Consider the following 144179-nt stretch of genomic DNA (forward strand, 5'->3'; position numbering starts at 1 on the left):
GAGCAGCTTCCCCCACCCAGAGATCCTCTCTTCACACATTAGCAATGACTAATCTGGTTTCCTCCAATCAAGGCATGGCCTCAGGCAATGTTACCTCTGGGGGGAAAGCCGCGATTGGAGGAAGCCGGATTAGTCATTGCTGATGTGTGAAGAGAGGATCTCTGGGAGGGGGAAGCTGCTCTGGCTGTGAAGAGAAGAAAGGTACGTTTTTTAAACAAAACGTCTGCTTTCTAAACTTTGATGAATGAAAGTGCCCCTGTTTTTAATATAATTTTCATCAAAGTTTACCTTCAATTTAAAGCACTATGCAATACTCATGCATAAAAGTTTAAATATTGAATATCAATGCAAGGCCTGACTACATTGTATCTGCAATGTTTGAAATAAAATGCATGGTCATGTATAGTACAATCCCCTAATCAACCCCAATAAAGGTATGGGGGTGGTTAGGAGACTAAGGACAAATAAATGGTAACCATCATTAATCACCTAATCAACCCTCATTTAGGTATGGGGGATGTTTAGGAGATTAAAGCCTAAACCGCCAGCTACCAATGCAACTAGAACTATGCTAACAACTAACACCCCCAAACTACCCCCCCTCTAAACAAAACCCCTCTAAACTAAACCCTCTAAGCTACAAAAAAAAATCTAAGATACAATAAATTATGTTAGAAAGAATAATAAACTGCAGTATCCAAAATAAACAAAACACCATTATACCTAACACTAATCTACATGCCCCATAAAATAAAAAACCCACCCAAAAAAAAGTTAATTTATGCTTACCTGATAAATTAATTTCTTCTATGGTACGACGAGTCCACGGATTCATCCTTTACTTGTGGGATATTATCCTCCTGCTAACAGGAAGTGGCAAAGAGCACCACAGCAGAGCTGTCTATATAGCTCCTCCTTTAGCTCCACCCCCCAGTCATTTGACCGAAGGTAAAGGAAGAAAAAGGAGAAACTACAAGGTGCAGAGGTGACAAGTTTAAATCAAAAAAATATAATCTGTCTTAAAATGACAGGGCGGGCCATGGACTCATCTTACCATAGAAGAAATTAATTTATCAGGTAAGCATAAATTTACTTTTCTTCTATAAAGGTAAGACTAGACGAGTCCACGGATTCATCCTTTACTTGTGGGATACAATACCAAAGCTACAGGACACGGATGAATGGGAGGGACAAGACAGATGGTTAAACAGAAGGCACCACTGCTTGAAGAACTTTTCTCCCAAAAATAGCCTCCGAAGAAGCAAAGGTATCAAATTTGTAAAATTTGGAAAAGGTATGAAGCGAAGACCAAGTTGCAGCCTTACAAATCTGTTCAACAGAAGCATCATTTTTAAAAGCCCATGTGGAAGCCACCGCTCTAGTAGAGTGAGCTGTAATTCTTTCAGGAGGCTGCTGTCCAGCAGTCTCGTATGCCAAACGAATGATGCTTTTCAGCCAAAAGGCAATAGAGGTAGCCGTAGCTTTTTGACCTCTACGTTTTCCAGAATAGACAACAAACAAAGAAGATGTTTGATGGAAATCTTTGGGTGCTTGCAAGTAAAACTTTAAAGCACGAACCACGTCCAAGTTGTGCAATAGACGCTCCTTCTTGGAGGAAGGATTAGGACACAGAGAAGGAACAACAATTTCCTGATTAATATTCTTATTAGTAACAACCTTAGGAAGGAATCCAGGTTTGCTTTGCAAAACCACCTTATCAGCATGGAAAACAAGATAAGGCGAGTCGCATTGCAATGCAGATAGTTCAGAAACTCTTCGAGCCGAAGAGATAGCAACTAAAAACAGAACTTTCCAAGATAGAAGCTTAATATCTATGGAATGCATAGGTTCAAACGGAACCCCACTTGAAGAACCTTAAGAACTAAATTCAAACTTCATGGCGGAGCAACAGGTTTAAACACAGACTTGATCCTAACTAAAGCCTGACAGAACGAATGAACGTCTGGAACATCTGCCAGACGTTTGAGCAGTAGAATTGATAAAGCAGATATCTGTCTCTTTAAGGAACTAGCTGATAGTCCCTTCTCCAATCCTTCTTGGAGAAAGGACAAAATCCTAGGAATCCTGATCTTACTCCATGAGTAGCCTTTGGATTCGCACCAATAAAGATATTTACGCCATATCTTATGATAAATTTTCCTGGTGACAGGCTTTCGAGCCTGAATCAAGGTATCTATGACCGACTCAGAGAACCTCCGCTTGGATAAGATCAAGCGTTCAATCTCCAAGCAGTCAGTCGCAGAGAAACTAGATTTGGATGCTGGAACGGACCTTGAATCAGAAGGTCCTGTCTCAGTGGCAGAGTCCATGGTGGAAGAGATGACATGTCCACCAGGTCTGATTACCAAGTCCTGCATGGCTACGCAGGTGCTATCAAAATCACTGAAGCTCTCTCCTGTTTGATTCTGGCAATCAAACGAGGAAGGAGAGGAAATGGTGGAAACACATAAGCCAGGTTGAACGACCAGGGTACTGCTAGAGCATCTATCAGTACTGCCTGAGGATCCCTTGACCTGGACCCGTATCGAGGAAGTTTGGCATTCTGATGAGACGCCATCAGATCCAATTCTGGTGTGCCCCATTGCTGAATCAATTGTGCAAACACCTCCGGATGGAGTTCCCACTCCCCCGGATGAAAAGTCTGACGACTTAGAAAATCCGCTTCCCAGTTCTCCACTCCTGGGATATAGATTGCTGATAGATGGCAAGAGTGAGTCTCTGCCCATTGAATTATTTTGGTAACCTCCATCTAGCTAGAGAACTCTTTGTTCCCCCCTGATGATTGATATATGCCACAGTCGTGATATTGACAGACTGGAATCTTATGAATCTGGCCGACGCCAGCTGAGGCCACGTCTGAAGCTTGTTGAATATTGCTCTCAGTTCTAGAATATTTATCGGGAGGAGAGCCTCCTTCTGAGTCCACAATCCCTGTGCTTTCAGGGAATTCCAGACTGCACCCCAGCCCAATAGGCTGGCGTCCGTCGTCACTATGACCCACGCTGGCCTGTGGAAACACATTCCCTTGGACAGATGATCCTGTGACAACCACCAAAGAAGAGAGTCTCTGGTCTCTTGGTCTAGATTTATCTGAGGAGATAAATCTGCATAATCCCCATTCCACTGTTTGAGCATGCAAAGTTCCAGTGGTCTGAGATGCAAGTGAGCAAACGGAACTATGTCCATTGCCGCTACCATTAAGCCGATTACCTCCATACACTGAGCCACTGACAGGCGAGGAATGGAAGGAAGAGCTCGGCAGATGGATAAAATTTTTGATTTCCTGACCACCGTCAGAAAAATTTTCATGTCCACCGAATCTATCAGAGTTCCCAGGAAAGGAACTCTTGTGAGAGGGATAAGTGAACTCTTTTGTATGTTCACCTTCCACCCGTGAGATCTTAGAAAAGCCACCACGATGCCCGTGTGAGACTTGGCTAATTGGAAAGTTGATGCCTGGATTAAGATATTGTCCAGATAAGGCGCCACAGCTATGCCCCGTGGCCTTAGAACCACCAGAAGTGACCCTAGCACCTTTGTGAAAATTCTGGGAGCTGTGGCCAACCCGAAGGGAAGAGCCACAAACTGGTAATGCTTGTCCAGAAAGGCGAACCTGAGGAACTGGTGATGATCTTTGTGGATAGGAGATTATCTCAATTTAGTGTAATCTGATTTCCCACTGACAAGCACCTGACACCTCAGTCCTATAAGTATATATTTATACTATTTTAGCGCCCTATAATGATCACCCACATCCATACTTATTAACTATCCACTGAGAGATGAATTAAACCATTTTCTATAAAACACTCATTATATTATGTAGAATCCTAAGTGCTACATAAATAATAACAAATACTTTGGAGCCTACATATAATGAGTGATAGTTAATAAATATAGATTAGGTGACCATTATCTGGCACTAAAAAAGTATAAATATATACTTATAGGACTCAGGTGGTATACGACTAAGATATATTGTATTTTCCTGGTGAACCACTAGAGGCCAGTATGTTGTGGTATAGGATAACTAAGGGTAGTAAATTATACAGTTGTATTACATTAAAGGGACAGTCTACACCTTAGTCATCTTAAAGTCTTACCTTGATTAAGCTGCAAATATCCTCCTGCACCCCTTTCTATATCATGCATCAGGAACAGTAAAAAAGTTATTTTAAAATGAATATTGTTTCTGGTCACTTTGAAATGGCTGCCAAACTCCCACTAATGACATCACGATCTGGGTTTGTAACTAGCGAGCCTTTAATGAAGCCCAGATCAATGAAGTGATAGAACTGTCTGCTTTTACATGATTCCACTTTACATAGATGATTAACTCTAGAATTATTATTGTCACGCTGACCTTGTCTTTTGCATTTGGTAGCAAGTTTATATTCCCTACAGCATTTATTTTCTAATTTATATTTGCAGTTTTGTGTATAGATCTCTGTTCATAGACTAGATTTAGTTTACATCACACTTATCACAATCACGTTCAATATTTTGTAGGTCAATTATAGACAATGTTTTATGGTATGGGAATGAAAGGGATATTTGTATATCAAGACTCACAAATTAGAAGTGTATTAGTTCAATACACATCATTAAACACTAGGGTGCATATTTATCAAGCTCTGTATGGATGGGCAGCGATGAGCAGCGGACATGATACGCTACTTTGTATCATGTCCGCTCGCACATTGTTAAATATGCCCTGTTATGTTTGTCAGCAAAATATTTGATTATTTTATAGGAATCCACTCATTATATGCTCTTAGCATAGACACACATTAGATGGTACCAAGTATTGTTTAATCTAATCTTTTGCTACATATCAATTATTTGTTATACAATAAAAACACAAGATATGAAAATAAAATATGTAATATCATAAGAAATAAAGAATAAGAAATAGATGATATTGCCAAATAAACTTGTACAACTTGATAAAAGTATTTCTTCTAATTAACACTTTCAAACATTAAAGTTAAGTTTCATTTTTTAGCACCAAGTAATAGACATATAACCAGATGAATAACTGCAGGTGAATGTATATATCATAATATAAAAGGCCGGAGGTTCAAAAACCTCCTCTTTGTACTGTAGGTGTCTTTTCTTCACATCCAGAATAATGCATAGTACAAATATTTTATTTTTAATTAAAACATAACGCACTTTAATATAACACATGAGGGTCTATATGTGCAAAACCTGACAGGAATACAATGATACTTTATGGGCTAGATTACAAGTGGAACACTCGCCGCTTAATTATTGCGCGCCTGCAAATGGGCAAATTAGCCGGTTTTCGGGCGCGCAATAATTAACTAGCCATTAAAAGTGCTTTGAAAAACTAAACAGAGATTAGATATCTAGTTAATTTTCTAAAAGTGCCCCAAATGCTCTCAAAATAGAGGGTATTATAGTTTTTTATTAAAAAAAATGTAGCAGCCATTTCAAAGTGACCAGAAACAATATTCATTTTAAAATAACTTTTTTACTGTTCCTGATGCATGATATAGAAAGGGGTGCAGGAGGATATTTGCAGCTTAATCAAGGTAAGACTTTAAGATGACTAAGGTGTAGACTGTCCCTTTAATGTAATACACCTGTATAATTTACTACCCTTAGTTATCCTATACCACAACATACTGGCCTCTAGTGGTTCACCAGGAAAATACAATATATCTTAGTCGTATACCACCTGAGTCCTATAAGTATATATTTATACTTTTTTAGTGCCAGATAATGGTCACCTAATCTATATTTATTAACTATCACTCATTATATGTAGGCTCCAAAGTATTTGTTATTATTTATGTAGCACTTAGGATTCTACATAATATAATGAGTGTTTTATAGAAAATGGTTTAATTCATCTCTCAGTGGATAGTTAATAAGTATGGATGTGGGTGATCATTATAGGGCGCTAAAATACTATAAATATATACTTATAGGACTGAGGTGTCAGGTGCTTGTCAGTGGGAAATCAGATTACACTAAATTGAGATAATCTCCTACTACACACAATAAATTATGTGTGGGTAAATTGTTGTTTCAATTCAGATAGAACTATTCAATGTACCTTTTATTATTTACAACTAATATGCAATGGATTGGACTATATGATAAACATGATAATTGAGTTTGACATTCATATTTTATATATGAATTTTTATTCATATATAATGTGTGAAATGTCAATGGGGTAATGACTATTTTGGGAACTGAGGGTTGATGTTAAGGTACGCCTGATGAAAACAGCCCTGTAGCTTTACCTGCACATATCGATGTGAAGATGGACCACCGCTGCTGGGATGAAGATGGACCGCTGCCACCATGTATAAACCAGATTCAACTTTGGTAAATGCCATCTTTGGAGTTTAGTGATAGGATTTGTTTGGGTGTTTTTTGTTTTGTTTTAGAATAGGATTTTTTGGGCATCAAAATAGCTAAATACCCACCCCCAAGGGCAATGTATAACCAAATGCCATTTCAGTGTAATTTTTATAATGGTGTAATTTTTTTGTGTGTGAAAAAGAGCTAAATGACTTTAGTGCTTCTAAGGGTTATTGCTTAAGTTTAGTTTAGTGTTAGTATAGGTTTTTTTTATTTTGGGATTTTTATTATTTATTTTTTTTTAAAGTGGGGCTTTAGTTTTAGAATTGTCATAACAGTTTTTTTGGTATTTTTTTTTTTTTTTTGCAATGATATATTTTTTCATGTAATGTTAGTTTTTCCCCCAGTAATGTTAGGCTTTTTTGTTTTGGTAACTCAAGAGGTGTTAGGTTAAGGGGTTAGCTGGTTAGGAGGTTTAGATAGTGGGTTTTTTTGTGATGGGGTTTGTGGTGGTTTAAAGGTTAATAGCGTAGTTGAGTATTTTTTGATTGGGTTGTGGCAGTTTAGGGGTTGATAGTGTAGAGGGGTAGTTTGGGATGTGTGGGTGTGGCGGTTTAGCGGTTATTAGTGTATTAGGGTATTTTACGGTGGGCCATGTAGCAGTTTAGGGGTTAGTAGAGCAATACAGGTTAGCACGCGAGTATGGTGTTTTTTTCTGCTTTTCTTGCTCTATTGAAGTGCAAAAAAAGGAACAAGGAGGCAGCACATCCAAAAGGGAAACCTTTAATGAAGAGAGCAACATTTCGGGGCTATTGCCCTTTTCTCAAGCTTGAGAAAGGGGCAATAGCCCCGAAATGTTGCTCTCTCAGTACGTATACCTATGTGGACTTTGGGAGGTGCTGGTCCTTCTCTGCATATTTGTCTATTGAAATCTAGGCAGAGAATGTTAACACGGTCAAGATATTCTAAATTCTGATCTTTGCACACCTTGCATTAGTTCTTGAGTGAAAAAAATGTAGTTTTAACTTGTAATATGCACGCTACCTGATGTACGCAAAGAGTAGTCGAAGCCAAGCAGAGTTAGCGTGCAAGTGGGAGCCATAAATAGCACTCCTATCTTAATCTAGCCCTTTATGAGTGCTGGATAGGAGTACTCTTACCTTGTCTCTCTCTTTTCTTTTGTGTGTGTGTGTGTGTGTGTATATATATATATATATATATATATATATATATATATATATATATATATATAGAGAGAGAGAGAGAGAGAGAGAGAAAGAGAGACAGAGAGAGAGAGAAGAGGAACAAGGTGGCATAGTTCCAAACAAGAGCGCTAATATGAGAGAGAAGGAAATAGCCAAGGAGCAGCTAGAGACTATAATATATGGGTCTCAGACCATATGTGAGAGAAGTGGACAAACAAAAGAGAGTGTCTCCAGCGCTAAGAGGCTATAGGGGTAGAGTAAATATTCAAAAAATATTAAAAACGTCTTTCACAATAAAACCAGAGCAATTATAACAATAGTAACAATAATAACAATTCTATGAGCAAAAACAAAACATGTGAGGGTAAGCATGAAAATAGTCCAAGATTCTGTATTAGATACACAGGCAAATAAATGATACAGCTTATAAATACACTTATGGAAATATACACAAAGTCACAAAAAGTGTACCGTTAATAATACAGTGTAACGATAAATAGAAAGTAGGGGAAATTCCTACTTATTTTACAAGATAACAACCCAGAAACAGGAGGCAAGTGGAAATCTCATTTGCTGAACAGAGACGGTTTTTCAAAGGTAGGGAGACCCACTTCAGTAAAGTGCTGCAGCAAAAGGATTAAAGGATATCAGCGATTGCTCATAGACCCTCAGGGGCTTAATTAGAGGACCTTCTTCTGTATATTCTCATACAGTCATATAGGGAATAAAAAAGGAACACAAAATACGCAAAAATAGTGAAATACCGTTTTATTGGGTTACAAATATGCGCAGAAGCAAGAATTACACAAAAGATGCCCTCAATCAGATATGAGGTATAGAGGTATAGGGATAGATATATTTAGGAATATATATATATAATATATAGATAGATAGATAGATAGATATAGATAGATATACTGTGTGTATATATATATATATATATATTTGACTAGGGATTAAAAAAAGGTATGATGTATATCAGATATATCCTCTAGTATTTAACAAGTTAGACAAAGAAAAGACCAAGTTCTAAGATCCTTTGCATATACAAGATATATTAAGACTGTCCTTACTGAAGCATGAAGTCATATAAAAATACAATTAGGTACACTGGATTCGCTTTGAAACAAAGACTATAAAGGTTGCTTCCCTTTATATAACCTTTTCTGTGTTGGGAATATTGTATCAGCATATTTGGTAAAGGGTTTAAAGTGATGAGAGTGCCTCATTTGGTCAACTCAGTTGTGTGAACAGTCATAGAGAATACATAAGCAAATAAGAGTGGATGTGTTCTAATAAAACTTTATTTATAAACATTAAATTTTCAATTTCATATAATTTTTCTGTGTTGCAAAATATTATTGTTTCTGGCCATACAAAAACGTGGACAGACCTGCTTTAACCTAAAAATTCTCACATCCGTGTTTATTTTTTTATTAAAAAAAAACAATTTCACATTAAACAGATGTTAGCTTCAGTCATGCTAAAGAAACAATTTTTACAAAATAACTAAAACAAAACAAATTAATATCACAGTCAGTACTACTCTAACATCTTTTTATTTTTGTCTAGATGTAGATATATTAAAGGCTCACATTTTCTCTTTATGTTCAAAACTAGGGCATATCCATTGCATCATAAGGAAAACAGTTCCTACAGATTTAAACATGTTTTCTTTTGTTTGCTTAATACCATTCATTCTCTTAAATACATTTTTTCTACATCTTGTAGCTGGAAAAAATCTTCATTTAACTCTCCAAGGACACACAAAACAGTACATTATTCTGCCTTCTTCAAATATATATTTACAATATATTTTTATTAAGCTGATTTCCAATTAATTTCCATCAAGAATAATAATAAAAAAAATATTTCAACCTAATTAAAAACAAGAAAATGAAAATGTTCACAAATTATGATAGATAGGAATTTGTTATGCAGTATCAAAAGACATTTCAGGGGGACTTCCGGGCAGCGGCCATCTTGATGGTCGCACTGAGCTTCAGCTCCTGAGTCTTTCACCACTTCTATCTAAAGTCTCACTTAATTCTTGGTGACAGACCATTTAAATTGGTGGAGAAGCTTGGCTGAAGGCACTCTGATCCAAAAACGGGGCTTTTGGACTGCAGTGTGGCCGGTGTGCCATCAGTACCGGACTTTGTATATTGAGGCCTTCCCGTATCACTGAGGCCTCATCTGTCCTCATACCTGCCGTGCCATTGTTGCATGGCCAGTGCCCAAACTTTGTGGGAGAAAGTGTCATACACACTGATAAGAAATGATTAGAGACACTTCACTAACGGCTACTTTTGCCAGACTACTGGATGAACAACTTCAAACAATTACTGACCATCTGACATGTGTTTGGAGTAGTGCCCACAAGCCTAAGTCCTCGACATGCTCTTCTAAGGTGCCAGACGCCGTTCTCAAACCTGGCGAGCAAATAAGTTGGGATAAACTTGATTACCTAGAAGGGACCATCGCTGCACAGACCCGGATCGTACACAGTACTGCCGCAAGAAATGGAGACCGGAATGAGGGCCTGGACGGAAAAGAGATCCCTTCTAGGCCAGCAAGCAGGAGCCTCTTAATCCACTTGACTACACAGAGGCTTTCAACACAGAGCATGAGAGCGAGTGCTGAACTAACCTACTGTACCTCTGCTGGAGGTGTGCTGCATCGAATCGGGCCGTCAGCTGCAGTTTCTGATCCGGAGCGTCTGTCACAACACTGTGAAGGAACGTCGGCTTTGTTCACTCAGACCGCTCTAGATGCTATCAGCCACGGAGCCGCTCTCACCGGTGTAGGCTTCCTGGGTGTGCAGCGCTGCATGCTACCCAGCGCAGAAGTGGGCTTTGTGTCTGCCTGTGAAGATGGCGGTGTCGCTCACTATGAACCAAGTCGCAACCTGATCTGGGCGCCTGCTACTCCCAAGATGGTGAGACTTGGTGCACTACACTTGCAGAACTCTGCCTTCAGGCCGTATGTATCTTCTGCTGGGCCTCAGCCTCATAATTCTTTTACTATTCTGGATGGGGCACACACCATTCTCCACACCTTTGGGATTGCTACGCATGCTTTTAAAGTTGGAGTGGGCTAAATAGCGTTGTCAGTAACTAATACTACCCAGCTCTGGGGACATGACATTGGCAGACTCTTTAGTATGACTTTTCTTCTGATCCACGAGTTACCCTTCCAGCAATTTTCCACAGCGTTATCTTTATAATCACATGTGTCATTGCTTTAGAATTACTTATTATTTTTTTTTTACAGGTCTGAACTCACTGTATGTTCACTGCACAGCTCTAAACTACTTGCTCCACAACAAGTTTTGTAATATAATATATTCTTCCCAACCTAATTTTACCAAATTCCTGGTGCCAGTGAGTGCTAAGTTATACTTTGTCTAATATATGTCTATCTACATAATGGTCTAGCTCTTAAGGGGGTACTTCTGGTTTAGAGGGGGTCCCAATACATTGAAGGGGTTAATATACCTATAGAGCCTGAGGGATCTGAGTCCACTGTCTTTGTCTGGCTGTAGTGTTATTGAAAGTGTTATACAAGATTACTACAACTGAGCTATTGCTTTTAGTAATGTTATTTTATGTTCAACTAACTGTCCTCATTATATATATAATAACTTGTTTGTCATATTATCAAGCCCAAAAGTGGCTATAGTCCAAGCTAACTTGCCTCCGTTAAATGATTTACTGTGGCATACAGGTCCAAAAGTGGCCTTTTTATAAGTTAGGAGGTGTATACTAATATAAAAAGAGAGGTTTCAATCATATTTGCCTATTTATAATTTGTATAAAGTTATAAGCATGTGTCATTTTTAGGCGGTGAGGTATATATATAAAAACTTGTTTTTCATATTATCAAGCCCAAAAGTGGCTATAGTCCAAGCTAACTTGCCTCCGTTAAATGATTTACTGTGGCATACAGGTCCAAAAGTGGCCTTTTTATAAGTTAGGAGGTGTATACTAATATAAAAAGATAGGTTTCAATCATATTTGCCTATTTATAATTTGTATAAAGTTATAAGCATGTGTCATTTTTATGCAGTGAGGTCTGTATTTACCTCTGTATTTTGTTTTTTGTTCTCTTTAAGTCATGGCGAATTTCATCTGCTTTGTAACTGTTTGCTTAAAACCTCAATAAATTATTTAAAATAAAAAAAAAAAAAAAAAAAAAAAAAAGACATTTCAGAAAAGTCAAAATCATTGGTGTCTGCCCAAACTGGCAATTTTCATTTGCATCATCAAGCGTAATACAAAAATCAATGACAACTGTATGCACTTCACAGAAGGTGGTAGATGAAACTGTACAATCCTTTAATACAGCATATTAGAAATAATGAAAGATCTTCAAAATAACTAGTAAAAAGGTAGATTATCATGGTTTACTTGTGGTTGGAGTTATGCCATTATTTTTAATATTTTACATTAAATATTTGTATAGTTTCATCTACCACCTTATGTGAAGTTATTTTCTCTTTAAGTTATTTCCCAGCCTTCCAGATCTCTGAGCTAAATTTAGTAGCAAAGAATACTTATTTAGTTTTTATCCTTTCGGCTTGGAACTGTAGCTCATGATTACTATACTATACCATGTAACTTTTCCTACTATGACATCCTGTAAAAGCTATGCAGGTGCTGTTTAAATCTATTATATTTATATATATTTTTTTCAGGAGTATTGTGCACATTTATATTAATGTTTTACTCTAAACAAATCTCATGATGCATGTAAGATACAGTCAAGTACAAAAAAATAATTGTAATTTAATTTCATTTTCTTCTTTAATCTGCTTTTTCACAAGCTTGAATAATTTCGAATATACATAATACATCATATTTGTTCTTGTGCCTGAATAAACATGATCCATTATTAGAGGAAAAAGCGTTGGTGCAGTTGTAGTGACATCCTTTTATATGAACACTAGATGAGGGGGAGATAGTATTTTTTATCAGTTATTTTCCAGTTTAAATATAAAGATAATAGTAATTGTTGTTATCCAATGACATTTAGCGTGACATTTAGCAACATGTAAAATGTCATTAAGTACAAAGAGTCACTTCACATAGGCAAATTGAATTTGTGCTGTCTCTTTCATAAAACGTTGTTTTCAGCATCTCGTCGAAGAGCTGATTACCGGTGCATTATCTTAAATCTCAAAGTTTACATTTAGGAAAAGATATGCATGACATTTCTTCCTTTAATTTTGCAATAATATTGCAAATCTAAAGTGGTTTTATTTTCTATCCTTTAACATTTCTTTAAAAATATAAATTGCATATTTAACCATAACATTTAACAAGAATAGGAACATGACTTTCTTTTTCTCGATACTGAATACAAAGGCACCATCTTCTTGCCTGAAGCATCAATAAATCTAAATCTACATCTGTACAACCTCCTACTCCTCTTCCCTAATCTAATTTCCAACTATCATGTGAATTATTTCTTTCAACTCTAAATGTTTACTCTCTTGTTACATTACTCTCTTTTGTCCACCATCTTTTTTTCCATAATTCCAGCCACTTGGCTTAAGATTTGTTAACCATTTTAAAGACAAAATCAACCCTAAATAAACAGCAAAACAAACTTCCCTCACACCATAATCCCTTCCTTTCAAATAAAAAAGGTCGCCCTAACTACAAACTCATCGCTTTGCGAGTTCCGAGCTTAAGGTTTTTTTCATACTGCTTCTTTTTTGTTATATCTTTTTAGATTATTTTTCATACATATATTCAATACCTCCCTCAAAACACTAAAGCATAAAGAGCAATGTTGAAAATGCACAAGCAGAATAATGAGCCATTGTGAGCTGAAATTTATGCTTGTGGGGAACACCTGAAAGCAAAATGGTCGAGAGAAAGTGTAATGTAATATATTCAATAAAAATAGTTTGTGAATCGCATATCTCATGAAAAATTAAAAAACCCCACGCAACATCACCACACAAAAATAACAGAATTCATCAAATTTGTACCCGCCCCTCATTACAGCTATGAGTTGCGAGTAACTCTTCATGATAATTAACAGAACAGCATCTATCTCGTACCCATGTACTTCAAAAAACACTTTCTGAGAACAGAACAAACAAATTAGAACTAAAATAAAAATAACTCCCTGAATAAAACAGGGAGCCCATACTAAAATATGAACTTGAAAACTTGAAAACAGTTAAAGGATCATTAATAACAACTGAATTGCATAATCAATATGTGCATAACAAAAAGACAACACAATAGCACTTGAATTTTAAATAAACAGTACATTGTCTCTCATAAATTTTAAAATGTACTTCAATTTGCCAGCCCACTGTATCATGTGACAGTCAATGGCCAATAACAGACTCATATATGTATACACTGTGAACTATTGCACATGCTCAGTAGGAACTGATGTCTGATGAGACTTTATCATCAGCTTAGCATGACACTAGAAAAAATAATTCACATATACCATTTAACACAAGTGTTTCCAAAAGTGTTGCATTTGTAATTACTGCTTTTTCGTATTGATAACAACTCATGTTTAGTGCACAAGTTATCCTGATATGGGCACCTCACACAGCTATACATTTTAATTTCAGGCTTTTCTAGAGAGACAAAGACTTGTATATCGCTTCCTTTCTCTAATTCTAAAGGCAGGAAACCCCACTAACAAAATGTTGCAAAAGATAGGTAAACTGATAATTAAAGGGATAGGAAAGTCAAAATTAAACTTGCATGATTCAGATAGAGCAGTTCATTTTAAGACACTTTTAAATCTTCTTCTATTTTCAAATGAGCTTTGTTCTCTTGATATCCCTTGTCAAAAAATAATACACACATATCCTACACTAGTGAGAGCTAGCTGCTGATTGGTGCCTGCACACGTTTCTCTTATGATTGATTAACTAGATTGGTTCCTCTTGCTTCCAGCATGTAATGTTCCTTTAGCAAAGGATAACAAGAGAATGATGCACATTTGATAATGGAAGTAAATTGGAAAGTTGCTTAAAATTGCATGTTCTATCCAAATCCCTAAAGACAATTTTGGGGTTTCCTGTCCCTTTAATTTGTGAACATTATCTTGGCTTTACAAAGATGCACATTCACAAGCGTCTATGAATCTAGGCCATTATTAATTTGTTACTTTTGCTCACCAAGCAGCTCAAGAGATGTTTAATCCGAATTATCCAATCATACATCATTTACATCCAAGGGAGAAAAAGTAAGCAAGAAAGACAAATGATGAAAGTAAGAAGGACACAGAGAGAGAGAATGAGATGAAGTGAAAAGCAGAATGGGAGGAGGAGAGAGTGAAAATGAGAGAGAGCAAAAAATGTTATTACAGTGCAGAAAATATCTCAATCTATGCTCAAATCTGTATCATTAATTTTTCAATGTTCATCTTCCCTTTATTTTTTTAAAATCAGCATCTTATTGTATGCACATTGTAATATTTCACCCTTTGTAGAAAAATGTGCATTACAATGATTTTACTGCTTAAAGGGACACTCAAGTCAAAATAAAGTTCTATGATTCAGAAAGCCATTTCGGTTTTAAGATACTTTCCAATTTACTTTCATTATGAAATTTTGCACAGTCTTTTTATATTCACACTTTCTAGGGAACAAAATCCTACTAAGTGGGTGCACAAACTCACAGGGTATATGTATACTAGAAGAGCAAAAAGGAAGTCACGCTGGAACAAAGAGAGTCTATGAACAAAGGTGGTTTATATGGACAATTCCACGCCAAGTAAGGCTATGGGTGACAGTCAGTGTTGCATGATGTGTTTCGTCTCCGATTCTATTGTATACCAAAGCGGCTGGGAATACTGCTTTTTGTCCGCTGGACTATTACTGGAACTTTACCCTCTACGATAGGTGCCCTCCCTCCTATCCATAGCCTATCATCTACAAGCTTCGCTGGTGACGCCCCAGGAAGCGTTTGGCCGGGAATATGCTCACCGCTTGCCTACAACAGGACATTCCAACTGGACCTGCTCCAGAGGGGTTTATCACTCAATTGGAGTAGAAGTTTGGCACGAGTCCAGGCGTCTTACCTACTACTCCACTTTGGACAAACCCGTTACCCCTTTGAGCATTATACTTCATAGGCAGAAGCGGAGGTATCCCTAGGGGGGAAGGCTAAAGGACACTTGAATATCACTTATTACTTTCAGTCCCAGACTGATTATATCAAGCTTGTCAAAAGAACTATTTTGGGACTAAGCAATCCGTATATTAATGATCTCTATAACACAAGACAACGGATTTAACCAGGGACTCCATTATTGTGTTTATATATGTATACTAGTCTGTAAATGGCCAATGTTTGTCACATGATACAGGAGGACAGAAAATGGGAGAAATAATTAATTTGTCAGAAAAAAAAATCTATGGCTTATTTGAAATTCAGAGTAAGTTCTACTGCATTGTCTTTTTATTATGTACTTGTTAATTATCTAATTCTACTGCATTGAGTGGTCCTTTTAAAATGGTTTAGATGAAGGCATTCCTTCTCTATATTAGACATTAATCTGCTGGGTATAACTACAGTAGCTTGGTTACTATTCACTGTGATATGCTTTTTATTGCGGCACCTGCTACTCTCTTCAAAGCTATTCCCCTATTTTAACCCTTCAAATGTGCTGGTTAGTTAAGCTCTGCATCTTCACACTGGGTGCCGACATTTTAGAATTTAAGAATTCTTGTACCATGTGACAGAAGTGTTGCACATTCATTGATCAGTGCTATTGCTGCCTTCTTGACCAGCCATATTGTACTCTTCAGTTTAATTGACAGAACAGGAGCTTTACATTTTTGCATTGTCTGCATCTCTCTATATTATTCCTATTATGTAGCTTTCAAACTGTGTTTAAAACTGGAAAAAATAACTATTTTGCTTACTATTGTGTGAACTTTTGTAGAGTGTAAGAGTGTAAGCTCTTCAATCCTATTGGCTGATCCAATAGAATGCGAGCTCAATCCTATTGGCTAATTGCATCAGCCAATAGGATTTTTCTACCTTAATTCCGATTGGCTGATAGCATTCTATCAGCCAATTGGAATTCAGGGGATGCCATCTTGGATGACGTCATTTAAAGGAACCTTCATTCTTCAGTTGGACTTCGTTTGAAGAGGATGCTCCACGTCAGATGTCTTGAAGATGGAGCCGCTCCGCGCTGGATGGATGAAGATAGAACATGACTCCTGGATGAAGACTTTTGCCCGTCTGGAGGACCTCTTCTGGCTGGCTTCAATGAAGACTTCTGCCCGTCTGGAGGACCATTTTGCCCGCCTTCGTTGATGACTTTGGCCCGGCTGGGTGAAGACTTCTCAAGGTAGGGTGATCTTCAAGGGGTTAGTGTTCGGTTTTATTAAGGGGTATTGGGTGGGTTTTAGAGTAGGGTTGGGTGTGTAGGTGGTGGGTTTTAATGTTGGGGGGGGTATTGTACTTTTCTTTACAGGTAAAAGAGCCGATTACTTTGGGGCAATGCCCTGCAAAAGGTCCTTTTAAGGGCAATTTGTAATTTAGTATAGGGTAGGGCTTTTTATTATTTTGTGGGCTTTTTTTATTTTATTAGGGGGATTAGAATAGGTGTAATTAGTTTAAACTTGTAATTATTTTATTATTTTCTGTAATTTAGTATTTTTTTTTCCTACTTTAAATAATTGTTTTAAATTTATTTAATTATAGTGTAGTGTTAGGTGTAATTGTAACTTAGGTTAGGATTTATTTTACAGGTAAATTTGTCTTTATTTTAACTAGGAAGTTATTAAATAGTTAATAGCTATTTAATAACTAATGTACCTAAAATAAATACAAACTTGCCTGTAAAATAAAAATAAACCCTAAGATAGATACAATGTAATTATTAGTTATATTGTAGCTAGCTTAGGGTTTATTTTATAGGTAAGTATTTAGTTTTAAATAGGAATAATTCAGGCCTAGATTTATAGTTGGGCGGTAGCCGTCAAAACCAGCGTTAGAGGCTCCTAACGCTGGTTTTGGGCTACCGCCGGTATTTAGAGTCAGTCATTAAAGGGTCTAACGCTCACTTTCCAGCCGCGACTTTTCCATACCGCAGATCCCCTTACGTCATTTGCGTATCCTATCTTTTCAATGGGATCTTTCTAACGCCGGTATTTAGAGTCGTGGCTGAAGTGAGCGTTAGAAATCTGACGACAAAACTCCAGCCGCAGAAAAAAGTCAGTAGTTAAGAGCTTTCTGGGCTAACGCCGGTTTATAAAGCTCTTAACTACTGTGCTCTAAAGTACACTAACACCCATAAACTACCTATGTACCCCTAAACCGAGGTCCCCCCACATCGCCGCCACTCTATTAAATTTTTTTAACCCCTAATCTGCCGACCGCCACCTACGTTATACTTATGTACCCCTAATCTGCTGCCCCTAACACTGCCGACCCCTATATTATATTTATTAACCCCTAACCTGCCCCCCACAACGTCGCCGCCAGCTACCTACAATAATTAACCCCTAATCTGCCGACCGCAAAGCGCCGCCACCTACGTTATCCTTATGTACCCCTAATCTGCTGCCCCTAACACTGCCGACCCCTATATTATATTTATTAACCCCTAATCTGCCCCCCTCAACGTCGCCTCCACCTGCCTACACTTATTAACCCCTAATCTGCCGAGCGGACCGCACCGCTACTATAATAAAGTTATTAACCCCTAATCCGCCTCACTCCCGCCTCAATAACCCTATAATAAATAGTATTAACCCCTAATCTGCCCTCCCTAACATCGCCGACACCTAACTTCAATTATTAACCCCTAATCTGCCGACCGAATCTCGCCGCTACTGTAATAAATGGATTAACCCCTAAAGCTAAGTCTAACCCTAACACTAACACCCCCCTAAGTTAAATATAATTTAAATCTAACGAAATAAATTAACTCTTATTAAATAAATTATTCCTATTTAAAGCTAAATACTTACCTGTAAAATAAACCCTAATATAGCTACAATATAAATTATAATTATATTATAGCTATTTTAGGATTTATATTTATTTTACAGGTAACTTTGTATTTATTTTAACCAGGTACAATAGCTATTAAATAGTTAAGAACTATTTAATAGCTAAAATAGTTAAAATAATTACAAAATTACCTGTAAAATAAATCCTAACCTAAGTTATAATTAAACCTAACACTACACTATCAATAAATTAATTAAATAAAATACCTACAATTATCTACAATTAAACCTAACACTACACTATCAATAAATTAATTAAATACAATATCTACAAATAAATACAATGAAATAAACTAACTAAAGTACAAAAAATAAAAAAGAACTAAGTTACAAAAAATAAAAAAATATTTGCAAACATTAGAAAAATATTACAACAATTTTAAACTAATTACACCTACTCTAAGCCCCCTAATAAAATAACAAAGCCCCCCAAAATAAAAAAATGCCCTACCTTATTCTAAATTAAATCATCGGGATGAAGTCTTCTATCAAGCCGCATCTTTAATCTTCTTTCTTCTGGAGCGGAGCCATCTTCTTTCCAACCGACGCGGATCCAACCTCTTCAACCGACGCCTACTCGCCGAATGACGGTTCCTTTAAATGACGTCATCCAAGATGGCATCCCTCGAATTCCGATTGGCTAATAGGATTCTATCAGCCAATCGGAATTAAAGTAGGACGGATCGGTGAACCTGGTATGGTGAAGATAAGGTAGGAAGATCTTCAGGGGCTTAGTGTTAGGTTTATTTAAGGGGGGTTTGGGTTAGATTAGGGGTATGTGGGTGGTGGGTTGTAATGTTGGGGGGGTATTGTATGTTTTTTTTACAGGCAAAAGAGCTGAATTCTTTGGGGCATGCCCCGCAAAGGGCCCTGTTCAGGGCTGGTAAGGTAAAAGAGCTTTGAACTTTTTAAATTTAGAATAGGGTAGGGCATTTTTTTTATTTTGGGGGCTTTGTTATTTTATTAGGGGGCTTAGAGTAGGTGTAATTAGTTTAAAATTGTTGTAATATTTTTCTAATGTTTGTAAAAAATTTTTTAATTTTTTGTAACTTAGTTCTTTTTTATTTTTTTGTACTTTAGTTAGTTTATTTAATTGTAGTTATTTGTAGGTATTGTATTTAAATAATTTATTGATAGTGTAGTGTTAGGTTTAATTGTAACTTAGGTTAGGATTTATTTTACAGGTAATTTTGTAATTATTTTAACTAGGTAACTATTAAATAGTTATTAACTATTGTACCTGGTTAATATAATTACAAAGTTGCCTGTAAAATAAATATTAATCCTAAAATAGCTACAATATAATTATAATTTATATTGTAGCTATATTAGGGTTTATTTTACAGGTAAGTATTTAGCTTTAAATAGGAATACGTTATTTAATAATAGTTAATTTATTTCGTTAGATAAAAATTATATTTAACTTAGGGGGGTGTTAGGGTTAGGGTTAGAATTAGCTTTAGGGGTTATTACATTTATTAGAATAGCGGTGAGCTCCAGTCGGCAGATTAGGGGTTAATGTTTGAAGTTAGGTGTCGGCGATGTTAGGGAGGGCAGATTAGGGGTTAATACTATTTATTATAGGGTTATTGAGGCGGGAGTGAGGCGGATTAGGGGTTAATAACTTTATTATAATAGAGGCGCGGTCCGGTCGGCAGATTAGTGGTTAATAAGTGTAGGCAGGTGGAGGCGACGTTGTGGGGGGCAGATTAGGGGTTAATTAATATAATATAGGGGTCGGCGGTGTTAGGGGCAGCAGATTAGGGTTACATAGGGATAATGTAAGTAGCGGCGGTTTACGGAGCGGCAGATTAGGGGTTAAAAAAAATATGCAGGTGTCAGCAATAGCGGGGGCGGCAGATTAGGGGTTAATAAGTGTAAGGTTAGGGGTGTTTAGACTCGGGGTGCATGTTAGGGTGTTAGGTGCAGACTTAGGAAGTGTTTCCCCATAGAAAACAATGGGGCTGCGTTAGGAGCTGAACGCGGCTTTTTTGCAGGTGCTAGGTTTTTTTTCAGCTCAAACAGCCCCATTGTTTTCTATGGGGGAATTGTGCACGAGCACGTTTTTGAAGCTGGCCGCGTCCGTAAGCACCGCTGGTATCGAGAGTTGCAGTGGCGTTAAATTATGCTCTACGCTCCCTTTTTGGAGCCTAACACACTGAAAACCCAGCCATTCTGTGAACTCTAAATACCAGCGGTATTTAAAAGGTGCGGCCAGAAAAAAGCACGCGTAGCTAATGCACCCCTTTGGCCGCAAAACTCTAAATCTAGGCGTTAGTGAATTATAGTAATTTTTTTTAGATTTATTTAAATTATATTTAAGTTAGGGGGCTTAGCGTTAGACTTAGGGGTTAATAACTTTAATATAGTGGTGGCGTCTTTGGGGACGGCAGATTAGGGGTTAATAAATGTAGTTAGGTTGCAGCAACATTGGGGGTGGCAGATTAGGGATTAATACATATAATGTAGGTGGCGGCGGTGTCCGGAGCAGCAGATTAGGGGTTAATATTATAATGTAGGTTGCGGTGATGTTGGGGGTGGCAGATTAGGGGTTAATAAGTGTAAGATTATGGGTGTTTAGACTCGGGGTTCATGTTAGGGTGTTAGGTGTAGACATAAAAAGTATTTCTCCATAGAAATCAATGGGGCTGCGTTAGGAGCTTTACGCTGCTTTTTTGCAGGTGTTAGTTTTTTTTTCAGCCGGCTCTCCCCCATTGATTCCTATGGGGGAAATTGTGCACGAGCACTTTTTGCCAGCTCACCGCTACCATAAGCAGCGCTGGTATTGAGGTGAGATGTGGAGCTAAATGTTGCTCTCCGCTCACTTTTCTGCGGCTAACGCCGAGTTTGTAAAAACCCGTAATACCAGCATTGTCTGTAGGTGAGCGGTGAGGAAAAACTGCTCGTTAGCACCGCACAGCATTATCGACAAAACACGTAATCTAGGTGTATGCTTGTTAAATGACATATCTCATTGTTTCATATATATTAAAGAGTTCGGTTATGGAGTATAAGAAATGTAAAATGTAAATCTCTCACCAATCCAAAATTTCAAGTAATTATGATTTACCAGTTTTTAATGAAGTTATGAAATTTATCAATTTTTATTCCCTCGATGAAGTAAGGAAATATGTTTGTCCTGATTTCTCTTGGTGAAATTCCATTAAAATACTAGTCACACAATAAATCGTTCAATGAATTGTTGTAAATGGTTTTAGGAACGAAAAAATCATCATAAAATGTCACATTAAAAACATATATAAAATGTGGTATTGGTGTCAGGGACAACTCTATATATAATAAGACCAGGTGTGACCATAGGAACCAGGGGGCCAATTGACAGACATGGTACACATTTAGGGGCCCACTAGCTGGGTATGAGTCTATTCTCATGGGAAATTTTAGTATATTGAACTTTAATCACTTAATAGCTATATATTCCTTTTGATTTGATATTGGTTCATTTTCTATCCTGTTGCCAAACTTATCACTTAATCCCATTTTAGCAACTCTTTAGTAAGTCTCCATATTGTTTGTTCTATCAATTACTTGAGGTTTTTATAACTAAATAAGCTATACTGCAAACGTATGTTGCCTTTGTAATGTGTTACTATTTCTACATAATGATTATGTTTTTGTATTGCCTGTTAACCACAATAAAAATTAATTAAAAAAAATAAATAAATAAGAAAAAATAATGTTGTATAATGCTTGAGGATTAAGCCAATAGAGTAGAGTAGTAGAGTGCTATACTATTTCAATTAAATTTAAACATGAAACACTTAATACATACATACACACATAAACAAATACTTTTGACCACTTCTTCCTAGTCATGTCCATTGTCAGTACTAGGAAGGGGTCATATACAATATCCAATATAGAGATATAGATAGATATGTGATAGATAGATAGATAGATAGATAGATAGATAGATAGATAGATAGATAGATAGTGTAATGGTATTTTAATCTTTTGCATCTGTCTCTGAATTTAAAGCACCAGGTGTCATTATTAGTAAATTGAAAAAAAGATCTTGATTATGATGTAATTCTTTAAATTGTTTTTGAAGTGATTTTCATTTCATTTGCTAATAGATGTACCCGAATCACAGACCAGATGTGACATCTGATCAGCATATTGTACCCCACATTTATTTGAAATTAAACATAGAATGTTGCAGTCTGAACATGTTATCATGCCTTTAATTGGATATTTTTTCCGATGTAGATAGATTGATAACAAAACAAAAAAATAAATATAGAAGAAAAAGAGAAACTGTGCCTTAGCCAGAAACAATTAATCTATTTCCAGTAAAATAATAATAATAATAATAACAATATATAAGCTGTAAAGTCAATACAACCATACACTGAGACTCTGCTAGTGTGAAAGTCAAAGATTTATTACACATATCAACATCTAAACATCCTAAAAATAAATAAAACTGTATACAAGTCCTTCATATCCTATACATGTAATCCACAAATCCACGTTTTTAAAAAAACAAAGTCCTTTATTGAGCTCCACCTAGTGACCACAAGAGAGTATAGACAAGGTTATAAAGGTTCACAAATGGATAATGTCATAGCATAAATCCTGTGTAAAATGAAAGTTATGATCTCGCAATGTCGACAAAAACTCTCATCACCGTTGAGCATCAAAGGTCCTTCGTTCAGTGGTTGTAATGTGTACAGTGAAGCTAATTTAAAATAATTTCTTAATTAGGTACAATGCTTTACCATTATTTTATTTATCTTTTCTGCAGTTTACAGCATATTCTATTTGTAGGTTTGATATCTAATCTAAAGTTGAAATCACTTTAAAGTAATCAAGTAGTCAAGCACATTTTGAGAGAATCTCAAAAGCTCACTAAGATTATGTGCAAAGTCCTTCATTCTAGACAGTGAACTTAGTAAGGGACATTTACTACATTTCAAGTTGAAGAAAGAAATATGTATTACAAATGTGTATTCACACACTGAAATTAGTTTTATTGCAATTACACTTTTTACTTTGTATTTTAATTTACAAAAAACTCTGCAAAACCAATAGTTTTATATTCAGTACAGACCATATATCATCACTTTCGGTTTTTGGTTTTCTCTTTCTTTTTTACATTTAGACTTTTATGAAAGTGTGAGCAGGAAAACTTGTCCGCCTGCTTTCATAGTCAGCGAGGCAGCATCCACTAGAGGAACTTAAGATTGCACAAGCATACGCTTGTGCAGCCTTGCCGACTGCTGTCACTCAACAATCACGACTGCTGGGGTTATCATTCACACTGGACAAGCTCCAAAGCTGTATCTGCAGCTTTGTGAAATAAGCCCAGCACTGGGAACTCCCATGTTAATTTTTCTAGTGTCCTGAGTGATGTTGCATTGCAGCTCACAGCTTGCAGGGGCATCTGGGACTGAACTCTGCAAAACCAATAGTTTTATATTTTAGTACAGACTGTATATCATAAAATGTATTAATGTGCAAATGAAATACATATCTAAGCAATAATGGGTTAGGGAAATTACAAAGACGCAAAAGAAAATACACTTCATAAACAAAGAATAACCAACTGCAGTTGCCTAAACTCCAACATTGCATAAAGAAGTATCATGGCCTCGATCCGATATGCAGCGTCGCCCGCAGAAGCCGGCGATGCCAAATTTTGCGCGGGTTTGATATCCTATATACGGCGTAACTTAGAAGTTACGCGCGTATATTTCTGCCTTCGCCCGTCGTTTTTTGGCCCATAGACTGACATACAAAACACGCGCAGTTTGGTATCCAATATACAGCGTAAGGACTTACGCGCGCAGATTTCAGAAAATCTACTCCATTCTCATCTCGCCACAAATTGAAGGTGCAGCAACCCTTGCACTGACTTAGAAACCAACCTAACTCTCTGAAGGCCTAACAAGTGCATGCTTAACAACATACATATCAGCAGCTTGATCACAAATAGTTAACCTCTTCAAAGCATTTATTATTCCTGCCCCTGCAAGTTTGTCAAACCAATCACAAAGGGGTGCATCATGGGGCACAAGGGGTCATCATGGGGCACAAGGGGTGCATCATGGGGCACAAGGGGTTATCATGGGGCACAAGGGGTGCATCATGGGGCACTAGGGGTCATCATGGGGCACAAGGGGTGCATCATGGGGCACAAGGGGTGCATCATGGGGCACAAGGGGTCATCATGGGGCACAAGGGTGCATCATGGGGCACAAGGGGTGCATCATGGGGCACAAGAGGTGCATCATGGGGCACAAGGGGTGCATCATGGGGCACAAGGGGTGCTGGAAGCCCTACAATCCCCTGTTGTTCCGTCTACACATGCTGATTCTATAGTTGCTGCTGAGGTCCATGGGGATGGTGCTGCCCCTGCTGCAGCTGGTCATCGAATTACATATTGCAGATTTCCACTGCATGTAAGTGAAACTACTACATCCCACCCCCATTCCCTTAACCACCCTAATTACTGAAAATATATCATTAGTTCAATTCATGTTTTGGTCACTATGATTTATTGACTATCATTTCGAGGAATGAAAATGGATGTTTATACCTTATGTTTACACCTTCTGTAAAAACATTATTATTTAGATATATATACCCATGTGCAGGGATAGGCAAGGTGTCCTTCACTAAAAGTCTTTACCTTAGAAAATGTCTGCCACAGCCTTGGCTCGTGCCTATCCCTGCACATTGGTCAATTTCTATTGGATGTGAGAAACCTTGACTTACATCTTAAAAGTGAATATCACTATATGTACCCTTCATACACAACTATGTGATGTGGTTTAGAGAACATGAATATGTCATAAACATGATGAAATTACCTTTTTTGGGCCATTTCCACACAGGCCTTGTTATATTTTTCAAACATATTAGTGTACTAAAACACCCCTCACATGTATGTGGATGACAATTATATGGTAAATAACAGAGGACAAGATTTAGGCTGAAATATACCAATATATTTTTTTTTTTAGGCTTCTTAGATGAGGGGGCTGAGGTGCCTGGAGTGGCTCTCCTGCCTCTCCTGGGTTGTGTGGATTCAGAGGATTCTGCAGGAGTGCTGGCCACAGATGAGAGGCTGGAGGCAGTGTCCTGCTGGTGTGTGAAATGCTCCACCAACACACCCAACAGCTGGTTTTGTTTCCGCCATCTGTTGTCAGTCTGCATCTGCATTTCCGAAATAACTCTCATCATCTGAGATTGGTTCTGGACTATACCACTTAAAGATGCTGCCATGTCCCGTTGCAGCTCAATGGAACGCTGGAGTAAAGTCTGTTGGCTCCTGTAAAACCTGTGTTGGTCTCTGCATTCTCTTGCAGGTTGATGTGAGCCTCCTCTGGAGGGCAATGTATTCGTCGCCCAGGGTAGAAGTCAGATTATCTAAAGGCTGTTCACCAGCAGGGATTATAGGCGCTGGTTCACCTCTAGCTGCTGTTGCATCTGGAACTATGACAGCTGTTTCTTCAGGAGGAACTACAAGAGCTGGTGCCTCAGGAAGAACTACAAGAGCTGGTGCCTCAGGAGGAACTACAAGAGCTGGTGCCTTAGGAGGAACTACAAGAGCTGGTGGCTCAGGATGAACTATGACAGCTGGTGCCTCAGGATGAACTATGACAGCTGGTGCCTCAGGACGAACTATGACAGCTGGTGTTGCAGGAGCAACTACCACAGCTATATGCTCCTCTTCATCTGCTGGAGCTCTTCCAAGGGAAGCGGATGGTGAAGCTCTCCGGGTGGACTGGTAGTCCCATTGACGACTGGTGTGCAACCACTCAGCCTGACCAGTTTGTATGTCCAGGTGGTAAAAGTCCTGACTGGCCTGATATTGGGAGGGGGGCTAAAGACATCTACCCTTTGGGGATGCCTTGGCTGCCCCTCATAACCAAAAGAATAGTCCTCCGGCCAGGGCTCCTGCCAGGGCTCCTCTTCAAAACTTGGTGGCATGACGTATGGGTCCTCAACAGAGGCAATCCAACCCACCTCATGCCTGGGAGCATACTGTTGAGGGATTCTCTGGCCTGGTGGTTGTGGTGGAGCCATTCTCTGGCCTGGTGGTTGCGGTGGAGGCATGCCCGTTTGCACCCTGGTGACAGGAGGTTCTGAGGAGGAGTCAAATGATGAGAGGTATTAGTACAATCATATATATATATATATATATATATCCATGTTGGCATACAATGTACATTGATACATGCTAGGGCCTATACTCATTCTCATGTCAAACTCTATAACATGCATGTGCACATTGTGATTTGTGATATGAGGGATTTTAATATGCAAAGTATACATGTATGTGTTTCATACAATAGTTCTGTGTACATGTTAGTGATGGAGAAAATGTGTTCTTTAAGTGACACTATGGTCACACAATTTCCTTTAGCCTGATGTAGGCACATAACGTGCTTTCTTGAGCTAAAAGTATTGTGATGGTTATAGTGTCCATTTACTGAAAACTCTACATGTGGCTTGTGGCCTGTGTTACTCCGAGACATGTTAGTATTTAACTTTTCCACCTCATATCATGCATTTCAATGTGTTAAGTAGCATTAAATGGACATTAAACCCATTTTTATTCTTTCATGATTCAGCTAGAGCATGCAATTTTAAACAACATTGTAATTTACTTCCATTACCTAATTTGCTTCATTCTCTTGATATTCTTAGCTGAAAAGCATATCTAGATAGGCTCAGAAGCTGCTGATTGGTGGCTGCACATCAATGCCTCATGTGATTGGCTCACCCATGTGCATTGATATTTAATAAACAAAGAATAACAAAATAATGAAGCAAATTAGATAATAGAAGTAAATTGGGATGTTGTTTAATGACATAAAAATCTTTGGTTTAATGTCCCTTTAATGTGAAATCTAATTGTAGATGTTTTTGTTAGTAGGCCAAATACCATGCTCCTCATTGTGTACATGAATGTGTGACATTAAAGGATGTTATATATCAAATACATATAATACTGGTGTGTGGGATGTTACTCACCAGCATGCTGTGCTGATGTTGCAGTCCCTGAGTCACGAGCCCCTGGAAGTCCACGTACTGCTGTGACGCTCAGGGACCTGCGAATGATCTCCTGCCACTCATTATATTCCACCTCCTGGGGATGACCGCCGCCTGTTCCCCTCTGGTGCATGGCTTCTTGGCCCATTTTCTCCTTGACCCGCCTCTTGCAGTCATTCCACCTTTTCTTGAGCCCATCCACATTCCTCCTCTGCTGGGCCATGCTGTTGACTGCCTCCTCGACCCTTAGCCATGCATCTTTACGCCTTCGGGCAACTTCTTTGCCCTTCTCTTGGCCAAAGAGGGCAGTGTGGTTCTCCATGACGGCCTGGACTAGCGCAAGGTTTTCGGCAAAAGAGAAGTTGGGGCACCTCATGCGCTCCTCGTCCTGGGCCGTCTAGCTCCCTCCCTTGGATGTCCCTGGTGTGGGTTCCTCCCTATCCTCTCCCTCCTCCCCCCTTCTATCCCCATGTGCACCCTCTATCCCTCTTCTGAGTGTGCCTGGCCTTGGGGCAGCCCCACTCCCATCCTCCCTTCTAGCTCTCCCTCTCCACACTCCACTCACTCCCTGATGGGGACCCTGCTGCTCCTCCTGTCCATAATCCTCTCTCTGCAACTCCCCTTCCCTCCTCCCCCCCGCCCTAGCTCTCCCTGCCATGCTCAAACTACACACACTCACACACTCACACTCACTCCCACTTCAATCACACACAATCAAAACCAAACACTCAGCCTATCACACTGTAAAAGATAAATAGATAAAAAGATAAATAAAAAGTGTTGTGTATTTTGTATATGTGTGTGCAATATGTAAAAAAGTGTTAGTAAATGTACAGGCTTACCAATCCAAAAATCCGACCTAACTAACTGAATGAAATGCTCCTCTCTCACTACTCTTACCACTAATCTCTACTCACTGTAGTGTGCTGTAGCTCCAAGAACCAACCAAACACACTAAAGAAAATGGCCGCTGCGCATGTGTTTATGTATGAATTTTGAATGGAGTAATTACGTGTTGCATCTTTTAGAACTCGCCGTTGTTTTTTACGATTCGTAGCCTAATTTGCATAAAACGACACTTTATTGAGACTTTACGTGAACAAAATACTGGCGTAAGTACTTGCGACGACTAAAATGTGTATTTGCGCACATTTTAATTGATCGCCGGTTTTTGCTACTTACGCCAGTTTAGCATCTGACAGCGCAGTATATTGGATAGGTCGAGTTGCGAGGTGAAATTACGGGTGGCGCGGGTTCTCTCGCTTGCGCCGAAAACTACGACCTATATCGGATCGCACCCCATATGTATAGTTCATTCATGTTCTAAGCAATGCGTATACATTTGTAAGAACAGAAAAGAAGAATATAAAATAAAAGAATTACATAATTGCTCTAGAAGTGCAGTCCTTGGCCTATATTTAACAAAGTCTGGCGGACCTGATCCACCAGTGCGGATCAGGTCCGCCAGACCTCGCTGAATACGGAGAGCAATACGCTCTCTGTATTCAGCATTGCACCAGCAGCTCACAAGAGCTGCTGGTGCAACGCTGCCCCCTGCAGACTCACGGAGAATCGGCCACCAGCAGGGAGGTGTCAATCAACCCAATCGTACTCTATCCGGTTGAATTCCGGCGATGTCTGTCCGCCTGCTCAGAGCAGGTCGGACAAGTTATGGAGCAGCGGTCTTTGTGACCATTGCTTCATAACTGCTGTTTCTGGCAAGCCTGCAGGCTCGCCAGAAACACGGGGCATCAGGCTCCATTCGGAGCTTGATAGATAGGCCCCCTTATGTTTTGAAACATTTTATCAATTTGTTAAGATTTCTCAAGAATAATAAGGTCCCTGTTTATATTCAAAATTTTGTAGTAGTAATTCTATTTAGTCTCCATTATGTTTAACTGTGCTGTTCATAGACATTTACGTTACTTTTGTATTATTATGGCTTCTTGATATTTCATGTGTTCTTGCTTGTTATTATGATAAAAACAGAGAAATAGATCATGTCAAACTAATCTAATTAGATTCTATGAGGAAGTAAGTAAAAATATAGATAAAGAATCAGTTGATGAGATTCACTTAGATTTTGCAAAGGCATTTGATACATTGCCACATGAGAGATTAATGCACAAAACTAAGGGACTGGGAATAGCTGAAAATGTTAGCTCATGGATAAATAGCTGGATAAAAGATAGGGAGCAACGAGTAGTAGTAAATGGATCATACTCAGATTGGACAAAGGTTATCAGTGGAGTCCCCCAGGGATCAGTACTGGGCCCTGTTCTTTTTAATACTTTTATAAATGACTTGGAGCAAGGATTAAATTGCAAATCTCTATTTTTGATGATACTAAGTTAAAGGGACATGAAACCCAAAAATTCTCTTTCATGATTCAGATAGAGAATACAATTTTAAACAACTTTCTAATTTACTTATATTATTTAATTTGCTTCCTTCTCTTGTTATACATTGCTGAAAGGTTTAGCTAGGTAAGCTCAGGAGCAGCAGAGAACCTAGGCTCTAGCTGTTGATTGGTGACTGCATATATATATCGATTGTGATTGGTTCACCCATGTGTTCAGTTAGAATACAATAAGTGCATTGCTGCTCCTTCAACAAATGATTCCAAAAGAATTAAACAAATTAGATAATAGAAGTAAATTAGAAAGTTGTTTAAAATTGTATTCTCTATCTGAATCATGAAAGAAAAAGTTTGGGTTTCATGTCCCTTTAAGTAAGGTCATTAGGTCAGAGCAGGATGAACTTTCGTTACAAAGGGATCTGCAAAAATTAGAAGTATGGGCAGGTAAATGGAAAATGAGATTTAATACGGGAAAATGCAAGGTTCTACATTTTGAAAGTAAAAATAAGCAGGCAACGTATTATTTAAATGGGACAAGAATTAGCCAAACAGAGGAGGAAAGGGATTTGGGAGTAGTAATAGATAACAAGCTAAAGATGGGTGCACAATGCAGGGCAGCGGCTTCAAAGGCTAATAAGATACTAGCATGTATTAAAAGAGGCATTGGTTCAAGGGAGAAAAGTATAATCCTGTCACTATATAAATCCCTGGTAAGACCTCACCTTGAGTATAGAGTGCAGTTCTGGGGACCGATCACAAAAAAAGATATTTCAGAACTAGAAAAAGTTCAGAGAAGGGCCACAAAGCTAATAAGGGGAATGGAGAATTTAAGCTATGAGGATAGGCTAGCCAAACTTGGCATGTTTTCTTTAGAAAAAAGGTGCTTGCGAGGGGACATGATTACTTTATATAAATATATTCAAGGCCCATATACAGAGATGGCAGAAGCTCTGCTTATTCCAAGAAAATTGTTTGTGACAAGAGGTCACAATTTAAGGTTGGTGGAAAGGAGATTTAATCTCCTGCAACGGAAACATTTTTTCACTGTAAGAGCAATAAAATTGTGGAACTCATTACCAAAGGTGGTAGTGAATGCCAATACCCTAGATACATTAAAAAATTGTTTGGATACATTTCTGTCTAGAAACAAAATTCATGGATATGATTGCTAGTATTAAATGGGACACCTTTTAGTGGGATTATTTAAGTTTAACTGGAGATTTTTGTAAGTATTTTAGATTTGTATAGGTTGAACTCAATGGACTTCTGTCTTTTTTCAACCTCATCTACTATGTTACTATGTTTATTATTTGTGGTTCCCTCAACTTTTCATAATAAAAATGATATTATTTAAATTAAGGTATGCTTGCATATGCTGCATTGTCTTTGTCACATGATAATTTTAATTTCTAATGAAATACCAAATCATTATATATAGTTGCAAGATGAAAATCTAAGCTCAAAACTATGCAAAAACAAACACATTCTAATTAAGAATACTGGACAACACTGTGTTTCAAATTAATATAATCTATGCAAACATGGTGCTTGTTTAACCAATATTAATATTTGTGTTCTTGGCAAGGATATATACATATAATCTAGGACTTTTATGTTGCAGTACCATTTTTGGTGTGGCATTTCAGATGTCCAAATATGACTTTACTTAAAGCAGGTTTATATGGAACAAGAGTGTATAAATAAGATAAATGTGTGACAAAGTGGTTTGTCATTGGTTTGCTTGGCTGCCCCTGTCAAGATGGTGGACATACTTCACTTATCAGTGTCAAATCGTAAACATTGAATGCTTTTTCAGTGAGCTTTCCGAGTCAGTTGTCTACACAACAGTGCAGAATATGTTAAAGCTGATGTCTCTTCATGCCTTGTGAGTGACAGGATAAAATGTACTAAAATATATATTTATCACTGCGATTTTACTCTACAATTACATTAAAATCATTAATTCTTTATTGTAAGTTTTTAAAAGATTGGTTAAAAAATGATTTTACAGTTTTTAATATGCAATTGCCACAGTTATATTGTTTATACTTTAAATAAAAACATACATTTTATGTATAAAAACAGAAGCAACACAAGATGCGACAAGCATTGGACTTTATAACCTTAAAACAAATATTAGTTGTAATATATTTATATGTAATGCGCCAACAGATTTCATATTGCTTAGGGTTGCCACCTTTCTTGGGAAAAGTTACTAGCAGTGTTAATTAGTAGCAATTTGCATACATAACTATACGGCATAATTCAATTTTAATGATCATTTACTTTATATTACATTCCAACATGCTTTGAAAAGTTTTATCATAAAAGGGTGTTTGTTTCTATATTTATTTCATAATATCTGCATTAACATGAATTTAGGAATACTGGCCATGTTGGTAAATTTCCATTTGGGTGGCAACTATAGCAGTTTGATATAGAGGGGTACAATAAATGCAGTTAAATAAATTAAATAGATATGCAATATTGATATGACAGGGTAGGTAAATTGGAATGGAAGCATCAGAGGTCCCTGCTTACATGAGAGCATACAATTTGAACCAGTGGTCCCCAAAGTGGGCGGTACTGCCTTATAGGGGGCAGTAATAAGCACAAAAAGTGGAATTGAGTTCTACTACAGGGAGGCAAGGAGTAGAAGAGGATGCTAGTGGGCCCCTCCAAGCATGACCATTGTAATTGTCTGTGCTTTAGCCTAGATGCCTAATGCAAAATAAAAAATAAATAAATAAACGGCAAGATTACGAGTTTTGTGGTATGAGTGAAAAAGCAGCGTTAAGGCTCTTTTTCACTACCACTGGTATTACGAGTCTTGCAGGTTTAGCTGCACTGCACACTTTTTTGGCCATAACGCAACGTAACTACCGCAGCTTTCAAAAAGTCATTTTTCAATGGGACTTCCTTTGCGCCGGTATTACGAGTCTGCCTGGGAGGCCAAAAAGTTAGTGGTACAGCTTAAAACTTCAAGATCCATAACGTAAACTGAAAGTCAGTAGTTATGAGTGTTACGCTACAAAGCTGTAACATAAAACTCATAAATAAAGTGCTAAAAAGTACACTAACACCCATAAACTACCTATTAACGCCTAAACCGAGGCCCTCCCGCATCGCGAACACTAAAATAAAATTATTAACCCCTAATCTGCTGCTCCGGACATCGCCACCCCTATAATAAACATATTAACCCCTAAACGCCGTACTCCCGCATCGCAAACAGTAGTTAAATATTATTAACCCCTAATTTGCCGCCCCTAACATCGCCGCCACTATACTAAATTTATTAATAAATTAAAAGTAAAAAATATTGGGTGTGTGCACTCTACCTTTGTTACAAACAAGACAAATTAGGTGCTAGCAGTCATAAAATAGTATTCAAATAAATAATGAGAGAAGTCACGGCTAAAAATAATAGCTGTGAAAAAGAATGACAAGGCAGCACTCAAATTGCATTAAACAAGTGGTTTATTTGCTAAACCTACACATGTCAGAGACATAATTACACCCCAAAACCAAGTGTGTAGTTAAAAGGAGTGTAATATATAAACCAGGCCTGGTTAGCAAATAATACCTATCACATAATCGTATAAATACCGTTATAACATATAAATGCCACATTCTAACAAAACATTCTGCCTGCTACAAACATTAATGTGAAAGATAAAGTTTTGCAACAATTGCTTCAATATAGACACAGTTACCAAATGTCCACAAACAACAGAGCACTTAGTGTGATTCACACGCTCCGTATAATGAGAATGTTGCAAATACACAGTTCCAGCGTTTCTGATTGGAAAACCAGCTTAAATTACAGAAAAAGCAGCCTCACCACAATCGCGGTAAAAAGTTCCAGTGTATGATCCAAACACAGCCTAAATAATTACCACTCGATCCATCTTAAGGGCTATGGACGCTCCATACCGGATCCTTGGTAATTTTCCAGCAAGGCGGTTTGTATACAGGCTCCTATGCAGTTAATGCCTCCTTGTATTCACAGGACCGGAACTTGAATCCAAGACTGCTGTATGCTTGTTGGTTATTGAAACCTCATCACAGAAACACGGTAAACTTGAAACCAGCTGCCAGATGATTTGCAGTCCACTTCCAAAAGTTGCCGCTTCTCAAACGTCAGCAATGACGCGTTTCGCCCCTCCCCTTAGTGGGCTGACCTTAGGGCTTCATCGGATGCTTGTATGTGGCGATAACACCACCTATATAGCTCAGTTGCTAATTTGAATATTTTATTAGTGACGATTATGACAACAATGCAGCAACCTTATAAACAAAGTTAAAAGACAACATTTGTTTGCACATACATTCCATTATCTAAATGATTATGTGTTATGCAAAGTGTTAAGGGTATTGTTCCATTCCGGGATGGCAAAGTTAAAACAACACGAATTTGTAAGTAATGCTATTTTCACATCCTTTTAATTTTTCTTACATTTCTGGGTAGATTCTTTGCTGATATCTATACATCTGAATACATTTATAAAAAAGAGGGTGAAATCGCCAATGGGTATTTCTTGTCCCATACAAAAAAGATGTTCTATAGGAAACATGAGAAATCAATTTTTTCATTAAGGCCATTTGGAGCCAGTGTGTTTAAACGATAAATCCAACGGGATTCATTTCTTAATAACATGTTATCGACATCTCTACCATGACGGTGCTGTTTTATGTGCTGAATTCCAGTCACTTTCATAATAGTGAAATCAGAATTATGATACAATTCAAAGTGTCTGGCCACCAGACTATCCTGTTCCTTATTCTTAATGTCATCCCCATGCTCCTTTATTCGATCTTTCAGGTCACGTTTAGTTTTCCCTATATAGTATAGGGGACACGAACAGTGTAAGAGGTAAATGACACCTGTAGTGTTACAGGTGATCCATTGTTTAATATTATATTGTCTACCTGTTGAGGTTTCAAATTTACTTGTTTTTTGTATGAACCTGCAGTACACACAATGCCCACAAGGGCTACAGCCTTGCCATTTACCTCTGGCACTTAACCAATTGGTTGTCGGATTTTTTATGTATTCACTTCTGACAAGCTTGTCCTTGAGACTATCAGCTCTACGTGCTGTCAACAAAGGAAAGTCTCCTACATAATCTCTTAATTCAGTATCAATAGTCAACATATGCCAATATTTTTTCATTATATCTCTAAGTTTACCCCAGTGTGAATTGAACTTAGTTATAAGGCGTACCTTATTTCCATTCCTTTTAGCTACATTTTGTTTATAAAGCAGATCATTCCTTGTGCTATTCCTAGCCCTAGTCCAGGCCCTTTTAACCTGTCTCTTGGAATATCCTCTTTCAAGGAACCTACATGACATCTTTTTAGCCTGTGTTTCAAATTCCTCAGGGTTAGAGCAATTCCTTCTTAACCGAAGGAACTGGCCAACTGGTATACCAGATTTTAAGCATTCAGGATGATGACTGCTAGCATGAAGAAGGCTATTAGTGGCTGTTGATTTGCGATAAACTTTAGTGGTTAGGTGTCTACCTTCTTTTCTTATTAATAGATCTAGAAATGTTGCTTCCTCTTTACTCATTTCACATGTAAGAAAAATATTGTACCCATTATCAGTGTTCAGAATACTCAAGAAACTTTCTAATAATTCTTTTCTCCCCCTCCATAGGAGGAGAATGTCGTCCACATAGCGGAGCCAGAGTGCCACATGTGCCTCCACCAGGGACTCAAAGCACGAAAAAACTTCTCATGCCTCCCATAAGCCAAGCTGTAAACAGGCGTAGGTGGGGGCACATGTGGCACCCATGGCTGTACCTTGGAGCTGTCTGTAGTACTTTCCGTCAAACTGGAAGACATTATTATTTAGAATTAAGTGTAACAAAGAGATTACAAAATCGGTATGTTTCTGAAAATCATGTCCCCTTTGTTCCAGAAAGTATCTAATTGCTCTGATCCCTACAGCATGAGGGATCGAGGAGTATAACGACTCTATATCAAGGGTCACCAACCATGTATCCTCATCAACATCAATGCCATCTAATTTCCTAAGGACATCCAAAGTATCTTGGACATAGGAGGGCAATGAACTTAGGAAGGGTCTCATAAAGTAGTCTATATATCTACTCACCCCTTCCATTGGCCCCCCTATGCCCGAGATAATCGGTCATCCCGGCGGTTTACTCATACATTTATGCAGCTTGGGAATGCAGTAAAAGTTAGGCACAATAGGAAACTTTTTAAACATGAATGCATGCTCCTTGGTTGTTATTAGCCCATCTCTCAGAGCATCATTCAGAATAAACAAAAGTTAATTACATGATGTGTCAAATGCAGTTCTATCAATTAATTCATATTGAGTCATGTTGGACAATTGCCTCTGGACTTCTGCCACATAGTCATAATCATTCATGACCACCAGATTACCACCTTTATCAGATGATTTTAAAATGAGTCCCTTACTATTGAGTAATTCTTTGAGAGACTTCCTCTCACTTGTACTCAAATTATCCTGAACAACCTCACAAACTTGTAGTTCCCCAATTTCTCTTTCAACGCATCTTACAAAGTTTTGAATCTCTGGAGCGGTTGAAAGTGGGGGCATATACTTGGAAGTTGGTCTAAAATTAGATTTCTTAGGGTGTTGAATTCTTCCAACATCTTCAATTTTATCCTATAATAGTGACAGTAAATCATCCATGGCAAGTTTGTCACTCCTGTCTAAAGGCAAACCCGGATAAATTCTTCTATTCATAACTTTTTATTTTTTTTATTTTTTAAGACAGGAGTGACAAACTTGCCATGGATGATTTACTGTCACTATTAGAGGATCAAAATGAAGATGTTGGAAGAATTCAACACCCTAAGAAATCTAATTTTAGACCAACTTCCAAGTATATGCCCCCACTTTAAACCGCTCCAGAGATTCAAAACTTTGTAAGATGCGTTGAAAGAGAAATTGGGGAACTACAAGTTTGTGAGGTTGTTCAGGATAATTTGAGTACAAGTGAGAGGACGTCTCTCAAAGAATTACTCAATAGTAAGGGACTCATTTTTAAATCATCTGATAAAGGTGGTAATCTGGTGGTCATGAATGATTATGACTATGTGGCAGAAGTCCAGAGGCAATTGTCCAACATGACTCAATATGAATTAACTGATAGAACTGCATTTGACTCATCATGTAATGAACCTTTGTTTATTCTGAATGATGCTCTGAGAGATGGGCTAATAACAACCAAGGAGCATACATTCATGTTTAAAAAGTTTCCTATTGTGCCTACCTTTTACTGCATTCCCAAGCTGCATAAATGTATGAGTAAACCGCCGGGATGACTGATTATCTCGGGCATAGGGGGGCCAATGGAAGGGGCGAGTAAATATATAGACTACTTTATGAGACCCAGCCTAAGTTCATTGCCCTTCTATGTCCAAGATACTTCGGATGTCCTTAGGAAATTAGATGGCATTGATGTTGATGAGGATACATGGTTGGTGACCCTTGATATAGAGTCGTTATACTCCTCGATCCCTCATGCTGTAGGGATCAGAGCGATTAGATACTTTCTGGAACAAAGGGGACATGATTTTCAGAAACATACCAATTTTGTAATCTCTTTGTTACACTTAATTCTAAATAATAATGTCTTCCAGTTTGATGGAAAGTACTACAGACAGCTCCAAGGTACAGCCATGGGTGCCACATGTGCCCCCACCTACGCCTGTTTACAGCTTGGCTTATGGGAGGCACGAGAAGTTTTTTCGTGCTTTGAGTCCCTGGTGGAGGCACATGTGGCACTCTGGCTCCGCTATGTGGACGACATTCTCCTCCTATGGAGGGGGAGTAAAGAATTATTAGAAAGTTTCTTGAGTATTCTGAACACTGATAATGGGTACAATATTTTTCTTACATGTGAAATGAGTAAAGAGGAAGCAACATTTCTAGATCTATTAATAAGAAAAGAAGGTAGACACCTAACCACTAAAGTTTATCGCAAATCAACAGCCACTAATAGCCTTCTTCATGCTAGCAGTCATCATCCTGAATGCTTAAAATCTGGTATACCAGTTGGCCAGTTCCTTCGGTTAAGAAGGAATTGCTCTAACCCTGAGGAATTTGAAACACAGGCTAAAAAGATGTCATGTAGGTTCCTTGAAAGAGGATATTCCAAGAGACAGGTTAAAAGGGCCTGGACTAGGGCTAGGAATAGCACAAGGAATGATCTGCTTTATAAACAAAATGTAGCTAAAAGGAATGGAGATAAGGTACGCCTTATAACTAAGTTCAATTCACACTGGGGTAAACTTAGAGATATAATGAAAAAATATTGGCATATGTTGACTATTGATACTGAATTAAGAGATTATGTAGGAGACTTTCCTTTGTTGACAGCACGTAGAGCTGATAGTCTCAAGGACAAGCTTGTCAGAAGTGAATACATAAAAAATCTGACAACCAATTGGTTAAGTTCCAGAGGTAAATGGCAAGGCTGTAGCCCTTGTGGGCATTGTGTGTACTGCAGGTTCATACAAAAAACAAGTAAATTTGAAACCTCAACAGGTAGACAATATAATATTAAAAAATGGATCACCTGTAACACTACAGGTGTCATTTACCTCTTACACTGTTCGTGTCCCCTATACTATATAGGGAAAACTAAACGTGACCTGAAAGATCGAGTAAAGGAGCATAGGGATGACATTAAGAATAAGGAACAGGATAGTCCGGTGGCCAGACACTTTGAATTGTATCATAATTCTGATTTCACTATTATGAAAGTGACTGGAATTCAGCACATAAAACAGCACCGTCGTGGTGGAGATGTCGATAACATGTTATTAAGAAATGAATCCCGTTGGATTTATCGTTTAAACACACTGGCTCCAAATGGCCTTAATGAAAAAATTAATTTCTCATGTTTCCTATAGAACATCTTTTTTGTATGGGACAAGAAATACCCATTGACGATTTCACCCTCTTTTTTATAAATTTATTCAGATGTATAGATAGCAGCAAAGAATCTACCCAGAAATGTAAGAAAAATTAAAAGGATGTGAAAATAGCATTTCTTATAAATTCGTGTTGTTTTAACTTTTCCATCCCGGAATGGAACAATACCCTTAACACTTGGCATAACACATAATCATTTAGATAATGGAATGTATGTGCAAACAAATGTTGTCTTTTAACTTTGTTTATAAGGTTGCTGCATTGTTGTCATAATCGTCACTAATTAAATATTCAAATTAGCAACTGAGCTATATAGGTGGTGTTATCGCCACATAAAAGCATCCGATGAAGCCCTAAGGTCAGCCCACTAAGGGGAGGGGTGAAACGCGTCATGCCTGACGTTTGAGAAGCGGCAACTTTTGGAAGTGGACTGCAAATCACCTGTCAGCTGGTTTCAAGTTTACTGTGTTTCTGTGATGTGGTTTCAATAACCAACAAGCATACAGCAGTCTTGGATTCAAGTTCCGGTCCTGTGAATACAAGGAAGCATTAACCGCATAGGAGCCTGTATACAAACCGCCTTGCTGGAAAATTACCATCCGGTATGGAGCGTCCATAGCCCTTAAGACAGATCGAGTGGTAATTATTTAGGCTGTGTTTGGATCATACACTGAAACTTTTTACAGCGATTGTGGTGACGCTGCTTTTTCTGTATCCAGTATTCCATTCAGAAACGCTGGAACTGTGTATTTGCAACATTCTCATGATACGGAGCGTGTGAATCACACTAAGTGCTCTGTTGTTTGTGGACATTTGGTAACTGTGTCTATATTGAAGCAATTGTTGCAAAACTGTATCTTTCACATTAATGTTTGTAGCAGGCAGAATGTTTTGTTAGAATGTGGCATTTATATGTTATAACGGTATTTATACGATTATGTGATAGGTATTATTTGCTAACCAGGCCTGGTTTATATATTACACTCCTTTTAACTACACACTTGGTTTTGGGGTATAATTATGTCTCTGACATGTGTAGGTTTAGCAAATAAACCACTTGTTTAATGCAATTTGAGTGCTGCCTTGTCATTCTTTTTCACAGCTATTATTTTTAGCCGTGACTTCTCTCATTATTTATTTGAATACTAAATTTATTAACCCCTAATCTGCCGCCCGCAACGTCGCTGCCACTATACTAAATTTATTAACCCCTAACACCCACTAACTTTAATGTAATTATAATAAATCTAAATAAAACCTACTATTAATAACTAAATAATTCCTATTTAAAACTAAATACTTACCTGTAAAATAAACCCTATGCTAGCTAAAATATAACTAATAGTTACATTGAATCTAGCTTAGGTTTTATTTTTATTTCACAGGCAAATTTGTATTTATTTTAATTAGGTAGAATAGTTACTAAATAGTTATTAACTATTTACTAACTACCTAGCTAAAATAAATACAAATTTACCTGTAAAATAAAACCTAACCTGTCTTATACTAACACCTAACCTTACACTACAATTAAATCAATTACATAAATAAAATACAATTAACTAAATTACAAAAAAAACCCACTAAATTTGCACAAAATAAAAAAAGAAATGATCAGATATTTAAACTAATTACACCTAATCTAATAACCCTATCAAAATAACCCCCCCCCCAATAAAAAACCCTAGCCTAAACTAAACTACCAATAGCCCTTAAAATTGCCTTTTGCGGGGCATTGCCCCTAAGAAATCAGCTCTTTTACCTGTAAAAAAAAAATACAAACAACCCCCCAATAGTAAAACCCACCACCCACACAACCAACCCCCCAAATAAAATCATAACTAAAAAACCTAAGCACCCCATTGCCCTGAAAAGGGCATTTGGATGGGCATTGCCCTTAAAAGGGCATTTAGCTCTTTTTCTGCCCAAACCCTAATCTAAAAATAAATCCCACCCAATAAACCCTTAAAAAAGACTAACACTAACCCCTGAAGATCCACTTACAGTTTTTGAAGACCCGACATCCATCCTCAATGGAGCCGGCAGAAGTCCTCAACAAAGCGGCAGAAGTCTTCATCCAACCGGGCAGAAATCTTCATATAACCAGGCAGAAGTCTTCATCCAGACAGCAACTTCTATCTTCATCCATCCGGCGCGGAGTGGGTCCATCCTCAAGACATCCGGCGCGGAGCATCCTCTTCATCCGATGTCTTCTTGAACAATGAATTCTCCTTTAAATGACATCATCCAAGATGGCGTCCCTTGAATTCCGATTGGCTGATAGAATTCTATCAGTCAATCAGAATTAAAGGTGAAAAAATCCTATTGGCTGATCCAATCAGCCAATAGGATTGAGCTTGCATTCTATTGGCTGTTCCAATCGGAATTCAAGGGACGCTATCTTGGATGACATCATTTAAAGGAGAATTCATTGTTCAAGAAGACGTCGATTGAAGAGGATTCTCCGCGCCGGATGTCTTGAAGATGGACCCGCTCCATGGATGAAGATAGAAGATTCCGTCTGGATGAAGACTTCTGCCTGGTTGGATGAAGAATTCTGCCCGGTGGGATGAAGACTTCTGCCGCTTCGTTGAGGACTTGTGACGGCTTCGTTGAGGATGGATGTTGGGTCTTCAAAAACTGTAAGTGGATCTTCGGGGGTTAGTGTTAGGCTTTTTTAAGGGTTTATTTGGTGGGTTTTATTTTTAGATTAGGGTTTGGGCGGAAAAGTTGGGTAAAATTGGGTTGTCTAATTGCACCTTGGGTTGTCTAATAATATATATATATATATATATATATCGGCCATGCTAAACTTTCTCTGGTGATTCATTTTTACCATGGACTAGTGATATGAATTTGTGCACTGATCCTAGCACTGTCAAGTGATATTGATAGCGCACCCTATCAATAGCTCTCCACTTGTTATCTACTCCTTTATAGAATAAGTACAGGAGCTTTATAGTATTATTAGAAAGTATCTTAAAATATCTCACACACCCAGAAAGCTTTAGATAATTGGATCCTGAGTGAGAATTTAAGGGGACAAAACATTTTTTTTTAATTCGTTATATCATGTTTGATTATGTGTAAAAAAAAAAATATTTGTTACCCCTTTTCTTGTAATTTTACTGAGAAAATTGTGGACTTTCCCATTCTGACAAGAATAACAGAAAGTTTTTTCTGTTCAATAATCAAAATAGTTTCTTTTGTTAGTGTATGTAAGTTTTAGGCCCAAAGCAGAAGGTATGAACCACAGTAAAGGACATATTTTAATACTAAAATGAACTTCTTGCTGCAAACCTTTTTAAAGAATAAATCAGCTATGGCAATTATAGGTCAGATTTAATTGGGTTCAGCTAATTTTACTACACCAAAATAGAAATCATTCTGTCAGATTCATTTAGAACTAACTTACACATGTATAATTATCATAGCTGTAGCCTGAACAGTATAGCTATCACTCACTAGGGAATGCTTATTTGTGAAAATGAGAGGCAAGCATGTTAGGACCTTGAAATAAATTTCTTCAACGCTTTTCTGTCTATTATGATGGAAATAATCAATTAGTGATTAGACAGACAGTATACAAATTCATAAATGATTTAAATATATACATAAAACAGTATAAGTGTATTAAGATTATTTCATACTTCATAAGATAGTTTGCAGTTTGTAGAACTATTTACTATACATATGCACAGACAGAAAAAAAGTAAAAAAAGTATACTAACCTGCTGCTAAATTAATTTCTTTCATGATAGTGACATTTTTTGTCTCTGATCAGAATTAAAATGATGATAAATCCTTGCATTTTTGAAGTGCTAGGATTTACCAGTGCTACAAATAAAGGGGACTTTCAGGCATGAAGTGTAAAAAACTTCATGCTGAAAGTTCCTTTACATGCCTGCAGCTTATGCAGCGCTGAGCGCCTCCACCCGCACATGGCAGAACACTATTTTTTTAGTGAGGTGACATTTCCACCTCTTAGCCAATAGCTGGGCAGGAAAATCGGCATTATGCCGAATGGCTAGCACGCTATTGGCTAACATCACCTGTTTGATAAAATAGCGTACTGACGTGGAAAGGTAGGGGTATTACCAAATGTTATGACTCGTGGACTGTCTCCATCTGATGAAAGAAAATTGATTTTGGACGAATTATATTTTATCCAATATATATTAAGGGTAAAGTATGGAATGTGTTTCCTATAGGAAACACCCTTAGAGCAGCAGAAGGGCAACTGAATGGGGGCTTAAACTTAAATAACCTTAAAGAAGTAGCTTGTGCTACTGCTTTACGCTAGCAGCAGTATAGTTTTTATTTATTTATTTATTTATTTTTAATGGTAAGGATTTGCTAAGAACAAAAGTGAAGCTTACATACTTATTGGTTGACCCTGGAATCAATCAATTGACAAGGACATTGCTCAGTTATGGTCGAATAGTATAAATTTGAAGCCTTTCCTGTCAGCAAAAATATTGTCCCATCTTTAGAGTAACTAAAGTCTAATTAAAGACTTAGGGCCAGATTATGGGGCCTGTTTATCAAAGGTCTTGTGGACCTGATCCGAAAGTGCTGATCAGGTCCGCAAGACCTCGCTGAATGTGGAGAGCAATATGCTCTCCGTATTCAGCATTGCACCAGCAGCTCACAAGAGCTGCTGGTGCAACGCCGCCCCCTGCAGACTCACGGCCAATCAGCAGGGGGGTGTCAAGTCAATGAATTCCAGTGAATTCCGGTGATTCCTGTTCCTCAGAGCATGCGGACAGGGTTATGGAGCAGTGGTCTTTGTGACCGCTGCTTCATAACTGCTGTTTCTGGCGAGTCTGAAGACTCTCCAGAAACACGGGCCCACAAGCTCCGTTCGGAGTTTGATAAATGGGCCCAAATTAAATGGGCACAAAATAAAACCTACACATTTTGCACTTTTCTGGTTGCGCTCGTTTTACGAGTTGAAAGTAAACTTTTTTCGCTTTAGCACTGACTCTTTAGCACTGACTCGACAACTGCACATAATTCCCCTTAGAAGTCGATAGAGGAAAAAGCATTGCATCCTCTAACATAATTCCATGTATTTATTATAATAGGTTACCATGAGTTATTTGACACAATATATATTGATATGATTTTTTTCCCCACTGGACTTATTAAGCTGGCTAACAGAATATGTAATTTGGCCCCATATATGCTTCATAATGTAACTGAGTGGGTTAGGATCTTTTTCCTCTAGGCTTGTAACTTCTGTGCAGTTTGTGGTCGTGAGGCATATCAATGTTTTTTATGGGATACAGTACTACCTCTGGCCTATCCTTTGTTTGTACACATTTTGCTAGCATAGTACAGGACGTATTCTATATAGTTTTCCCACATAGAGTTTCTGGTGCCAGGTTGTATAAGCCACCCTTGCCTCTAAAATGGTACATATAAATATTACTGGCCATCTCTACCCCTGATCTTATCCCTTGTTTTAGTGACATTTGCGGAGTTAGTGCGCTAGAATAAGTTATGTTTCATGCGTAGTGTATGATAGTCCTACCTCTACTGAGTGGTATCTATATTTTACCAATGCTTGTGATACTTATTGTTCTTTGTCACACAGCCATGATCACATTAGGGGTGTGGCAGTGATGTCATAATGACGTTTCTGGGGGAGGGTACACTCCCTCTACTGGTACACTCCCTCTACTAACCTGACACGATACATGGCCCCTGTAACAGAGCTAGCGGTTTTCTTGTGCTTACCAGTGTAAGTACACCGCAAGTATCTAATTAATTAATTAGTTGCAATATCCTTGTTAGTCTCTCACTATTTGGTATCTCCTCCATTGTAGGTATAAGCATGGATGAACTGCATAGATGATATTTAGCGCTACCAGTGTTGCCTATTGCCTATTGTGAAATACACAGATGGTGATACGTTAAGCTGCTATATTTGTATCCATATTCTTGACTGATTGTAATATTTTTGACTAAGCACTTATGATGGGCTATGTATATTCTTGTATTATACACAGAGGGTAATTTAGTATGTTTTTTATTTTTAACATGTTTATTATTATTGTTGTGTGTATTTGTTGTCAAGGTAACCCCTTGGTGTTTTTTTCTGGTAGTGTGAGGGGCCTAGGCCCTAAATTGTTTGCCACTTTGTTCACTATTGTTGGTCTGATGAAGGGGTGAACACCCCGAAACGTCACTGCAAATAAAACTCAAGTTTAAATATATTTCAATACCTGTGAGGGCTGTGTTCCACATCTACTATATATATATATATATATATATATATATATATACAGTATATATATATATATACTTTTAGAGATGTATATGTATGTATCTCAGTATTAAAGCCCTTTGGTTGCATTTTTTTTAACACCTGAAACCTCATATCTTTGAGCCTTTATAACTTTTGTATGCAATATTTATTTTTATATAATTTTTATTAGATAGTGTTGTTATGAGTGTAACTGACGTGGTAATCATTCTAGCATAAATCACGATTGCACTAAAGTGATCGCATTTACTTGCCACTCACAAGAGGAAAGCCCGAATAATGCAAACTCTTGCGATAAACCCCTCATCACTTGGGTGCAAACGTTAGCAGTCCACTCTTAATCTAGCCCTTAAAGGGACATGAAACCCACATTTTTTCTTTCAGTTTTGCTTTGTTCTCTTGGTATCCTTTGTTGAGCTTCAATGCACTACTGGGAGCTAGCTAAACACATCAAGTAAGCCAATAGCAGGAAGTATATATATGTGCAGCCACCAATCACCAGCTATCTCCCAGTAGTACTTTGCTGCTCCTGAAAATCCCTAGGTATTATATAAAAAAAAGGATTATTATTTGCAATAACACAAAAATACTCATACTCTTATGAAAAACATAGGCAAGTTATTTTTGAGCATATAACAAGTTTTACAAGTTGCTATATAGTTTTAATATGTGTTTGGTTGATATTGACATCCTGTATAAGGTATCAAACTCTCTTGTAACAACATGTTTATTCATGTGCAGTAGAATACGATTAGCAAAATGCATTATACAAGACATGTACAGAAGGTTTTTACCTACTTTAAAATCATAATAGCTTATAATTCAATTGCACCTGAAAATCACATTACAAACTTGTGTGGATCAGAGATAGACAATAAGAGAGCAGATTCCAATTTAATTTATTTCAAAGCAATTTAGGGAAATTATGCAAAACATCCAGCCAGCTGCTGACAACACAAGGATAAATTGAGCTCCATTTTCCTATATGTTCCCTAAAAATATAAACCTAAGATTTAATGTTTTTTTATGTTTTATTTTAGGCTAACAAATACCAAATAGCTATTAGTTTTAATGCCCCATATATTAAACTATCACAATAAATTAAACTTTTAAACGGCCATTATAGCAACAAAAAAATTGCTTTGTTAGAGCATGCAATTTTATCACTATTGACCCTGCAACTCTAGCGGCCAGATTACACATTAATAACCAATTTCTCTTGATCATGCTACCATTAGCACACAACTTTGATATTACAAGTCCATGGTAAAAATAAAAATATATCTTATTATTAATAAACATTTTTTAAAAAGATTAAAAAGGGATATGGTATATGACAAACTGTTTGACTGGGCTCCAATATATATATATATATATATATATATATATATATATATATATATATATATATATATGAAAAAAGAGAAAGAGAACAGCACTCCTGAGATAGAACAAAAGCTAGAATAACTTCCATGCCTGTTCATTTAAATTGCAACTTAGGGTGCGCGTTCTTTTAGCACACTATGCCCCTTCACAGAGAAAAAATATCCTGTAGCATATCAGTCTAATCCTGCCCAATGACAGTCCAGCGCCGAAATACCAGGCAATTCTTCTCTGAACAAGGGAAGCAAAAATCCCAGACGATCGTTTTGTAATTCTTTTATTAGAAAAATAATCATAAATGCATATATACAAAATAAAATCATAATAACAAATGCAAACAAAATATCTCTTGTTACAAAACTGAAATATTGACCCAAATTTTTGTCATCAGAAAAAAATCAAAACGCAAACATTAAACTTAAATAATCACACAAAATAAAATTAAACATATTTCAAATACAGACAAGAACAAACTGGAGAAGAAAAAAAAAACAACAAAAAAAACAAAAAAAAAAACAAACTAAAAACTAAATAATCCAATCCTTCCAATTCTTTGTCTTCCAGATGCCTTCAGAATCTAATTCCCCATATTGCCTCCTATCAAAAGAAAAATACAAAAACAACTTCTCACGGATCATACCCACACAATTACCTACAGTAACTACCTCTTTCTTAAAAATCTAAATATTACGCACATCCCACAACACCTCCTTCACACAACATGCCAACAACCATATCAATCTTGCTTTCTCCTTTTCCACACCACTTCCACACAAACCATACATCATCATATTAAAAGTAAAAAACTGCACTCCAGTCAGACCCTTAATCATCCTTTTCAAACTTCTCCAAACATCCCTAGCATACTCACAATTCCAAAACAAATGAAAAACACTCTCGCTTTGATAACAACCATCTCTAGGACACACTTCTGAAGCCACTAAACGACTCATTCTCTGAAAATCCCTTGTTGGCAAACACTTATGCACACTCATCCAACTAATATCTTTCTGCCTATTATACCAACACACATTCATTTTCATTCAAACCCCCAATCAACTCAAGACCTTCCTTCTTCTCCAACATTTTCAAAACCATTCTGTTTGCACACCACATCTCCCTACTAACAGTCTCCAAACCATATTTTTTAATCCAACATTCCACCCTTACATAAAACCACGGAACAGCAAAACATACCGGTTTCTTTCTATCAATCTCAAATAAACCATATCGTCTTAAAACATTTCCACAAGCATACTTTACCATACAACCAGCCATGCTATCCTTAGCACTCAGAACCACACACCTACTAACATATTTCACAGCCAAAAATCTCTCCACATTTGGAAAACCCTTACCACCAACATTCTTACTCTTAACAACAACATCTCTTTTCAAACACTCCATACCAGAACTCCAGAAAAAAGAAAACAACACTCTCAAAATTCTCCGAAAAATCCTTTCAGGTTGCGGAAAAACTAAAGCCAAATATAACATAATAGGGATCAAAACCGATTTAATAACTAACATTTTTCCTTCCAAAGATAAAGTCCTTAAAGACCAAAACTGAAGTTTTCTACTCACTTTATCAAAAACATTCTCCCAACTTTCCAAGCCTTTCAAATCCACATCAAATTTCACACCCAACACCTCAATTGCACCTTCAGTCACAGGCCATCCACAGGAATCAATCTCCCTATCATTACCAAAAACTTTAACTTTACACTTATTCCAATTAACTTTGAAACCACTTGCCATACAAAAACATGCAACTAAAGTTTTCACCCTCCTCAAACCAGCCTGAGTCTCACATACCACACTCACATCATCCATATACCCAATCACTTTTAAACACCTTCCATTACTACCAGGAACACTCACACCTCTAACTAATTTATCCTTCCTCAAACTAGTTAACAATGGCTCAATGACACATACAAATAACACAGGAGACAAAGGACATCCTTTTTTTTTTTATAATTCTTTTTATTGATTTATCAATAATTTAATTATACAAAGAAAAACAAGGCTGAAGTGTACAAATTTAAACAAAACAGCAAAAAAAACCCCAAAAAAAAACCCAAAAAAAAAAACCAATAATATAAAAGCAGTGAACCGAAACATTCAATAACACAGGCTCCATTTTCTGGTATTTCTTATATCAAAAACATGTTCACTCTGTATCACCAAATAATACATATACCGTTGCATTATATATCATCAGCCTGACTTTTTTTTTTTTTTTTTTTTTGCCTTCTCATTTACCTTCCCTTTAAATTAAACATTACACCTGCAATATCAAAGTGTACACAAAAAAGAAGGGAAAAAAAAAAAAAAAAGGGAAAAAAAAAACCCTACAACCCCCCTCCACGTGCCCCACAGACGAGATAATACCTTGCACCCACTCCCCAGCCAAAATACAACTACAAATATACGCCCGATTATGCCGCCGAGACTAACCAGGATGCCGGGAATTTCCCTAATAACACTAATTCAGCAAAGCAGGCCGTTGATCGCACCGGGGCGAGAATCTGCCTTTGTATCCGAAGCGGATATGACAAGATAATTGGTAACCATCCCTGCAAGAACTCCTTGGTTCTCTTCTCAGATGCTTCCAATAGATGATATGATTCAAATATAATTTGACCTTGGATTTCTTTAAAAGACCTCTCAAGGCTCGGTGCTCTCTTCGATTTCCAATTTAATAAGACAAGATGACGCACGGCTAAGATAATCGTATTCAAAATATAAGTTAATGGCCCCAAGTTTCTGTGTGTTTCTGTGATTAGTAAAATCACATCTTGGAGTGTGAGAACAAAATTTACCCCATACAGTGTATTAAACCAGTGACCCAATTTACACCACAACTGATTAATTTTGGGACAGGACCAAAACATATGAAATAAATCAGCCCTAGAATTTGAGCATCTGGGACAGTTATTTGTTCCAATATCAGAAAATTTTTGTAGTTTCAGGGGATGCAAATAAAAATTATTCAAAAGCTTTGTGTGCGATTCCTTCCAGGACATTGAGACCCTACATTTATACGCCATGTTACAACTCTGAATGATCCTCTCCTCGGTAATATCAGTGATAACCGGAAGCAACCAATTACTTATATTGTGCAGATACTTATCACTTTGTTTAGAAAGCATAATATCATACATTAAAGAGATAGAGGAGCTTCCCATATTAAATTTCTTAATTAAAGCTCTAATGAGGGACCATTCTAGTGGCACACTATTCTCCCAGTTTTGTTCACGCATGAAATGGCGAATCTGAAAGTAGGCAAATAAATCGGACCTCGGAAGATCATAAGTTTGAAACAAAGACTCAGCAGACTGGATCAGATTATCGGCCCCCAATAATTGCTTAACCAACAACAAGCCTTTATTTCCCCATGCTTTAAACACCTTATGATATAAACCCGGGATGAAGTTCGGGTTACCCTGAATCGGAAGGTATTCTGAGACAGAGGGATCTACTCCAAGACAAATACAAAACTTCCGCCACGCAACTACGACATTTTTAAAAGATATCATTCTACTAATGTTAGAGGGCAACTGTTTTGTATTACAATGTAACAGTGCTCTAAGCGCAAATGGGCGGGTATAAAAGGCTTCCTCTTGACTAACTGCTAACCTGTCGGAATCCGCTACCCAATCCAAGGCGAATTTCACCAGCGCCGCCGTGTTATAAAGCCTAACATCGGGCAGGGCCAACCCGGCGCAGTTTGATTTCTGCATAAGCTTAGCTAATGCTATCCTGGGTCTCTTATCTTTCCAGATAAATTTGGAAAAACAACTATATAAATTCCTAATATCTGCATTGGAAATGAAGAGAGGCAGATTCTGAAGCACATACAGAAGACGGGGAAAAACAATCATTTTTATTAAATTTACCTTTGCCGAAATTGATAAGGGAAATGAAGCCCATAATTGAAGATCTATTTTAATTTTTTTCAGCAAAGGGACAACATTCGCACTATACCATAATTTCGGATTTTTATGCAACTCCAGTCCCAGATAATTAATTGCGTTAACAGCTTTAAAAGGGAATTTTCCCAGGCAAAATGAGTTATTACCCATATACATGAGTTCACTCTTCTCCAGATTCACCCGATAACCGGAGAAGGAACTAAACTGTGCCAGGAGTTGGAGAATAACTGGGATCGATTGCAAAGGCTTATCTACAAAAATCAACATATCATCCGCATAGAGGAGAGTTTTTAAACGGTGGGGACCCAGAGAAATACCTGTTAAAACCTCACGGAATCTAACTGCTAAGGGTTCTAAGGCCACGTTAAACAAGAGGGGGGATAATGGACACCCCTGCCTGGTGCCACGCTGTAAAACAATCCCCTGTGAACGTATCCCATTAACCAAAAGAAAAGAAATCGGTTTGCAGTAAATCTTATGAATGAAGAGATTAAAGTTACCAGAAAAGCCGAATTTCTGCAGTGAGCAGAATAAATGCTCCCAGACAATAGAGTCAAAAGCCTTGACTGCGTCGAGGGTTAAGACTGCTGAATCACGAATTCCGTCATTACTAGGCTCTGGTACCAAGTTCGACATAAAATCTAAAAACGTAATAACCTTACGTATATTCCGCGACGAGTTTCTAGAGGTCATAAAGCCAGTCTGATCCTGATGGATCAGAACCTGCAGACAACGGTTCAATCTGGAGGCAATAATACTAGCAAGAAGCTTGTAATCAGTATTAAGTACTGATATTGGCCTGTATGAGGCCATATCCTCAGGATTTTTATTTTTTTTCGCAATGAGTGAAATATTAGCTGCCGCAGAATTATCAGAAATCCCATTGTCCGAAAGATAATAATTGTTGAATATAGCCTCTAATGGTGATAGCAGTTCTTCCTTTAATAATTTATAAAATTCGGCCGGAAGCCCATCAGGGCCAGCGGCTTTATTAAGCTTAAGATTATCAATAGCAATACCAATCTCCTCACGCGATATCGGCTGATTCAGCATAGCCAACTCTTCTGCTTGTATCTTTGGAATACTTATTGCAGACCAGAAAGACTCTAGGCTGTCACGGTCGAAGGTGACGGCCGAATATAGTTCTAGATAATACCTGTAAAATTCCTGAGCAATCTCTCCTGGCTTAAAAAACCTGTCCTCGCCCTTTTTTATTACTGCAATATAATTTCTCTTTTTTCTATTCTTAACCAAGCGAGATAGATGCTTCGCCGAACACCCGTGAAAACTCCTATATTTAAGGTTCAATCTAGCATCTTCCACCAAAGATTTCTGTTTTATAAAAATCTCTCTCTCCTTTCTGGCCTCAAGATACACTGCCCAGTTCCTTACAGAGGGATCCGACTGAATATCCCTGTACGCTGCTCTAATTCTTGTAACAAGGGAACTCCCCTGTTCCTTAATTTTTTTTGAGCGCATACTCATATAAGCTATAATTTTGCCTCGGATCACAGCTTTAGCCGCCTCCCAATAAACCTCCGTTTTATAACTGTAATTCGCGTTAAATGATACATACTCCTGCCAGATAGTCTTAATCCAAGATAAGAAGCTCGGGTTAGTGTATAAGAAGCGAGGGAAACCAAAGACCTGTGTTGGTAAACGTACCTCATTCGTGTTGAGAATAGATAAAGAAATTATAGCGTGATCTGATATCTGGAATTCCCCAATTCCGGATTTAAACTGGAAAACTGTCAATGCTTCAGAAATTAAAAAAAAATCTATCCTCGAGAAGGTCCTGCACGACTTAGATTCACATGTATATGCTCTAGCTAACGGGTTTTGTAGACGCCAGATATCTGTCAATGACAACTTACTACAAAATTTTTTAAAGTATTTAGCTTGATACTTGTATTTAACATAATTCTTTTTTGAAAAACGGTCCAATTCCGGACACAAAGTAACATTGAAATCCCCACAAATAATTAAATTCTCCCTTTGAAAGGGAAAAATTATATTTTGAATCCGGTCCCAAAATTTTACTGAAAATTTATTGGGGGCATAAATATTACAGAATATGTATTTGACAGAATTTATCAACACCTGTAGCAACATATATCGGGCCGAAGAGTCATACTCCACTTTGAAGATTTGATAATCCAAATCTTTATGCAATAGGACCGCAACTCCTCGTTTTTTAGATGGAGAAGATGAGGCTAATACCTCGCCAACCCATTTCATTTTAAGCTTTACAGCTTCTATTGCGTCTAAGTGTGTCTCTTATAAACAGACGACATCTGGATTTTCTGCAGCCAGTGTTTTGATAACCAATTTGCGCTTTGCGGGAGAGGATATCCCCCCCACATTCCATGAAAGAATTCTACAGCCCACCGCTATACTTTAATCTAACTCGCATACCAAACCCTATAGAAGACATGTAACTGGCGATATCAACCAACAAAAACCGAAGAAAAAAAATGAAGGGGGGGCACGGGAGGGAGGAAAGAGAGCGAGAGAAAAAAAAAAAAAAAAGAAAAGATAAAACAGAACCCAAAATATTTGCTCATTTTCAGAGATTTTCGTAGAACAAATTTAGCATATACATGTTTCTCATACAACATTGAAAAAAAAAGAAAAAATAATTAAAAATAAATCAAAATCAGGAAGTAAACCAAAAACCAGAAAAATCAAAAACTTTCCTGAGAGAATATATGGACCTAAACTGGCCTACAAACAAAACCTAGCTTCATAACAAGCCCAGATCTAGGACTCAAGAGTTCTCAGAAATTCTTTAACCTCAGCAACTTCATTAAATGTAAATTTGGCTCCCTTATTTTCCACTATAATTTTGGCCGGATAAAATAAACTAGCTTTAATACCTTTAGAAATCAATTGAGAACAGTACGGGGCCATAAGTCTTCTACGAGCGGAGGTCTCCGCCGAGAAGTCCTGGAACAGCAAAATCTTGCTGTTCCCAAATTCTAATGAACCAGCTTTCTTCGCTAACTTTAGGATCTCAAGCTTATCCTGAAATTTTAATAACTTAAAAATACACATCCTGGGTTTACCCAGACCACTAGCTGAATCCCTTCTGGGACCCACTCTGTGGGCTCTCTCTATTGCTAGAGGGAGAGACTGGGGTGTAAAACCAATGGCAAGGGGGAGAGTGGAGGAAGTGAATTTAACAAGATCCTCAAATTCAGGCAATTCAGGGAGTACTATAACCCTGATGTTGTTGCGCCTGGAGCGATCCTCAAGATCCTCCAGGCGCGACTGCATGCTATTGAGTTTGACTTCCTGGGCCTGGATAATAGCCCCTTGGGCTGTCAGCCTGTCTTCAGTAGCAGAAATTCTATTTTCTGCTTCTCCAATTCTCTGCGAAAATTTTTTGACTTCTACTGAGAGTGTAACTAACTCTGAGGAAATACCTCCCAAATCTTTTTTAATACCCTCAAACTGGGGAGAGAAGATTGCTGTAAGTTGAGTAATCAAAACATGGGTATCAATTACTGTAGGTGCACTTTCTGCGGATATATCTACACTTGTGTCGCTACATTTAGAGTTTTTTTTATCCCTAGATTTAACAGGCATTTTAGGTGTAGTGTTGTTACCGTGAGTTATAAATTTTTCCATGAATAGTGACAAGTGAAAGATAATAACAAAAACAAATACTGTGCACAATAAACAAAATATAGGTCCCCTCTATGGGGGAGAACAATAGTGGAACCAAACTTAGTGAAATAAAAAACCAAACACACAAAAATTTGTCTCTTTTTTTTTTTTTTCTCTTTTCCTTCCTTTCCCCCCCCCTTCTCTCTACTATTTCTTTCTTTTCCTTCCCTTAACTTAAGTGCACACTTACATTAGTGCTTGTGCGTGGATATAATATATATGGTGGAAATTAAAAAAAAGCCCCTAAAAAAATTATACTATATAGACTTTCAAAATGGAGCCTAATACCAATAAACAGTGTTAGTATATAAAAACAAACAAACCGTGTCTTGAGGAAAAACCTATAAACAAATGCCTGTACTTTTATAAAAAAATAAAAAAAAATAACACACCCCTTTATATTCTTATGTGAATGACAAAATAAGCACCTATGTAGAAAATCATTGCCCTGTTATACCTTCCAGCATAACACACAGAATGTAAAGTATTATATTGATATAAGACCCAGGGTGACAGTCCCCACTCTGCCTAAGCCCCAAGCAGAGTCCTTTAAGAGTTCATAGGGCCCAGTAGACTTTGCGGCCTTGAATCATACAGCTTCACTTCTGAGGAAATTAAGGAATCCCTAAAAGGAGAAATGTTAGTTCTTGATATGGCCACCTCTAGGCTTTTTATATCCCAGTGACCAGGAACCGTGAAGGAGACTATATCCTGGGATACTTGTAGAGTACCTAAGGAGCTAGGCTGAGCCTGAGAGAGATTGACATCAAACCGGGGGAGCTCCTACCCAGAGGAGCAATACAGATAAAACATAAAGTACCTGAATTGAAGCACCCCGGTGCCTTATCTCAAGTCCGGTCTAATGGCTGGCCAGTGGCAGATGCAGGGCCGTTTATGACAGCGACCTCTCCTTGAGTAGCCAGAGGGGATGTAAGCTCCGGGGACCTCTGCAGATTCCAATGCGGCACACCGGCCTCCAGTAGTAGGCCCGCTTCTATCCCCAGCACAGCTTCCTCTACAGTGGGACAAATCTCCAGGGCTGTCCCTCCCGGACTGACTACTGACAGGGCCGATTCACCTGTCACTCACGGAGGCTATTGGCAAATGCGAGGCCGGTTATGACCGCAACCTCTCCTTGAGTAGCCAGAGGGGATGCAGGCTCCGAAGACCCCTGCAGATTCCAATGCGGCACACCCGCCTCCAGCAGCAGGCCCGCTTCTGCCCCCGGCACAGCTTCCTCTATAGTGGGACAAGACTCCAGGGCTGTCCCTCCTGGGCTGACTGCTGACAGGGCCGATTCACCTGTCACTCACGGAGACTTACTCCACCTCCTCAGGCTTTCTGCTCCGCTCCTCCACCAGCCCCACAGAGGGGCCGCAAGACCGGCGATTCACTCCGGCAAGAAAAATAGAGGCAGGTTAGTGCTAGCTCCTTGGCAGTTCCGATAATTCTGGCAACAGTTTGTATAAAAATAGATGCAGATTTACCGCTGCTAATTCAGCAATAGAGGTTTCCCTTGAGCTTGCGGTGTCGTGTCAAGCTATAGCCCAAGCCCAAACAGTTACAGTGGGCAAACAGTGAAGGCTGTGATGGCTGCTGTCGGCTCAGACGCCGAGTCGGAGCACCTGTCTTGTTGCTCCGCCTTCTCACCGGAAACCTCCACAAAGGACATCCTTGACGCACTCCAGATCTAACACAAAATTCCTCAGTCAAAAAACCATTAACCTGAACTTGACTCACAATATCACAATACAAACATTTAAACCATCCAATAATCTTACCAGAAAAACCTAAACGTTCTAAAACATGAAACATAAAATCATGCACAACCCTATCATACGCTTTTTCAAAATCCACAATAGCAACAGCAACAGACCTCATCCTTTCCCTCACATACCACAGTACATCGCGTAGTAACAACAAACTTTCAGAAATCTGACTCCCAGGAACAGCACACACTTGCTCTTCACCCACAACCTTAGCAATCACTCCACGCATTCTATTTGCCAACACCTTTGTAATAACCTTATAGTCAACATTCAACAACGTAATCGGCCTCCATTTCCTCAAATCTCTCTTATCACCCTTTTTAAATAACAAAACAATCAAACCTTTCCTCATTGAAACAGGCAAAACATTCATTCTAAAAACAAACTTACAAACATCCAACATATCCACCCCAATCAAATTCCAAAAACAAGTATAAAATTCAACAGGCAAACCATCACAACCAGGTACCTTCCCATTCTTAAAACTCCTAACAACCTCTGCAATCTCATCCAAACTTAGATCCCTTTCTAACAAATCATTATCATATTTTTCCAACTTAACCTCAATGTCTTCCAACAACTCATTTTCCAATAAAACATCTCTTGTTTTTTCTTTATACAGCTCACTGTAAAACTCATGAACTTCACGCAAAACACCATCCTTACCATTAACTTCACACTCAAACTTATCAAAAACACTAACAAAACCAGTCTTTCCTTCAAAAGCTTTCTTAAAAAAATATTTACTACAAGACTCATCCTTTTCCATTTTCTCCAATCTTGCCATAAAAACAATTTTCTTTCCTTTTTCATGCATACACTTTTTAATTATCTTTCTTGCTTCAGCAATTTCCTCATGCACATCAATACCATAATTTCTCAATTCATACAAATACAACAACCTCAGATACCATTTGTCATACAACTCCCTTTCCATTCTAGCTTTCTCACAGCCTTTCTTAATAAAAAACCTCTTTATTTCCACCTTCAACCATTCCCACCACATAAGCACATTACTAAAATCACAATTTCTTTCACGCCACCTTTCATACATCCAAACAAACTGACCCTTAATCTTCTCATCTTCTAACAAATCCACATTCAACTTCCAAACACCCTTACCATACTTGATCTTCAAATCACAATTCACCTTACACATCAAAAGGGCATGATCCGTAAAGGGCATCCGCTTTAAAGAAAAATCATCAACACATAGAAATTTAGATAAAAAACAAAAATCAATTCGAGATTTTATCCCACCACTATCACTAAAGAAAGTAAAACCCTCCCCTGAAAATAAAACGGACCCGAAGGCATCCTTCAAACCAAAAGATTTAAGCAAATCAACTAAAAACTTTCCTGAGCTATCCACCCTACAATCACTCCCACCCTCTCTGTCCCCATTCTTAATAATACAATTAAAATCCCCAACCAAAAAAGTTGGCTCTCGACCTGGCAGAAAAAACTTTAATGTTTCAAAATTAAGCAAACGTTCTACCCTATTTGGAGAAGCATATACATTAAACAAACGAAAAACAGTCCCACAAAAACTAAAACTAACCTGGGACAATATGAACTACATTAAGGATAGAAAAACAAAACCCCTTAAACAAAACTCCCACCCCCCCCATTCCTATCAGAAGAACAAGACCATACTTTAGGACCATATTCCCAGTCAACACATTTAGGATGTTCAGAGAGACCACATTCCTGCAAACAAAAAATATTAGCAGAACATACAGATAATAACTTAAAAATTGCAGCTCTCCTTGCTAAAGTTTTCATACACCTGACATTAAGGGAAGAAATAGTCAGAAACATCATACATTTTTTTTAAAGAAAAAAAAAACAGGAAAAAAAAATTAACATCAGGACTTTTTCTTTTCTTTCTTTTTCTTAGGACTCAAAGGAGATCCTTTAAATCTGCCTCTGTGACGTGCCAACCTCCTAGGCTCCCCCTTGCCAGCCTCATAACCAGTAACTTCAGCAAGTTGGTTCACATCTCTTTTATCGAGATAGCCAACAGAAGAGGTATCAGAAAAGTCACCTATACACTGGCTTGAGTCAGAGGGAATGTCTTTAGTAGAGACAGAAGGAAACTCTGAAATTAAAGAGTCAGCATCACTTGCAGTATCTGGATCTACACTCTTAACTACTGGTAGATGCAAATCAGGACTCTCCCATCCATCGGAATCCGCACCTTTTTTCCGCTTGGAGGCAGATTTTTCCCCTGCAGTGTCCATATCCTCCTCAGAACCAGAGGACACAACAGCAGACCAATCAATGTTCTCCCCTTCACCAAGAACAGCATCAGGAACAGGATCACAAGATGACTCAGTGAAGGAAAAATTCTCTGTTCCAGGAACAGCAACAGTATCATCCACAGAATTGGGCAACAGGGCTTCAAGAACATCGGAAGCAGCTATCACATTAGATGTAGCAAGATCCACCTCCTGAAGATTAGATTGGGCTTCCTCCACCTTATCAGCCACAGGAACCACCACAGGAGCATCAGACACCTCTCTGACAGGGACCCCAACTGCAGTTTTCTTACACAAAAGAGGTAATATAGAGATCAATGCCTCATCAGAGACCTCCTCATTCACAGATGGCTCAACCGCAACTGAAGATGTTTTTTTTGCAACATCAGCGTAGGAAGGCTTCACTCTATCAAGCCCCTGCAACATCATCAAAGGACACATCCTGCACAGATGACTTGAAGAACCACACAGGTCACAAGTCCGGCATTTACTACAGTGGGCAACAAGATGATCCTCCTCACAGCAATTTCGACATCTGGCACCTGGGCAATTTTCAGCAATGTGACCAAACAGGTTGCAACTACAGCAAAACAGAGGCATGTCTTCATAGTATAGAAAACCTCTATTTCCACCAATGGCGAAAGTCTGTGGAGGGTGTTTCTTTCCACCAATACCTAATTCATCTGGCACAAACCGTACCCAGAACCTGCGCTTTCCATTGAAAGACCCAAATTGATTCTTCAGCTTGCTACCTCCTTGAACATCATCAAAGTAGCGACAAAGAAACAGACGAATTTCCACATCAGTGACCCAAGGGTTGTACATATGTACTGTCACCGGGATTCTTCTCTCCCTCTGCACACAGGCAACAAATCTCATGCCCACCAACTCTGGAGCAGCAGCCATATCAATAGTCCATTGATAGCAGGTCCGTAAATGATGCTCATCGGTGAAAGCCACATCAAAAATCCCTCTTGAAGGGAAAGACTGAACACAATGCAAACTTGCTCTTGGCATTTTCAAAACACCCTCCAAAACAACCTGCTGAACATGAGCCAAACCAATCTTCTCCCGGAAGTCCTCAGAAATCAACACCCGAAGTGTATGGGGAACGTTTGGCACATTGGTAGCCATAATTGTCCTATTGCCTCTTTAGGCTGGATTTCAGAGCGCCCCCCCAAAATCAGCATGTGGCTGAAGTCCAGGGACGATGCCACAAGGCCAAGGGGACGTCCCTACTACCCAGTTGCTCTACGCCTAAATAGTAGCCACCCCCCCAATAGCAGCAGGAGCCCAAACCCCGAAGGGAAAGGACCCCAGGCCGAAGGAGCAGGTCTCCAGGCAGCAAATCTTTCAACCAAGACCAAGCACAGAAAACTGCACTTGATCCCAGCCAAAGGCCCGAGAAGCGACCCCAGACGATCATTTAGGCCTTCTGTGGGCCTCGTCAGTGAGATGCAGTTGTATCTCTCTAAGGGCATGTGTGCAAGGAGTCCACGTCTGGTTTCCCCCATTACTCTTAGGGAGACCCAAGAGTAATTTACATAAATGTGAAAAAAGAGAAAGAGAACAGCACTCCTGAGAATCCTATCAGCCAATCGGAATTCGAGGGACGCCATCTTGGATGATGTCCCTTAAAGGAACCTTCATTCGTCGGGAGTCGCCGGAAGAAGAGGACGGATCCGCGTCTACCGGTCCGGATGCCCTCTTCTTGCCGGATAGGATGAAGACTTCGGAGCCTCTTCTGGACCTCTTCTTGCCGGATAGGATGAAGACTTCGGACCCTCTTCTGGACGGATCGGTGATACCCGGCGTGGTGAAGATAAGGTAGGGAGATCTTCAGGGGCTTAGTGTTAGGTTTTTTAAGGGGTGTTTGGGTTAGATTAGGGGTATGTGGGTGGTGGGTTGTAATGTTGGGGGGGGGTATTGTATGTTTATTTAAATGCAAAAGAGCTGTTTTCTTTGGGGCATGCCACGCAAAAGGCCCTTTTAAGGGCTGGTAAGGTAAAAGAGCTGTTTAATTTTTATTTTAGAATAGGGTAGGGCATTTTTTATTTTGGGGGGCTTTGTTATTTTTTTAGGGGGCTTAGAGTAGGTGTAATTAGTTTAAAATTCTTGTAATCTTTTTTTATTTTTTGTAATTTAGTGGGTTTTTTTTTTGTAATTTAGTGTTTTTTTTTTGTTGTAATTTAGTTTAGTCGATTTAATTGTAGATAATTGTAGATAGTTTATTTAATTAATTTATTGATAGTGTAGTGTTAGGTTTAATTGTAACTTAGGTTAGGATTTATTTTAAAGGTAATTTTGTAATTATTTTAACTAGGTAACTATTAAATAGTTATTAAATATTTAATAGCTATTGTACCTGGTTAAAATAATTACAAAGTTGCCTGTAAAATAAATATAAATCCTAAAATAGCTACAATATAATTATTATTTATATTGTAGCTATATTAGGGTTTATTTTACAGGTAAGTATTTAGCTTTAAATAGGAATAATTTATTTAATAAGAATTATTTTATTTCGTTAGAATAAAATTATATTTAACTTAGGGGGGTGTTAGTGTTAGGGTTAGACTTAGCTTTAGGGGTTAATACATTTATTAGAGTAGCGGCGAGGTCCGGTCGGCAGATTAGGGGTTAATACTTGAAGTTAGGTGTCGGCGATGTTAGGGAGGGCAGATTAGGGGATAATACTATTTATTATAGGGTTTTTGAGGCGGGAGTGAGGCAGATTAGGGGTTAATACATTTATTATAGTAGCGGTGAGGTCCGGTCGGCAGATTAGGGGTTAATAATTGTAGGTAGGTAACGTCGCCGTTGGGGGGGGGCAGATTAGGGGGTAATAAATATTATGTAGGGGTTGGCGATGTTAGGGGCAGCAGATTAGGGGTACATAGGGATAATGTAGGTTGCGGCGGTGTGCGGTCGGCAGATTAGGGGTTAAAAAAATTTAATAGAGTGGCGGCGATGTGGGGGGGGCCTCGGTTTAGGGGTACATAAGTAGTTTATGGGTGTTAGTGTACTTTAGAGCGCAGTAGTTAAGAGCTTTATGAACCGGCGTTAGCCCAGAAAGCTCTTAACTCCTGGCTTTTTTCTGTGTCTGGAGTCTTGTCGTTAGATTTCTAACGCTCACTTCAGCCAAGACTCTAAATACCGGCGTTAGAAAGATCCCATTGAAAAAATAGGATACGCAATTGACGTAAGGGGGTCTGCGGTATGGAAAAGTCGCGGCTGGAAAGTGAACGTTAGACCCTTTCCTGACTGACTCTAAATACCAGCGGGCGGTAAAAACCAGCGTTAGGACCCCCTAACGCTGGTTTGGACGGCTAACGCAGAACTCTAAATCTAGGCGATAGTTATATTAATATACTTTTTACCTCTTTGATTATTTTGTATCTAAGCCTCTGTAAACTGACCCCTTACTTCAGTTCTTTTGACAGATTGGCATTTTAGTCAATCAGTGCTGACTCCTAGGTAACTCCACGTGCATGAGCACATGTACTAACACCCTCTAGTGGTGAAAAACTGTCAAAAAAGGCAGCCTTCAAGGTCTAAGACTTAGCATATGAACCTCCTAGGTTTAGCTTTCAACTAAGAATACCAAGAGAACAAAGCAAAATTTGTGATAAAAGTGAATTGGAAAGTTGTTTAAAATTACATGCCCTACCTGAATCATGAACGTTTATTTTGGACTAGACTGTTCCTTTAATTATCATGCCATTACCAAAAGCATAAAATAGCAGGGTAGGTTGAGTTTCTAAGTGCTTCAACCTCTAAAATATTGGAATCTAGTTATTTCCCAGTATAACTTTATGCAGAATCAATCCAAACTGCATTAAAAAATAACGCTTTGTGAAGTTTAATTAATACATTTTATTACTTCTGACTTTCAACTTCCTTATTAAATCATATATCGTTATGCTTTAGGGAAAATCCATTAGAAGGCAAATTTATATAAAAGAAAGGGTCTTTACAGTGTGAAAAGTAAAAGTCATAGATTTTAGATAACTAAGATTCAAATTCAAGACTTTCAACTTACAAAGTAAGTCATTTAACCCCTAAGCTACAGGGAAAATAGAATCTACATGCAGTTTGAAATAGTGATTACCTTGTATCTAAGCCTCTTTTTACAGCAATCTGATCACATGGCTGTGTACAGTATTTATTATCTATTGACTTGCATTTAGCCAATTAGTGTAGTGTCAGCCACAACTCCATGGGGGAGAGCACAATGTAATCTATATGGCCCACATCGATTAGCAGTCTCTTGTTGTGAAAAGCAAATAAAAAATCATGTGATTAAAGGATGTCTGTAGTGGCTTAGAAACTGGCACTGGAGAATGGGTAGTAAAGGAATTATCTTTCTTCTTTCAAATAATAAATGTTTTGTCCCTTTAACTGTAACATTAAAAATTAAGCCATTAGTTGTAAACCGATCTTAATCCTTAATCTTAATTAAAGATTCTCACTTGTTAATCTATTTATCTATTAAGCAATTGAAATAAACATTTTTAGAAACCATTATTCCTGTGAAATAGAAAAAAATAGTGTGTTTGATCTTGTGATCTTGTCAGAATAAACAAATAATTCTGTTATATAATACAATATATAATATAATGTAGCAGGCATACAGTACATACACATACATACAGTAGATATAATTATTGAATATTTTAAAAATTGTGCTATAATCATGAATTACCTTCCTCACTATTACTCACCAGGTAACTGATGTTTAATAAGTAATTTATTTTAGTATTATTTATTATAAACCTTTATGGTATGTTGAGGCAAAAAAAATGGTTAACAATGAAAAATAGATTTATGCAGTATTAATAAAAAAAAAAAAATCCATTCTTTAAATTATTATTTTTTTCTCTCTGAAGTGTATATGTTGCACCTAAGTGGATACAATTGCTGTTGGGGTAAATTGCTATCACATAGATTTAATAGGAATGAAAAAAGCTCCAGTTTTCTGGCTCAATTACTTTTTCACACACACACACTATAAAGTAAATATAAATAGCTGCTTACATTTTATTCATGAAATAATCGCTCCTACTTGCTATATTATACTTTCTCTGTTTAATAAAGCATAGACAGAAAAATAAACAGGAGAATATTGTGTTTCTTTATATGTTTATAAAAGTGGCTGACATAAAGATATTTAGATAGAGAGCTAGAGATTGTCATTCACAGAGTGGCAGGCAGAAATGGAATACAGTCAACAAAGTCATACAGTTGCAATGCATACACACATATAGAGAAAAGCACAAATGAATACAGGGAGAGAGATCTCAATTGAAATAATATAAAGATAGGAACAAGCAGTATAAATATATATATGAATCTCCAGCATGAAAATAGCTTTGAATGATGTTTCAGAGGATATATAATGACCAAAATGCAAAAAAGACTATGGGCTAGATTACAAGTGGAGCACTATTTTTTTTTTCAGCTTTGCACAAACTAAACAAGAAGTAAGCTTCTAATGTGGGCAGGTTAGCATGCGTATTACAAGTTGAAAGTAAAAACTTTGCAAAACCCAATACGCTCTAACTTTAGGACTTTGGATATCATGACCGTGTTAACTTCTTCTCCCTATAGACTTCTATGGAGATTGTTATTTAAAAAAAAAAAAAACTAACACATCGCTCACACCGTAACCCAAAAGGCATTAGACAAACAGTACTAAACCTTAAATGAGTTATGAATATTTTACATTTCGATGTTCTTTACAATTTTACAATATGCTATTTTATTTTTAAATATATTTGTGTGTATATATATATATATATATAAAAACACAGAGAGAATACAGCGCTACAAAAATAAATGTCCCAACAATAGGAGTACTAGTATTGTCCTGAAATTACAGGTCTCCCCCGAATTATCCAAGCACACCAATCCAGTGTTGTTTGGAGGGAGAAAGGTGTATCTTCCACTAGACATGTGCGTTTCATTTCATTCCGAATTTAAATTCAGACAAATTTGTCAAATTCGGAGATTCGGATCGATTTGAATTTCCGAATTACCGTAGCACCGAATCTAACGAATAAATCTGAATTAGTTTGGATTTATTCGTAACATTCGGATGGCCGTGGACTAATCATAATTACTCTAGTATTGTACTGTATATTAGGTTATATCACTCTGCTATGGGTTACACCTAATATTACAGTACATAATACTAGTCTAATACATAGCACATCCCACCTAACACATACCGAACTTCCGAATTTACGAATCGAATCCGAACCGAATACATCCAAATTTATTTGAATCCGAACGAATCCGAAATGAATGCATTTGAATGTATCCGAATTCGAATCGATCCGAAAACGAAATTCGAAAACATCCGAATCGATCCGAAACGAACCGAAACAAATTGTTTTTGCTGCGCACAAGTCTATCTTCCACCTGCAGCCTAATCCCAAAATGAGAGTGAAGTCCCCCTGAGGACAGGAAAGCTTCTGGCAAAAAAATCTGGAACAGAAGAGGGAAGGGCACACAGCAATAGAAACCTCCTGGTGTAGTATGTCAAATAAACGTGCTATTTTTCTGCAGAGTAATGCCAAATGAAAACTCACGTGCTTCCACCTCAACTCCTATGAGGTATGGATAGGGCTTTGTGTGGTAAGTAACCACTGAAGAAGGCAGTTCAATCCCCTTCTTATTGCAGCAGCCGTTTCCCTCCTTGGATTTAGTCCTCACCTCCCCAGCAGAAGATAAACCGCTTTGAAAGGTGGATTTGAAATCTGTGTTGGAGGGGGGTAGTGGGGCTCTTATGGGGGGAGTAATGATGTTATACCTACACCCCAATATAATCAAAAAATTGTGCTTTATTCAGTTTAAAAAACTCATGCGAGTTCACATACACTTGCCATAAAAGTATGACTTATACACATTAAAAACTTCCAAGCAGCATTGAAGACAGAGATATAAAACTGTGCCGTAGCACTTCTATAAAATGCTCAGCTAGTGAGGGGGCATGGCCTGATGTGTTTCACGACGCGATTGGTCGCTTCATCAGAGATAGGGTACGCCCCCCCTAAGCCTCATATTTGTAGAACATAAGCATCATCAATCATTACCCAGCCCTATTTCTCAAACTCCATCTTTGTTTTGGGCAAGGGGTGACGTTTCTTCTTTGTAGATTGTTCCATTCTAAGGGCAATCTGTTATATCAGAAAAATGATCTTTGGTTTCCTGATTGCAGTCCCTTCACTAGTTCCTACTCACTCTTTTATGTAATAACATATTTATTGATGTCATCTCATTACTCTCTTTTACACTTCCTTACATTCAATCCTCTCAAGTGCCATTACTTACAGCTGTCCATTCTCAAGTTTAATCTCAGCCTAATATCATGTATATATACATACATATTGCGCAAGACATCATATACATCCTATACACCTATACACATGCGCACATGTACACGTGCATGCACAATTCAATTTTGATGTCCCCTATGATCACCTGCCCATCCACATGCATGTGCATATACCCTCATCTCCGGAATATTCTTTACAAAGTAATAGTAGACACACTAGGTGCATGGATCCCCATGTGTGTACTTATGTACATATATCTAAATTGACATTTTGATAGCTATGTCCTCTGTACCCACATACACACCTATGTTCCCATTGTCCTAAAATGACAGGAGCGTGCATCTTTATTGGTGTTTTTATATACTGACTACATCATTTCATACTTCCCATTGGCTGTTTCTAGCTATAAGAAAGCAGCAAGGTCAATATCTTTATTTAGACCTTGTGGATCCAGGCTTTTCAAAGTTCTACTTACAAAAGAAAGGCACTGCCATGGGGACAAAATTCACTCCTAACTTTGCGAATTTGTATGTAGAGTGCCTGGAGGAAAAAGTGATCTATGAAAATGACAATTATAGGAACACACATCTTGTATTCTGGAAAAGATACAAAGATGATGTCCTGATTATTTGGGATGGAGATCCATTAAGTTGGTCAACATTTCTGGAAGATTTAAATCTAAATGATATGAATCTAAAGTTTACCGGCAGCTCAGATATAAATGAGATTAATTTCTTAGATGTCATCATTTTCAGTGTTGAAAACAGAGTAGGCACAAGAGGGTATAGAAAAGATACAGATACCAATGGATTTCTGGATGCCCAAAGTGGGCATCATCCCAAGTGGATTGAAAATCTACCCTTTGGGCAGTTCCAGAGGATCAGAAGGAACTGTAGTCACTTAGAAGATTTTGAGGAGGAGGCAGCAAGTTTAAAGAGACGTTTTTAAGCTAAACACTTTAGACCAGATAATATTGAGAAAGCCTATCACAAGGGAAAGAGTTTAAATAGGAGCGATCTAGTTATGGGTAAAAAGAATACAAATGTGACAGATAGGAAGTCACAAGGGCAGGATAGGAGTACTGAGGATAGAAATGAGATGTGTCAGCTTTGTCACTACTTTAACCCTTTGAGTGCTAATGACGACTCTGAGTCGTCACAGAGTTTCTCACTCTGGTGCTAATGACGGCTCAGAGCCATCATGAGCACTCTCCCACCTTGAGGGAGATCTGGGGGCTCCTAACCGCTCCAACCCCGGCGATCGTTGCCTGTAGAGTGACAGGCATTGCCGAGGCTTCACGTGATGCATGGTGACATCACGCACAATAACGTGATGACGTCACCGCGCCACTTTATTTATACTTAACAATGTTAAGTATAGGAGAAGGGGGGCATGCTGCTTAGAAGTCTGTATCTCAGGCATCAACGCAGCTACAGACCCCCAAGACCCACTGTTGGAAAGGGAATCCCCTAACCTTTCCAACCGTAAGAATTGGGGGTCTGTAAAAAAAAAACATGGGGATACCTCAATTACAGGGTTTCTTTAAATGTTTCAGAAAAAACTGTGTGTGCTGCAGTCACACACATCAATCGAAAGATTACAATAGAATTATTGGTAGAGACGAGAAAGATGGATCAATCAAAATCAAAGGGAGGCTCAATTGCAAATCAGAATATGTTGTATACATGCTGTAGTGCAAATGCCAGTCCCCACTGAAATACATAGGAAGAACTAAGAGAATTTTGAAAGTAAGGTGCCTTGAACATATAAAGAATATAGAGGCAGGGACTCTAAAAACTCCACTCACTGCTAAAACACTTCAAAAGTATACACAACAGTGATCCCTCTCAGTTTTACATTAAAGCCATTGAGCAGGTACAAGTGGGACCTAGAGGTGGTAGCAGGCAGCATAGGACAATGGGGACATAGGTGTGTATGTGGGTACATAGGACCTAGCTGTCAAAATGTCAATATAGACATTCGTACATAAGTACACAAATGGGGATTCGTGCATATAGTGTGTCTACTATTACTTTGGAAAGAATATTCCGGAGGTGAGGGTATATGCACATGTATGTGGATGGGCAGGTGATCATAGGGGACATCAAAATTGAATTGTGCGGGGGAACTTCCGGGTGGCAGCCATGATAGACTGCATATTTCCATTCTGCTCCTGCACCCTACATATTTTCACATGAAACAACTTTCCAAAAGGTTCAAATACTGGCTATACAAAAAGATCTTTAACTCACTTAAGAACCTGCATCAGACGAGCCTAGAATAGAAGAGGTACACGCAGTTTTGAGCACCCGGAGCACAACAGAAGGTCGAGGCCTTCTTCTATACCCCCCGGCAAAGCACATTAGGGCCTTGTCGTTAAGTGGCACACAGTGCTAAATAGCCCACTAAGCTGAATTTATAGAACCAAAAAGGTGCTAGTGCAATTTATATATAGCTGACCATCATAGAAGACCGCTATGGATACGATGGGTGTTAACTCCATATTGCAGACACTGCAGAATCTCCTCTTGGATCATCATGTGGCCTTGGAAGAACAGCTGACTATGGCATTTCACCACGAAAGCTCCATGGTATCCCGACAAGACATCTCAGTCGGTCCTGTATTGGTGTCACGCACGGAAGAAAGCGCTCTGGGGCCCCAGCGTGTTAGACCTACCTCGAGTAATATGGACAGGGTGCGCACTACTGCGGGGCCTGATTTACAAGACGAGACCCATGTGAACATGAATGCTGATCGGAGCTTTGCCAACTATACAGTGGATGCAGGGCACGACAAGGGACATACAAACATAATTCCCGCAACTTCTATGCCCCCTGAAGACTATACAGTCACAAGAACCTTTCTGGATTATTTGCTCCGAGACCACGAAGGTACGTGTATATCAGTACAAAGACCCTTACTGACTTTTCAAGTTTGGCGAAACCTTTGCTACACAGGGGCACGATCGTCCACCTGGGTCACTACTCAGGATAAGAGACAATATTTCCCTACTGTGCCTGGCTAAAACAGAGGACTGTGTGCGATTTGGCAGCCAGTTGTCATAAGAGACTGCAACTTGAGAATTGACATTGGAGTTGGTTAGTTCTATCTTGTGCAATGTTTATACAGTTCCGAGTTAGTTATTTCACATGTATATTTCATAGGTAGTAACTGTTCTATTTGCAAACTGTTATGCCATACACCTAAGTGTTTACAATGTGTGCCATAGTTTTTTTTTTTTTTTTTTTTTAGGGGCTCTTTCTCATCGTGGCTGTCTTATTTCTAGATGCATATAATGTGTACCCTCTTCCCAAAATAGCATTTTGCAGTATATACTTTCTGGCACTGCGACATCTTCGCGGAACCTATAGTGACTATATTGTAATCCTAGACCTAATGTATGCTGTTGTGCAGCCTGCGGCCGGGGCTGTATGTCTTGCGTATATCTACATAGCCAGTCTGTACACTTAGAAGAGGATATAGTATATTACTTAGTTTAAGCCTAGACTCCGCATGTAAGTAAGTAGCCTTTGTAACACTGCTATTGATATACTAGAACCCCAAGTCACATGACTTAGTACAGTTTTTCTCTGCCCTTGCCAGATTGTCATATAAAATGTCCAATGATGGACTTCCGGTGGGCGGGCACGGCGAGAGGACGCAGGTTTGCTGAGCTCCGTGTATCTATGCTCGCAGACCTGTGTTTTTAGTCATCTAAAGTGCCAAAAAGCTGTAATCCTTGGCAGGACACTCAACGGACACCTGCCCGGACAAGACACAGAGAGGGGCGCCTTCGATCCGCTCCCCCGCCGGCAGCCGTACATACAAATAACTGAAGCACGATCGCGGCGGCGATCAGAGAGGCCAGACCTCCCGCACCATCGGAAGGGAGTAGGTGAGAAGCCAAACAGGCTGGGGCTTTACGGAGGAGGGCTAAATTCCGGTCTCTTAGAAATCAAAGACGGACAAGGTAATCTGCCCCAAAACCCAGAGAGCTGCGTAATAAACTGACGGCGGCCATCTTGGATATCGGCCCTGCTATAACATTGTTCAGAAACAGCATACACAGAAAAATAGTGAACTGCTTCTTACTTGGGAGCTCATTAGCCTTACTACCTCCCCTCTCCTCCCAGGCTTAGAAGGAGAGTAATCATTTTACAAGGGGACCTGTCTATCACTGGGTGGTTAACGGCACAGAGCCCAAGAAGGCTGTTAGCGCCACACAGATAGAACCCACGTGGAGGGGAAATAAACTTGCAGCACAACAGTGTCCGACTTGTGGGTGAAGCGGACAACTTGGGAGCAGCACACCTCAACCCAAGACTGACCATCGACAGCTCAATTGTTAATTCTACTCAGGAGACACCAATAGATATGACACACTAAACCGGAGCCAATCTACCCCCCTCCCCAAACACAAACCTCCAGAAACAGAAAAGAAACTAATCCTCCTAGTCCTATGGAAAAAAGCCTAATCCTCCTACTAAGTTACAACTACAGTAGAACCTTTGCTGTGAACTGCCTGTATGCAAAAGTACTATACCCCATACAATAAAAAGACTGACAACATGGCAGGTAGACAGAAGCAAATGGAGAGACGCCAGAGAACCCAAACTGAGAACCAAGACCAGACTCAGTCACTGCTAGAAACATCCATTACCTCGACGCAAGACACACACCCTATTGTTTCTCAATTGTCTGCGCTCTTCTTGCCTAAAATAGAACAATTGCAAACAGGAATGGATAGCCTGTCCACAGACCTCAGAGCCTTCTCCACACGCCTAACCGCTGTGGAACAGAAAACAGCAGAGGGTGAAGAAAGACACAGAGACACGACCTCCTCCATCACTACTCTCCAAAGACACAATAAACTGCTCCAGGCCAAGGTAGAGGACTTGGAGAACCGTTCAAGACGGAACAATTTAAGAATAGTTGGAGTCCCAGAATCTGTCCCCTCGGGGGCCCTAATGAACTTTGTAGAAACCATTCTACCAGGTATACTCAAACTCCCATCTACAAGCATACCTTGCATAGCAGAAAGAGCACACAGAGTGGGAGCTCCTCAGCAGGAAGGTGCGCCTAGACAGATAATGGTGCGCTACCTAAATTTCAAAGATAAAACGCTAATACTCAGAGCGTACAGACAAAAGACGCCTATTGAGTTTGAAGGGAGGAAAATCTTCATCTTCCAAGATTATTCTGCAGATGTCTCAAAGAAAAGGAGAGAATTCACGCCTTACTGCAGAGACCTCATAGCTCAAGGGGAAACCATAGCACTTCTCTACCCAGCCAGACTGCGACTTCAAACGCCACAGGGCCCAAAGATATTTGACTCTCCAAAACACCTTCAGCTGTTTCTGGATCAAATCAAGAGGCGAGCAGATCGGCCAAGGCAGGCCCAGCAAGAAGACGAAGAAGACACATGAAGTAGGAGAAAACCACACAAGATTTAGAATCCTCAACTCAGGACTTTTTAACTTACCAGAACTATCTGGAGGGACATAATGCACAGAAATTGGTGCTACAAGCTGCATATATATCCTTTTCCATAATGGGGAGGGGGGGAGGGCTTTTGGGATTTTGTGAAGTTTGACAGTTGAAAAGTTTACAAGTTTAGTTACTGTTTGAAATTTAAACGAATCAAGATTTGCTGATATCTATTGCCAACTGTAGACAGAAGGAAAATTATATATCTTTGTTTATACTTACTGTACTAATTTATAATTTATAATTTATAACTTATTATTTACCTCTGCAGAGAGCTGATCAGTAGTAACGCTGCTTTAAGTCATCTTGATATCCACATACGCTCTCCCCTGGGCAGTTGGCGGTAAGTAAGAGAGACAGACTTACTCTATTTTCCTCCTACCATACTCTCACATAACCATCACACACACCCCTTCAAGTTTCCCCATGAAACTAATTTCCTGGAACGTGGGGGGCATTACGTCCCCCATCAAAAGAAAAACCATTCTAAAATATTTGAGGAACCAACATGCAGACATAGCGATTTTGGAAGAAACTCACTTGACTAACGCAGAACATCAGAAACTAAGACAGGGATGGGTGGGAGAAGTTATCCACACCACGTATGAAGGGAAAAGAGCCAGAGGAGTAGCTATACTCTTTAGAAAAAATCTAGACTACACCATAGTTAAACAACTGACAGACCCCGAAGGTAGATACGTGTTAACAAAACTTAAACTCAATCATAAATACATTATCATAGGGGGAGTCTATGGCCCACACACTGATAAAAAGGACTTCTGGAGAAATTTCAGCACTGTTACTACAAAGTTTGCTGACTCCCCGATGATTCTGGGGGGAGACTATAATATAGCCCCTCAAACCCCAGCAGACAGATTCAGAGATCCAAATTCAGCAACAAGACATAACACAACCTATAGAAACGCGAGGAGAGATACCCTGATTCTGTCCAAACTCAAATACTCTTTAGCATTGACGGACATATGGCGAGATCAGCACCCGGAAGACAGAAACTACACTTGCACCACCCCAGCCAAAGACACCCTTTCCAGAATTGATCTATTCCTAACAACACATACCTTGGGACAACAGATCACTAACACTACCATAGATGTTGCGACCATATCAGACCATGCCCCCATTAGCCTTACAATCAATCTCACGCCAACTAGAGAGGGACCCCGTAGGTGGTTCTTTCCCACTTACTTATATGGGGACATAAACTTCAAGAGATTTCTAGAGGGAGAATGGAAAACTTACGTGACTCTAAATTCCGTGCACCGACATGACACCCTACTACTCTGGGAGGCGGGAAAAGCGGTGATGAGGGGTCTTATATCCTCTTACACAATCAGAAGGTCCAAACGCCTGAAACAAAAGAGCGAAAACCTACTGAGAAGGGTGATCAGTGCTAGAAATAAATACTTACGAAACCCAAACCTGACGACGAAACAACATTACACTGATGCAAAAACACTCAGAGACCTATCATTACACCAGAACACTGTCAGGGAGATGACAGCAACTCAAGCAAACTTTTACAGACATGGAAATAGGACAGGGAAGCTCCTAGCTAGACTCACTAAATTTGCTAAACCTAATAAATATATAGGGGCCATCAAAGTAGGAAACGCTACTCACACTACCACACCGCAGATACAAACTGCCTTCACGAACTATTATAAAACCCTATATAAAGAGGAGCCAATAGACAGAACACAGAAAACATCCTTCTGGGAAACCATACACAACCCTACCATCTCAGAAGAACATCTAACTCTCCTCAACGCACCCATCTCAGAGACAGAAATAGTGAAGGCCATAAATACTCTGCCCCTTGACAAAACCCCGGGTCCGGATGGACTACCAGGGGAGTTTTACAAACTAGTCAAGGAGGAGGTGGTGGTAACACTCACCACTCTCTACAATAAAATCATGAAAGGTGAGGAAGGGATCTCTACCCGCTTCACTGAAGCTAACATCTGTGTGATTCCCAAGGAAGGCAGAGACAATTTACTTACCCAATCCTACCGCCCAATATCCCTGTTAAATCAGGACTATAAACTGCTAACCAAAATCCTGGCGGATAGACTCGCAATAGCCCTACCCACACTGATACACCGAGACCAGACGGGGTTTGTGAAGGGTAGATCCTCGGTATTAAACATTCGCAAGCTCCAATTTATATTGACACACTTCTGGAATCAGGCCGGAGAAGGTGGAGGCACAGGCATAGATGCCTGTGCTCTGCTTATAGACGCGGAGAAGGCCTTTGACATGGTCCTTTGGGATCATCTTTTTAACACCTTAGATAAATTCGGTATCAAGGGCCCTTTTGCATCCACGATCGAATCCCTATACGCGAATCCCCACGCCTCAGTTTTGATTAATGGCATTCCCTCACCTCCATTCCAACTGGGCAGGGGAACAAGACAGGGCTGCCCGCTGTCACCCCTCCTCTTTGACATCGCCATCGAACCCCTAGCCATCAAGATTAGGGCAGAGACAGAGGGACTGTGGGTGGGTAAAGTCCAATGCCATTTGTCTCTCTTTGCAGACGACATGATCCTATACCTACAAAATCCAAAAACAAACATCCCCCACGTCATGCAAATCATACACCAGTTTAGTCAGGTCTCAGGCTACAAAATAAACGCTGACAAGTCGGAGCTTGTCTGGCTACTCCCAGAGACACCCTGCGCCACTCTACCATACAACTTCAAACAAGTTACCCACTCCTTCAAATACCTAGGAGTCAAGCTATCTCACAACCCTGGAGAGTGGTACCATCTAAATTACCGCCCCCTGATAAAAGACCTCCAAGAGACAATGCTCAGATGGAGTAATCTGCCGGTAGCACTACCAGGTAGGATCGCCCTCGTTAAAATGATCATATTCCCGAAACTCCTGTATTTATTTCAGATGATACCTCACCACATCCATAAAGCAGACACACAAATATTAAACAAAGCGATGTTCTCTTTTATATGGGCAGGGAAAAAACATAAAATAAACTCTTCTAGACTGATGGCAGAGATCACTTCAGGGGGCTTAGCAGTCCCCAACATCGATGCATACTGTGAGGCAGCCCAGGTTAAATATGTACTGGACTGGTTGACAGAAAAAGGACACTTCACACTGCCAGAACTTGAAAAGCAAGCCGCGGCTCCATGGTCCCTGCAGGCGCTCCCACATATGACATCGACACGCACACTCAAGTCAATTAAAAATTACCCACTAATATCCCAGCCCCTCTCTGCTTGGTGGAGATTCTGCAAGAGATCCCGATTCGACCCTACCCACACAAAATACCTCCCTTTGAGAGGCAACCCAGGATTCCCCGCAGGGATTGATTCCCCGGTGTTCTCCACATGGGAAACTAAGGGGTTGACTGCCGTGTCCCAATTGATAAATGGGTTAGACATGAAGGTCAAGCCTTTTCAGGAACTGCAAACCCAATTTGACCTGCCCCGCACACACCATTTCGCATACCTGCAAGCAAGACACTACATCCAAGACTTACTAAGATGCACAGAACTCACTGACCAAAACTCAGATGTAAACAGACTGCTACATATGACAATGCAAGGTAACACGTCTATCGCCCCAACTTACAGATTGCACATGAAACTGACGAATGTAGCTACGATCACGCATATCAGTGACACATGGACACGCACCCTAGACACTGAAATCACACCAGATGTAATACAGCGCAGCATACAATATACAAGAGGAGCAACTCTATCAGCGACCACTAGAGAATCACACACCAGACTGTTACAAGCAGCATACATATCACCCAAGACATTCAAAAAATGGAGGCCAGAAACAGAAGGTCACTGTAAGAAATGCAAAGCAGCAGATGCAGACCTGCCTCACTTGGTGTGGCAGTGCCCTATGATACGGAAATTTTGGGGCATGACAGCATATTGGATAAAGTCCACGTTTCACACTGAACTGATCATCTCCCCCAGACTGATAGTACTCCTGGAGATCCCAGCCTCTACACCCAACTCTCTTAAAAAACTGATCATAAATATTATCCTACAAGCTAGGAAACTCATATTTAAAAATTGGTTGAATCCAGGGACCCCTACACTATCACAACTCAAAACAAACATTCACAAACAGCTTACATATGAAGCAGCAGACACCCTTAGAGATGTACAGTTGAGAACCAGATCTTTTATGAAAAAATGGGAACCCTACATACACACTCTACATACTACAGTGCAAACACAGCTTTTATTCCCCCTTAGAAACACCGAAATCCTACTAGAACAACACCTGAAAGGCAAATGGGGTTTTCTATATGAACAGAAACATGAAAGATGAGTTAGTGGACATCTACCCACATATAATGAAGTCTGTCTTCTTGCTTCTGCCCAGGGGAAAACCAGAGACCTAACAATGAGAGACGGTCAAGATCCCAACGGGATCAGTGTAGAGAGAGAATCGAATTCAGCTCTGATAGCTACTGTTATGATTATTCTTGTCCTTATCTAGATATTATTGTATGCTGTATTATTTGGAGGACTGGGGTGGGAGATGAGGGAGGGATGGGAGGAGACTGAGAGAGGAAAAAGGAAAAGAGGGATTTACCATGGACTATTGCTGCAAAACGACCAACTTTTGGGACACAGTTTGTAAATTTTCCTTTTTGCTTTAAAAGAAAAACTCTGGAAGTACCAGCAAAGAGACTGTACGCAAAAATATCACTCGCAACAATATAGACCCAGTTTTGTAATGTAAACATCCAATTGTAACATGTTTTTGTTTTCCAATGCTCTGTGACCCATGAGAGAGACATCTCTACATGGTAACCCTTGTTATGATAAATAAAAGTTTTAAAAAAAAAAAATGTCCAATGATTACCCCTTTTTATTAGCTGGTCACCACAGCAATTTTTTCAACACAGCATATGGTAATACCACCATTTCATCTAGCTAGCACCTGAAATCCTTAATATAGCTTATCAGCTTTAATATTTAATCTTTTTTTTTTTTATTCCCTTGGCAGTAGTTCCTTTGCAGCTGTATAATGAGCATGGTTTTTACTATTTGTTATCAAAGGCTTCACTAATGAGATCCATAAGTGGTCTCTTATAAACCAAGTAGCTCTCTGAAAGTATTAGTATTCCATATGATGAGGGGCCCAAGAGAGACCTCCTGAATGAAATTGAGGGCTTAGCTTCTATCATTGGCTAGTATTATCTCAATCTGTTTTATACTTTACAACAAATTATGCAACCTAGTGAGAAGTTATTGCTTGCCTTCTATGCTCCTATTGTATGCACCCTGGGCTTTCCATTTTCATGATATCATATAGTACTTATTATATGTGTTTTATTTTATGCTCTTCTATGAAGCTGTGGCACTATGATATGCCTTGTTATAAGTATTCTTGGTGAGCCATTGTATTAAATTGTAAAGTTTATATTGTATGCCAAAGATTTTGCCTCAATAAAAAAAAATAAAAAAAATTGAATTGTGCATGCATGTGTACATGTGCGCATGTGTATAGGTGTATACGATGCATATGATGTCTTGCACAATATGTGTGTATATATACATGATACTAGGCTGAGATTAAACTTGAGAATGGACAGCTGTAGGTAATGACACTTAAAAGGATTGAATGTAAGGAAGTGTAAAAGAGAGTAATGAGATGCTATCAATAAATATGTTATTACATAAAAGAGTGAGTAGGAACTAGTGAAGGGACTGCAATTAGGAAACCAAAGATTGTTTATAATAGATTGCCCTTAGAATAGAACAATCTACAAAGAAGAAACGTCACCCCTTGCCCAAAACAAATATGTAGTTTGAGAAATAGGGCTGGGTAATGATTGATGATGCTTGTGTACTACAAATAGGAGGCTTAGGGGGGGCATACCCTACCTCTGATGAAGCGACCAATTGTGTCATTAAAAATGCATCAGGCCACGCCCCCTCACTAGCCGAGAATTTTATAGAAGTGCTACGGCACAGTTTTATATCTCTCCAATGCTGCTTGGAAGTTTTTAATGTGTATAAGTCTTTATAAGCTATAGGCTCGGTGCAGTGATCAATCTGTACCGATTACCAGTCCCCCTAGCAAAGTACTATTAGTGAAATTTGTCTACAGACTTTGTAGTGGTATCAATATACCAAGCTAGATAATCACTGTTCAATTCAATCATATTCAATTGTTGGAAGGAAAAATACCACGTAATGCGTCCTGCACAATGGTGTGGTTTCTTTAAAGTCACAATGTTTAATATATGTCCAGAAAAACTGACAAATATAATGCCCTGTTAGTAATTAGTGCCGAAAAAGCTACTATTTCTATAAATGTAACATATAAGTCAGATATCCAAAGTATAGCTATTAACAGTGTTATAAGGCTAGCAGGTAGAACGGATTTAGCTTAAAGTTTAAGAGACGGTTAGGTACCGTAATAAGTACTGGATGGGTAGAATACCCTTACCGTAGTGAGTACACGGATTGGCCTAGGATAAATGGGCTATAGCAAGACCGAGTACACCTAGAAATGACCAGAACCCAAATCTATATACCAAAGTTTATGTTAGAGCAACTGCCATTGAGGCCAACAGTTTAATCTAAGGCTAAAGATAAATAACCCAAATTGTAGGCGGAGTCTATGGTAGAACAAATGCCTTAAATGGCAACAATTAAGCTAGAAGATGAGAGCTGGCACAGAGGAGCACTGCGAATGCGCGTTTCGCAACTGCTTTTTCAGAGGCGCCTGGATCTACTGCCCCACAAGGTATTTAAATAGGCTGACCATATTGCCACTTTAAGAAGGAACACATATGAAAAATACATATGTCAGGGTTCTGATACAAAATTTTTCTTTAAACAGCCCTGACATATGTATTTTTCATATGTATCCCTTTTTAAAGTGTCAATATGGTCAGCCTATATTTAAAGGATCATTGGCCAATCCTGTGGCCATTTACATTTAAGCTTATTAACGTCAACCAATCAGCATTGTTTTAACAAGTTATAGTGTCTGGATGACAGGTTGTCATCATTGTTACACTGACCAATTAGAAAAGGGGGGTGGGGGGGTGTATCCCCGTAATCCAATAGATTTGCTTCTCATACTTACAGCCTGTACATATGAACACTGTCAAAAGATAGAAGCAGGCGAGTGTCAGATTGGAGTGAGTTGTTCAAATTGATATCGGCTCAGTGTCACACAGTTGTATCTGTTAACTTGTTAAGTCATCATCAGTTAGATGGTATATAAATATTCAGTACAAATATCATAGTTTCATTGGGCATCCAAGTTATATCTGTGGGTTAGCGGTCCCACTCTAAAGTAACGATAATTTGACTACACAGATAGAAACTTATTACGGTACCTAACAGTCTCTTAAATTTTAAGCTAAATCCGTTCTACCTGCTAGCCTTATAACACTGTTAATAGCTGTACTTTGGATATCTTATATGTTACATTTATGGAAATAGTAGCTTTTTCAGCACTAATTACTAACAGGGAATTGTATTTGTCAGATTATCAGGACACACATTAAACATTAAAGAAACCACACCATTGTGCAGGACGCACTACGTGGTATTTTTCTTTCCAACAATTGAATATAATTGAATTGAACACTGATTATCTAGCTTGGTATATCGATACTACTACAAAGTCTTTAGACAAATAGCACTAATAGTACTTTGCTAGGGGGACTGGTAATCAGTACAGATTGATCACTGCACCAATTTCTGAGAGGAGTTTGTGTGTCAAATGTAATTTTGACACAGTTTTTTTTTTTTATTTTAGTAGTGGAGAATTCCACCTTCCTTTTACACAAGATTTTTTATAAAAGTTTAGTTTTAATCAGTCCACTCCACACATCCACTTATTGTATTGATTATCTCCACACAAGTGTGCCATATTATGCCCCTTTTTCTATTTTTCTCTTCTATAAAAACGTACTGCCTACCCAAACACTCAGGTTTATATTGGGTAGGATAGTGGAGATCCTCCACATACCACCCCCCCCACTATTCCCTAGGGGTTTTAGGGAAATCCTTCCTAACAATATCTCTGAGGTGTCAGTCGTCAGTATCCCAGGAGGGATTGATAGTACAGTATTTCCTGGTAAGGTAAATATTTTTTTTTTACATTTTTAACAACATCATTACATCTTTACAGTTCAGCTCAATGCAGGAGGAAAGATGGCCCACTCCACTCAGGAGACAAATCTCATCCAGCCTCTCATGGCATGAGGAATCTGAGTATGAGCACCATACTCCTCCTGGCCATACACGTGGTACCAAATGGGACTCACCTTGGATCCTCTCACCAGAAGAACTTCCTACATTCTCCCCTGAATAACATGGGCCTTCAGATAGTAAGGAAGATCTCCCTGCACCAGAGTCACCCTCCACTCCTTTTGCTCTACCTACAGAGTGAGCTGGGTCTACAGAAGAAGATGGGCATACAGAAGATACCAAGAGATTGAATTAATGAGGTGATTTACAAAATATTTCAGAGCCTCCAGTTGGCTAGTGAGCAAAAAAACCTTATTGCCAACTGTTTTTATACCACAATTATAAAAGAATTATTAGTGCAGCAGGGAGGAAAAGCGACACCAGTTCCATCTGGCCCTTCTGCAGCCCCTGCTTCACCACCTCTGCCTCCTTCCTCTCAGCCTCCTCCATCTCCTCTCCATCTGGCTACTCCATCCCCTACCCTGAGAGTACTCCTCCTCCTCAACGAGAATCTCCAAGGAGGAAACAACAGAGGATGCCTGAACAAAGGGAACTAATGGAGCTATTTGTCCAATTAGAGCAGCAGGGAGGACAAGGCGCACCAGTTCTCTCTGGTCCTTCTACAGCCCCTGCATCACTACCTCTGCCTCCTTCATCTCAGCCTCCTCCATCTCCTCCCCATCTGGCTCCTCCATCCCCTACCTCTTAGAGTACTCCTCTTCCTCATCCATAATCAAGGAGGACATGACAAAGGAGCCTCCCTGTCATGGGAAGAGGGAAAAGAAGAGGAAATGATTTTTTCTTTATTTTTTATCTAATTGGTTTGTAATATTTTGTATGTGATAGTATAGTATGCGTACAACAGTGGGGCATACTCTGCGTTCAATGCTGCCCCTGTTCTTTGTTCTTGTGTTTTTTGTGTTTTTTTGGTGATGTGATCTAATTTTGTACTGTAGAGAAAATAATCCTTGTTAACTGAACCAGCATGATTTAACTCTAATCTGAGCAATGTTTGTAACATTTAATAAAGAAAATCTAGTTAAATTCTTGAAAAGAAAAATAACCTTTTTACATTGTATTGTTTAATAAACATGATATTGATAAACATTTATTTTAATGTCCCTTTAATTAAATAATGCATGCATACATTTCTTACATACTTTGCATAGTTGTCAAAATAACACTTGTATTTTATGACAAAATTGTTTAAATAATTCATTTTTGCTTTCTGGAATCTTAAACCAACGTTACATTTTGTTATAAAACATACAAATTTATAAAACAATATTTTCTGACATATTTAACCAAAAACATATATGAAGAATGTAAAGGATATATTAGTATTTGGATGTGAAATAGTTAGTGTTGTCCATTTGGCTAGAAGTCCAAATTCATTAAAATATTGGCTTTGAAATGTAAAGAAAATAATAAAAAAGGACACACTTATGCTTGATCTTGATAATATATTTATAACACTGTAAAACCACAGTAGCATTTACTTAAGAATTCACAATTACTTTATAGTTTATTATAACAAAAGATCACATTGCAAATTACGAAAATATAAAGAAGGTAATTTTTACATGAATGGAACTCATTAAAGACTTTTCAGCATGTCAGGGCCGTGATCCGATATACGGCGCAGGTTTCGGCGCAAGCGTGGAAACCTGCGCCGCCCGTAGTTTCAGCTCGCAACTCGAGTTATCTTATATACGGCGCCGTCAGATGCTAAAGTGCCGTAAGTCTGACAAACTAGCGATGTCCAGAAATCTGCGTAAGTACAAATTTCTGGAGTCGCCAGTGACTTATGGCACTTTAGAAACTGCCACCGCATAAAAAAACCTGACTAAGTTATTAAATCACCCGTACTGTCTAACACGCCTCCCAAACATAACCCAACATGTATACCCCTCTATCCGCAATCCCCCCTCTCACTCCTAACAATAAATATATTAACCCCTAAACCGCCCCTCCCGGGCCCCGCCACCACCTACATTATCTATATTACCCCCTAATGTGAGCCCCCTACCCCACCGCCACCTACATTAACTATGTTATCCCCTAATATGATCCCCCTACACCGCCGCCACCTATTTAAACTATATTAACCCCTAATATGATCCCCCTACACCGCTGCCACCTATTTAAACTATATTAACCCCTAATCTGACCCCCTTACATCGCCGCCACCTATATTAAAATTATTAACTCCTAATCTAATCCCCCTTACACCGCCGCCACCTATATTAAATATATTAACCTCTAATCTAATCCCCCTATACCGCCACCTATATTAAATTTATTAACCCCTAAAATACTAAAATTTGCCTACCACTAAACCTAAGTCTAACCCTACAAATAGCCCTGAAAAAGGCCTTTTTGCGTGGCATTGCCCCAAAGTAACCAGCTCTATTACCAGCCCTTAAAAGGGCCTTTTGCGGGGCATTGCCCCAAAGTAACCAGCTCTTTTACCAGCCCTTAAAAGGGCTTTTTGCAGGGCATTGTTACAAAGTAATCAGCTCTTTTGCCTGTAATCTAAATCCCCCTACACCGCCGCCACCTATATTAAATATATTAACACCTAATCTAATCCCCCTACACCGCCGCCACCTATATTAAATATATTAACTCCTAATCTAATCCCCCTACACCGCCGCCACCTATATTAACTATTATATTATATTAGGGTTAATATAGTTAATATAGTTATTATATTATATATATTAACTATATTAACCTTAATTATATTAGGGTTAATACAGTTAATATAGTTATTATATTATATATATTAACTATATTAACCCTATCTAACTCTAACACCACTAACTTAATTATGATTAGAATAGCCAATAGAATTACAGTAGCTCTTATTCTATTGGCCAATGGCTATTCAAATCAGCCAATAGAATTAAAGTAGCTCGCATCCGATTGGCTGATTTTGTAGTTTATTTAATTAATTTATTGATAGTGTAGGTATATTTGTAACTTAGGTTAGGATTTATTTTACAGGTAAATTGGTAATTATTTTAACTAGGTAGCTATTAAATAGTTATTAACTATTTAATAGCTATTGTACCTAGTTAAAATTAATACCAAGTTACCTGTAAAATAAATATAAACCCTAAAATAGCTACAATGTAATTATTAATTATATTGTAGCTATCTGAGGGTTTATTTTATAGGTAAGTATTTATTTTTAAATAGGAATAATTTAGTTAATATTATTAATATTATTTAGATTTATTTTAATAATAATTAAGTTAGTAGTGTTAAAGTTAGATAGAGTTATAATAATATAATTAGGGTTAATATAGTTAATATATATAATATAATAACTATATTAACTATTTATTTTAATAATAATTAAGTTAGGGGTGTTAGAGTTAGATAGGGTTAATATAGTTAATATATATAATATATTAACTATATTAACCCTAATATAATTAGGGTTAATATAGTTAATATAGGTGGCGGCGGTGTAGGGGGTTCAGATTAGGGGTTAATATATTTAATATAGGTGGTGTAGGGGGATTAGATTACATTACAGGCAAAAGAGCTGATTACTTTGTGACAATGCCCCGCAAAAAGCCCTTTTAAGGGCTGGTAAAAGAGCTGGTTACTTTGGGGCAATGCCCCGCAAAAGGCCCTTTTAAGGGCTGGTAATAGAGCTGGTTACTTTGGGGCAATGCCACACAAAAGGCCCTTTTCAGGGCTAATTGTAGGGTTAGACTTAGGTTTAGTGGTAGGCAAATTTTAGTATTTTAGGGGTTAATAAATTTAATATAGGTGGTGGTATAGGGGGATTAGATTAGGGGTTAATATATTTAATATAGGTGGCAGTGGTGTAGGGGGATTAGATTAGGGGGTAATATATTTATTATAGGTGGCGGCGGTGTAGGGGAATTAGATTAGGGGGTAATACATTTATTATAGGTGGCGGCGGTGTAGGGGGATTTAGATTACAGGCAAAAGAGCTGATTACTTTGTGACAATGCCCCGCAAAAAGCCCTTTTAAGGGCTGGTAAAAGAGCTGATTACTTTGAGGCAATGCCCCGCAAAAGGCCTTTTAAAGGGCTGGTAATAGAGCTGGTTACTTTGGGGCAATGCCAGGCAAAAAGCACTTTTCAGGGCTATTTTTAATTTAGTTTAGGGTAGGGACATTTTAGGGGGTAATACATTTATTATAGGTGGCGGCGGTGTAGGGGGATTAGATTAGGGGTTAATATATTTAATATAGGTGGCGGCGGGGTAGGGGGATTAGATTAGGGGTAATATAGTTAAAATAGGTGGCGGCGGGGTAGGGGGCTCACATTAGGGGGTAATAATTGTAATATAGATGGCGGCGGTGTAGGGGGATTACATTAGAGGTTAATAATTTTAATGAAGGTGGCGACGGTGTAGGGGGCTCACATTAGGGGGTTAGACATTTAATGTAGGTGGCGGCGGGGTCCGGGAGCGGCGGTTTAGGGGTTAAACACTTTATTAGGGAATGCGGCGGGGGATTGCGGTTGACAGGTAGATAGACATTGCGCATGCGTTAGGTGTTAGGTTTTATTTTGCAGCTAGTTTAGGGAGTTACGGGGCTCCAATAGACAGCTTAAGGCTTACTACGCCTGCAATTTGTGGCGAGGTGAAAATGAAGTAAGATTTCTCCATTTTCTCCATTTTCGCCACGTAAGTCCTTACGCTGTATATTGGATACCAAACTGCGCTGGTTTGGTATACCTGTCTATGGGCCAAAAAACTACGGCTGAAGACAGAAATATACGAGCGTAACTTCTATGTTACGCCGTATATGTGATACCAAACCAGCGCAAAATTTGGCGTTGCCGGCTTTTGTGGGCGACGATTTATATCGGATCGCGGCCCAGGTGCATATTTGAGGTAAATCAAAATAAAGGTAAACTGTCACTTTAATTGTTGTTCTAATTTTAGGTGAGTTTAGAATTAAACTTGTTGTGTGCGCATTATTGATAGTTCAGATGTAAATGTGTAAGCTATTTGTATTTATAAACATAGCATTGAGAAGCGACCATCTACACTTTCAATGCACTTGATAATTCCTGACTGAGTGTAAACTACACATAGCGTCTGCCATCTTGAAAATGTAATCTTTTTGCGCATGCGCACATATATACATGGTGTACAATATGTCATCTTCTTGCTCGCATGCGCAAAAAATATGGGGCGCGATCCGATATAGATCGTAGTTTGCGGCGCAAGCGAGGGAACCCCCGCCGCCCGTAGTTTCAGCTCACAAATCGAGCTATCCCATATACGGCGCCGTCAGATGCTGAAGTGCCATAAGTTGGATAAACCAGCGATGTCCAGAAATCTGCGTAAGTACAAATTTCTGGAGTCGCTAGTGACTTACGGCACTTTAGAAACTGCCGGCGCCTACAAAACCTGACTAAAGTATTAAATCTCCCGTACTGTCTAACACGCCTCCCAAACATAGCCCGACACGTATACCCCTCTATCCGCTATCCCCCCTGTTACAAACTGCTATTTGTAACTGGCCCTTTAAATGGAAAATTGCCCTGCTTCCCTGGATTGTAGAGAAGCCTATTTGCCAGCCTCCTTCCTCATGACTATGGCCCCTGGAAGATTGTGCCCCTGAAAATGTATTAACTTTTATTGGGTGTGTATGGCCCTTTAAGAACCGTATTGGGACATATTGTGACTTTGGTGAACAATGCCCCTTTAAGACTATGTCCCCAGACCTGTAAAATAACTTGTCCCTGGCTTTCTCGAACTTGGTTCAGTAAATAGGGCTTACTGAACCAAGTACCACACAGGCAGTCCACCCAGAAGTTAAAGTGTGCAGGCAATTTACCTCCCAAACCCGTCCTCAGCCCCGCATAACCAGCGGTCTGGACAGCCTTAGTCTGCCCCGAAAAGGGGTCAGACCGTGTCTGCCAGAGTGTTCCACAGAAAGGGAGCACTGTTACAAAAGCATTAGTTTTCATTGTGTACCATTAAGTTCTATGTGACAGACCCTTCAGTCAGAACTGAAAGAGTTAACTTTGTTCAGCTTCAAGAAGCTATTTTCTAAATACAAGTTTGCTGGCATCAGCTCTAATTAAGTTTAGTGATAAACATTCCCATTGTCTAATCACCTCCAGAGTCAGACTGCTAGTTGATAAGATGGACTGCATTGTTTTCTTGTGTGTAACATGTTATCTGCTGAAGTAATGTAATTCTATTGTGGCCTGTCAAAGGGCGTTGTCTCTCTATCTAAATGTACCAAATGTGTGATTGTGGATTTTATGCCTCCCCCTGAGAGTGTCCTTTTTGCATGTAACCTCAATAAAAACCAGGCTGGGTGTTCCATCACCTCAGACCTCTTCTGACCCTCTAACTTGCAGCCTTGACTCATGTTTGTAGGGGACAGCTATAATCACTACAGGGATTTCTATGCTCTTCATACTCCCTTAGCTACTGAGCTCTTGTAAGAGCTCTTGTTCCTGATCCTGCTTCGCTCTACAGAAGGAAGAGGTTCACCTACTGGAGCCTGGTCGTAGGTCCAGGGCGCAGAGCAGATGGCGAGATACCAGCCCAGCAGCGGTGGTTCATAGAGTCTGCATTACTTATGGTGGCTACGCAGTAGTTATGGTGTCTATGGTGCTGATGATCCTTTGGTGAGCGCTAGGAGCATCCTTTTCTACGGTCCAACTTCAAGCCAGCCTGGAGGCAACCGTAACACCCCCTCACTCTCCTAATAATAAAAAATGTATTAACCCCTAAACCGCTGCTCCCGGACCCGCCGCAATCCCTAATAAAGTTATTAACCCCTAAACTGCCGCTCCCGGTCCCCGCCGCCACCTACATTAACTACCCCCTAATGTGAGCCCCTTACACCGCCGCCAGCTACATTAACTAACCCCTAATGTGAGCCCCTTACACCGCCGCAAGCTACATTTACTACCCCCTAATGTGAGGTCCTACCCAGCTGCCAGCTATATTAAAATTATTAACCCCTAATTTAATCCCCCTACACCGCCGCCACCTATATTAAATTATTAACCCCTAATCTAATCCCCCTATACCGCCACCACCTATATTAAATTATTAACCCCTAATCTAATCCCCCTATACCACCGCCACCTATATTAAATTAATTAAACCCTAAAATACTAAACTATCCCTACCACTAAACCTAAGTCTAACCCTACAAATAGCCCTGAAAAGGGCTTTTTGCGTGGCATTACCCCAAAGTAAACAGCTATTTTGCTAGCCCTTAAAAGGACTTTTTGCGGGGCTTTGCCCCAAAGTAATCAGCTCTTTTACCAGCCCTTAAAAGGGCTTTTGGCAGGGCATTGTCACAAAGTAATCAGCTCTTTTGTCTATAATCTAAACCGCCGCCACCTATAATAAATGTATTACCCCCTAATCCAATCCCCCCTATACCGCCGCCACCTATAATAAATGTATTACCCCCTAATCTAATCCCCCTACACCGCCGCCACCTATATTAACTATCACCTAGATTTAGAGTTTGGCGTTAGCCGTCAAAACCAGCGTTAGGGGCTCCTAACGCTGTTTTTGGCCGCCCGCTGGTATTTAGAGTCAGTCAGAAAAAGGGTATAATGCTAACTTTTAAATACCGCAGATCCCCCTACGCCAATTGCGTATCCTATCTTTTCAATGGGATCTTTCTAACGCTGGTATTTACAGTCTTGGCTGAAGTGAAATCTAACGACAAGACTCCAGCCGAAGCAAAAAGTCAGGAGTTAAGAGCTTTATAGGCTAACGCCAGTTCATAAAGCTTTTAACTACTGTGCTCTAAAGTACACTAACACCCATAAACTAGCTATGTACCCCTAAACCGAGGACCCCTCACATCGCCGCCACTATAATTTTTTTAACCCCTAATCTGCCGACCGCACACCGCCGCAACCTACGTTATCCCTATGTACCCCTATTCTGCTGCCCCTAACACCGCCGACCCCTATATTATATTTATTAACCCCTAATCTGCCGCCCCCAACGTCAACGCCACCTACCTACACTTATTAACCCCTAATCTTCCGACCGGACCTCACCGCTACTATAATAAAGTTATTAACCCCTAATTTGCCTCACTCCCGCCTCAATAACCCTATAATAAATAGTATTAACCCCTAATCTGCCCTCCCTAACATCGCCGACACCTAACTTCAAGTATTAACCCCTAATCTGCCAACCGTACCTCACCGCTACTCTATTAAATTTATTAACCCCTAGAGCTAAGTCTAACCCTAACACTAACACCCCCTGAAGTTAAATATAATTTTTATCTAACGAAATAAATTAACTCTTATTAAATAAATTATTCCTATTTAAAGCTAAATACTTACCTGTAAAATAAACCCTAATAGAGCTACAATATAAATAATAATTATATTGTAGCTATTTTAGGATTAATATTTATTTTACAGGCAACTTTGTATTTATTTTAACCAGGTACAATAGCTATGAAATAGTTAATAACTATTTAATAGCTACCTAGTAAAAATAATTACAAAATTACCTGTAAAATAAATCCTAACCTAAGTTACAATTAAACCTAACACTACACTATCAATAAATTAATTAAATAAACTACCTACAATTATCTACAATTAAACCTAACACTACACTATCAATAAATTGATTAAATAAAATACCTACAAATAAATACAATTAAATAAACTAACTAAAGTACAAAAAATAAAAAAAGAACTAAGTTACAAAAAATAAAAAAATAATTTACAAACATTAGAAAAAGATTACAACAATTTTAAGCTAATTACACCTACTCTAAGCCCCCTACTAAAATAACAAAGCCCCCCCAAAATAAAAAAATGCCCTACCCTATTCTAAAATACAAATAGAAAAGCTCTTTTACCTTACCAGCCCTTAAAAGGGCCTTTTGCAGGGCATGCCCCTAAGAATTCAGCTCTTTTGGCTTTAAAAAAAAACATACAATACCCCCCCAACATTACAACCCACCACCCACATACCCCTAATCTAACCCAAACCCCCCTTAAATAAACCTAACACTAAGCCCCTGAAGATCTCCCTACCTTATCTTCACCACGCTGGGTATCACTGATCTGTCCAGAGGAGTCTCCGAAGTCTTCATCCAAGCCCAAGCGGGGGCTGAAGAAGTCCATCATCGGGCTGAAGAGGTCCATCATCCGGCTGAAGTCTTAATCCAAGTGGGGGCTGAAGAAGTCCATCATCGGGCTGAAGAGGTCCATCATCCGGCTGAAGTCTTGATCCAAGCGGGCGCTGAAGAGGTCCATCATCGGGCTGAAGTCTTTTATCAAGCGGCATCTTCAATCTTCATCCATCCGGAGTGGAGCGGAGCCATCTTCTTCCAGCCGAAGCGGATCCATCCTCTTCTACCGACGCCTATTCGCCGAATGACGGTTCCTTTAAATGACATCATCCAAGATGGCGTCCCTCGAATTCCGATTGGCTGATATGATTCTATCAGCCAATCGGAATTAAGTTAGGAAAATCAGCCAATTAGATTGAGCTCGCATTCTATTGGCTGTTCCGATCAGCCAATAGAATGCAAGCTCAATCTGATTGACTGATTGGATCAGCCAATCGGATTGAACTTGAATCTGATTGGCTGATTCCATCAGCCAATCAGAATTTTCCTAACTTAATTCCGATTGGCTGATAGAATCCTATCAGCCAATCGGAATTCGAGGGACGCCATCTTGGATGACGTCATTTAAAGGAACCGTCATTCGGCGAGTAGGCATCGGTAGAAGAGGATGGATCTGCGTCGGCTGGAAGAAGATGGCTCCGCTCTGCTCCGGATGGATGAAGATTGAAGATGCCGCTTGATAGAAGACTTCAGCCCGATGATGGACCTCTTCAGCGCCCGCTTGGATCAAGACTTCAGCCGGATGATGGACCTCTTCAGCCCGATGATGGACTTCTTCAGCCCCCGCTTGGGCTTGGATGAAGACTTCGGAGGCTTCTCTGGATGGATCGGTGATACCCGGCTTGGTAAAGATAAGGTAGGGAGATCTTCAGGGGCTTAGTGTTAGGTTTATTTAAGGGGGGTTTGGGTTAGATTAGGGGTATGTGGGTGGTGGGTTGTAATGTTGGGGGGGTATTGTATGTTTTTTTTTTACAGGCAAAAGAGCTGAATTCTTTGGGGCATGCCCCGCAAAAGGCCCTTTTAAGGGCTGGTAAGGTAAAAGAGCTTTTCTATTTGTATTTTAGAATAGGGTAGGGCATTTTTTTATTTTGGGGGGCTTTGTTATTTTATTAGGGGCTTAGAGTAGGTGTAATTAGCTTAAAATTGTTGTAATCTTTTTGTAATGTTTGTAAATTATTTTTTTATTTTTTGTAACTTAGTTCTTTTTTTATTTTTTGTACTTTAGTTAGTTTATTTAATTGTATTTATTTGTAGGTATTTTATTTAATCAATTTATTGATAGTGTAGTGTTAGGTTTAATTGTAGATAATTGTAGGTAGTTTATTTAATTAATTTATTGATAGTGTAGTGTTAGATTTAATTGTAACTTAGGTTAGGATTTATTTTACAGGTAATTTTGTAATTATTTTAACTAGGTAGCTATTAAATAGTTATTAACTATTTAATAGCTATTGTACCTGGTTAAAATAAATAAAAAGTTGCCTGTAAAATAAATATTAATCCTAAAATAGCTACAATATAATTATTATTTATATTGTAGCTATATTAGGGTTTATTTTACAGGTAAATATTTAGCTTTAGTTAGGATTAATTTATTTAATAAGAAATAATTTATTTTGTTAGATAAAAATTATATTTAAGTTAGGGGGGTGTTAGTGTTAGGGTTAGACTTAGCTTTAGGGGTTAATACATTTATTAGAGTAGCGGTGAGGTCCGGTCGGCAGATTAGGGGTTAATACTTGAAGTTATGTGTCAGTGATGTTAGGGAGGGCAAATTAGGGGTTAATACTATTTATTATAGTGTTAGTAAGGCGGATTAGGGGTTAATAACTTTATTATAGTAGCGGTGAGGTCCGGTCGGCAGATTAGAGGTTAATAAGTGTAGGCAGGTGGCGGCGACGTTGGGGGTGGCAGATTAGGGGTTAATAAATATAATATAGGGGTCGGCGGTGTTAGGGGCAGCAGATTAGGGGTACATAGGGATACTGTAGGTGGCGGCAGTATACGGAGCGGCAGATTAGGGGTTAATAATAATATGCAGGGGTCAGAGATAGCGGGGGCAGAAGATTAGGGGTTAATAAGTGTAAGGTTAGGGGTGTTTAGACTCGGGGTTCATGTTAGAGTGTTAGGTGCAGACGTAGGAAGTGTTTCCCCATAGGAAACCATGGGGCTGCGTTAGGAGCTGAACGCTGCTTTTTTGCAGGTGTTAGGTTTTTTTTTCAGCTCAAACGGCCCCATTGTTTCCTATGGGGGAATCGTGCACGAGCATGTTTTTGAAGCTGGCCGTGTCCGTAAGCACCGTTGGTATTTAGAGTTGCAGTGGCTGTAAATTATGCTCTACGCTCCCTTTTTGGAGCCTAACGCAGCCCTTCTGTGAACTCTAAATACCAGCGTTGTTTAAAAGGTGCGGGGGAAAAAAAGCCTGCGTAGCTAATGCACCCCTTTGGCCGCAGAACTCTAAATCTAGCCGTAAATAATTATATTAGGGTTAATATAGTTATTTTATTATATATATATTAAGTATAATAACCCTATCTAACTCTAACACCCCTAACTAAATTCTTATTAAAATAAATCAAATTAATATTAATATTATTAATTAAAATATTTCTATTTAAATCTAAATATTTACCTATAAAATAAACCCTAAGATAGCTACAATGTAATTAATAATTAGATTGTAGCTATTTTAGGGTTTATATTTTTTTTACAGGTAACTTGGTATTTATTTTAACTAGGTACAATAGCTATTAAATAGTTAATAACTATTTAATAGCTACCTTGTTAAAATAATTACCAATTTACCTGAAAAATAAATCCTAACCTAAGTTACAAATACACCTACACTATCAATAAATTAAATAAACTACAAATATCTAAACTAAAATACAATTAAATACACTAAACTAAATTACAAAAACAAACACTAAATTACAAAAAATAAAAAAAGATTACAAGAATTTTAAGCTAATTACACCTATTCTAAGCCCCCTAATAAAATAATAAAGCCCCCCCCCCAATAAAAAAATGCCCTACCCTATTCTAAATTAAAAATTAACCAGCTCTTTTACCAGCCCTTAAAAGGGCTTTTTGCGGTGCATGCCCCAAAGTAAACAGCTCTTTTGCCTGTAAAAAAACCCACAATAGCACCCCCCAACATTACAACCCACCACCCACATACCCCTACTCTAAACCCACCCTAACCCCCCTTAACAAAACCTAACACTAAGCCCCAGAAGATTTCCCTACCTTGAGTCGTCTTCACCCAGCCGGGCCAAACTCTTCATCCAATCCGGGCGATGTCTTCATCCAAGCGGCAAAGAAGAAGTCTTCCATCCGGGCGATGTCTTCATCCAAGCGGCAAAGAAGAAGTCTTCCATCCCGGCGATGTCTTCATCCAAGCGGCAAAGAAGAGGTCCTCCATCGGGGCGAAGTTTTCCTCCAAGCGGCATCTTCAATCTTCTTTCTTCAGACCTCCTACGCGGAACATCCAGCAGGCCCGACGACTGAACGACGAATGAAGTTTCCTTTAAATGACGTCATCCAAGATGGCGTCCATCGAATTCCAATTGGCTGATAGGATTCTATCAGCCAAACGGAATTAAGGTAAGAAAATCTGATTGGCTGATTAAATCAGCCAATCAGATTCAAGTTCAATCCGATTGGCTGATCCAATCAGCCAATCAGATTGAGCTTGCATTCTAATGGCTGCTCCGATCAGCCAATAGAATGCAAGCTCAATCTGATTGGCTGATTGGAACAGCCAATCGGATTGAACTTTAATCTGATCGGCTGATTGAATCAGCCAATCAGATTTTCTTACCTTAATTCCGATTGGCTGATAGAATCCTGTTCCGATCAGCCAATAGAATGCAAGCTCAATCTGATTGGCTGATTGGATCAGCCAATCGGATTGAACTTGAATCTGATTGGCTGATTGAATTAGCCAATCAGATTTTTATACCTTAATTCCGATTGGCTGATAGAATCTTATCAGCCAAACGGAATTTGACGGACGCCATCTTGGATGACGTCATTTAAAGGAAACTTCATTCGTCGTTCATTCGTCGGGCCAGCTGGATGTTCCGCGTCGGAGGGCTGAAGAAAGAAGATTGAAGATGGCGCTTGGAGGAAAACTTTACCCCGATGGAGGACATCTTCTTTGCCGCTTGGATGAAGACATCGCCGGGATGGAAGACTTCTTCTTTGCCGCTTGGATAAAGACATCGCTGGATGGAAGACTTCTTCTTTGCCGCTTGGATGAAGACATAACCCGGATTGGATGAAGAGTTCGGCCCGGCTGGGTGAAGATGACTCAAGGTAGGGAGATCTTCTGGGGCTTAGTGTTAGGTTTTTTTTAAGGGGGGTCTGGGTGGGTTTAGAGTAGGGGTAGGTGGGTGGTGGGTTGTAATGTTGGGGGGTGGTATTGTGTTTTGTTTACAGGCAAAATAGCTGTTTACTTTGGGGCATGCCCCGCAAAAAGCCCTTTTAAGGGCTGGTAAAAGAGCTGGTTAATTTTTAATTTAAAATAGGGTAGGGCATTTTTTTATTTTGGGGGCTTTATTATTTTATTAAGGGGCTTAGAATAGGTGTAATTAGCTTAAAATTCTTGGAATATTTTTTTATTTTTTGTAATTTAGTGTTTGTTTTTTTTGTAATTTAGTTTATTTAATTGTATTTTAGTTTAGATATTTGTAGTTTATTTAATTTATTGATAGTGTAGGTGTATTTGTAACTTATGTTAGGATTTATTTTACAGGTAAATTGGTAATTATTTTAACAAGGTAGCTATTAAATAGTTATTAACTATTTAATATCTATTGTACCTAGTTAAAATAAATACCAAGTTACCTGTAAAATAAATATTAACCCTAAAATAGCTACAATGTAATTATTAATTATATTGTAGCTATCTTAGGGTTTATTTTATAGGTAAGTATCTAGATTTAAATAGGAATAGTTTAATTAATAATATTGATATTAATTAGATTTATTTTAATAAGAATTTAGTTAGGGGTGTTAGAGTTTTATAGGGTTATTATACTTAATATATATATAATATAATAACTATATTAACTATATTAACCCTAATATAATTAGGGTTAATATAGTTAATATATATAATATAATAACTATATTAACTATATTAACCCTAATATAATTAGGGTTAATACAGTTAATATAGGTGGCGGCAGTATAGTGGGATTAGATTAGGGGGTAATGTATTTAATATAGGTGGCGGCGGTGTAGGGGGATTAGATTAGGGGTAATATAGTTAATATAGGTGTCGGCAGTGTAGGGGGATCAGATTAGGGGGTAACACATTTATTATAGGTGGCGGCGGTGTAGGGGGATTTAGATTAGATGCAAAAGAGCTGATTACTTTGTGACAAAGCCCCGCTAAAAGCCCTTTTAAGGGCTGGTAAAAGAGCTGATTACTTAGGGCAATGGCCCGCAAAAAGCCCTTTTAAGGGCTGGCAATAGAGCTGTTTAGGGTAATGCCATGCAAAAAGCCCTTTTCAGGGCTATTTGTAGGGTTAGACTTAGGTTTAGTGGTAGGGATAGTTTAGTATTTTAGGGGTTAAATCATTTAATATAGGTGGCGGCGGTATAGGGGGATTAGGGGTTAATAATTTAATATAGGTGGCGGCGGTATAGGGGGATTAGATTAGGGGTTAATGTATTTAATATAGATGGCGGCGGTATAGTGGGATTAGATTAGGGGTTAATAATTTTAATATAGCTGGCGGCGGGGTAGGAGCTCACATTAGGGGGTAGTTAATGTAGGTGGCGGTGGTGTAAGGGGCTCACATTAGGGGGTAGTTAATGTAGGTGGCGGCGGTGTAAGGGGCTCACATTAGGGGGTAGGTAATGTAGATGGCGGCGGTGTAAGGGGCTCACAGTAGGGGGTTATACATTTAATGTAGGTGGCGGCGGGGTCCGGGAGCGGCGGTTTAGGGGTTAAATACTTTATTAGGGATTGCGACGGGGGATCGCGGTTGACAGGTAGATAGACATTGCGCATGCGTTAGGTGTTAGGTTTTATTTAGCAGCTAGTTTAGGGAGTTACAGGGCTCCAATAGACAGCGTAAGGCTTACTACGCCTGCAATTTATGTCGAGATGAAAATGGAGTAGAATTTCTCCATTTTCGCCATGTAAGTATATTGGATACCAAACTGCGCTGGTTTGGTATACCTGTCTATGGCCCAAAAAACTACGGCCGAAGGCAGAAATATACGAGCGTAACTTCTAGGTTACGCCGTATATGTGATACCAAACCAGCGCAAAATTTGGCGTTGCTGGCTTTTGCAGCCGACGCTGCATATCGGATCAGGCCCATGATCTCTAAAACATGTTGTACACGCTTAGTAATTTGAACTGTATCCATGAAACCACACAATATATTAATTAGCAAGACAAGCAGATTTAAACTATTAATTAAGTGTAGCCTACACAGTGCATCATCAAGTATTTTATATTCAAATATTTTTTAAAAAACCTAAGTGCTATGTAAAAACTGCTAATGTAGTATTTACATAGTGCAATACTCAATGTTTGAAAATCCCACATATGTGTGCGCGCATTGTCATTTTGCTTTAAATATGGCATTTGCATAATGTACTTTTCATACACTTTTTACATAGCACTTATGTGTGCAGTGTTTTTAAAGGGACAGTCAACACCAGAATGTTTGTTGTTTTAAATATAGAAAATCCCTTAATTACCAATTCCCCAGTTTTGCATAACCAACACATTTATAATTATACACGTTTTACCTCTGTAATTACCTTGTATCTAAGCCTTAACAGACTGCCCCCTTATTTCAGTTCTTTTGACAGACTTGCATTTTAGCCAATCAGAGCTGTCTCCATGGTAAATTCACGTGCATGAGCTCAATGTTATCTATATGAAACACGTGAACTAATACCCTATAGTGGTGAAAAACTATTAAAATGCATTAAGATTAGAGGCGGCCTTCAAGGTCTAAGAAATTAGCATATGAACCTCCTAGGTTTAGCTTTCAACTAAGAATACCAAGAGAACAAAGCAAAATTGGTGATAAAAGTAAATTGGAAAGCTGTTTAAAATTGCATGCCCTATTTGAAACATGAAAGTTTTTTTTGGACTTGACTGTCCCTTTAAATTCAATCGTAGCATAAAGGATGCTCATTGTTAATTCGCTCCTTTTATTTATCTTGGTCAATAAAAGTTTGGTTTTCAATATGCGTGTCATTAGTAGTCATGTTGTGAACCTAAAAATTTAGGTTCGCGAACGGCGGACTCGAACTTCCGCAAATGTTCTCGAACCGGGCGAACCGCCATTGACTTCAATAGGCAGGCAAACTTTAAAACCCACAAGGACTCTTTCTGGCCACAATAGTGATGGAAAAGTTGTTTCAAGGGGACTAACACCTGGACTGTGGCATGCCGGAGGGGGATCCATGGCAAAACTCCCACGGAAAATTACATAGTTGATGCAGAGTCTGGTTTTAACCCATAAAGGGCCTAAATCACCTAACATTCCTAAATTGTTTGGAATAACGTGCTTTAAAACATTAGGTATGATGTTGTATCGATCAGGTAGTGTTAGGGTTACGCCCGCTTCACAGTGACAGACCAAACTCCCCGTGTAACGCACCGCAAACAACCGCAAACAGTCCATTTGCACAACCACAAGATAGATAGATTTGATAGATAGATACATTGAAGGCAACTTCAATTAGATTACACTAGCAGACTGATGTTTCACAGTCAAAAAATATATTTTTTTAAATATTTACACTACTGTTATAACAAATATGATTGGTGGCACTAGTTGGCAAGTGGGCCTGGCACACACGCTGGGAGGAAGGCAACTGCAATTAGATTACACTAGATGACTGATGTTTCTCAGTCAAAAAAGTTTTTATTTTAAATATTTACAATACTGTTATAACAAATATGATTGGTGGCACTAGTTGGCAAGTGGGTCTGGCACACACGCTGGCAGGCAGGCAACTGCAATTAGATTACACTAGATGACTGATGTTTCTCAGTCAAAAAAGTTTTTATTTTAAATATTTACAATACTGTTATAACAAATATGATTGGTGGCACTAGTTGACAAGTGGGCCTGGCACACACGCTGGCAGGCAGGCAACTGCAATTCAATTACACTAGCAGACTGATGATTCACAGTCAAAAAAGTTTTTATTTAAAATATTTACACTACTGTTATAGCAAATATGATTTGTGGCACTAGTTGGAAAGTGGGCCTTGCACACATCCTGGCAGACAGGCAACTGCGATTAAATAACAATAGCAGACTGATGTAAAAGTTTTTTTTTTTTAAAAAGTTACACTAATGTTACAACAGATAGGAGTGATGGCACTCAGGATAGAAGTAGGCAAAGTATGTGCTGGCAGCCTGACTCACAGGCTGGCACTAGTGGCAGGCTGGCCTGGCAAATAAAATTAAATAACACTAGAAGACTGATGTAAAAAATTTTTTTTTACAAAATTTAAACTAATGTTACACCAGATAGGAGTGGTGGAAAAAAGAGCTATTAATCACACTATATGATGTAGGCCTGACACACAGGCCTGATGGAAAATTAAATTAGATTACACTAGCAAAATGATTTAAAAGTTTTTTTTTTTAAATTTACAATAATGTTAAGCAGATATGAGTGGTGGCTGGCACAGCAATTAACCACAGTATATGTGTGTAAGCCTGACACACAGGCCTGATAGAAAATGAAATTAGATTACACTAGCAAAATGATTTAAAAGTTTTGTTGTTTAAATTTACACTAATGTTAAGCAGATATGAGTGGTGACTGGCACAGAGCAATTAACCACAGTATATGTGTGTGAGCCTGAGACACAGGCCTGATAGAAAATGAAATTAGATTACACTAGCAAAATGATTTAAAAGTTTTGTTGGTTAAATTTACACTAATGTTAAGCAGATATCAGTTGTGGCACTAATCACAGTATATGCTGTGAGCCTCACATACAGGCTGAAAGCCAGGCAAATGCAAATTAAATTACAAATAAAAAAAAAAAAAAAAGACTGAAGTTATAGCCCTAAAAAGGGCTTTTTGGGGTGCTGTCTTAAAGCAGAGATTAGATGAGTCCTTCAGGACTGTAGTGGACACTAAATACACTAGCCTAGCTATCTATTTCCCTATAATGTCAGCAGCAGCAACACTAAAGCTCCTCTCACTAACGGCTAGATTTGGAGTTTGGCGGTAAAAGGGCTGTTAACGCTCCGCGGGTTTATTTCTGGCCGCACCATAAATTTAACTCTGGTATCGAGAGTTCAAACAAATGCTGCGTTAGGCTCCAAAAAAGGAGCGTAGAGCATTTTTACCGCAAATACAACTCTCGATACCAGAGTTGCTTACGGACGCGGCCGGCCTCAAAAACGTGCTCGTGCACGATTCTCCCATAGGAAACAATGGGGCTGTTTGAGCTGAAAAAAAAACCTAACACCTGCAAAAAAGCAGCGTTCAGCTCCTAACGCAGCCCCATTGTTTCCTATGGGGAAACACTTCCTACGTCTGCACCTAACACTCTAACATGTACCCCGAGTCTAAACACCCCTAGCCTTACACTTATTAACCCCTAATCTGCCGCCCCCGCTATCGCTGACCCCTGCATTACACTTTTAACCCCTAATCTGCCGCTCCGTAAACCGCCGCCACCTACGTTATCCCTATGTACCCCTAATCTGCTGCCCTAACATCGCCGACCCCTATGTTATATTTATTAACCCCTAATCTGCCCCCCACAACGTCGCCGACACCTACCTACACTTATTAACCCCTAATCTGCCGACCGGACCTGAGCGCTACTATAATAAAGTTATTAACCCCTAATCCGCCTCACTAACCCTATCATAAATAGTATTAACCCCTAATCTGCCCTCCCTAACATCGCCGACACCTACCTTCAATTATTAACCCCTAATCTGCCGACCGGAGCTCACCGCTATTCTAATAAATGTATTAACCCCTAAAGCTAAGTCTAACCCTAACACTAACACCCCCCTAAGTTAAATATAATTTTTATCTAACGAAATAAATTAACTCTTATTAAATAAATGATTCCTATTTAAAGCTAAATACTTACCTGTAAAATAAATCCTAATATAGCTACAATATAAATTATAATTATATTATAGCTATTTTAGGATTTATATTTATTTTACAGGCAACTTTGTAATTATTTTAACCAGGTACAATAGCTATTAAATAGTTAAGAACTATTTAATAGTTACCTAGTTAAAATAATTACAAATTTACCTGTAAAATAAATCCTAACCTAAGTTATAATTAAACCTAACACTACCCTATCAATAAAATAATTAAATAAACTACCTACAATTACCTACAATTAACCTAACACTACACTATCAATAAATTAATTAAACACAATTGCTACAAATAAATACAATTAAATAAACTATCTAAAGTACAAAAAATAAAAAAGAACTAAGTTACAGAAAATAAAAAAATATTTACAAACATAAGAAAAATATTACAACAATTTTAAACTAATTACACCTACTCTAAGCCCCCTAATAAAATAACAAAGACCCCCAAAATAAAAAATTCCCTACCCTATTCTAAAATACAAAAATTACAAGCTCTTTTACCTTACCAGCCCTGAACAGGGCCCTTTGCGGGGCATGCCCCAAGAATTTCAGCTCTTTTGCCTGTAAAAAAAAAAACATACAATACCCCCCCCCCCCAACATTACAACCCACCACCCACATACCCCTAATCTAACCCAAACCCCCTTAAATAAACCTAACACTAATCCCCTGAAGATCTTCCTACCTTGTCTTCACCATCCAGGTATCACCGATCCGTCCTGGCTCCAAGATCTTCATCCAACCCAAGCGGGGGTTGGCGATCCATAATCCGGTGCTCCAAAGTCTTCCTCCTATCCGGCAAGAAGAGGACATCCGGACCGGCAAACATCTTCTCCAAGCGGCATCTTCTATGTTCTTCCATCCGATGACGACCGGCTCCATCTTGAAGACCTCCAGCGCGGATCCATCCTCTTCTTCCGACGACTAGACGACGAATGACGGTTCCTTTAAGGGACGTCATCCAAGATGGCGTCCCTCGAATTCCGATTGGCTGATAGGATTCTATCAGCCAATCGGAATTAAGGTAGGAATTTTCTGATTGGCTGATGGAATCAGCCAATCAGAATCAAGTTCAATCCGATTGGCTGATCCAATCAGCCAATCAGATTGAGCTCGCATTGTATTGGCTGATCGGAACAGCCAATAGAATGCGAGCTCAATCTGATTGGCTGATTGGATCAGCCAATCGGATTGAACTTGATTCTGATTGGCTGATTCCATCAGCCAATCAGAAAATTCCTACCTTAATTCCGATTGGCTGATAGAATCCTATCAGCCAATCGGAATTCGAGGGACGCCATCTTGGATGACGTCCCTTAAAGGAACCGTCATTCGTCGTCTAGTCGTCGGAAGAAGAGGATGGATCCGCGCTGGAGGTCTTCAAGATGGAGCCGGTCGTCATCGGATGGAAGAACATAGAAGATGCCGCTTGGAGAAGATGTTTGCCGGTCCGGATGTCCTCTTCTTGCCGGATAGGAGGAAGACTTTGGACCCTCTTCTGGACTTCTTCAGTGGATGTCTAGCCCCCGCTTGGGTTGGATGAAGATCTTGGAGCCAGGACGGATCGGTGAACCTGGCATGGTGAAGACAAGGTAGGAAGATCATCAGGGGCTTAGTGTTAGGTTTATTTAAGGGGGGTTTGGGTTAGATTAGGGGTATGTGGGTGGTGGGTTGTAATGTTGGGGGGGGGGGGGTATTGTATGTTTTCTTTTACAGGCAAAAGAGCTGAACTTCTTGGGGCATGCCCCGCAAAGGGCCCTGTTCAGGGCTGGTAAGGTAAAAGAGCTTGTAACTTTTTAAATTTAGAATAGGGTAGGGAATTTTTTATTTTGGGGGTCTTTGTTATTTTATTAGGGGGCTTAGAGTAGGTGTAATTAGTTTAAAATTGTTGTAATATTTTTCTTATGTTTGTAAATATTTTTTTATTTTCTGTAACTTAGTTCTTTTTTATTTTTTGTACTTTAGATAGTTTATTTAATTGTATTTATTTGTAGCAATTGTGTTTAATTAATTTATTGATAGTGTAGTGTTAGGTTAATTGTAGGTAATTGTAGGTAGTTTATTTAATTATTTTATTGATAGGGTAGTGTTAGGTTTAATTATATCTTAGGTTAGGATTTATTTTACAGGTAAATTTGTAATTATTTTAACTAGGTAACTATTAAATAGTTCTTAACTATTTAATAGCTATTGTACCTGGTTAAAATAAATACAAAGTTACCTGTAAAATAAATATTAATCCTAAAATAGCTACAATGTAATTATAATTTATATTGTAGCTATATTAGGATTTATTTTACAGGTAAGTATTTAGCTTTAAATAGGAATCATTTATTTAATAAGAGTTAATTTATTTCGTTAGATAAAAATTATATTTAACTTAGGGGGGTGTTAGTGTTAGGGTTAGACTTAGCTTTAGGGGTTAATCCATTTATTAGAATAGCGGTGAGCTCCGGTCGGCAGATTAGGGGTTAATAATTGAAGGTAGGTGTCGGCGATGTTAGGGAGGGCAGATTAGGGGTTAATACTATTTATGATAGGGTTAGTGAGGCGGATTAGGGGTTAATAACTTTATTATAGTAGCGCTCAGGTCCGCTCGGCAGATTAGGGGTTAATAAGTGTAGGTAGGTGTCGGCGACGTTGTGGGGGGCAGATTAGGGGTTAATAAATATAACATAGGGGTCGGCGATGTTAGGGGCAGAAGATTAGGGGTACATATGGATAACGTAGGTGGCGGCGATTTGCGGTCGGAAGATTAGGGGTTAATTATTTTAAGTAGCTTGCGGCGACGTTGTGTGGGGCAAGTTAGGGGTTAATAAATATAATATAGGGGTCGGCGGGGTTAGGGGCAGCAGATTAGGGTTACATAAGTATAACGTAGGTGGCGGTCGGCAGATTAGGGGTTAAAAATTTTAATCGAGTGGCGGCGATGTGGGGGACCTCGGTTTAGGGGTACATAGGTAGTTTATGGGTGTTAGTGTAGTTTAGGGTACAGTAGTTAAGAGCTTTATAAACCGGCGTTAGCCAGAAAGCTCTTAACTCCTGCTATTTTCAGGCGGCTGGAATATTGTCGTTAGAGCTCTAACGCTCACTGCAGAAACGACTCTAAATACCAGCGTTAGAAAGATCCCATTGAAAAGATAGGCTACGCAAATGGCGTAGGGGGATCTGCGGTATGGAAAAGTCGCGGCTGTAAAGTGAGCGTTAGACCCTTTAATCACTGACTCCAAATACCAGCGGGCGCCCAAAACCAGCGTTAGGAGCCTCTAACGCTGGTTTTGACGGCTACCGCCGAACTCTAAATCTAGGCCTAAGAAAGCAAGATCGTAATGAATCTAAAATGGCTGCTGCCAAGGAGCTGGGAGGGTCTGTGAGGGAGTGTCTGCTGCTGATTGGCTCAAATGTGTCAGAAGGCTGTGACATACAGGGTCAAAGTTTCCTCAATGATGACACATAGGGGGCGTATCGAACATCGCATATGTTCACCCGCAGCGGCGAACGCGAACAAGCTATGTTCGCCGGGAACTGTTCTCCGGCGAACAGTTTGCGACATCACTAGTCATTAGCAATAATAAGTGTTCAGGTTTGAAAAAATACACTTTGTGCTGATTTGTTGTTTTTAAAGGGCCAGTGTATTATATTGTTGGAAGCATTGTATAATCGGATCTCAAATATAACTGGTAAATAGACACTTCTGAAATTTTCATTGTGTGGTTAAAGTGACCTTAAACACTTATTTTACATATCATGATTTAATTAAAGTATGCAGTTTTACTCAACTTTAAATGTAATGATATTATGTAATCAAATTCATTCTCTTGATGTCCTTTGTTAAACCCTTAATGACCAAGGACGTGCAAGGAACGTCCTACAAAAAAACACCCTTAACGACCAAGGATCGCTTCCAGCTGCTTCCAGGGTATTGCAGTACTGCCTCGATATTCAGGCATGCCTGCAATAAGTTTTTTACCCTACCGATGCAGAGAGAGCCACTTGGTGGCCCTCTTTGCATCGGCCATCGATGGGGACAATTGTGTGTGGGTGGGAGCTGCAGTCGGGAGGCAGGTGGACGGCCCATCGATGATGACATCCGTCCATAATGTCTCTGATCCGGTTCCGTGAGTCACGAGGTTGCGGCAGGGGGGGGACGGGGCGTTGTGTGCATGCATGTGCGCGTGCCTGCGTGCGTCGCATTTACCGGCCATAACATTTAAAGTAATGGAAAGGAGGGAGAGAGAGGGTGCAATCAAACGTGCTGGGGAAGGGATCTGGGAGGGTGGGTAGGGTATTGAGGGGGGGCAGCTGCACTACAGAAAATATATTTTTTTAATTTAAAAAATAAATAAACACATTTTTTTGGGCAAATTTTGTACTGGCAGCAGCTGCCAGTACCCAAGATGGCGGCAAGCAGGTAGAGGGGGGAGGGTTAGAGAGCTGTATGGGGGGATCAAGGAGGTTGGGGGCTAAGGGGGGATCCTACACAGCAGAATATGTAAATATGCACGAAAAAAAACTAAAAAGAAATTAAACATACCTTTTATTTTAGTACTGGCAGACTTTCTACCAGTACTTAAGATGGCAGGGACAATTGTGGGGTGGGAGAGGGAAGAGAGCTGTTTGGGAGGGATCAGGGGTGGGATGTGTCAGGTGAGAGGCGGATCTCTACACTAAAGCTAAAATTAACCCTGCAAGCTCCCTACAAGCTGCCTAATTAACCCCTTCACTGCTGGACATAATTCACATGTGGTGCACAGTATCATTTAGCCGGCTTCTAATTACCAAAAAACAACTCCAAAGCCATATATGTCTGCTATTTCTGAACAAAGGGGACCCAGAGAAGCATTTACAACCATTTGTGCCATAATTGCACAAGCTGTTTGTAAATAATTTCAGTGAGAAACCTATAATTTGTGAAAAAGTGAACAATTTTTTTATTTGATGGCATTTGACGGTGAAATGGTGGCATGAAATATATAAAAATGGGCCTAGATCATTACTTTGGGTTGTCTACTACACTACACTAAAGCTAACATTAACCCTACAAGCTCCCTACAAGCTCTCTAATTAACCCCTTCATTGCTGGGCATAATACACGTGTGGTGCACAGTGGCATTTAGCGGCCTTCTAATCACCAAAAAGCAATGCTAAAGCCATATATGTCTGCTATTTTTGAACAAAGGGGATCCCACAGAAGCATTTACAACAATTTGTGCCATAATTGCATAAGCTGTTTTTAAATAATTTCAGTGAGAAACCTAAAATTGTGAAAAATTTAATGATTTTTGTTTATTTGATCGCATTTGGCGGTGATATGGTGGAATGAAATATACCAAAATGAGCCTAGATCAATACTTGGGGGTGTCTACTACACTACTCTAAAGCTAAAATTAACCCTACATGCTCCCTAATTAACCCCTTCACTGCTGGGCATAACACACGTGTGGTGCGCAGCGGCATTTAGTGACCTTCTAATTACCATAAAGCAATTATAAATAACACTAGTCCTAAAGCCCATGTACACGGGCCATTTTTTGCAGTACAGCGGTTCCACCCTTCGCTCTCTCTCTATACCCCCTCTATTTTGCTCTTTCCCCCCTCTCTTTTGCTCTCTCTCCCCCTCTCTCTATTTTGCTCTCTCCCCCCTCTATTTTGCTCCCTCACTTTTGCGCTCTCTCTCTCTCCCTCTCTCTTTTGCTCTCTCTCCCCCTCTGTTTTGCTGTCTCTCTCCCTCTCTTTTGCTCTCTCTATCCCCCCTCTTTTGCTCTCTCCCCCTCTCTTTTTCTCTCTCTCTCCCTCTCTTTTGCTCTCTTTATCCCCCCTCTTTTGCTCTCTCTCTCTCTCTCTCTCTCTCTCTCTCTCCTCTCTCTCTTTTGCTCTCTCTCCCCCTCTATTTTGCTCTCTCCCTATCCCCCCTCTTTGCTCTCTCTATCCCCCATCTTTTGCTCTCTCTCTCTTTCTCTCCTTTCTTTTGCTCTCTTTCCCCCCTCTTTTTTGCTGTCTCTCTCCCCCTCTCTTTTGCTCTCTCTCCCCCCTCTCTTATGCTCTCTCTCTCCCCCCCTCTTTTGCTCTCTCTCTCCCCTCTCTTTTGCTCTCTCTCTCTCCCCCTCTCTTCCCCCCTTTTGCACTCTCTCTCCCTTCTCTTTTGCGCTCTCCCCCTCTCTCTTTTGCTCTCTCCCCCTCTCTTTTGCTCTCTCTCCCCTCTCATTTGCTCTCTCCCCCCTCTCTCTTTTGCAGGCTCTCTCCCCTCTCTTTTGCTCTCTCTCTCCCTTTTTCTCCCCCTCTCTTTTGCTGTCTCTCTCCCTCTCTTTTGCTCTCTCTCTCTATCTCCCCTCTCTTTTGCTCTCTCTCTCTCCCCCTCTCTTTTGCTCTTTCACTCCCCCTCTCTTTTGCTCTCTCTCGCCTCTCTTTTGCTCTCTCTCCCCCCTTTCTTATGCACGCTTTATCTCTCATCTCTTTTGCACCTTTCCCCCTCTCTTTTGCTCTCTCTCCTCTCTCTTTTGTTCTCTCTATCCCCTTTTATCCCCCTTTCATTTGTTGTCTTTCTCCCTCTCTTTTGCTCTCTCTATCTACCCTCTCTTTTGCTCTCTCTCCCATCTCTTTTGCTCTCCCCCCTCTCTTATGCACGCTTTATCTCTCTTCTCTTTTGCGCCTTTCCCCCTATGCTTTGCTCTCTCTCCTCTCTCTTTTGTTTTCTCTCTCCCCTTTTATCCCCCTCTCGTTTTTTGTCTTTCTCCCTCTCTTTTGCTCTCTCTATCTACCCTCTCTTTTGCTCTCTCTCCCCTCTCTTTTGTTCTCTCTCTCTCTCCCCTTTTACCCCCCTCTCGTTTGTTGTCTTTCTCACTCTCTTTTGCTCTCTCTATCTACTCTCTCTTTTGCTCTCTCTCCCCTCTCTTTTGCTCTCTCTCCCCCCTCTCCCCCCTCTCTTTTGCACGCTCCTTTCCCCCTCTCTTTTGCTCGCTCTCCCCTCTCTTTTATTCTCTCTCTCCCCTTTTACCCCCCTCTCGTTTGTTGTCTTTCTCACTCTCTTTTGCTCTCTCTATCTACTCTCTCTCTCTCCCCTCTCTTTTGCTCCCTCTCCCCCCTCTCCCCCCTCTCTTTTGCACGCTCTCTCTTTTCTCTTTTGCACCTTTCCCCATCTCTTTTGCTCTCTCTCTCCCCTTTTCTCCCCCTCTCTTTTGCTGTCTCTGTCCCTCTCTATTGCTCTCTCTATCTCCCCTCTCTTTGGCTCTCTCTACCCTCTCTTTTGCTCTCTCTCTTACTCCCCCTCTCTTTCCCCCTTCTTTTGTGCTCTCTCTCTCCCCTCTCTTTTGCGCTCTCCCCCCTCTATTTTGCTCTCTCTCCCCTCTCTTTTGGTCTCTCTCTCTCCCCCCTCTCTTCCCCCCTCTTTTGCTCTCTCTCTCACCTTTCTTTTGCTCTCTTCCCCCCTCTCTTTTGCTGCCTCTCTCCTCCTCTCTTTTGCACTCTCTCCCCATCTCTTATGCTCTCTCTCTCCCCCCCTTTTGCTCTCTCTCTCCCCTCTCTTCTGCTCTCTCTCTCCCCCTCTCTTCCCCATCCTCTCTTCCCCCCTTTTGCACTCTCCCCCCTCTCTTTTGCGCTTCCCCCCTCTCTTTTGCTCTCTCCCCCTCTCTTTTGCTCTCTCTCCCCTCTCTTTTGCTCTCTCTCTCCCCCTCTCTCTTTTGCTTTCTCTCTCCCTTTTTGTCCCCCTCTCTTTTGCTGTCTCTCTCCCTCTCTTTTGCTCTCTCACTCCCCCTCTCTTTTGCTCTCTCTCCCCTCTCTTTTGCTCTCTCTCCCCCTCTCTTATGCACGCTTTTTCTCTCTTCTCTTTTGCACCTTTCCCCCGCTCTTTTGCTCTCTCTCCTCTCTCTTTTGTTCTCTCTCTCCCCTTTTATCCCCCTCTCTTTGTTGTCTTTCTCCCTCTCTTTTGCTCTCTCTATCTACCCTCTCTTTTGCTCTCTCTCCCCCTCTCTTTTGCACGTTCTCTCTTTTCTCGTTTGAGTCTTTCCCAATCTCTTTTGCTCTCTCTCTCCCCTTTTCTCCCCCTCTCTTTTGCTGTCTCTGTCCCTCTCTTTTGCTCTCTCTCCCCTCTCTTTTGCTCTCTCTCCCCTCTCTTTTGCTCTCTCTCCCCCTGGTCTCTCTAGCACTACTTGCACTTATTGGCCACCGCTGGACGCACACTCTCAGATCAGATCCAAATCACTGTCTGACTGAGCTGCTGAGAAAGGCTGGCACCGGCACTGAGTGACAACATCCGGCACGCGGCTGCACTACACTGATGCAGTGTGCCGTGTCCACATGGCACTCAGAGGCTGTCATACCTTGTCATCAGGAGGGAGAGTGGGCTTGTCATCGGTGGATTCCCAGGCCCATACCATGACCCCCCCCGCCAATCCAACTGAGTGACCGAGGCAGGCTAGCCAGTGTCCAGACTCTCTTTTTGCTCTCTCTCTTACTCCCCCTCTCTTTCCCCCTTCTTTTGTGCTCTCTCTTTCCCCTCTCTTTTGCACTCTCCCCCCTCTCATTTGCTCTCTCTCCCCTCTCTTTTGGTCTCTCTCTCTCCCCTCCCTCTTCCCCCCCCTCTTTTGCTCTCTCTCTCACCTTTCTTTTTCTCTCTTTCCCCTTCTCTTTTGCTGTCTCTCTCCCCCTCTCTTTTGCTCTCTCTGCCCATCTCTTATGCTCTCTCTCTCCCCCCCTTTTGCTCTCTCTCTCCCCTCTCTTTTGCTCTCTCTCTCTCCCCCTCTCTTCCCCACCCTCTCTTCCCCCCTTTTGCACTCTCTCCCCTCTCTTTTGCTCTCTCCCCCCTCTCTCTTTTGCTTTCTCTCTCCCTTTTTGTCCCCCTCTCTTTTGCTGTCTCTCTCCCTCTCTTTTGCTCTCTCTATCTCTTTTCTCTTTTGCTCTCTCTCTCCCCCTCTTTCTTGCTCTCTCACTCCCCCTCTCTTTTGCTCTCTCTCCTCTCTTTTGCTTTCTCTCCCCCTCTCTTATGCACGCTTCATCTCTCTTCTCTTTTGCGCCTTTCCCCCTATGCTTTGCTCTCTCTCCTCTCTCTTTTGTTTTCTCTCTCCCCTTTTATCCCCCTCTCGTTTTTTGCCTTTCTCCCTCTCTTTTGCTCTCTCTCCCCTCTCTTTTGTTCTCTCTCTCTCCCCTTTTACCCCCTCTCGTTTGTTGTCTTTCTCACTCTCTTTTGCTCTCTCTATCTACTCTCTCTTTTGCTCTCTCTCCCCTCTCTTTTGCTCTCTCTCCCCCCTCTCCCCCCTCTCTTTTGCACGCTCCTTTCCCCCTCTCTTTTGCTCGCTCTCCCCTCTCTTTTGTTCTCTCTCTCCCCTTTTACCCCCCTCTCATTTGTTGTCTTTCTCACTCTCTTTTGCTCTCTCTATCTACTCTCTCTTTTCCTCTCTCTCCCCTCTCTTTTGCTCTCTCTCCCCCCTCTCCCGCCTCTCTTTTGCACGCTCTCTCTTTTCTATTTTGCACCTTTCCCCATCTCTTTTGCTCTCTCTCTCGCCTTTTCTCCCCCTCTCTTTTGCTGTCTCTGTCCCTCTCTATTGCTCTCTCTATCTCCCCTCTCTTTGGCTCTCTCTCCCCTCTCTTTTGCTCTCTCTCTTACTCCACCTCTCTTTCCCCCTTCTTTTATGCTCTCTCTCTCCCCTCTCTTTTGCGCTCTCCCTACTCTATTTTGCTCTCTCTCCCCTCTCTTTTGGTCTCTCTCTCTCCCCCCTCTCTTCCCCTCTCTTTTGCTCTCTCTCCCCTCTCTTTTGCTCTCTCTCTCCCCCTCTCTCTTTTGCTTTCTCTCTCCCTTTTTGTCCCCCTCTCTTTTGCTGTCTCTCTCCCTCTCTTTTGCTCTCTCTATCTCTTTTCTCTTTTACTTTCTCTCTCCCCCTCTCTTTTGCTCTCTCACTCCCCCTCTCTTTTGCTCTCTCTCCCCTCTCTTTTGCTCTCTCTCCCCCTCTCTTATGCACGCTTTTTCTCTCTTCTCTTTTGCACCTTTACCCCGCTCTTTTGCTCTCTCTCCTCTCTCTTTTGTTCTCTCTCTCCCCTTTTATCCCCCTCTCGTTTGTTGTCTTTCTCCCTCTCTTTTGCTCTCTCTATCTACCCTCTCTTTTGCTCTCTCTCCCCCTCTCTTTTGCACGTTCTCTCTTTTCTCTTTTGCGTCTTTCCCCATCTCTTTTGCTCTCTCTCTCCCCTTTTCTCCCCCTCTCTTTTGCTGTCTCTGTCCCTCTCTTTTGCTCTCTCTCCCCTCTCTTTTGCGCTCTCCCCCCTCTCTTTTGCTCTCTCTCCCCTCTCTTTTGGTCTCTCTCCCCCTGGTCTCTCTAGCACTACTTGCACTTATTGGCCGCCGCTGGCAGCACACTCTCAGATCAGATCCAAATCACTGTCTGACTGAGCTGCTGAGAAAGGCTGGCACCGGCACTGAGTGACAACATCCGGCACGCGGCTGCACTACACTGATGCAGTGTGCCGTGTCCACATGGCACTCAGAGGCTGTCAGACCTTGTCATCAGGAGGGAGAGTGGGCTTGTCATCGGTGGATTCCCAGGCCCATACCATGACCCCCCCCGCCAATGCAACTGAGTGACCGAGGCAGGCTAGCCAGTGTCCAGACTCTCTTTTTGCTCTCTCTCTTACTCCCCCTCTCTTTCTCCCTTCTTTTGTGCTCTCTCTCTCCCCTCTCTTTTGCGCTCTCCCCCCTCTCATTTGCTCTCTCTCCCCTCTCTTTTGGTCTCTCTCTCTCTCCCCCCCTCTTCCCCCCCTCTTTTGCTCTCTCTCTCACCTTTCTTTTGCTCTCTTCCCCCCTCTCTTTTGCTGTCTCTCTCCCCCTCTCTTTTGCTCTCTCTCCCCATCTCTTATGCTCTCTCTCTCCCCCCCCTTTTGCTCTCTCTCTCCCCTCTCTTTTGCTCTCTCTCTCTCCCTCTCTTCCCCACCCTCTCTTCCCCCCTTTTGCACTCTCTCCCCTCTCTTTTGCGCTCCCCCCTCTCTTTTGCTCTCTCCCCCTCTCTTTTGCTCTCTCTCCCCTCTCTTTTGCTCTCTCTCTCCCCCTCTCTCTTTTGCTTTTTCTCTCCCTTTTTGTCCCCCTCTCTTTTGCTGTCTCTCTCCCTCTCTTTTGCTCTCTCTATCTCTTTTCTCTTTTGCTCTCTCTCTCCCCCTCTCTCTTGCTCTCTCACTCCCCCTCTCTTTTGCTCTCTCTCTCCTCTCTTTTGCTTTCTCTCCCCCTCTCTTATGCACGCTTCATCTCTCTTCTCTTTTGTGCCTTTCCCCCTATGCTTTGCTCTCTCTCCTCTCTCTTTTGTTTTCTCTCTCCCCTTTTATCCCCCTCTCGTTTTTTGCTTTTCTCCCTCTCTTTTGCTCTCTCTCCCCTCTCTTTTGTTCTCTCTCTCTCCCCTTTTACCCCCCGCTCGTTTGTTGTCTTTCTCACTCTCTTTTGCTCTCTCTATCTACTCTCTCTTTTGCTCTCTCTCCCCTCTCTTTTGCTCTCTCTCCCCCCTCTCCCCCCTCTCTTTTGCACGCTCCTTTCCCCCTCTCTTTTGCTCGCTCTCCCCTCTCTTTTGTTCTCTCTCTCCCCTTTTACCCCCCTCTCATTTGTTGTCTTTCTCACTCTCTTTTGCTCTCTCTATCTACTCTCTCTTTTCCTCTCTCTCCCCTCTCTTTTGCTCTCTCTCCCCCCTCTCCCGCCTCTCTTTTGCACGCTCTCTCTTTTCTCTTTTGCACCTTTCCCCATCTCTTTTGCTCTCTCTCTCGCCTTTTCTCCCCCTCTCTTTTGCTGTCTCTGTCCCTCTCTATTGCTCTCTCTATCTCCCCTCTCTTTGGCTCTCTCTCCCCTCTCTTTTGCTCTCTGTCTTACTCCACCTCTCTTTCCCCCTTCTTTTGTGCTCTCTCTCTCCCCTCTCTTTTGCGCTCTCCCCACTCTATTTTGCTCTCTCTCCCCTCTCTTTTGGTCTCTCTCTCTCCCCCCTCTCTTCCCCTCTCTTTTGCTCTCTCTCCCCTCTCTTTTGCTCTCTCTCTCCCCCTCTCTCTTTTGCTTTCTCTCTCCCTTTTTGTCCCCCTCTCTTTTGCTGTCTCTCTCCCTCTCTTTTGCTCTCTCTATCTCTTTTCTCTTTTACTTTCTCTCTCCCCCTCTCTTTTGCTCTCTCACTCCCCCTCTCTTTTGCTCTCTCTCCCCTCTCTTTTGCTCTCTCTCCCCCTCTCTTATGCATGCTTTTTTCTCTCTTCTCTTTTGCACCTTTCCCCCGCTCTTTTGCTCTCTCTCCTCTCTCTTTTGTCCTCTCTCTCCCCTTTTATCCCCCTCTCGTTTGTTGTCTTTCTCCCTCTCTTTTGCTCTCTCTATCTACCCTCTCTTTTGCTCTCTCTCCCCCTCTCTTTTGCACGTTCTCTCTTTTCTCTTTTGCGTCTTTCCCCATCTCTTTTGCTCTCTCTCTCCCCTTTTCTCCCCCTCTCTTTTGCTGTCTCTGTCCCTCTCTTTTGCTCTCTCTCCCCTCTCTTTTGCGCTCTCCCCCCTCTCTTTTGCTCTCTCTCCCCTCTCTTTTGGTCTCTCTCCCCCTGGTCTCTCTAGCACTACTTGCACTTATTGGCCGCTGCTGGCCGCACACTCTCAGATCAGATCCAAATCACTGTCTGACTGAGCTGCTGAGAAAGGCTGGCACCGGCACTGAGTGACAACATCCGGCACGTGGCTGCACTACACTGATGCAGTGTGCCGTGTCCACATGGCACTCAGAGGCTGTCAGACCTTGTCATCAGGAGGGAGAGTGGGCTTGTCATCGGTGGATTCCCAGGCCCATACCATGACCCCCCCGCCAATCCAACTGAGTGACCGAGGCAGGCTAGCCAGTGTCCAGACTCTCTTTTTGCTCTCTCTCTTACTCCCCCTCTCTTTCCCCCTTCTTTTGTGCTCTCTCTCTCCCCTCTCTTTTGCACTCTCCCCCCTCTCATTTGCTCTCTCTCCCCTCTCTTTTGGTCTCTCTCTCCCCCCTCTTCCCCCCCTCTTTTGCTCTCTCTCTCACCTTTCTTTTGCTCTCTTCCCCCCTCTCTTTTGCTGTCTCTCTCCCCCTCTCTTTTGCTCTCTCTCCCCATCTCTTATGCTCTCTCTCTCCCCCCCTTTTGCTCTCTCTCTCCCCTCTCTTTTGCTCTCTCTCTCCCCCTCTCTTCCCCACCCTCTCTTCCCCCCTTTTGCTCTCTCTCTCCCCTCTCTTTTGCGCTCCCCCTCTCTTTTGCTCTCTCCCCCTCTCTTTTGCTCTCTCTCCCCTCTCTTTTGCTCTCTCTCTCCCCCTCTCTCTTTTGCTTTCTCTCTCCCTTTTTGTCCCCCTCTCTTTTGCTGTCTCTCTCCCTCTCTTTTTCTCTCTCTATCTCTTTTCTCTTTTGCTCTCTCTCTCCCCCTCTCTCTTGCTCTCTCACTCCCCCTCTCTTTTGCTCTCTCTCCTCTCTCTTTTGTTCTCTCTCTCCCCTTTTATCCCCCTCTCGTTTGTTGTCTTTCTCCCTCTCTTTTGCTCTCTCTATCTACCCTCTCATTTGCTCTCTCTCCCCTCTCTTTTGCTCTCTCTCCCCCCTCTCCCCCTCTCTTTTGCACGTTCTCTCTTTTCTCTTTTGCGCCTTTCCCCATCTCTTTTGCTCTCTCCCCTTTTCTCCCCCTCTATTTTGCTGTCTCTGTCCCTCTCTTTTGCTCTCTCTCTCCCCTCTCTTTTGCGCTCTCCCCCCTCTCTTTTGCTCTCTCTCCCCTCTCTTTTGGTCTCTCTCCCCCCTGTAATTTGTACTCTCCCTCCCCTTTCTCCCCCCTCCTTTCTGTTGTCTCTCTCCCTCTCGTTTGCTCTCTCTATCCCCCCTCTTTTGCTCCCTCTATCCCCCTCTTTTGCTTTCTCTCTCTATCCCCCCTCTTATGAGCTCTCTTACATCCATCGTCCGTCCAGCCCTGCCTGGCCCTGCCCACGTCACACCCGGCGCAGTCTGTGTAACGCCTGTCCCCACCCAGCCCCGCCCGCAATATGCCCAACCCCATCCACGTCACACATCCCTCACACCCGGTTAGCCCCAGATGCCAGCCAGGTTAGTCTTTTGAAGGCCAGGTGTGTTTGTCCTCGCGCAGTCTGTACTGCGCATGACAGCTTCGGACAAACACACTTGGCCTTTTATATTATAGGATTATACTGCCACTTAGTTATAACATTAAAATCAACTTACTCAACAATTTCATTTAAAATGACACAGTGATGTGTTAAATGTTTCATATACACTATACATATTACTCTAAATTAGAATAATAGTGTAGAAGACATAATGTTTGCCAGAGAAACATATACCTAAAGGAAAACTAATAGATCCAATTCTCTGTTTAAACCCTTAGTGTACATTGTATCCAATTTATGGATCCAAAAAGCCTCCCTTTGTTTTAAAAGGCATTCTCTCCTGCCACAACTCCTAGGTACTTCAATCTGATCAATTATTTGCCATCTAAATAGGCTATTCTTTTGTCCATATTCTACAAAATGACATGCTACAGGGGCCTGTTTTTATTTTTTTTCTAATATTAGACTTGTGTTGGTTGAACCTTTCTTTCATCTTATGTGTCTAATTTAAAAGAACAAGCCACCAATCACTATCCCGGGTTTATTAACCTCTTAATGCATTGTACATAACATTAAACTGCCACCTAGTGATAACATTAAAATCAACTTACTGAACAATATTGTTTCAAATGAAACACTTATGAACATTAAAAACGCTTGTCATCGGTGGATTCCCAGGCCCATACCATGACCCCCCCGCCAATCCAACTGAGTGACCGAGGCAGGCTAGCCAGTGTCCAGACTCTCTTTTTGCTCTCTCTCTTACTCCCCCTCTCTTTCCCCCTTCTTTTGTGCTCTCTCTCTCCCCTCTCTTTTGCGCTCTCCCCCCTCTCATTTGCTCTCTCTCCCCTCTCTTTTGGTCTCTCTCTCTCTCCCCCCCTCTTCCCCCCCTCTTTTGCTCTCTCTCTCACCTTTCTTTTGCTCTCTTCCCCCCTCTCTTTTGCTGTCTCTCTCCCCCTCTCTTTTGCTCTCTCTCCCCATCTCTTATGCTCTCTCTCTCCCCCCCTTTTGCTCTCTCTCTCCCCTCTCTTTTGCTCTCTCTCTCCCCCTCTCTTCCCCACCCTCTCTTCCCCCCTTTTGCTCTCTCTCTCCCCTCTCTTTTGCGCTCCCCCCTCTCTTTTGCTCTCTCCCCCTCTCTTTTGCTCTCTCTCCCCTCTCTTTTGCTCTCTCTCTCCCCCTCTCTCTTTTGCTTTCTCTCTCCCTTTTTGTCCCCCTCTCTTTTGCTGTCTCTCTCCCTCTCTTTTGCTCTCTCTATCTCTTTTCTCTTTTGCTCTCTCTCTCCCCCTCTCTCTTGCTCTCTCACTCCCCCTCTCTTTTGCTCTCTCTCCTCTCTCTTTTGTTCTCTCTCTCCCCTTTTATCCCCCTCTCGTTTGTTGTCTTTCTCCCTCTCTTTTGCTCTCTCTATCTACCCTCTCATTTGCTCTCTCTCCCCTCTCTTTTGCTCTCTCTCCCCCCTCTCCCCCTCTCTTTTGCACGTTCTCTCTTTTCTCTTTTGCGCCTTTCCCCATCTCTTTTGCTCTCTCCCCTTTTCTCCCCCTCTCTTTTGCTGTCTCTGTCCCTCTCTTTTGCTCTCTCTCTCCCCTCTCTTTTGCGCTCTCCCCCCTCTCCCCTCTCTTTTGCGCTCTCCCCCCTCTCTTTTGCTCTCTCTCCCCTCTCTTTTGGTCTCTCTCCCCCCTGTAATTTGTACTCTCCCTCCCCTTTCTCCCCCCTCCTTTCTGTTGTCTCTCTCCCTCTCGTTTGCTCTCTCTATCCCCCCTCTTTTGCTCCCTCTATCCCCCTCTTTTGCTTTCTCTCTCTATCCCCCCTCTTTTGAGCTCTCTTACATCCATCGTCCGTCCAGCCCTGCCTGGCCCTGCCCACGTCACACCCGGCGCAGTCTGTGTAACGCCTGTCCCCACCCAGCCCCGCCCGCAATATGCCCAACCCCATCCACGTCACACATCCCTCACACCCGGTTAGCCCCAGATGCCAGCCAGGTTAGTCTTTTGAAGGCCAGGTGTGTTTGTCCTCGCGCAGTCTGTACTGCGCATGACAGCTTCGGACAAACACACTTGGCCTTTTATATTATAGGATTATACTGCCACTTAGTTATAACATTAAAATCAACTTACTCAACAATTTCATTTAAAATGACACAGTGATGTGTTAAATGTTTCATATACACTATACATATTACTCTAAATTAGAATAATAGTGTAGAAGACATAATGTTTGCCAGAGAAACATATACCTAAAGGAAAACTAATAGATCCAATTCTCTGTTTAAACAATTAGTGTACATTGTATCCAATTTATGGATCCAAAAAGCCTCCCTTTGTTTTAAAAGGCATTCTCTCCTGCCACAACTCCTAGGTACTTCAATCTGATCAATTATTTGCCATCTAAATAGGCTATTCTTTTGTCCATATTCTACAAAATGACATGCTACAGGGGCCTGTTTATATTTTTTTTCTAATATTAGACTTGTGTTGGTTGAACCTTTCTTTCATCTTATGTGTCTAATTTAAAAGAACAAGCCACCAATCACTATCCCGGGTTTATTAACCTCTTAATGCATTGTACATAACATTAAACTGCCACCTAGTGATAACATTAAAATCAACTTACTGAACAATATTGTTTCAAATGAAACACTTATGAACATTAAAAACTCTTAATTTTGTTAAAAAACAAAATAAAACTTTCTTTTTTTTTGTCCCCCATTCATAATATGCATGTGTGCATTGCACACAAACTGCACATTAAGAGAATGAAAGTGTTTGTGGGTTAGTATACCCTTTCCTGGACCCAATGAGCATGCAGAGCAATATGGGTGTAGTCTATTGCCCCTAGCACATTTGGTATGCCACCCATATTATAGAAGTCCCTCTTGAAGTGTCTCCAATAATCCTCAGTGTGAGGGAATCCTATAAAGACATGGCTTTTGTTGGTGATGGCATTCAGAAACTTTCCAGATACCACAGAGAAGGTGCTTTGAGACAAACCGCTCAAATACCCCTTTGTGGACTGATAGTTTCTGGATGCCAACACATGTATGCACAGGCCCAGACTGAACATTGGGCATACCGGGTAGTCCCGCCCACTGTGACCGCATTCAACAATTTTTTTGACAACTGAGATTTTTTTTTAAATATATGTTATGTATTAAAAGTTTATTTTATTGTGTATGTGTACCAGTATAGCTGCCCTGAATTAAACAATGAATCATCATGCACTAGCTAGCACTACTTGCACTTATTGGCCGCCGCTGGCCGCACACTCTCAGATCAGATCCATCCGATCACTGTCTGACTGAGCTGCTGAGAAAGACTGGCACCGGCACTGAGTGACAACATCCGGCACGCGGCTGCACTACACTGATGCTGTGTGCCGTGTCCACATGGCACTCAGAGGCTGTCAGACCTTGCCATCAGGAGGGAGAGCGGGCTTGTCATCTGTGGTTTCCCAGGCCCATACCATGACCCCCCCCGCCAATCCAACTGAGTGACCGAGGCAGGCTAGCCAGTGTCCAGACTCAGCTGGTGGACCATGGCCAGATGAGCAGTGAGGACCTTTTTTTTTCTCCCTATTAGTAGTCCAGTTTTACTCCACCGTGGTTGACTATGGGGGATTGAATATAGAATTTACATGTACCACCATGTCACATGTTTTTGCCGCAGCCTGCATTAACAGCTTAACGGTCTGGGTTTTTTTTTTGGGGTTTTTTTTAGACTAGCTGCAGTAGCGTGCCTACCAGACACCCTCCATGATGAAAAAAATATATTTTTTTTTAATTTGACAAAATTAAAGGGACACTGAACCCAAATTTTTTCTTTCGTGATTCAGATAGAGCATGAAATTTTAAGAAACTGTCTCATTTACTCCTATTATCACATTTTCTTCATTCTCTTGATATCTTTATTTGAAATGCAAGAATGTAAGTTTTGATGCCAGCCCATTTTTGGTGAACAACCTGGGTTATTCTTGCTAATTTGTTGGTGGATAAATTCATCCACCAATAAAAAAGTGCTGTGCAGAAAGCTGAACCCCAAAAAAAGCTTAGATGCATTCTTTTTCAAATAAAGATAGCAAGAGAATTAAGGAAAATTGATAATAGGAGTAAATTAGAAAGTTGCTTAAATTTGCATTCTCTAGAAAAATTGTATTCGGAGAGGTTCCGGAGGAGGGGCATGTGCACTGGTCTTGTTGTGCAAAGCCCCAGAGCCCTGCAAGTGGAGCCACTGACGGTTTCTCGCACCAGACACAATAGAGACTGGGGTCAATTCTTGAAGGGAAGCTGGACTTCTCTAATGCATCTTTCCAGCTGGCCTTCTAAAAAGGTGCCTTGGAGCCCAATTGAGTTTAACTCAGCACCAGGACTCCTGGAGGTAATAAATCAATCAACGTCAGTCCCCCCCTCCCATGGTTGCTGCGTGAGTGGGGTAGATAGCCACGTCTTGGAGGAGAATCTCTCCCATATTTAAATACAAAACTTCCTGTTATGTGCTGTGTTGTCCCCCTCCCAGTGGAGCAGGGTGAGGGAGAAAGTCAGTAAGCGCTGCAAGAGTCCGGAGCTGTAGGCTAAAAGCTTACCAATTACGAGGTGAAGCAGTCTCTCAAGCTATCTGAAAAACTCTCTCCACCCAGCGGGGTTGCGAAAAGGAACTGAGTAGTGCTGCTGACTACATCGGGTTACCTGGGTATAAACTACCATCCTTCGAGAGGAAACGTTTCTAATAATCTGGTTACCGACTCCCTCCCATGGATGTTGCGAGAGGGAGCTGATCAGCAAGTTAAGGGAGCCCGGTTTTGCGGGCAGAAACTGCATTAGACTCCAACCTAAATATCATCACCTTGAGACTGCCTCCCTCCCACTGGTGTTGCGAGAGGGAGTCGGTAGTTAATACGGAGCAATCTGGAAACTGCAATCTGAGTTCTCGCCATCCCGCATCACATAGGTAGCTCCTTCCTTCTCCTCAGAGTTGGTAAAAGTGGCTTAAATATACCTTAGCGGCTCGCTACAAAACAGCTTACCTGAAGCTCCCCCCTCCCATGGGTGCTGAGTGAGGGGGGATAGGATTTGCATGTATTAAACCCTCCTGTACATGGTGAGACTCTTCGTAACAATTTAAAACCCAATCCCTCCCTCGCTACCTGGCGGACCATCTGAATTCAGGCTGGGTGAGTGTGCCGTATGAACTCACCCGGGTCTGCTAGTAAGATGAAGGGGGAAGATTGGTCTAATTAACGAAGAAAGTCATAGTAGGGAAGAATTATGGAGGGGTAGTGGTGGAAAAGGGGGTACAACAACAACATTACAGAAAATGAGGAATCAAGGCAAATCCATATATGAACTATCAAACAGGAGCAGAATTGAAACACCAGCTGGTAATTACAGCTGGTAACCAATTTAAATTAATCATACTCTGGTTTAGCCAAGAAATTGTGTTTTAATACTGTCTGAACTAGACGTCTTATATGTGAAAAGAGAGTAAGTTCTAGGAAAGGGGGAAGGAGGGGAAGAGGAAGAGAAAAAATCTTCTTCTAAAATATTAATCTGTGGGTAGCACTTAATGGATATATATATATATATATATAAATAGAAAATAAGAAAAGTTATGTCGGTGGTTAACCCGTGAGAAGCCGTATATAGTATGATAAAAGGCAGTCCTCAGCTCTCAATAATTCGTTATCATAAGCATAAGCATAAGCACTTGTATATATCTGAGCAATATCAATGCACTTAGAAATGGATTAGTGTCCGTATCAAACTTTAGTCATAAGTCCTATATGAAAAGCATACGTGAATATGCCGACTCACCCGCTTTGATCCTCAGTAGAATTTCACGAGTATCCACACTTCGCGGAAATGAAGCTGTAACTTGCTCCAACTACTCGTGGAAAGAAACTCAACAGGAATGTAAACTTACGGCCGCCGCTGACAACGTACTGCTCCTGCAGTGACTCCGGTCAGGTAACTTCCTTCCAAGCCGTTTCCAGTATTCCTCTGAGATTTTAGGCAGTTAGATCCAATCTGCCAATGGCGATCCAGATGCGGGGTCACGTGATGAACAATTGACCAATCATGTGCAATGCTCATACCTGCTGCTTGTCTGCTTAGCTGGAGCTCTGTATCGGGTAAATCAATAGGTCTGCCTGGGGTTGCCTGTAAATACTTGCAGATGAGGGGTACCATGTACAGGATTCCTTGTAATCCTATCAAGACATGTAGAATAGAAAAAGAAGAAGCGGTCCCGACATCCAATAAGTTAAAACAACAGCTTTATTTAGTCCATTTAAAATTTTAACATGGGTCACACAGTAAAAAATAGGTTTTACGCGTTTCGGCTTAGTGCCGTACTCATAAACCTCAGGTTTATGAGTACGGCACTGAGCCGAAACGCGTAAAACCTATTTTTTACTGTGTGACCCATGTTAAAATTTTAAATGGACTAAATAAAGCTGTTGTTTTAACTTATTGGATGTCGGGACCGCTTCTTCTTTTTCTATTCTACATATATATATATATATATATATATATATATATATACATAGAGATCTTAGTGTTAACTGAGTTACATTGGATAAGTGTTATAGTAAAAATTGCTACAGACCTACCACTATATAGTTCAGTTAGAACAAATGTAAATAAGGACTGCATGTAGGGAAAGCCTTGTACCATAAACTGCTACAGAAAATTCCTTTTCCCTTGTGGTTAAATTCTGGTTAAGGTTGGAAGTTTAGCTTTGGATATGCTCAACAATTGCAGCTGACATTATACCAAAATTGGCTCAATATATTGGGATTATTTGAAAAACTAACGGCTAGATTATGAGTTTTGCGGTAAGCTTAAAAAGCAGCGTTAACAGGTCCTAATGCTGCTTTTTCACTACCGCTGATATTACGAGTCTTGCAGGTTTAGGGGCAGCGCACACTTCTTTGGCCTTACCGCAAACCGACTTACGTAAAGTTCGTAACCCCGTTTTTCTATGGGATTTCCATAGCGCTGGAGTTTGTCCTGGGAGGCCAAAAAGTGAGCGGTACAGCCTATCCCGTCAAGATTCGCAACGCATTCTAAAGTCAGTAGTTATGAGTTTTACGCTACAAAGCTGTAGCATAAAACTCATAACTAAAGTGCTAAAAAGTACACTAACACCCATAAACTACCTATTAACCCCTAAACCAAGGCCCTCACGCATTGCAAACACTATAATAAAATTTTTAACCCCTAATCTGCCGCTCCAGACATCTCCGCCACTAGAATAAACATATTAACCCCTAAACCGCCGCACTCCCGCCTCGCAAACGCTAGTTAAATATTATTAACCCCTAATCTGCTGCCCCTAACATCGCCGCCACCTACATTATACTTATTAACCCCTAATCTGTACCCCTAACATTGCCACAACCTACATTATCTTTATTAACCCCTAATCTGCCGCCCCTAACATCGCCACCACCTACATTATATTTATTAACCCCTAATCTGATGCCCCCAACATCGCTGCCACCTACCTACATTTATTAACCCCTAATCTGCCGTCCCCAACGTCGCCGCCACTATTCTAAATTTATTAACCCTTTAAACCTAAGTCTAACCCTAACACCCCCCTAACTTAAATATAATTTAAATAAATCTAATTAAAATTACTATCATTACCTAAATAATTCCTATTTAAAACTAAATACTTACCTATAAAATAAACCCTAAGATAGCTACAATATAACTAATAGTTACATTGTATCTAGCTTAGGGTTTATTTTTATTTTACAGGCAAGTTTGTATTTATTTTAACTAGGTAGAATAGTTATTAAATAGTTATTAACTATTTAATAACTACCTAGCTAAAATAAATACAAATTTACCTGTAAGATAAAACCTAACCTAAGTTACACTAACACCTAACACACTACAATTAAATAAATTCCATACATTAAATACAATTAAATAAATTAAATTAAATTAGCTAAATCACAACCCCCCCCCCACTAAATTACAGAAAATAAAAAACAAATTACAAGATATTTAAACTAATTACACTTAATCTAATAGCCCTATCAAAATAAAAAAAGCCTACCCAAAATAAAAAAAACCCTAGCCTAAACTACCAATAGCCCTTAATAGGGCATTTTGCGGGGCATTGCCCCAAAGAAATCAGCTCTTTTACCTGTAAAAAATATACAAACAAACCACCCAACAGTAAAACCCCCCACCCACACAACAAACCCCCCAAATAAAAGACTAACTAAAAAAACCTAAGCTCCCCATTGCATCAGCCATTAGGATTTTTTCTACCTTAATTCTGATTGGCTGATAGAATTCTATCAGCCAATTAGAATCTAAGGGACGCCATCTTGGATGACGTCATTTAAAGGTACCTTTATTCATCGTTGCTCCGTCAGATGAAGAGGATGCTCCACTTCGGATGTCTTTAAGATGGACCCGCTCCACGCCAGAAGGATGAAGACAGAAGATGCCGTCTGGATGAAGACTTCTGCCCATCTGGAGGACCACTTCTGCCCGTCTGGAGGACCACTTCTGCCAGGTTCGTTGAGGACATCTTGCCGCTTGGATGAAGACTTCTCCCGGTAAGTCAATCTTCGGGGGTTAGTGTTAGGATTTTTTTAAGGGTGTATTGGGTGGGTTTATTTTTTAGGTTAGGGTTTTTTTGGGCCTACAATAGAGCTAAATGCCCTTTTAAATGCAATGCCCATCCAAATGTCCTTTTCAGGGCAATGGGGAGCTTAGGTTTTTTAGTTTGGCTTTTATTTGGGGGGTTGGTTGTGTGGGTGGTGGGTTTTACTGTTGGGGGGGTTGTTTGTATTTTTTTTACAGGTAAAAGAGCTGATTTCTTTGGGGCAATGCCCTGCAAAATGCCCTTTTAAGGGCTTTTGGTAGTTTAGTTTAGGCTAGGGTTTTTTTATTTTGTGGGGGGCTTTTTTATTTTGATAGGGCTATTAGATTAGGTGTAATTAGTTTAAAGATCTTGTAATTTGTTTTTTATTTTCTGTAATTTAGTGTTTTTTTGTTGTGATTTAGCTAATTTATTTAATGTATTTAATTTTATTTAATTTAGGTAATTTATTTAATTGTAGTGTAGTGTTAGGTGTTAGTGTAACTTAGGTTAGGTTTTATTTTACAGGTAAATTTGTATTTATTTTAGCTAGGTAGTTAGTAAATAGTTAATAACTATTTAATAACTATTCTACCTAGTTAAAATAAATACAAACTTGCCTGTAAAATAAAAATAAACCCTAAGCTAGCTACAATGTAACTATTAGTTATATTGTAGCTAGCTTAGGGTTTATTTTATAGGTAAGTATTTAGTTTTAAATAGGAATAATTTAGTTAATGATAGTTATTTTATTTAGATTTATTTAAATTATATTTAAGTTAGGGGGTGTTAGGGTTAAAGTTAGACTTAGATTTAGGGGTTAATAACTTTAATATAGTGGCGGCGACGTTGGTGGTGGAAGATTAGGGGTTAATAAAAATGTAGGTAGGTTTCGGCAATGTTCGGGCCGGCAGATTAGGGGTAAATAATATTTAACTAATGTTTGCGAGGCGGGAGTGCAGTGGTTTAGGGCTTAATATATTTATTATAGTGGCAGCGATATCCGGTTCGGCAGATTAAGGGTTAAATATTTTATTTTAGTGTTTGCGTTGTGGGAGGGGCCTCGGTTTAGGGGTTAATAGGTAGTTTATGGGTGTTAATGTACTTTTTAGCACTTTAGTTAAGAGTTTTATGCTATGGCGTTGTAGTGTAAAACTCTTAACTACTGACTTTAAAATGTGGTACCGGCTTGACAGGAGAGGGTCTACCGCTCACTTTTTAGAAGACTCATAATACCAGCACTATGCAAGTCCCATTGAAAAAAGAGGATACACAATTGACGTAAGTGAATTTGCGGTATTTCCGAGTCCGGGCAAAAAAGTGAGCAGTTCACCTGTACCTTCAAGACTCGTAATACCAGCGGGCTTTAAAAAGCAGCGTTGGGACCGGCCAACGCTGCTTTTTCAGCCCAACGCAAGACTCGTAATCTAGCCGATTGATTCTAATAACTGATTAAGCAGGTTAGAAATAGAAGCTGCTGGGTTAATAGGTTCTAAATTAGTACACTGATCGCTATCTTGTCCCAGGGCTTTGGGTCACTTTAGGTATTCACACTATTAAACTGAATTGTTTTCCTTAAATTAACCCCTCACAGCACCCCCTTTTCCCCCAATTTTTTCTTTTTAAAATTCACTTTCGGATAAGTCCTTCACTTATTAGCTGTTCTTTATTCTTTTTCTCTATAATTTCTCTCTGCTCTTACATATGGATAAATCCCTCACTTCACCTCCCATCACGAATAGACTGTATCCAGATATGGCATCCAAGCACAGGGACTTAAGAAATTATAACTACTGCTTCAAATATCTCAAATGTAATGTCAAGTCAGGAAGTACAAGCAATAGTCTCTAATATAATTGATGCTATAACACCCAAAGATCAGAAATTAAGCATGACATCTTGTCCCTGACCTCAGAAGTCAGACAATTTTCCAAAATGCTATCAGAAGCCGAACAGAGAATCTCTGACTTGGAAGATGTGACTAATTCATATCTCCCAAAAGTTGATAGTAATCAAATGGAACTGGTGAAAATACAAGCCAAATTGGAAGATCTTGAAAATAGATCTAGAAGAAATAATTTAAGAATTATAGGGGTGCCGGAATCTAGCCCCCAGGAGAATTTAATGGAATTTGTAACTAAAACTCTTCCACATATATTAAATATTCCCTCAGCTAAGTCCCCCTTTTTGATCGAGAGAGTACATAGATTGGGGAGACACTCTGAAGCCTCAAGGAATGCTACTAAATCTAGACCTATAATTGCTAAATTTAAAAATTTCCAGGATAAGGTACTTTTTCTACAGCATTACTGCAAAAACCAACCGATAATGTATAACAAAACTAAAATACTGCTTTTTCAGGATTTCTCCCTGGAAACTTCCTTGAGGCGAAGGGAGCTCTCCCCAGTCTGTGGTAAGATGATTAAAGCAGGGTGGCAGGCCACAGTTATATATCCAGCCAGATTAAAGGTAATATTGGAAGGTCACACGCTATTTTTTGATTCTGCAAAGGAAGCAGAAGATAAACTAGCAGAGTAATAAGAGATAAAAATAAGATGCCCATAGCTTTTATGCAGATAGGTAGCAGTATGGGATTTAAAGATATTATGAATCAACAATACAGTGAGGAGGATATCCCCCTTTCCCCCTTATTTTTCCTTCCCTTGTGTTGTGTTTTTGTACATCCTTACATCAACGGATAAGCTATGTCCAAGGATAACGTATTAAGATTAACCTCATGGAATGCTGGTGGCATAACGTCACCAATAAAACGCAAAACAATTATAACACATTTACAGAAACTTAATACAAGTATTGCTTTCATTCAAGAAACACATTTAAATGCTGAAGAAACTAAGATATAGTGAAAACCTCTTGGGTAAGGGAGGTATTTTCGTCTCCTGCCTCTAAAAGGAAAAAAGGAGTGGCAATCCTGTTAAGAAAATAGTTAGATTATGAAATATTATGCACGATTATCGATCCAGATAGTCGATTTTTGATTCTTAAATTAAAAATAGCAAATATAATTTATACTCTTTGTAACCTTTATGCCCCAAATGTTTTAGATTTAAAATTTTAGGACTCTCTCCAGGCTAAGATTCTTCAGTTAATGGAAGGCCATCTCATAGTAGCAGGAGACTTTAACATGTCCCCACGTTATCCATTGGACAGATAAAGACAAGGTAGTTCTCAAAAGAAAACTATAGGAGAATCTAAATTGTTCAATGCTATTTTTAGAAATCTCGCAGTCAGGGATATCTGGAGATCTTATCACCCAGATACTTGTGCTTATACTTGTCATTCCAGCTCCTCTAAATCCTTCTCAAGGATTGACCTCATTCTGATAAGTGAAAGTTTATATAGATTGGGGGTGAAACCTGCAATTTCAGAAATAACTTTCTCATATCATGCCTCCGTATTGTTATTTAATTTTAAAAAATCCACGGGCAAATAAGACGCAAGACTCGTAATCTAGCCGATTGATTCTAATAACTGATTAAGCAGGTTAGAAATAGAAGCTGCTGGGTTAATAGGTTCTAAATTAGTACACTGATCGCTATCTTGTCCCAGGGCTTTGGGTGCCTCCACGTTCTGACGACAGCAAAACTCTTCCCATTCATGCCAAAGTCTGACGTAGGAACGGCATGTGTTAGGGGTTAGTGATGCCTGCACTAAAGGGAGCAAGGATATCCAGGACGGAGGAGCTTCCAAAGGAAACCAGGACAGGGTAAGCCTTTGGCTGCAGCCTGAGGAGCCAAACGTCTGAATGTCACCTAATCAAACCTTGATAGTGCGTCTGCCAAGACATTATTGACCTGGATATTAAGTTCTAGACAGCGTAATACCAGATGCCGCAATAAACAAACTACAGCCACGGATGTGGCCGAAAGACCGTTAACCGCGTGGACGACACTGAGATTATCTGTCCAGAAATTAACCGTCCTGTTAGCAAATTGCGTTCCCCAAAGCTCAATAGCCAAAACGATAGGGAAGAGCTCTAAAAGGGTAAGATTTTGGGTTAGGCCCCTAGTTGTCCAGTCTACTGGCCATGGCCCCGCACTCCACTGACCCTTGAAACACGCTCCGTACCCCTTGGATCCTGCTGCATCAGTAAATAAGAGCAACAACTGACTAGAAATGGGTTCAGATCGCCATAATCGAATCCCATTGAAATGCTGGAGAAAATATTTCCAGGCAGATCAGCTCTCATACCTTCGGTAACCCATATTTTTTCAGATGGTCTAACTATGCCCTTTAGCTTAGCCTCTAATCTATGATTAAAGACCCTCCCCATCGGGATAACTCTACCAGCAAAATTAAGGAGGCCCAGCAGTGAATGTAACTGTCTAAGTGTAATTGTCACCTTAGAAACGGCCGCTTTAACCGCCTCAAGCATATCCTGGACTTTACCAGAGGGCAGCCTACAGAGCTTGTCTACGGTATCGATTTTGATACCCAAAAATGTGATGCAAGTACCTGGGCTTGTCCTCCGCTAAAGGGACCCCAAATTGCAACATCAGGATCCTCATAGATTCCATTAGTTGCTGGCATTCGTCAGTTTCCGGCTTTCCTACTAAGAGGAAATCATCGAGGTAGTGTGCTATGTGGTCATTATCCGTCTGCTGATCTAATACCCAGTGCAAGAATGTACTGAAGATTTCAAATAATGTGCAAGAGATAGCGCAGCCCATGGGCAGGCAATCAATCAAAAGATTGATAGCGCACAGAGCTAAGCTCCGGATCAATAGCATCATTGACCGAATAGCCTCTAGGGTGTGAGAGGTGCTGTATTAGACAAAATTTGCCCAATTCCTTCTTTGGTACCACACCTAAAGGGGATATTACCAGATTCGACAAGGGGGGGAAAGGAAAAGGACCTATGACACTGCCCAAGGAGATTTCCTTTCTCAGCTTTTCCCTGACAACCTCTGGGTATTGATACGCTGATTTAAGATTAAGGTAGTATCTTAACATACTGGTATATGAAAACCAGCAGTAAAGCCGTTGAAAAGGATAGATGCTGCTTGCGAATCCGGGTACACCCTGAGCCAAGGGTCAAGAGCGTGCACCTTCACTGGCGTTGGTGCTCTTAGAAACAAGAGCGAGCTTGTTTTGTGCTCTACCGGACGCAAAGTCCCGTGTTTTGGCACATTCATTCCCCGCATGGGATCCACTACAGTATCTGCACACGTGTCTAAATGTGCATAGGTTACCTGTGTCGCATTTGTTGTCTTGAAATGCCCAGCAGGTACCCCCCCTGCGCTTCGCTTTGGAAGCACGAAAGGACTGGTTACCAGAGGTGTTGGCAGAGGAGGGAGATCCATGAGAGCCAAGGCATTGCCAAAGATGCGTATCAGTGGTATCGAAGGTGAGAACTGGATTACCAGTCATCTTCTGCCTAAATTCGGCATCATACTCTCTCCATGCCCCTTCGCCAAACTTCCTTTGGATCCAGTGTATGTTATCATTATATTTAAGAATGGCATGACACTGGCTAGGGTATTTTTCTAAATAACAAGAAGAAAAAACCCTAAAACATATTAACCACTCTTAAAATGTTTCCGGACGTTTGAACCTTTTGGCCCGGTGCCCTCTGCACTTTTCTCCCTCTGTCTACATGCTTCGGCTGATAATTCAAAAATGTTAACATATTTGCCCTGCTGTATCTTCCTAATAGTTTTTGGTTTTAAATGGCCGTGCAAAGAGGAAGTGTAAGATGGTAATGAATCACCATGCAGAGCAACCTTCCTTTCTGAGACTAGATTGACTGGCGGGCGCTGTTCCGCTTAGGAAGTGCTATCTTGCATGGGATCAGGTGGAGATATCGCTAGCTGCGTCTGAGTTATGTTCCTGACTGAACCTGACTGTAGTACCTGCCACATTTTCTTAACCATTCCGAACATGAGCTTCTGACCCTTACCCCACAGCCCCAATGAGGTGTCACTGTCACATTCCGAGTCTGAAAGGGATGAGTCACCTAGGTCATGTCGATCGTGTGTAAATGTGGAGGACTTACCGGGAATAGTCACTGCATTGTCTTGTAAGTCCGGATGTGAAGCCAACGAACCAGGCATAGGACCGCCTTCCTGCTGGTTGGAAATGGTAGGCATATCCCGCTGCATGGATGATCCCGCCTGCTCCTGAGGAGCTGCCGAAGCAGCCGAAGTTCCAGGCATGTCAAGCTGCTGCGGCTTCATCTGTGCTGCGTTCTGTAACAGAGCGAAGAGGTCGCGAGCACTACGGACACCGGTAAAGGGAGAGTTAGTAGCCCCCAAGCCTGACACATTCTGAGCACTCCCGCTGACACACGCAGCACTTGCAACACCCCCAGACACACTAGCTCCCCCTGCTGTGTTCTGGTTGTTAGTAGCCCTAAATGAATCACTAACCACTCTTTCATGAACAGCATTCACAGACCTAACTTGCACTTAAAATGGTGCAGATATATTGGCACCCAATTCATTAGCATATCAACCTGATGCAACATTCATGTCTGAAACACCCACATTCAAAACAGATGGCACATTCATACTGTGACTAGTGTCGCTGTTTCTGGCTGGCTGTAATGCTGCGCTCAGTGTGTTAGTAACTGCGCTATTATCTATCTGCATATGCCTTTGAACTTGTTCCAGCATGACACTAGCGTGCCCTGGAGCCTGAGCTGCACGTTTTGAAACTTGGGCGTGCATATGCATCGGGCCTAGTTGCCCATGTTGGTGTGATGGCATAGCACTTATTTGCCCACTTGCGCCTTGCCCCTGCGCATTAGCACCTAATAAAAGTCCTCTGCCCAAAGGGGTTAACCTATTGCCCTGGGAGGTAACTCCTCTCCTTCTCATAAGTCCTCTAGAGATTAAAATGGCGGACCCGGTATTAAGCCTAAGGCACCTGTTACCACCAAGAGACCCCCTGCCTGCTGCCGCTGACCTACCGGGACCCTTTAAAGCTGCTTGCCACTGCCGCACTTGAGCTCCCTTGCAGCCTACTATCCCTCCCCTGGCCGACATCCTCTTTTTATGCTCACCTGTTCCGAGCTGAAGAGGATGCGACCGCTCCCTGCCACTCCCGACGCTGCTGTGAACGATGGACGCGTAACCGGAAGTGGAGGGACACGTGACCGGAACTTCCGGTTGCGCACTTACAGCCTGGCTTGGAGGACCCGACGCAGACACAGCCTGGATTGGAGCCGGAGGACCCGACGATGTCATCGCTGCCACGATGGACGCCAGTATGGACGAGACAGCTGACGCATCCGAAGGAGGTATTGCGGATAGCAAAGAGGAGACCGCCACTTCAGGTAAGACTACCTGGTGGATGGGGGCTGCAATTGGGGGCACACCGGCTACAGGGGCAATGGAAAAGGCCCGGATTGAGCAACAGGGGCATGCTGGATAACGCCCAGGCCTTGACTGGAGGGTAGGCACAAAACAGGCCCTGAGTGAGCCATGTGGCCTGGGCCTTCAATGGTAGTTAGGCCTAAACTGGGCCCTAAGTGCGCCATGCGGCCTAGGGGGGAGGCCAAGGCGCCGCTAGGCGAAGGGTATATTTCAGGCCCTGGGGGCAAATTGTAGCCCACAGGCAAGGCCAAAGGGGTACGAATGTTATGGGCATCAGGCCCTGGGGGCAAATTATGGCCTACCAGAAAGACCGGAGGGCTACCTAATTGGGCCTGAAACTGTGTAGTTTAAAAAGGCCCTGGGGTTAACACGTGGGCCGAGTGTGGGGCCGCAGCCTGACAATCAGTGTGGGCCTGTGTAGTAGCAGCCTGGGCCAAGGCATTGATTACACTGCCTGTAGCTGGGGATCTATCTGAGGTAGGCCTAGAAATTGGAGAGGCCAAGCCCTCCGAGTAGGCCAAAACCTGAGGATTTTCTTGACCATGGCTCGACCAAAGGGGGGCCGAGGACTTGAGGCCTAGCAACCGGAGTAGCTACTTCTACTCCTAAATTACCCTCAGGGCCACCCATAGTGACTATTTGCTCTAAAGGCAGCTGGCCTTGAGCTTGGAGACAGGTCGATGTTTCATCAGACCTAGCCATTGCAACTGATGCATAGGCCGAATGATCTCCATCAGTAGTGGTATGTATATCAGCCCTACTAACTGTGTGACTGATCTGGTTTTTTAGTAGCACTAGGCCTAGCCTTTTGAGTGTATTGTGTAGGTGGTATATTATCATCTAGCTCCTCAATATTATCTAGTGCACTTATAGTTTTTTCTGCTTTTCAGATCCAGGCTTCCTGAACACCAACTCATGGAAACGCTGTGGAGGGAGTTTGGATCGTCTGGATTGCTGCATTGTTCGCAGAAATTGAAAATTACCCTGAACAATAACAGAAAGAACTCGTCTGCACCGGATTCCAGGAAGAACAGGGCCAGGAAGCTGAAATTCCCTACTTTTAAGGTGAGTAGTGGGCTCCTCCCCTCCATGCAACATTGTTGCCACTAACCTCCCTAGCCAGCCCTCTTCTCCTATCTCTCCCTACGGCCTTAACCCTTAGCTTGCTCCAGGCCCAAATGTGCCCTACACTGCCTTTCTTTCCTATTTTTGTATGCCAGCAACTTTCTATATTTACTCCTATTATTAATTTATCTTCATTCTCTTTGTATCTTTATTTAAAAAGCAAAAATGTAAGCTTAGAAACTGGTTAATTTTTGGTTCAATAAAGATACTAAAAATGATAATAGGAGTAAATTAGAAAGTTGTTTAAAATTGCATGCTCTAAGGTTTTCCGGTGGAGGAGGAGTAAGCACAGGCAGGTGCGCTTCCTACTCCAGTCCCAAATTGCTGTTGGCGGTAATTCTCTTCGCGCCCTACCCCAGGAATAGGGGTTGCTGCACGGACAGCTAGTTACAGCGCTCTGGGAACCTGACAGTGCCTCTACATCGCACTGTTGCCTAATACAAGCCCCATTGGGCTCAATGTTACCATCTGAACTATCCTATTACCTAACATAGGAAAGGATCCATTGCTGCAGGGCTTCTCCTACTTGTGGGATAATCACACCATCTGCTTTTTTCTAAGCTAAGGAACCGGCGCTACTCCAGCGACTTACCAGCTTACCAGCGACTTACCAGCTGAACACTAACGTTTTGCTTCGCTGTGGCGGAGGATTCGGGCTGTCTCTGATCTAAGTGGAATCCCCCCCCCCCCTCTCCCACCGGTGCTGCGTGAGAGGGGGAGAGTGTTGAGTTGCCTCATTGGTGCTTATGCTCCCCCGGCTGGGTCTGCTGCCTTTCCCCCGCCTCGCTTTTTGTGGAGCTGGTGTCCCTCGCTCCTCTCCCACCGATGCTGCGAGAGAGGAGGAGGGGCTGAGAGGTCGGTGTGGCATCGGAGGAGATCGGGCGAAAAACGGGCTGCATTATCCGGATCCTGGGTCTTGGTGACACCGGCAGAAGCCCCTGGAGGCTGCAAGGAAACGGAAGTATACAGCCGATCTACTTTCTCACTGAGCATTCAGTTCCAACTCCAGCCTGATGACATATGCCGCCGACTGGGCTGAGCTGCACGGCACATCATCACAGCCTAACTTAGAGCTGCTGCAGATCTTCTCTATCTCCCAGTATATATGAACCTTCTTGCCTCTACAGTGATACTAATATCAACCCTGCTGTTTTTGGAGCCAGACAAGAAGATAGTGACACCTAGCACCATCATTTACATCCAGCTGAAACACCGCAAGTATAAGTGTATTTAAAGATGATCTGATATGAATGTAATTGCTGAATTACTAAAGCCTGCAGCATTTGACTTTAATGCCATAATCCTAACATTTGCTTATTAACAAACACTAACATTCATGCAAGCTTATCCCTGGACTATTGCTGAACTGCCTCTTATTGACTGTTATATTCCTTAGGAACAATCTGAAAGTCTTGAACCTTTAACACATCCACCAAACTAACCTCATTGTCTGTATATATAACTACTAAATTTTGGCAAACTAATTAAGGGATTAAGCTGAAACACCGCAAGTATAAGTGTACCTAAAGCTGAACTGACATGGATGTAATTGTTGAACTACTAAATCTTCTAGCATTTGACTTTAATGGCATAATCCCAACATCTGCTTATTAACAAACACTAGTATTCATGCTAATTTATCTCTGTGCTATTGCTGAACTGCCTTTTATTGATTGTTATATCCCTTAGGAACAATCTGAAAGTCTCTAACTCTTAACACTTCCACTAAACTAACTTCATTGTCTGTATATATAACTGCTAGATATTGGCAAGTTAGGGGGATCAAGTATCACTCTTGGGTTGCCCATTTCTAGTAGTACAGTACTAAATAATTTGTGTACTAATCTTACTCTGTATAGAGTTTGGGAATAACTTTTTGGGAATAATACTTAAAAATCACTGCTGTACCAAACTTTAATCTGTAGAAGTTCGTACTTAACCCTATAATGTGCTAGAATACACCAAGGGAAACCCTCTTTTCTCTTTACTGTTTTCTAAAGTTTATAGAACTACATATTCAAGAAGGGGGAAAAAGGGAGGGGAGGAGAGGGAGGAGAGGGAGAGAAATAGGAAAGGAAAAACCCTGATCCTGTTGAAAGTTGGAGGAGCCTTAGACTTAAATTATAAGGATACAACTAAAGGACTTAGACTCTAAGAAGGGGGGGGGACATATAAACAAATGGAGTGAGTAAAGTTAACAAAGGGGAAAAGACAGGAGGGAAAGGGAAACCCCACATAAACCACACAAAAAATTCAGGGTACTCTAAAGTTCAAGAAGAAAAAACCTGACTGAAATTAGCTATATAAAAATTTAGATTGCTGAGTTAGGGAAAACTCTCCCATAGAACTGAAAAAGAAAGGCGGAAAAGCTGAGATACAAAATCAGAGGAAAAAGTAGCTGAAACAAGGAGAAAGCGTAAACAATACTTTGTTTCAAAGAGGGTAAAGAAGAAGGAAGCCTAAACAGGCTAAAGCCACCTTCTGTCTACAGTCTTTACCACCTCATAAACTTTTTAGCCCAGAACTCTTGAAAAAAGGGGGTAGGGTAAGATGGAGAAAGGAAAGAAATCCTTTTCATACTATTAAGATTTGTTTTTTGTTTTTTGTTTTTGTGTGTGTGTTTTGTTAAAACTTCGTTACTTATTCAGGTTTTCCCTGTGCTCTATTCAAAGCAACAAAATATCTTTTTGTGTAGAATACTTTCTAAGGTTCTTTGCAATATCTAGGATACTTTGGAACATAGTGCTAAGATAAGAATAAGGGGATTATGTCACTCTATGATGAAATGTTCTGATTTTCTGTGTTCTATTTTGAGACTGTTTACTTATAAGTTAACTATTAAGATGAATTTACTTTAGGTTTTCTTTAATTGACCGGCAGCCCATTTCAGAGTACAGAACATATCTTAAAAATATATCTTAAAGTTAAGATATGGTGTTGAATTATAGCTTAAGTGTCAAAGAGTATTTCCCTTTGTGTTTTCTACTCTAGGGGGGTAATGAATCACAGTCCTAGGGTAAATAGTTGATAATCTCTGTTGTGACAATTATACAAAGCTGGGTACAGGCCAGACTTAAATAATATTGAATACATAAGTGGAGTAAATTGGTGACTTTCTCCGTATCATATAGTACATCTAACCCAGAGAAATAGAAAGACATTATATAAGAATTGTCATCCTCAGGTGAATTTCAGGACTGGCGATAATTATTGAAATAAAAATATTTACTGCATAAGTAGCAGATTGTTAAGAGACACTTACAGGTATTAAAGGGGGTAAATTAATGTAGTAGTTCTTTTGATTTCATATACTGGCAAATTAAATGTGAATATACACAAAAATTGAGTACAAATTATAAGTAAATTGGATACTGTTAAAGTATAGCCTAACTCTTTAGGAATTAGGAGTGATCGCAGTTATTAGAAATAGGAGAAAAGAATAATCTGATACATAGGTTAAGCTTGTTTTGGTGTAATTTTTGCCTAAAGTAACACACCGCCATAATTTAAAAACACTATAACTCACTTTTTTTTTTTTTCTTTTTTTGCACCCCCTCACTGAATATCCTCACAACCCACTTCTCACTCTCCCCTTTTTTTTTTTTTTTTTTCTCCCTCCTCACAATACATAACACCTTTTTTCACTAATTGGCACTTTTGGGCGGGGGAATTCATCCCCCGCCCCTCTTTGTTTTTTCTAAGCACTTAATCAATTCATGGATAAATTCGTGCACACGCACATTAAGACCCCTTCACCAGCTATGGCGGCTAGACATAAAGACAAGAAAAATAAAAATGTGATAGAAACACAGGTAGATATTCATTCACTTTCCTCTAACCTCTCCTATAACAAAGAAAGTGCAGATACTCAAGCATTAGTATCCAGTATAACTGAAGCACTTGCCCCAAGATTTGAATCTCTCAAACTTGAGATTAAACAAGATATTGTATCTCTTACTAACGAAATCAGACAATTCTCAAATAGACTTCAAGAAGCTGAACAAAGAGTGTCAGACTTGGAGGATGTCAGCTCAATCCATAGCTCTAAATTAAAAGCTGCAGATATAATGCTATCCAAAATACAAGCTAAAATAGAGGATCTTGAAGATCGCTCGCGGAGAAACAATCTAAGAATAATAGGGGTCCCAGAGGGGAAACAATATGAAAATTTGGGAAAATTTATATCTGAAACCTTAGTACAAATACTAGGATTACCTCCTTCTTACCCTCCAATAATAGTTGAAAGGGCCCACAGAGTAGGGCGCCAATCTGACGAAGGAAGAGGGAAGATCAGAGCTAGACCAATAATAGCTAAACTACTAAATTTTCAGGATAAGATGGTAATCTTTCAGTACTACCGAAAGAACCAACCTATCTCCTTAGGGACAAACAATATACTATTATTCCAAGATTTCTCCGCTGAAACAGCGGGGAAAAGAAAAGAGCTATCCCCTACTTGCACGAAACTTATTAAAGCAGGTTACCGTGCCATAATTTACCCAGCTAAATTAAAAGTTACTCTCAATGATGAAGTCCATTTTTTTGAATCTGCAGAAAAAGCAGAGAAATTTGTAGAAGAACTGGGAAGGAATGACAATAGGTGAAAGAAAGAAAATAAAATAAAATAAAAGAAAAATTAGCATAATTTCCGAGTTTATAGACTACAGTTAGATATATGATGCAAGGTGTAAGTTCTGTAAGGGGGTTGTGCAGGGCCCCCGGGGGAATGCCTGTACTAGGAGGGTATATAGCTTTAGGAATTCCTTCTTTTTTTTTTTTCTCTCAGGGTGGATGAGGGATGGGCAGGGCAGATAAGTGTAAAATAACCTCCTGGAATATTGGAGGTCTCACCTCCCCCATCAAACGAAAATCAGTTTTGGTTCAATTACAAAAAATTGGTACTGATATAGCTATGCTACAAGAAACTCATTTAAATATGCAGGAAGTGCTAAAACTGAAGTTCTCATGGGTAAAGGAAGTGTTTGCTTCCACAGGCACAAAAAGGAAGAGAGGCGTGGCAATTTTGCTAGGGAAAAGAATTAAATATGAAACTTTGCACAGTATTTCAGACCCGGAAGGGAGATATATAATTTTAAAATTAAAGATAGAAGGAATCCTATATACACTTTGTAATCTATACGCTCCCAATGTGTTTGATCCAATGTTCTGGGACACTCTGCAATCAAAAATAATTTCTGAATCAACAGGATACCTAATTCTAGGCGGGGATTTCAATATGGCCCCACACCAACCCTTGGATAGACTTAGACAGAAGCCTACGGTGGGGAGGAATAAGCGAGACAGCCTAGAAACTAAAATGTTTAAGAAAATTTCTAAAAATTTGTTAGTCAGGGACATATGGAGACTCCAGAACCCAGATCTAAGAGATTTCACCTGTCTGTCTCGAGCTCATAAGACTCTATCTAGAATAGACTTGTTCCTTATTGATGAAAGACTATGTAAAATGAAAATTATAGCCAAAATACTCCCTATTTGTATATCAGATCATAGCCCTATTACAATAGAAATTCAATATAATGACTTCAAACTAGGATCCTCTCGCTTCTTCTTCCCCACATGGCTGACGAATGATGTAAAATTTAAAAACTGGTTAAAAAGCAAATATGAAGAGTATGCTGAATTTAACAAGACTTATGTTGATCGCCCAGATATTTTCTGGGAGGCTGCAAAGGCAGTTCTTAGGGGGGAAATGATTTCATATATTGCTAATAGAAATAAAACACTAAGAATTAGAGAATCAGAAGTGACAAAAGCTGTAATTAACTCATATAATCGCTATTTGCTTGATAACTCCCCGGGAAGTTGGATCAGATACATTGGAGCAAAAAACGAAAGAGACTCATTTCTAACCTATAGAGAGACTCAGAAGGAGCTTAAACTTCAGGCAAGACTTTATCGCTATGGCAATAAGGCTGGAAAGTTATTGGCCAATCTGTTAAAAAGAGAGAAAAGATCCCCATTAATAGATAAGCTTCTGCATAAGCAGAAAACCCATATAAATATAGATGATATTTCCAACATTTTCTCAGAATATTTTTCAAAGATTTACTCTCTAAGGGATTCAGATAAAGTTAAATCAGATGAATTCTGGAGCAAAATTGTCCACCCTGTACTTGACTGTGAAAAAATGCTAATGGTTAACCCCCCAATTTCTCAGGAAGAAATTCTAAAGACTATTCAGGATCTTCCATCAAATAAGGCACCTGGTCCAGATGCATTACCAAATGAATTTTACAAAATCCTTGCACCATTCGTTGTTTCACCGCTAAGTAAGCTTTTTAACCACATGTTTATTGATGGAAAGGTAGTCTCGCCTCAATTTTGTGCATCTCACACTACACTGATTCTTAAACCCGGGAAGGATCCAACAAAAAAGGAATCTTATAGGCCCATAGCATTATTAAATTCCGATTATAAGATCCTGACCTCCATTTTAGCCAAGAGATTGCAATTGGTACTTCCGGAAATAATACATAAAGACCAAGCAGGATTTTTGCAGAAACGAAATCTAACAGCAAAGATCAGGGAAGTATTAGTCACTATAGATTATTTTAAATCTACTGATTTGGCGGGGCAGAGGAGAGAGGGGGACTCCCCAGATTTAGCAATTGTTTCAATTGATGCAGAAAAAGCATTTGATTCAATTCATCAGGATCATTTGCTTTCGTCTCTCTATAGGTTTGGGTTCAGAGGACATTTCCATAAATTTGTGGAGAACTTATATAAAAAGTCATTCACGAGGTTAATTGTTAATAATACACTATCTTCGGAAATATCATTGGAAAGGGGAACACGCCAGGGATGCCCCCTCTCCCCTCTCCTCTTTAACATTTCAATTGAACCTTTGGCAATAGCAATAAGAACACAAATGGAAGGAATAAAGATAGGTAGAACAGAGCTTAAAATTGCGTTATACGCGGATGACATCCTGCTATATATCTCTAACACGCAAAACAATATACCTATACTTATTTCAATTATAGAACAATTCGGATCCTTCTCGGGTTATAGGATTAATGCGTTAAAATCTGAATTATTATGGATTAGAAGGAATCCTGATTCTTCGATAGAAATTCCTTTTAGAGTCTCAGAATCATTTAGATACTTGGGGATAATGATCACTTCCGATTTAGACAAATGTTATGATCTTAATGTAAAACCAGTACTGAGAGAGATTGAGGTGAGTTTGAAATTATGGCAGAATCTCCCACTCTCGATTTCAGGTCGCATTGCCGCATTTAAAATGATCTTGCTTCCAAAGTTATTATTCATTTTACAGAATACTCCAATAATCCTCAGAAGGAAAGATATTGAAAAAATTAATAGTATGATGAGAATTTTTATATGGCAGAACAAAAAACCCAGAATTTCGTTAATGAAACTTTCACTTCCTAAGAAGTACGGCGGACTTGCACTGCCAGATATGCAATTCTACAATCTGGCCTCACTGGCCCGAATAGTTATAGATTGGATTCTAAATAAAGATTATGTAACAAACAATGAACTTGAAAAAAATGTAAGTCTACCATACCTTCCCACAGCCTTAATACACTGTAGTCCTAAGACAATCCCCCAGGAAATTAAGATATTCAAAACATTAATATATCCACTACAGGCATGGAGAAAGATATGCAAGTTATTATCTATTAAAGGAAGTGTCTCGAATTATATGCCAATTAAAGGGAACCCTAAATTTCAAGCGGGAATACAATCGGCACCCTTCCAAAAATGGCACACATTAGGTTTGAATAACATCTCTCAGATGATAGACTGGAATGGCCACTGCATTAAAACATTCGAAAGTTTAAAAAGAGAATTCAGCCTTAGCAATAAAGAATTCTTTGCATATTTACAAATTAGACACTTCATAACTAAGATAATAAATGAATCTGGTTGGAACTGGTCCTGGGGAAAGCTGGAGAATTGGCTTGTATTAGCTAAAAATGGGTTTATGTCAATCTCACCATGCTATCAATTATTGATATCTAATAAAGGGGAGATGAATCTAGGAAACTTAGCAGTTGCATGGGATTCTATGATAACTCAACATCCTATAAATTCAAATAAAATCCAGGCTTCTATTTTAAAAGTATCACAAATTACTTTATCAGCCACATGGAGAGAATCCCACATTAAGTTATTGTATAGGACCTACTACACTCCAAAAAAAGGGACAAGATGTGGGAATATTAATTTTTGTACATGCCCAAAATGCTCATTACAATCAGCAGATCTTATCCATATGATCTGGGAATGCCCCAAGATTAAACATTTTTGGGTTAAGATAGAATACTGGATTAATCAAGTTTTAAAAATTTCTCCTCTGAGGTTGGACATAATCTCTGTAATCTTTTTATGGGAAGCAACGAAAGATCTTCGGAAGCATAATAAAATAATCAATATGATTATTCTAGCGGCAAGATATTTAATCTTCAAAAAATGGAAAGGAAGGGCTAGCCCCAGTATAAATGAGCTCAAAAACTGCCTAAAAAAACAATATATAATAGAGCAAAGAGACACTAATATAGAAGAAGAGAATGATATTGAAGGTTTCTTTAAAAAATGGACAGCTTTTATTAAGATATTTCCATTAAATGAAAGAGAACATATGATATACCCATTTAGGAACTCAGAACTAGTATTGTTGGGACTATGGTAGTCTTCTCTGCTCATCTCCCATCCCCCCCTCTTTTCCTTTTTTTTTTTTTTTTTTTTTTTTTTTTTTGGGATAGTTACATGTTGTGTTTTAGTGTTACTATGTTTAGTGTTGTCTGGTTGTTTAAGTCCTCTTTCCCCTAGTGGATTAGGTATGTTAGGTTGGTTGATTTTTTTTTTTTTTTTTTTTTTTTTTGTGAATAATTGACCTAAGACGGAAAGGGAAGAAAAGGGTAAAACTTAACTATTGTTAAGACTGTTATTTAAAAGATAAGATATAGTATGACAAAATAATGTAAATTATAGTATACGTTGCATCTGAAAGTTCAATTCACATTAACATTTTCTGAAGAAGAATAAGCACTATATCATTATATAATTTTGAATATCCTGAAGCTAGAGAAAAAGAAAAAATAGAAAAATGAGGTTGAGACTATTTTTGTTTCTTGCTTCTGTTCTTTTTTTGTGATGCAACAAAAATAATGTTCTTTTTCATCATGTGTATATTGTGAATATTTCTTTTTTTGTACCTATGCATTCTTTTTCAATGTATCACATATATGTTGTTTTGTGATCTTAACCTCAATAAAAAAAAAAAATATAAAATAAAAAAATTGCATGCTCTATCTGATTCATGAAATAACATTTTTTTAAATGTTTTTGTCACTTAAACAAGTATTATTCTTGCCATGTTTGCTTTACGGTTAAAGGGACAGTCTACTCCAGAATTTTTATTGTTTAAAAAGATAGATAATCGCTTTATTACACATTTCCCAGTTTTCCATAACTAACATGATTTTATTTATATACTTTGTACCTCTGTAATTACCTTGTTTCTAAGCTTCTGCAGACTGTCCCCTCATTTCAGTTATTTTGACAGACTTGCAATTGAGACAATCAGTGCCCTCTCATAAGAAACTCCACAGGTGTGAGCACAATGTTATCTATATGGCACACATGAACTAGCCCCCTCTAGCTGTGAAAAACTATCAAATGCAGTTAGATAAAAGGTGGCCTTCAAGGCCTTAGAAATTAGCATATAAGCATATCTAGGTTTAGCTTTCAACTAAGAACACAAAGTGATCAAAGCAAATTTGATAATTAATGTAAATTGGAAAGTTGTTTAAAATGACATCCCCTATCTTAATCATGAAAGTTTAGTTTTTACTAGCCTTTCCTTTTAAATAAGAAATAGTGAGAAAAGTGTGGGTGGGGGGAGTGGCCTCTTTGGCCAAAAATGCCCAAAACACTTTTTGGTCCCAGTACGGCCCTGTGTATGCAGCAGAGTATCTTGGACGTGCCAGGAATAGCAGTGAGTCTACAGTTGCGTGGCCCCAAGTCGTCCTTAATGACATTGTATAGTCTAACAAGCTCTTGCCTTTTGAGCATATAAATGTCATAAATCTGGGCATCTCTCATAGCGTCTAAGGTGAGCCTCATCCTGAGGCAAAAGCCTCTCTACTCTCACATGTTCCCTGCACCTCTGTTGAACAAAAGTTGTCCAACACAAGCTAACTGAGGATCCATATTTGCAAAGCCAAACAGCGAAAACCAAATAGAAAAGAAAAAGAGCACTGATAAGCAATGGTAATCAAACACGCTAGATTTTTTTTTTCAAGTTTAAAGTTATTTAACTGGAAAGGGCTCCAAAGTGTATATATGTCTATATATCGGTATATATATATATATATAGAATATGATTTCTACCAAAATTACCTTGTCCGTTGCTTGATTGATGTGTCCTTCTCAAAAATAAAGTTGCCTGATTCCAGACTTGCTGAAGCAGCCCCAGATCATCACCAATTCTCCACCACATTTCACAGTAGCTGCAAGACACTGTTGCTTGTAGTCCTCACCAGGTCTCGGTCTTACAATTAAATGACAAGGTATTGGGCAAAACTGGAAATTGGACTCATCAGAGCAATTGACCTGGAATCGGACGGATTAATCTTTGTGAATGACGCATGAATCAAGCCAAGGTTATCCAGGAAAAAAACATGCTTCCTTGGTTCCTTGTTTTTTCCAGCAGGAACTTATGCCACTTTATGTCCCTGCCATGAATAATCCAATATTTTCATGTCATAATTGCAGAGTTCTGTCCCTCTCCATCCTTAAAGCCAAGGCAGTTGTTCTTATCAGCCAGTGAGAATTAGTATAACATGCAATTACAATTGAAATTGAAACAGCATTCAATTAACATGTTTTCAGGTAAAAATCTTATTTTCATTGTCTAAATGCTGCTCTTTCAGATGCATGATAGATCATGATTGGATACAATGTACCTGTAAAATTAGCAAGTGCACAATTGGGTCACTCCGACAAAACTTGAAAAATAAAGCCCATCTCACTAAAGCCTGAGCACCTCTAATATTAGTTTTATACAATATTTGCACAAAGTGATATGTAATAGGTCAACTCTTGTATTTATATACTAAAACTTTGAAATACTAATGTTCTTTAAGGGTACTTACTGGAGCTCCCTGACTGGCCTCTTCGGTCTTGGCAAACGCTGAGGATGACTGTTTCCATCTTGGTGTCCATCGTGGAAGGATGTTGAGACTCAGGGACTTCCTGCATCTGAAGCCCTCTAAGCACGCATTGCTGCTTTCTGCCTAGATTTAAAATGGCCTAATTACACAAACTCCCACTTAGAGTTCCTATAAAAGCTCACTCAGCCCATTCCTCTGGATGAGTTATTGTCTTACCTACCCTGCTTCTGGCTCCAGAGACCAAGCATACTTACCTGATACCTGTGTATGCTCACCTTGCTTAAGAAACCAAGCATACTTACCTTGCATTTGTGTATGTTCATCTTGCTCCAGAGACCAGGCATATATACCTGATACCTGTGTATGCTCACCTTGCTCTAAAGACCAAGCATACTTACCTTATACCTGTGTATGCTCACCTTGCTCCAGAGACCAAGCATACTTACCTTATATCTGTGTATGCTCACCTTGCTCCAGAGACCAAACATACTTACCTTGTACCTGTGTATGCTCTTCTTGCTCCAGACACCATGCATACTTACCTGATACTTGTGTATGCTCATCTTGTCCCAGAGACCAAGCATACTTACCTTGCACCTGTGTATGCTCAACTGGTTCATGAAAGCCAATCAGACTAAGCTGATACCGGTGTGTGTTCACCTTGTTCCTGAAGCTGTACCTATCTGGTATCACCAACAGTACCCACTGGGTATCCAGTGCCTGCTGAGAAACCTGTGTCTACCATACTAGTGACAGCCTTCTTCAAACCAGCTGTGCCTGCTGTACCTGACTGGTCTCCTGTGACAGTCTCACCAACAGTTCCTGCTGGGTATTCTGTGTCTGCTGAGAAACCTGTGTCTGCTTTCCTCTCATTATCTGTGTCTGCTGGGCCTACCAGATATCCTGTGACAACTTCACCCTTACATGTTCAACTTAAGCACCAGTGTTTACTGGACTTTGTTACTGCAAACTACTTAAAGTATTCTGAACCTTGTATTCGACATTAGTGTTTTGCATTTGGCCTATGTTCAATCTTGCTGTTTCTGTGATCTTCAGTCTGAACTACCAACTGTTCTTTTGCTTATCAATCAGTAAAGCTTTCAAAAAACTTTCATTGTTCTGTGTATCTGTTCCTGCATTCTCAGTTATCCACAAACATGTAAAGTCAAGTACTTGCTGTTGTACCCTACTACATTTTATGATGCTTTGTTTTACCTATTCAATCAAAATGTTAAGGATACTGTTAACATATTCAGACCAATAATACACAAGGGAAACTGGAAAAAAAAATCATATTTTTATAAAACTTGAAATATTATCTAAAGCAATAAAATTCATCCTAACTCATTATTTCCTAAAAATCATTAAGAATTCTATTCTTTCAATATTTTGTTGCTATAATTACTTATTAGCACACAGCTTGAATGCGCTTTGCTATGGATTTAATAGAAAAAAAGAATTCTCACACAAGATCTAACAAACTTTGGTAATTTTTTAAATAAAACCATGGAAAATAGCTGACAAATCTGACAGGTACCTATCGTACGTTTACACACCAATGCACATATATACTGTTGTCAGTCTGGATCCTAATTATACCATATTACTCATTCTCTTTCACTACTAGATGTGCATTCAAATATGTCCAAACTAGGGTGGCATCAAGCCCTAGTGACAGAGTTACAGATCCTCCGCAGAAGGGGAGAAGAAGATGCATGACAGAAATTGTCAAAGCTAAAAGGAGATTCCTGTCCCTATTTGTTTTCAAACTTTTCCTAGTAAAACTGAGCAAAAGTTATATAAAGCTAAATTAAGAGGCAATTTTTTTGTGATTCAACTTGTGCATATTTGTATTAATGTTGTTTCTTTAACTTACTTCAAAAACATTAACCTATATACTGCTCATTAAGCTCATTGTTTTTTTCCGTTAGATACTCGCACACATTGGGCCAGATTGCAAATGGATCGCAAATTTGCTCTTTCATGAGCGCAATATTTGCGCTCCACTCGTAATACCAACAGACACAATTGTGCGCTGGTGTTTGAAGTGGTCCACAACGCGAACGCAACCTTATGGCATGATAACCTAGCACAGCGAAAAGAGTAAGTCGCAAAGCAAATTTAAATATATATGTATATGAGTATATACATATATACTGTATTTATGTGTTTTTATCTGTATATACACATATTAACACATAAATATATATGTATATAGGCATATACATAGATGTTTACAGGGAACACACAGTTCCCCATAGACTGCAATGTAAAGGCACTTTTCAGTGCTATTTTTTTTTCTAACACCCCACAGCCACCAAATTTAACCCCTAAAAACTGCTTTGTGCAGTTATTTTGTTAAAAAAAATTATATATATTTTTTTTTAATAAAAAACAACAATACTCTTTAATTTGGGGCACTTTTTGAAAATTAACCAGAGATCTAATTGTAATCTAGCCCATTATGGTCTACATTTCATTACACCCAAATGCCTTTCAGATTTTAATCTAACTGATTTTTAAAGGGAATCTAAAACCAATCCATTTGAAAACATCTATTTTTAAAATGATTTTCAAATGCATTCAGCCATCATGGAAGGAGACAATTTGACCAGTATTACAATCTATTAATATAATTATTTTTGTGCGTTTGTTTTTATTTTATTTTCAATTTTGTAGTTTGTAAATGTAATTAGCTTTTTTCAAGAACCCAAAAAACATTTTAGATTGATTTTGTTTATGTTTAAAGGGATAGTAAACACCAAAATGTTATTTTTAAAAAAGATAGATAATTCCTTTAGTTATCATTCCCCAATTTTGCATAACCAACACTGTTATAGAAATATACTTTTTACCTCTGTAATTACCTTGTATTTAAGCTTCTGCAGACTGCCTCCTTATCTCAGATTTTGACAGACTTGCATTTCAGGCAATTAGTGCTGACTCTTACATGACTCCACGTGCGTAAGCACAATCACCTAGATTACGAGTTTTGAGGGCTATAGTGAAAGTAAAGAACGCAACAAAACTTGTGTTATTTAACCCCCTATAGCACTGACATTACAAGTTTACAAAAACCCGGCTTGTGCGGGCGATATGGATATTTTGAGCTCCATACCGTACCAAAAACAAGTAGTGTTTTGAAATGCTCGTGCACGCTTTCCCCATAGACATTAATGGGGAGCAAAAAAAAAGTCTAACACCTGCGATCACGGAAACAAAAGCTCCGTAACGCAGCCCCATTGATATCTATGGGGAAAAAGAAAATACAGTTTAAACCTAAGACCCTAAAATAACCCCTGAGTCTAAACACCCCTAATCTGCCCCTGACATCGACGACGCCTGCCTACAGTTATTAAACCCTAATCTGCTG

This window comes from Bombina bombina, chromosome 2 (assembly GCF_027579735.1).
Source record: "Bombina bombina isolate aBomBom1 chromosome 2, aBomBom1.pri, whole genome shotgun sequence".
Classification (NCBI taxonomy): Eukaryota; Metazoa; Chordata; class Amphibia; order Anura; family Bombinatoridae; genus Bombina; species Bombina bombina.